The sequence below is a fragment of the Mustela erminea genome, chromosome 5 (genome assembly GCF_009829155.1).
Source record: "Mustela erminea isolate mMusErm1 chromosome 5, mMusErm1.Pri, whole genome shotgun sequence".
Taxonomy (NCBI): domain Eukaryota; kingdom Metazoa; phylum Chordata; class Mammalia; order Carnivora; family Mustelidae; genus Mustela; species Mustela erminea.
The window spans coordinates 116,580,433-116,704,345 of NC_045618.1; the positions used below are offsets into that span (position 1 = coordinate 116,580,433).

General features: G+C 39.0%; 2 protein-coding genes across 2 annotated transcripts; both read right to left on the reverse strand.

Moving 5' to 3' along the window:
- Positions 1–58,805: 58,805 nt before the first annotated feature.
- On the reverse strand, positions 58,806–80,222 carry LOC116591601 (cytochrome c oxidase assembly protein COX16 homolog, mitochondrial). The gene is made up of 4 exons (XM_032344621.1): positions 77,671–80,222; positions 69,849–69,920; positions 62,551–62,613; positions 58,806–58,965 (listed from the first exon to the last, which is right to left on the reverse strand). The coding sequence occupies exons 1-4, from the start codon at positions 77,737–77,739 to the stop codon at positions 58,849–58,851; spliced, it is 321 nt and encodes a 106-aa protein (XP_032200512.1). The 5' UTR covers positions 77,740–80,222; the 3' UTR covers positions 58,806–58,848.
- A 954-nt stretch (positions 80,223–81,176) lies between these two features.
- On the reverse strand, positions 81,177–121,672 carry SYNJ2BP (synaptojanin 2 binding protein). The gene is made up of 4 exons (XM_032344620.1): positions 121,476–121,672; positions 98,325–98,461; positions 88,353–88,448; positions 81,177–85,548 (listed from the first exon to the last, which is right to left on the reverse strand). The coding sequence occupies exons 1-4, from the start codon at positions 121,537–121,539 to the stop codon at positions 85,408–85,410; spliced, it is 438 nt and encodes a 145-aa protein (XP_032200511.1). The 5' UTR covers positions 121,540–121,672; the 3' UTR covers positions 81,177–85,407.
- Positions 121,673–123,913: the final 2,241 nt, after the last annotated feature.

Below are 123,913 nucleotides of genomic sequence, written 5' to 3' on the forward strand. Positions count from 1 at the left end.
TGTCTTAGCGAAAACCAGCAAACAACCCAGATGTCTGAGTATAAGACATGGATTACATTCGTACAGCTGAATATCATAAAACCAATAAAAATAGCATTGTAAAAGTAAATGTATTGACACCAAATGTATTAGCAATATAGTGCTAAGTGGAAGAACATATTGAAAGATATTATGGAGAGCAGAATCTATTTTGTTAAAGTTATATTTATAATCTCAATTTATATCTAGATATTATTTAAAACCAGACCTTTAAGATTCCCTTGGAATCTTTTGTAAAGATTCCCACCTCCCCCCCAAAAATGCCAGCCTTTTTTCAGTCCTCAAAGAGGTAGAAAGTTGATTTCATATCTTTGGGGGGGATCTGGGGGGCTTGACCCTTAACATGACTCAGATGATTAGATGGGAATGGCCAATATCGTTTGGTCATAGGCCATCTGGAGTGTGTTTGCATCAGAGCTGTCTCTGAGACTGTAACTTCTTTGGGGCGTGGGTTCAAGGTGAGGGTGGAAAAGATACTATTGCCTGCCTGTGTGAATTTAGTGAGCACTGCCTTGCCAAGGGTTGCTTGTCCCTTTTCGGTTAATCTCGTGCAGAATATCTAGAGCTGGGAAACTGAAAACTGCAGAAGGACAGGAGGCAGGATCTTCACCTTAGAACAGAGACTGTAAAGAGTAATTGGACTGGCCATGGTTTAGCTCAAAGGGGGCCAGATGATTGATGTCTGTCCATGTGTGGAATTACTTAAAGCAGAATAACCCAGAAAGCACAGCTGCTGGACTATTGTGATCTGTTTTCATTGTCTGGCTGGGGCCACACCTCCGAGGGCGGAGGAAGCTTCCTCTTCAGAGGAGGACCCAAACTAAAGTGGTTACAGGGTGACAGGCAGTAATGACAATGATAGGAAACGCGCATGCCAAAGAGTGTTCTAAATGTTTTACTTGAATTATCGCTTGAAATACTTAAAAACCCTATGGAAAAGATACTATTGTTTGTGTAATCTTATAGATGGAGGAATCCTGTACAGAGAGGTGAAGGAACTTGTCCAAAGTTAAGGAGCTGGTGAGTAGCAAGAGACGGAATTTGAACCCCCGTCTGGCTGCATCAGACTCTTACCTTATGGTCTGCTGCCTCTCTGAAGCGAGGGTAATGTCCTTGAGTAAAGCTGGCTGGACATGAGCAAAAGGGAGAAGGGGAACTGGGCAAACTGGGATGAATGTCCTGCCTGGACAGACAGCTACTGGTCAGCAACTGCTACTGTGGAAGAAGGTGGGCCCGGTGTTTCCAGGTCCTCTGGGTTCTCAAGAGAAAACAGAAACCTGGATTCCTAATTTTAGAGTACACGCCTAGCCAACACACACACATACATGCACGCATGTGTACACACATGCTCATATTATCATGGACCAGTAATTTCTGTACCCTGTATTAAAGAGATCAGACATTTCCATGTTCAATTATTCCCCAAAAAGGAGAGAACTGAGTAGATGAACCTTAGATGGGAGGAAGGAAAAAAAACTCCACCATTTATTATGTTGTTATTTTAGGCAAGTTAATTTATGTCTCTGAGCCTGTTTTCTCTGCCATAAGTTGGAGGGGAAAACAGTATTATCTCATAGGGTTTAGGTGAGGGTTAACTGGGGTGACCAACTTTTTAAAGCGCCAACCTGGGACACAGCCATATCAGACTAAAATATATACAATATATAATATATATTATATTATAAATGCATGTCATAAATTTATTATATACAATGTATAATCATAATTGGCATAATTATGTTTTATTACTTTAACAAAAAATTTGGAAAAGAGGTGTTTATTTGAAATTATACATCATTCTGTATTATTTATTTTTATTTTTTTAAAAAGATTTTATTTATTTATTTGAGAGCTAGCAGAGCTAGCTGCTGAGAGGGGCAGAGGGAGATGGGGAAGCCGACTCCCCGCTGAGCAGGGAGCCGGATTCGGGGCGTGATCCCAGGACCCTGGACTCATGACCTTAACAGACTGAGCCACTCAGGTACCCCTGTATTATTTACTTTTAAATACTTCTAAATAGCATGTTATTGCTATTGTTAACATAATTATGTTAATTAGAACAATAGTAATCTGTCCCAGCACCATTTGTTCAAAATACTGCTCTTCACCCACTGAACAGTGTTGGCACCCTGGTTGAAAATCAGTCGCCCGTAGGTGCGTTGGGTTTATTATGTATTATAAGACATATAAATGTAAGACTTTTTAAAAGAAACACGTAAACCAATAGGACTAATTAGACAAGTATTACTTATATTTAATTAAAATAATAATGACCTTTATCCTTCTGTCCCATATTTTCACTGTTTTCCTTTTCCAATATTACTTACGAACTTTAGAACATCCTTTTTTTTTTTTTTTTTAACATAACGGTAAAACTGAGCAGTAAAACATAAAATTGGACTTTGATTTGCAGTTTTGCTCTTACCAGGCCCACATGACTCTGAGTCTAGGTATTAGTCCGATGTGATGACATCAAACTAAATGTCATCTCTTTTTTTTTAAGATTTTATTTATTTGACAGACAGAGATCACAAGTAGACAGAGAGGCAGGCAGAGAGAGGGGGAAGCAGGCTCCCCACTGAGCAGAGTGTCCGATGCGGGGCTCGATCCCAGGACCCTGAGACCATGACCTGAGCCGAAGGCAGAGGCTTAACCCACTGAGCCACCCAGGCGCCCCACTAAATGTCATCTTAACAAAAGCATGCGAACTCAGAAACTGAGGATCTTACTTCCAACCAGCAGATTTTTTAACTTGTAGAAAGTAGTTTCCAGCTCTCTAAAAAGTCTATCCACATGTTTTCATAGGGTTCTTTGATGGATTAGTTCTTTGTCAACTAATTAGGTCCTTTGCAGCAATGGATTCATCCTATAGGCCATCCAGGTCTTAAATACCCATCTTTTAAAAAACTATTCTGAAACACATGAAATGCCACCATAATTTCAACCTTTCTTTCTCAGAGAAAAGTTTTAAAAAGCACAGAGATAATCTGAACTTGTGAAAATGAAGGTGGAGTGCAATAAGTTACCAGGTAGTAAGGAAATAAAGAAGTCCTATTTAACTTGGTATCTTTTTCTGGTAGTGGGTTTTGTTTTTGTTTTTCCTTTTGTGTTCTGGAACAGTGTTATTTCCAAAAAAGGAGTCATTTTTCACTGTATGAGTTCTTGTCACAACTTACAAACTACATCAAACTCAGGAGCAATCAGTTTATCCTTTTCTAGCCTCTTCAGAGACTATCAATTTTAGAGAAGAAGCATATACATTTCTTTCTCTCTTTCTCTTTTTCTTTCTTTCTCTTTTTAAGATTTTGTTAATTTATTTGACAGAGAGAGACACAGCGAGAGAGGGAACACAAGCAGGGGGAGTGGGAGAGGGAGAGGGAGAGGCAGGCTTCCCACTGAACAGGGAGTCTGATGTGGGGCATGATCCCAAAACCCTGAGAATCACAATCCCGGCCGAAGGCAGATGCCTAACGACTGAGCCATCCAGGCGCCCCTCTATTTTACTGTAATCCCTCTTCTCTTTAATGTATTTCCAAATTAGAGAAGGATATTCTTCTTATCCCACACTTTGAAGATTTGATTTTTATGGGAGGCCAACATTTTAACATCTTTTCTATGGAAGGCAGCAGTGACAGCTGTCTTGTCGGGAAGGTATAATGAGGTTATCTCCTTCCATTCTGTAAAATCAAAGATCTCATTAAATGCTTTTGTACATTTCGAGAACACTGAAAATGACTAAAATTTTTCATTATGAATGTTTCAATTTCACAGGTAAGCAAGTCACCTCTTGTTAGCAGTGTTATCTACAAAATGTGCAGATTCCTTAGAAGCTACGACCTCTTCGTTTTCTTTGGTAAGGTATTTACAGACTGAATGGAACTTGTCAAAACTTAAATCTTCACTGTCTGCTGACTATGTAGCTAGATGAGCAAAGTCTAGTTTGTTTCTGGACAAGATATCAACAACCTGTTGTCTTATATTTTCTCTGCTTCCATTAAAATCTTAGTAGAAATCAAGATGATGAATTGAAACTCCAGTTTTGAAATCAAAGGGCCTTTTAGTTTCAGAGCTTTGAAGCATCATCTGATGTTCCCTAGAAGCAGGATGGTTGATAAGAACTGACAGAATTGGCTCTACACTTTAAGGGGCCAACATGTCTGTTATGAAACTCTGCCCTTTTGTGTGCCCTTAGGACTTTTTGGCTGCAACTTTTGAATCAGGAAATGTAACTTCATTCAATATTGTGGAGCAGTCAAGGTAACTATGATAATGTATTTGTTTCTTCCTGTGTTATATGCAAGGTAATTCAGCAGCCATGCTCTTCAAGTTAGCATTTGTGTCTTTGCGGGGGGAGACAAAACATTTTTTATTGATTTAGAAGTATTTGCCTGTCTCGTTCCAGATTTGTGAAGTTCAGTTTCTATATATGCTGTTACCTCCCCTCTCCACCAGGCCCAACCCCAAATACTGTGCAGTATGGTCTGTTCTGGTCACATAGCTTCCTAACCTAGTTGTATGTCTTTCCATTTATTATTTAAATAACACACTTTGCCCCATTATTTAGTGAAGTTTGGGTGATGTTAGCAATGGCATTGTAATCTTTCTAATTCTCCTTATCTGAACTCTGAGAAAACATGGTGGCATATTCACAATGTGAAAAAATAAACTAGCACTACCTTGATAAAAAGCAAAACAATCCAGGGGCAGTCAAGCACAAACTGTTAACAGTTATGATTACAACGCACTTAAGATGCACACTTCACCTGCATCACTGGGAGGGAGGCGATGATGGGTGACCTGTGACTGCGGAGGGCAAGTCCATTGCTGACATCGGTGGACAAGGGGGAATCAACAGTAGCTACAAAAGATGGATAATCTATGCTGTATCCATTTGACACTAAAAAGCAATGTTGCTTTCTTTCAGCCTCTATTCTTTGGGCCATTCTATGCGGTCTGTACTTTCCCTCCAAACTTCTACACCCATCACTGAAAATCAGGCCATTTTTTTCCTCCAGGAGAGGGGATTTCCTGGGACCAGGGTTTGCAATACTAAAATTGGGATCAGGATGGTTGGTCACTTTAGCCAATTAAATAAGAAAATACACATGAACACTTAGCATGATGCCAAGGACAGAAGTGCTCACTTAGGGCCTCAAGGAAGTTGAGTCTGGACTTAAGGTACAGAGATGCTCACTTTCCCAATAATGGGAATGAATTGGTCCTACCATGTGGAGGCAAGTAAGGAGATTGGAAAAGAGGTGCCCAAAAAGGACTCTGAGATGAGTCTAGGCTTGTAGCTCTATTTTATTTATTGTTTATGATTCTCCAACAGGCTGTATATAAACTTTAGTTAGGCTTTTTTATGAGGACCATCAGGAAGGGAGATAGCAGTGGGGCAGACATCAGAGAAAGGCCACGGAGGAGCTGTTTTTGACAAGGAAACTTAGGAAGAAACTGGGGCACACTTTGTGTGTGTTAAGTCCTTGCACAGTAGAATTGCCAAATAAAATTCAGGATACCCAGTTAAATATGAATTTCAGACAAACAGCAGTTCTTAAATATAAGTACTTCTCAAATATTGCATGGGAAATACTTACATTAAACAATTATTCATTGTTTATGTGCAATTCAAATACAACTGGGGATCTTGTTTTTGTTTTTTAACCAGGGATCTTGTATTTTTATTTGCTAAATCTAACAACTCTATTGATAGGCAAGTGGGAACTTAAGATATGTAACTGATTTTTTTAATCACAATATGGCAAAGCCCAGAGATCATGATCAACTGACAGATAACTGAAAAGATAGAAACCAAATGTTAAAAATGGCTACCATTAAGTAGCAGTATTACAGTGATTTTAATGTAACTTTCCTCTATTTTTTCTAACATTGTTATATTAATATATAATTAAACAGTATAGATTCTGTGATGGAGAAATCTGGAGAACCATCTAAAGGATGCATGACTCAGAACTGGCTAGCTGTTATAATACACAGCCCCCAATTTCAGTAGCTTAACCCCAGGAAAATTTACTCCTTCCTCACATAAAGTCAAAATGGGTATTTTAGATCAGTGGGCAGCTTTCTTCCAAATGGGATTCAGGGACCTAGGTTACTTCCCTATTGTGTTGCCTCCATCTTTAATCCAAAGTTGCCGAGGGGTTGTTTCTACCTCCATTTCAACCAAGTCAAATGGGAAAACAAGCATGAAGGATTCTAAATGAAGGAATATTGAGTGGAACGATTTTTATGATTTTTCCGTCATCAATTTGACCCATGTTCCACCGACCAGAATTCACAGAGCAGTTTATGTCACCAGAGACATGAATGAAAAACCTCAACTGAAGGAATGACATGTTCCTAGAATGTTTTATGACTTTATGGCTAGTTGATAAAACTATTCTGAAAGTTATCTAGAGGGAAAAACAATGGTGAAAACAGTGAGACATTTCTTAAAAGAAAAATGATGGGGTGCCTGGTGGCTTAGTCGGTTAAGCACCTGACTCTTGGTTTCAGCTCAGGTCATGATCTCAGGGTCATGAGATCCAGCCCCACTTCGGCTCTGTGCTTGGTGCAGAGTCTGCTTGAGGTTCTCTCACTTCTCTCCCCCCTCTGCCCCTCCCCTCCTCATTCTTTCTCTCTCTCTTTCTCAAATAAATAAAATCTTGAAAGAAAGAAAGAAAGAAAGAAAGAAAGAAAGAAAGAAAGAAAGAAAGAAAGAAAGAAAAATAGATAGATAGATAGATAGATAGATAGATAGATAGATAGATAGATAGATGGATGGGGCACCTGGGTGGCTCAGTGGGTTAAGCCTCTGCCTTCGGCTCAGGTCATGGCTTCAGTCCTGCACGGGCTCTCTGCTCAGCAGGGAGCTTGCTTCCCTCTCTCTCTCTGCCTGCCTCTCTGCCTACTTGTGATCTCTCTCTCTCTCTCTCTCTCTGTCAAATAAATAAATAAAATTTTAAAAAAAGAAAGAAAAAGAAAAATGATAATGATGGGGTACTTTCAGTATCATATATAAGAGTGTATTAAAATTTTACGATATTGAAATCAGAATGAAATAATTAAAAATAGACACACACACAGAGAATAGAGTTCAGAAAGTGACGTAAGTAGAGAGTTAGAAGTTGCTTTGAGTAGAATAAATGGGCTTTTTTTTCCAAGGCCAGTATGTGACATCCATTCCCTTTATTTTTTTAAAGATCTTATTTATTTGAGAGAGAAAGTGAGAGAGCAAGTGGGGCGAGGAGAATCAGAGGGAGAAGCAGGCTCCCTGCTGAGCAGAGACCCCCCCACCCCGGCTCGGGTCCCAATCCCAACCAAGGACCCCAGGATCACGATGAAAAGGCAGATACTTAACCTTAACTGACTGAGCCACCCAGGCGCCCATTTAAAGGGCCCTACTTGGAGGCTCCACTAATTTCAGCCTCAATGAATTGTTCACAGTTTTCACTATCTGTTAGCCAATACCTCCATCCAGCCCTTATTGCCCATTTATCTAACAAGAGGGAGAAGCCACCTGCTTAAACTTGGGAGAAACATTGTTCCATATCTTGATGTAGGTGGTGGTTACACAATTATTTACCCATGTAAGAATGCATCAGGCTGTACATTTAAGATTTGTTCATTTTATTTTATATAAACTATACCTCAAAGAATGTTTTAAAAAAAAAGAAAAAGTAGAATGACCTTTGAGCATTTATAACCAGGGGATGTGATTAAGTCTGGATAACTAAGGAGGCTTTTTTTTTTTTTTAAAGATTTTATTTATTTATTTGACAGATAGAAATCACAAGTAGGCAGAGAGAGAGGAGGAAGCAGGCTCCCTGCTGAGCAGAGAGCCTGATGTGGGGCTCGATCCCAGGACCCTGAGATCATGACCCGAGCTGAAGGCAGAGGCTTTAACCCACTGAGCCACCCAGGCGTCCCTAAGGAGGCTTTTCTGAGGAAGTAACATATGAGCTAGAATGTGAAGTGTGAGTTGCTGTGAAGCAGGCAGGAGAGGGCAAGACAGACCCGGACAGAAGGGCCAGCGTGTGTAAAGGCCTGTCTTGTTAAGTGTTTTGTAAAGGCACGCATCTTTTACAGAGTTCTAAAATTCTAAAAAAGTTCTAAAAATGTCTTTGACATTTAGCGTGTTAACCCATCTGATGCTAATTTTTGTGTATAATGTGAAGTATGGGCGTAATTTTATTTTTCCTCATATAAATAACCAATTTTCCCAGCCCTGTTTATTAAAAAATTTATCCTTTTCACTGATCCATTATATACCAAGTTTCAATATTTGTCTGAGTCTCTCTGGGCTTTCTTTCTATTCAAGTAAACTCTTTGTCTACATCTCCACCAAAGGTACACTGTCCTTAACTACTGGAGCTGTAAAAAGACTCTTCATATCTTGTAGGTATGTCTCCCCATCTTGAAGTTTTCTACAAAAGTGTCTTGGTTATTTTTGGCTTTTCTATAAACATTTTAGAATTAGCTTTTAAGATTATAAAAGCATTTATGGGGTTTTTTATCAGAATTACATTGAATAAATTTATCTATTTGGGAGAGAACTGATACTGTTACGATACTATCTTCCAATTCATGAACATGATGTATCTGTTCTTTTATTTGGGTAACTTTAATTCATTAAAGGTTTATAATTTTTTTCAGTGAAGGTGTTGTGTGTCCTTTGTTAGCATCATGTCATTTATGAATTATGACAATTTTATTTCTTTCTTTACAATACGTATACATTTATTTATTTCCTTGCCTTACTGTGTTGGCCTGGGAATCCAGAACAATGATTAATAGGAATAGTAATAGATAACCTGTGTCTTGTAATAAATCTTAAGAATGCTTGTTTCAGAGTTAAACATATTTGTTGTAGGTTTTTAATATATTTTAATATGGTATTTGTTGTAGGTTTATTTTTGTTAGATCAGGAAGTTTCCTTCTATTTTTAGTTTTTCTTAATTTTAATTTTTTTTTTTTACAGATTTTTATTTCTTTATTTGAGAGAAAAAGATTGAGCACAAGCAGGGTGAGGGACAGAGAGAGAAGCACACTCCCACTGAGTAGGGAGCCCGATGCGGGCTCAATCCTGGGACGCTGGGATCATGAACTGAGCTGAAGACAGATGCTTAACTAACTAAGACATTCAGGTGCCCCTTTATCTAGTTTGCTAACAAGGTTTTTTAAAAGTTATGAATGAGTGTTGAAATTTAACCAAGTAACCCTATAGCTTGACCTGGTTACATGGTCTTCTTTAATATGTTAATATAGTGAATATCAATTTTTTTTTTTAAGATTTTATTTATTTATCAGAGAGAGAGAGGGGGAGAGAGCGACTACAGGCAGACAGAATGGCAGGCAGAGGCAGAGGGAGAAGCAGGCTCCCTGCTGAGCAAGGAGTCTGATGTGGGACTCGATCCCAGGACGCTGGGATCATGACCTGAGCCGAAGGCAGCTGCTTAACCAACTGAGCCACCCAGGCGTCCCAGTGAATATCAATTTTTTAATGTTGAACAAATGTTGCATTACCAGGATAAATCAAACTCGTCATATTTTATCTTTTTTTATATGTTGCTAAATTCAGTTTGCTGGTATTTTATTTAAAAATTTTAAATCCATATTCATTATTGAACATTACCTATAATTTTCTTTCTTGTATTCTCTTTCTTGGGTTTAATTATCATCATTACACCAGTTTCTAAAAATAAATTGAAGAGTATTCTCTCTTTTGTAAGTTTCTGGAAGAGATGGCTTAAGATGGGATAATCTATTTCTTGATTGCTAGGTAGAATCCAACACAATCATTCAATAGGATCTTGTTGATTTTCTGTCTAGTAGTTCTATCAGTTTCTGAGAGGGGCTGTTTAAGTTCCTTGCTGTAATTTTGGTTTGTCTGTTTCTCCTTTCAGCTAGATCAGTTTTTCCTTCATGCAATTTGAAGCTCTGTTGTTGAGTGCATACACATTTAAGATAATTATATCTTCTATTAAGAGTTGAATTGTGTCCCCCAAAAGGTATGTTGAAGTCATAACCTCTGGTATCTGTGACCTCACTTAGAAATAGATGTAATCAGGTTATAATGAGGTCATACTGGATTAAGGACAGCTTATAAAAGAAAAAACTGGACACGGACACACACAGGGGGAAGACAGCCATGTGATGACAGAGGCAGAAATTGGAGTAATACATCTAAAACCCAAGGAATGCCAAAGATTGCTGGCAAACACTAAAAGCTAGAAGATGAAAAGGAAGATTCTCCCCTACAAGTTTCAGAGGGAGCATAGCCTTGCCAACATCTTAATTTCAGACGTCTACCCTAAAAAACTGTGAATAATAAGTTTATATTGTTTATTTTTAATATTTATTTATTTATTTGATAGAGAGAGAGAGCACAAGCAGGGAGAACAGGAGAGGGAGAAACAGGCTTCCCTCTGAGCAGGGAACCCAACATGGGGTTCCATCCCAGGACCCTGGGATTATGAACTGAGCCAAAGGCAGATGCTTAACTGACTGAGACACCCAGGTGCCCCAAATTTATATTGTTTTAACTCACCCAGTTTGTGGCCCTTTGTTACAGCAGTCTTAGGGAACTAATGTATCTTGCTAGCGGACTGATCCTTTATCATTGTGTAATATTTCTTTGTCTCTAGTAATATTCTTTGCTTTGAAATCTACCTTATCAGATTAATGAAGCTACTCCTGGTTTTAGATCAATGTTCGCAAGATAAATCTTCTTCAATCCTTTTGCTTTCAACCTACCTATTTTATTGAATTTGAAGTGAATTTCTGGTACACAACACATTTTTGAGACATGTTTATTTATCCACCCACTTATCTCTGTCTTTTCATTGGTTATTTAGACCATTTACATTTAAGGTGATTACTGTTAATGCTTAAGTCTGCAATTTTATTATTTGTTTCTGTTTCCTCTAGGTCTCATTCATTTGTTTCCTTTTCTTGCCTTTCTGTGGGTTATTTGAACATTTTTTAGGATCCTGCCTTATTTATAGTGTTTGAGTGTGTCTCTTCGTATATGTTTCATACTGGCTGCTCTAAGTATTATAAATAAGTGACTTATATCCTACTGGTATCAATATTTGAGCACTTCAAGTGAAGTTTGGAAACTTTACTTCCATTTAGGTGTTTTGAGTATCAGATGGTGTTACAATTTTTGTTTCAGTCATCAAATATGATTTCTAAGGATGCCTGGGTGGCTCAGTTGGTTAAGCATCTGCCTTCAGCTCAGGTCATGATCCCAAGGTCCTGGGATCAAGCCCTGCATTGGGCTTCCTGCTCTGCGGGGGCCTGCTTCTTCTCCCTCTCTCTCTGCCTGCTGCTTGCTCCCCCTGCTTGTGCTCTCTTTCTGTCAAATAAATAAAATCTTCAAATATGATTTCTAAAACTCATGAACAGAAGGACAGTCTACTGTGTGTACCCATATTTCTACTCTTTCCATTGTTCTTTCTTCTTTCCTGATGCTCCAAGATTCCTCTTTTATCATATCTTACCTCTTTGAAGAAGTTTCTTTAGCTAATCTTTAAGGTAGGTCTGCTAGAGACAAATTCTTATTTTTCCTTCTTTCGAGGGTGTCCTTATTTCCTCTTCATTTCTGAGGGGTAGTTTCACAGGATATAAAATTGATGGTTGACAGTTCTGTTCTTTCACTACTTGAAAAATTCATCACTTCCTTCTGGGCCTGCATGTTTTTTATGAAACATCTGCTGTCATTGGAATTGGTTTTCTTTATAGGTAACACATCATTTGAAGCCACCTTGGCCCCTCTGGCCAACCTAGTAGTTTCCAGGCTGGTACCATTAGCCCTTGTGATTAACTAAAACTTTCTTTGCATATCTATAGATTATGCATTCTTTCCTAAAACAGAGCTCTTTTGCATATCACCAAATTCTCTTGCATAACGACCCCTACCCAGGCACCAAGGAACCAGACCACCCTTACACAACCTCCAAGCACTGAGATAATGTCTGTAGCTGGCACCATCGAGTCTGCACATAATCAAGAAATGTTATGGTCCTGACTTCCTGTTAATGAATAACTGCCCTAAACTCCTTTAAAAGCCCCTGAGCCAGCCAGAAATCTTTAAGTTGGTCTTTGGACAAGAGTCCCTCTTCTCCCCAGGTGGCAGGCCTCTTGAATAAAGTTCATATGCCTTTCCAATCAAAATTTATCACATGATGGGGCACCTGGGTGGCTCAGTGGGTTAAAGCCTCTGCCTTTGGCTCAGGCCAGGACCCCAGGGTCCTGGGATCAAGCCCCACATCGGGCTCTCTGCTCAGTGGGGAGCCTGCTTCCTCCTCTCTCTCTGCCTGCCTCTCTGCCTACTTGTGATCTCTGTCAAATGAATAAAATTCTTTAAAAAATTTATTACATGAGTGTTAGCTTTTTGAGTGATGGGCAGTTGAACTTGGATTTTGGTAACACTCTCTCTCTGTTTTCAAAACTTTTTTTTTCTTTTTATTCAGTTTCCAGAAGTTTAATTATGCTGTGTGTTGGAGTAGACCTCTTCGGATTTTCTATTTGGGATTCACTCAGCTTCTTGAATATGTAGGTTTTTTTCTTTCACCAAATTTGGGACATTTTTAGTTGTTATTTCTTTGAATACTCTTCCAGTCCCACTTTCTCTCCTATCCTTCTGGGACTCTGATAATTTGAATGTTTGCATTGTTTCAGAGGTCCCTGAGCCCCTAAAGCACTATTGGCCCCCCCCCACTCTATTTTACCTCCTGTCATACTGGGTAAATTCTATTGATTTGTGTTAAAGTTCGCTGCTTCTATCCTCTGTCATCTCCATTCTACTCTTTAATCCAGCAATATAAAAGAATTCCTTTATTGCATTTTTCAGTTCTATAATATTAGTGTTTCTTTTTTTATAACTTCTACTTCTTAGAATTTGTAATGATTGTTAAAGCATTTTATAATGGCCTCTTTAAAAATCCATGTCAAAGAAGTGCCTGGGTGGTTCAGTCAGCTAAGCATCTGCCTTGGGCTCAGGTCATGATCCTAGGGTCCTGAGATCAAGCCCCATATCTTTTTTAAAAAAGATTTTATTTACTGAGAGGGGGAGAGAGAAAAAGAGAGGGAGTTTATCCAGGAGGAGGGGCAGAGGGAGAGTGAGATGAGCAGGAAGCCTGATGTGGGGCTCAATGCCAGGACCCTGGGATCATGACCCGAGCCAAAGGCAGAGGTTTAACCAAGTGAGCCACCCAGGTACCCCAATTTTACCTAAGTTTTCAAATGTGTCAGCAAAAAGTTTTCATTTTGTTGTCTTTTTGATCTCTGTTATAACATTTTTCTTATTTCTTATTTTGTTTCTTTTCTTTTTTCCTGGTAATCTTTGCTAAAGGGTTTTTTTTTTGTTGTTGTTGTTATTGTTTTAATATTTTAAAGTAATCTCCACACCCAACATGGGGCTTGAAATTTACAACCCTGAGATCAGAAGTCACACGCTCTACCAACTGAGCCAGCCAGGTGTTCGAAGAGTTACCTATTTTCTAAGTCTTCTTGAATAACCAGTTTCTACCTTTGATCAATCTTTCAATTTTATATTCATTTTTAAATTTCCTTCTCTCTGCCTTTCTTTGGGTTTGTTCTCAATTCTTCTCCTAACTTCTTAAATTGGATACTTGGCTCGTGAATTTTCAACCTTTATTCTTTCCCAGGATATATATCTTTCAAGACTATAAATATCCCTGTGAGCCCAGCAGTTTACATAGAAAGCTTTGGTATATAACATGTAGTCCCTTACAGAGGAGAGATGCAGACGTCACCCAAAATTTGACTTTGATGTTGAGACTGATACCACACATGTACTAAAGAGAGTATGAAAAAGTTCATTACTCACATAATGAGGTTTTCTGGGGAGTAAGGCAAGCTTCATAGTGGTTCCAAAGACGGCTTGAGAGAGTAGGAAGGAGCAACTGGCTTGGGACTTTATGTGGTTAAGGGGTGGGGTTGAGGTAAGAGCTCCCTCATGTAGACTGGAGCTTATGTGGCTTCAATGTCTTATTAGCACCAGAGGAGGGAGGAAACATCCAAGCTTTCTTATCTGCTTGCCCAGCAGCAGGACAGAAGAGGAAGGAGTGGGGGGGAAGGGCTGAAAATTGTCAGCAAACATTATCAGTGGAGTGAGACTCTTTATTTCACTTAAAATTACCATTATAATTTATTTCTAAATATTTTTATTACTATCAGGACTTCTTGAATTGTTTAGAAGTATGTATGTATATTCTAAAATATCTAAATACATGGTGTTTTTGCTGTATTAAATAATTTCTAACTAAATTGTATTGTGGTTGGAGAATGTGGTAGTATGGTTAATTTTCATATAAGTTTCAAGTGAATTTGAAAGGAATTTTAATTCTCCAGATCTAGAGTGCAAGGTCTGATATATGTCCCTGAGCTCAAATATTTTTAGTTGCTTCTCTCTGCTTGTTTTAAAGATTATCTTTTTCTTCATTGCTACAGTTTCACCACGACTTGTCAAGTATAAATTTTCTTTAATTCATTCTATTTGTGATACACTGGGCTTTGTGTTTCTCATAAAATCTGGAAAACTCTGTGTCATTATCTCTTTGAAAATTGTCTCTTCCTTTTTCTCTGTTATTTCTGTATTTTACTTTGAATAGATGCTTGTTAGAACTTGTAGCTCTAGGCTCCTTGTCTATATTTCTTTCATTCTTCCATTTTCTGGATAATTTGAATTCTGGGTAATTTCTTTGAATGTATTTTTCAGTGCACTAATTTTCTTGAAACTGTTCTAACTCATTTCACTGAGTTTTATCAGTCTAAGTATCATGTTTTCCATTTCTAGAAATTCTGGCTGGTTATTTTCCAAATCTTAGTGGTCTATCTTCAAATCTTTTATTCTTTGAATATATTTTAAGCTTAAAAGCTTTCTTTGAATATATTAAGGATGTTTATTTTATAATCTATATGTGACAACTTGAATATTTTAGGTCTTTGGGGTCCTAATAGTACTGTTGTTTCTTTGGCTGTCACTTATGGGGCCTTATTTCTGTCCTATGATGTTTTTCCTGGAGCTCTTTATTTATTCATTTGTTTGTTCACTCATTCATTTATTCATTTACTTTAGAATCTTTGGGAATGCTTTGGGATTTGGTTGAAGTTGCATTCCAGCAAAGATTGCTTTTCCTTCTACTAGCTGCCTAAGGGCACTATACCAATCTGGACGACCTTAAATTAAATTTTCTACTGGAAGTTTTTAGAGATTTCTAAGGGTCACATAGATTGTATGAATTTGGCTTCAAACCTACTTTGGGTTTGGCTGTTATTTTAACTTTTCATGGGAGATTACCCACTTCTCCTTTGTTACAAGTTTGAGACAAGTAATTACCCTCTTTCTCCTTTTCATAGCAGGTTTGTTTCTGATTTTCCCCTTGGGGTCTAGCTTTATGAAGAGATCTTCTGTTAGACTTCTGAGGTCCAAGACTTTACTTCCTGTTCCCTTGCATAATACAGGCATTCAGGCCCCCAAAGATCAAAATCTCCAGGGATTAGTAGAAACCATTAGGGGGGAAGAGGACTGAGTTCTCTCTTACTTCTTAGGAGTTCCTCCTAGTATTATTTTTGGCCTCTGTCAATCATTTAACTTGTCTCAACTCAGAAAAGCTTTAAACAAAAAATTTTAATAGACTTTTTTTCAGGGTAGTTTTAGGTTCACAGCAAAACTGAGCATCCAGTACAGAAAGTTCCCACATACCTTCTGCTTCCACCCCACACACAACCTCTCACTTCTCTAATGGATCTAAGAAGAGTTGCTAATTTTTCAGTTTGTTCAGCGTTTTTCCTGTTGTTGGGACAAAATGAACTCCAAGCTCCCCACAGGCTGAACCAGAAACCAGAGTTCTTCTTTTATTTTTTATGGTTTCTCAATGGTCTCCCCACACATCTCCTGTTAATTTAAAAATATATATATATTTTATTTATCATTTTAATTATTTCAGTCTAAAAGGGATATTCCAGGTATCTATTTGGCCAAACTGTCCAAAATTGAAATCCTTCTTGTTTTCTTTTGAAGCAGAACTGCTAGCTTTCCAATTTGGAAATTTATACTTCAACTCTCCAATTTATACTGCAACCATTAAACTTTGAGAGTTCTTGTTTTTCCACACACTGACCGAGGCATACCTTCTAAAGTCCTAGTCTGAGCATCTTTTTATGTATTGCATATTTGTATCTCATCTTTATCTAAATGCCTACTTTTACTGGGATGTTAGTCATTTTATTGATTTGTAAGAGCTGTTTGCCGTATCTTGTCACATCTTTTCCCCAGGTATGCAGCTTCTTGTGTCCTTTTTAACTTAAATTTGATGTATTTCATATTCCTAAATTCCAACTCAAGAATTCTAATTCACCAGGTCTGCAGTAAGCTCTAAGAATATGTATTTTATTTTATTTATTTTTTATTTTTTATTTTTTTGACACAGAGAGAGAGAGAGAGCACAAGTAGGCAGAGAGGCAGGCAGAGAGAGAGGGGGCAGTAGACCCCCCACTGAGCAGAGAGCCTGAAGCGGGGGCTCAATCCCAGGACCCTGAGATCATGACCTGAGTTGAAGGCAGAAGCTTAACCCACTGAGCCACCCAGGCGCCCCAAGAATATGTACTTCAAAAATCCTCAACTGTTACTATGAACCACATCCTGCAAAAAATACTAACAGGTACTACTGGTCTCATCTCATTAGGTAAATCAAATAAAGGTACTGTGACTCCAAGTCTGGTATTCTTCACATGAAACCAGTTATATATTTCTGACCCCATTTGGGTTCTTGCTTCCTTCTTTCCCCATCCAGTTGTCACAAGAGACTACTCAGTACTACAGACATGAAAATCCTGCAGCAGACAAGAGAAGTGTAAGTTGCTTTTCTAGCAGACATGTAGTCATTAAGACTCCAGACTTTGGCATCAGACAGATCTGGGTTCCAATCCTGACTGACTGGATTATTTTTCAGCTGCTGTGTAATCTTAGCCATGTTACTTAACCTCTTTATGTCTTAGTTGTCTCACTGGTAAAGTGTATATATTCAAGACACTTAATCTCATAGTTAGAATAGGGATTAATGAAATAGTATTTGGAAAGCAGAGCCTTTGAAGCATAGCAAGTGACCAATCACTAAATAGTAGCACTTCTGTGTTATTTTTTGGTAAGCTTATGAGAATTTGCTCCAATTTTTATACCACGGTCGGGGCTACATGTCTGCCTCAGATGCAGGTAATAAAGGAATATATTATCTGGAGAGAGTTAAAAAACAACTGAGTGAAAAAGTTGGCCTGCTTTTTTTTTTTTTTTTGGCCTGCTTTTTATTATTACTATAAATCTGTAATCCTAAACGAGGTCAGTGATAAGTATTCCTCCTCAAATACTTTTTTGGTTGGACTAGGTTCTAAACAATTGCTGTGGCTAACTGCTAAGTTTTTAATTATATATATAAACCTCATGTTAGCATTTTTGTTGCTTATTCTTTAGTAAACACTGCATTCTAAACATGGAGGTTAATAATGAGAGCGCTGGCCCTAGCTATTCAGATTTAGCTATCTGCAATCATTTTGAAAGTAAGTTTATAAGGTTCATAATCATTCAAACTAAATATGGGTGCAGTTTGTGTCTCCAATTCATATGATGCCATACATTCTAGTGTTTAAACAAAAATTCAAATAAGTAATGACAGCACAGTGATTATAAAGACAGACACATTACTTCCATATTTAGAGATATAATATAGAGCTATCTCAAAGTTGCTAGAATTCATCCTGAAGAAATACACAGACAGTTTTGCAATTTTTGGATTTTGCTACGAAATTGAATTCTTATGAATCTCTGTTTATCCTTTTGTTTAAAACTTCTCTTCGCTAGTTTATCTTGCTTCGTGTCAAAACTTTTGAAGTTAAAATTAACAAAAAGTTAATAACAAGTTAAACTGTCCATTAGACTTGAGTATGTGAAAATGAAATGATAAAGCCACTGACAAATCTGCAGAAGGCTCTAGCGGAAACTGTAATGTTGTTACTCTTTACCATGATTGCCCAATATGTGGGCACAAGTTTTACTATATTTTTTCAAATATATACATATACGTATATATACGTATGCATTTAATAAGTGTTAACCTACTACTCTCTTTTGTACTGCCCTATATATTTTACCTTTTAAAACTTTTTCAATTGTAGGGTTACTTATGAGAAGTTCAATAAAAGAAAATTTCCTCTTTCCCTTTTTGGAAATGGAATTTTTGCTTATTTATTTATTTTTACTGACATGATGTATTATGACGTTCAATAAAAGAGAATGTTCATTATTTACATTTTTTCTGGCGATTATTATTTCATTTCATGATTATTTCTAAAAATAACTTTGTCATAAAGAGGAAGAAATGTTAATAATGATAGTAATAATAATAACCTACTCCAGCTGTCAAATACACTAGATATAACACCGGGTTTGATCCAAAACTAAGTGAGTCTATTTTCAGGGCAGTCCAGTTAGGTTTTTCCCATCAAGCATCAGGATTCCCACCTTACCCTCCTCTCTTTCTGCTCATTCTTCTTTCTCCTCTCTTCCTCCTTGTTGACTCACCCAACTCTGAAGTGCTAGTTTAATATGATGGATGCACTGATAGTGAAAGTGACTCTGTGGTGAATTCATCAGAACAGGTTGCACAGGAAACTGAAGGAAAGCCAGTGTATCACAAACCAGAAGACCAGGTAAGGTCAGAAAAGGACGCTTTATCAGGTAGAGTGCTGGGCTCAATTTCCTGTTCTGAGGACTATGAATGGGGCGGATCTCAGTGTCTCCACAAACTCTTTAAAGGAGCAGCCCCCCATGGGGAAATTGATGGTGGGGTGGAGGGTGGGGGAGGTTAATGATGTGGGAGAGGAAAAGAGAATGGAAACAAAATGCAGCATTAGAAATATAAGTGCTTTTTCAAAAGCATAATGAAACAAATTCCTTTAAAAAAAAAGATTTTATTTATTTGATAGACAGAGATCAGAAGTTGGCAGAGAGGCAGGCAGAGAGAGAGCAGGAAGTAGGCTCCCCACAGAGCAGAGAGCCTGATGTGGGGCTCAATCCCAAAACTCCAGGATCATATCCTGAGCCAAAGGCAGAGGTTTTAACCCACTGAGCCACCCAGGTGCCCCGCTTTTTTTTTTTTTTTTTTTGGCTAATGCTTTCTTGTCCTGGAAATTGACAGGGGTGCCACATAACCAGATCAGACTAAATTAACAGAAAAACTAAGTCTGTGTGGATCAAAGATACTTCTGGAAAATTTAAAAAAAGAAATTAAAATAGCAATATGTAAATAAAATATTATAATGCTAATAACATGAAATATTCACCTCCTTACAACTTAAGAAATATGAATGAACAGAGAATCAACTTGGCAAAGATTTAAAAAGTCACCAAGTATTGGCATGGTAAAGACAGAAAAATAAATAACTAATATGTTATTTGTGAAGTATAGTTTGGTATACACTTCCTGAAGAATTTACAATATTTAGCCTCAAAAACCTATATTCATTTAAAGCCAGCACTTACATCTATATAATTTGTACAGAGGAAATAACTATAATTTTTGATAATGATTCAACCCTATGTAAACTAATTACACCATTATTACTTATAATATAGAAAATGTGAAAATTCCTTAACTATCCAAAAATAGTGGTTTGGTTAGATGTATTATGTCTTTTGACTGGAAATTTATCCAGTGATTAAAAATTATGTGCTATCACACATTTAAGGACATGAAAATTATACTCTTAAGTAAAAAAACAAATCACTAAACAACTATTATCCCCTATGCTTAGAAAAATAACTGGGCAAATGTATACTCAAGTAGAAAAAGAAACTTTATTCCCTTCTTTCACACTCCCTTCTTGCTCTTCCCCAATCCTGAGGAGGAGCTGCTAATATTTTGTCAAATTCTGGGATTCTGTTTGGGCCAGTTACTGATTGGTAGCCCTGGTGTATTAAAAGGTCTTAGGCATAGCTCTTTCTCTCTTGCTTCCTATTGCCCCCAAGTGGTAGGACTGGTAAATTGAGCCAAGCTCGGCTTGGACTAATCAACTGAATAATTCACCTAGTCTCTCTCCTTCTTTTTTAAAATTATTTACACTCAATTTATTTAACATATACTTTATTATTAGTTTCAGAGGTAGAATTCAGTGATTCATCAGTTGCATGTAACACCCAGTGCTCATCACTTCAAGTGCCCTCCTTAAGTCTTTATACTCATCATTGCTCAGGCCTCTTGTACCTGTGGTGATCTAGAGAATGGAAGATCCCAAGAAATGGAACTGGGCTTGGGAAGAAGTGGAAACTCTGCTAGGTTTATAGGGCACAGGTGCCATGGCTACCCTTCAAGGTACCCAAGGTCCAGGCTGCCTGTCTAAACCACAAAGCAAGGGAGAAGATTAAGAGATAGAACCAGTTATTCAAAGGCATATGAAAAGAAAGCTCAAGGAGTGGAAACCTTTTGTAGCCAGACTTTGTCCAACCCACAGTAATAAATGGTAGTAAACATCTTGGGGTTTTTTGTTTTTGCTCTGCATCCATCTTTTCTTAACTCTGATAAAAGCACCATGACTTATTCCCACTGGGGTTTTTAACCTGCATATAGCTGAAGTCTTTCCTGGCTTTGGAATTTTCACATTCGCTGAGACCCATGCATTCTTCTGTCCACAGTACGTTATTTGAGATGAGAATGTGCACACAATGGGAAGATGTTTCCTTGGAACTAGATGCCATGTTTGGAGCACTGAAACGAACTACAACTCTTAAAGCCTGGAAAATCCGTGTGCATAAAATCAATCTATGAACAAGCTATCTAGGAGAAGTAGAAACACTTGTTAAACATCATTACCTGTACATAATAAGATATGCCATCAAATGAATACCAACACAGCCAACAGTAAAACACAGAACCTCAGAGTATTATTTGGCTTAAGCACTAAAGTTTGATCACTGTCAGGAAGAGTGGTCAAAGGTGGAAGTAGGGTGTCTTTCCCTTTCTGTTTCTTTTCTTTCTTGTTTTTTTTTTTTTTTTTTTGGAGTGGGGACACCTTGTCCAGGGCATAAGTCAGATGGCTAGTAACAGAGTAGGATGCTTAGTGTAGGATCTGGTCAAGTGTATTAATTCAGTTATGAGAGTAAAAAAGCAGAAAGGGCAATGATGTGGACAAAAGGCAAATTCTAGGGACTATCAAGATATAAAAACTCAGAAGACTAAACTTATGTTTACGTCTATGAGATCAACTTTAAGTTTAAAATGAGATATAAAGACAAAGGTAAGAACCTGAGTATACTCTGGATTCAAGTAAGAAGTTAAAACAAGGAAATGGACAAAGTAGGAAAGGGCTAAGGTAACTGCCTGGACTGAAAATGCTGAAGATTCTATATATGAGATGGAAGTCAGTGATGAAAGGGTCATAAACAAACACCAGTTCTTTAATGGTCTTTCTAGAGTACCTGCTCAAAAGTAACAGAATTAAAAAAAAAAATGAATGAAAATAAATAAAAGTGAGAGAATAAATAAGAAAGTAAGAAAAAAAAAAAGGAAAATTCAATTCCATACTTGACAGTTTGGTGAACTATCTATCCAGTTCCACGCTCATAGTGCAAACTACTTTAAACACCTGGATTGTTGTTTTTTTAATCCTCCCAACTTTTTATATAATATAGGTGTCCTAACAAGTAATGGAAATTATCCAAGACCAAAGTAGAGTAAAAAACAAAAAGATAAATACTATAAGGTAGGTGAAAAATCCCTAGACATTAGAGTAAGACCTATCCTATACCTAATCAGAGTTTCCAGACAGAATTGGTAAAGGAATACTCCTAGAGACGCAGGCTGCAAGTTTTCCAGACTGATGAAAGATCAGAACATTCAGATTAAGATTTCTAAATCCTACACTGGATAAACTAGACTTCCACACTGAGACACATCGCAGTGCACTTAGAGAAGAGCAAAGAAATGAAGAACGTGAAAGAAATTAGGAAGAAAGGCGAGTAGATACAAAGTAATGGCAGTTTTACAAACAGCTGAATTCTTAACAACAGTGGTACTGGCTGGCCATAAGAAAGGGGAATCTTTTAAGAAACCTTCAAAATCGGAGAAGAAAACCTAGTATTGAGTACCCAAGAGAATTCTCACTTAGAAGAAAAGGGGTGACATAAAACCTTTTCAGACAAAAATAATTTGCTACTAACAGACTCAGTTGAAGGACTCTAAAGGCTTTATGTCACACACACACACACACAAAAAGAAACTGAATTTAATAAGAAAATGTGATACGGGAGAATAAAGTAAACATACAAAAGAATCTAAATAAATACTGACTGGAGAAAACAGCATTAAAATAATATCTAATTTGGGAGAGGATTTAAAAAAATATATCCAGGGAAATATAGAAGTTCAGAAAATTAGGTTTAAAGTTTCCTAATGCCCTTATATTATGTTAGAAGAGGCTAATGTTAACAACTTTGTATTCCGTTGCAGATAGTAATGCTACTCCTCAGTATTTATGATTCTCCTCTCCTTTGGGGAATGTTGGGAGCCTATACCTCCTAGCCTACTGGAAGTTAGCCTTGGCCATGAAACTAGCCTTGAAATATGGAAGATGAACAAAGTGTCACTTCCAAGAAATATTTATGAATTAGAGTATCTATTCTCTCTTCCCTTTTTGCTGTGACCAGTGAATAGCCTATTTCTATGGAACCCCCAACAGCCTGTGACCCAGAATGAGGACAAAATCTTGGTTCTTTCTGAGAATTTTGGGTTGTTCATATAACAATATACCTTGTCCTAAAAGAAACAAGCACTGGTACTGAAAGCAGTGGGGAAATGTGTATTGAAGGTGAGCAACAAGCAATGCCAAAATGTTTGGTAAAAAGTTATCTGCCCTAAATTGGGAGATATATCATGTACCCAATAAATTTGTATGTGGCTCTAAGGGAAGAAGTTGGAAAACAAACTTTACTAGTGAGTGTTGGTAATTAGCTGCATTTGACCATTTTCTGGGTTCAGGAAAGAATTTGTATGTTTACAGACAGGAATAAAAGGGAGTAGAGAGGATATGAAAATTCATGGACTTTCAGAGATGGAAAAGAAAACTTCCTCACTATCACAAAATGTCAAAGCTAAATGTAAGGAAATCTTTGAGCAACAAAGGCTAATTATAACTCAGCTTGAAGCAAAGGTCAAATTAAAGGAGTGTTCATTATAACTTTGTAAAAACCACTGGATGGGTTAAGAACTCAGGGCAAAAAGCAAATTAAGGGTGTGATAGCCAGGAAATTTTTCACTTAGACAAAATCACTCAGAGTAAACAGCTAAAGTATGTGTTCTTCCCAGTGACATCCAGTAAACTCAAGTTATCTATTAGAGGGGGTGGGGACATAGGAATATATGTCAGAGATGACAAACACTACACTCTAAGAAAGCACACTGATAAAGAAATGCAGTTATGGACACTGGCATACACCTGGCTGAAATCAAATAAATTGCAAGTCTGTTAAGTTTGGAGGAGTTTTAGTGCCAAAGGAAATAGGGCAACAAAAGGCTGAGAAAACTGGATGGTCCACAAGGAGATTCTATTGCCCTCTATTTTAGATGGGGCTGAGAAGAATAATACAAAAGGAAATTTTCCAAAGGTAGATTCAGGGCCACAGAGAACAATGGAAAAATAAGTCTCTTCACTTCCTAGAATAGATTTAATCCACCCCAAAGATGGAGGGCCTTAACCATATGTGCCCACCAGAATTTCAAAACTGCTATGGACCAGTGATTTCTCTGTATCATGGAGTCTTTTCCAAATGGGAGCACTTTTCTATTTATGCTGTGCCCATTTCATCACTATCTACTGGGAGCATGTAACAAACCTAATTTTTATTTTTGGCTGAAAGTGCTTGTATCAAAAGTTAGCACATCAAGATCTGTTGTAGAGATTGTTGTGCATCCCTCCCACCCTACAATACAAAGGAAACCTGATCCTGAGCTAAACTTCTTCACTAGATGGGAATGTGGGGTGGCTCTCCTTGGACATAGGAGTAAGCTTCAGCTACATCAGAGAAAGAATGATCCAAACATTTGGTAAGGAGAAGGGCAAACTGTGGTTGACATTTATCTCCTTTCTATTATTTCAAGTTTTCCTTTCCTTCTACTCACATAAGAGGATTGCACTTCCCTGGTCCCGCTAATTTGGGTGTGCCCATGTGACTTTTGTGATATATGGGAAATGATCCAAGGCAGAGGTATTTAAGCACCACTACAAACTGTCCATTCTCTGATTTTGCTACTGTCACTGATATTCTCAAATGGTCAATCTTCCATTAGCCTACAGTGCAGAGGGAGTACAGAAACCTTTATAGTTCTAAGCCACTAAGAATTTGGGATTGTTTATTCCCAGTCCATAATATAGTCTATCCTAATAGACACTGGTGTGTAAGTTAAAATATTATAGGGAAATGAAAGAATACAGAATATAATTTTAAACTCTTAGAGGAGAAAAGGAATGAAGAAAATTAAAAATAAATCAAGAAGTAAGTACGATAGGGGCACCTGGGCGGCTCAGTTGGCTACGCAACTGCCTTCAGCTCAGGTCATGATCCCAGGGTCTTAGGATTGAGTCCCGCATTGGGCTCTCTGTTCAGCAGGGAGTCTGCTTTTCCCTCCACCTGCTCCTTCCCCCCCTCGTGCACATACACTCTCTCAAATAAATAAAATCTTTTTTTAAAAAGTTAAAAAAAAAAAAGTACAATAGAAGACAAAAAGGTACAGAGAGAGAGAGAGAGAGAGAGAGAGCACACACAAGAGCAATAGAGGACAGCAAATAATGGGGTAGAAATAAATTTAAGTGTCCAGTTGACCCTAAAACAACATGGGTCTGAACGGCATGTGTCCACTTATATACAGATTTCTTACAGTACAGTACTGTAAATGTATATTCTTTTCCTTAAGATTTTTTTAATAGTTTTTCTCTAGCTTACTTCATTGTAAGAATACAGTATACAATACATATAACATTAATATATGTGTTAATTACCTATTTGTGTTATTGATAAGGGTTCTGGTCAACAGTAGGCTATTAGTAGTTAAGTTTTGGGGGAGTCAAAGTTATAGCAGATTTTTGACTGTTTGGGGGTCAGTGCCCCCAACCCATTTTGTTCAAGCATCAGATCTTGTAAGGTTATCTTGCATTCATAAGTAATCCCCAAACCTCAGCAACTTACGAAATCTGTTTCTCACATTGCATGCCAGTCCCTGGCCAGCCTTCGTTATTCAGTGTGGAACCCAGACTGAAGGGATGGCTTCAGTCTGAAACCTACCTACAGTCTGAAACCTATGGTGACACAGAAAAACTCAGAATAACATAGTGACTTTACAAGCTTCTACTCAGAAGTAATACATTTATTTCTACTTGCTTTTAATTGGTTAAAAGAAAAATCATCATCATTAAGGCCAAGTCTCTTAATAGACTTAGAGATCAATGGGTTATAATACTTCAACAAGAATAGGCTTAGAAGAGACAGGGCTTGTAAGGAGGGGCTGTGAGGAAGGGTCACTGACTATTTTGAAGATATCTCCTATACCAAATATAAAACTGAAATTAATGGAAACTGTCGAAACTATCCAATTTGAAGTCAATGACTGTCAGACTGGATTAAAAATAATCTAAAACCACAGAGGGAGACAAACCATAAGAGACAATCACAGGAAAAAAGCAGGGTTGCTGGAGGGGAGGCAACTGGGGGAATGAGGTAACTGGGTGATGGACATTAAGGAGGACATGTGATAAAGTGAGTGTTGGGTATTATACAAGACTGATGAATCGCTGATCTCCACCTCTGAAGCTAATAATATATTATATGTTAATTACCTGAATTTAGATAAAAATAAAAAATTAAAATTAAAAGGCAAAAAAAAAATTCAATTCTCTGCTCTTTGTAAGTGACAACATAAGGACAGAAAAAGTATTAAGGTCAAAGTATGGGAAAAATAGACCAGGAAAATATTAAGGAAATCTGGTATAGCAATACTGATACCATACAAAGTAGACTATTTTTTTTTTAAAGATTTTATTTGACAGAGAGAGGCACAGTGAGAGAGAGAACATGAGCAGGGGGAGTGGGGGAGGGAGGAAACAGGCTCCCCGCCAAGCAGGTAGCCCCATGCAGAGTTTGATCCCAGGACCCTGGGATCATGACCTGAGCTAAAGGCAGATACTTAATGACTGAGCCACCCAGGTACCCCCAAAATAGACTTTAAAGCAAAAAGCATCTCTAGAGATAAAGATGATCACTATATAATGATAAAAGTTTTAATTTATCAAGAAAATATAACAATTCTAAATTTTATATACTTAATAGCAGTCTCAAAATATATAGACAATTCTACTATCACAGAGGAAGATTTTAAATTTCTCATTGTAAATTAAATAGATAAAAAAAAATAAGGATATAAAGAATCTGAGCAATACAATTTACAAGTTTAATGAAAAGCACACATATATAGAGAGAATACTGTGCTCAACAGCTGCAAATATACATTCTCTCCAAGCACACAATATTTATGATGGTACAAAAAACTGAAGTTAGTAAATTCTTAAAAATCACATTAAATTAATTCTTAAATTAATTAATTTAATTAAATAAATTATTAAAAGCACATTAAAAATGTGTTCCAATATCATACAGAACACTTACTTGACAACCATAAAATTAAGTTAAAATCTGTAACAAACAGACAAAGAGAAATGATTCCATGTGTTTGAAAATTTTAAAATTTATTTGTGGCTCAAAAAAAGTCATAATGGAAATCAGAAAGTTCTCAAAACTGAATGATAAAGAATGTCTTTTTCAATACTTATGAGATGCTCCTGAAGTCTTACTCTGAAGAAAATGGGTAATTGTATATTCCTAAGTAAACACAAAAAGGTCAAAATTAATGAGCTAGAAGCATTCCAACCTTAGACATTAGGGGAAAAATACAGAACAAACTTTACAAAGGGCAAAAGATAAAACCGGTTTTTATTGAGAGAGAAATTACATAATTATACAAGAAATCTTGGGCCAGACACAATGCCACGCTGCCTGTTTTAGACCAATCCGCATATCAACAGCCTCTTTTAAGGTCCAAACTCAAAACTGTGTAAGAAAAAGGGAGAAAAATCTGCAACAGAATGAGGGGCAACAGAAGAGGCCAATGGAAGGAGCAAAGCAAGACTGTGGTTTCAGTGGTCTAGCCTCAGCCCACATCTCCAGGAGCTCTGATGCACATACTGCACCACAGTTTTTGCCACCCTAGGGCAGGGGAGTAAGATTTCTGCGCCTCCGTATCATGCACTCGGCAGCCACTGTTTACAGGCCATTACAGGGCTAAGTAGTGCATAACTTCCAGCCACCTCCTGGAGATGGCGCTCCAACGTACCAGAGGCAAGGCTCTTGAAAACAGTCCAAGTGCATCAGTGGCATCACATGCAGCATCTGGAGAAGAATGAGTACACCAAGCCAACAAAAGGCAATCTGGACAAAGCACCAACACTGCTGTGCTCTACCCCTTGTACAGCTCAGGTCATTTGCTTTACACATTAGGTTCACCCCATTCTTTTGTAACTTCAGGATTCTGGCTGGTCACAGTTTCTATGAAAACTTAAAGAAGTTCGTGGGATAAACTATAGCCTCCACAGCCGCAGTCCGCTCTGAGGTCAGAACTGATACGGATTATTTCCTCTCTTTACTCCCAGTCCATACTCCTCTCACCTGTGCCAGCATGTCTGCTGGCCTATATGGTTTGCATGGTACTGTCTCCAGAGGGGTCTGAGATTTTGTTCCCATGCTGTTGCCTGGCCACGGTTGAGCTCTACTTGCGAACTGACAGTGAAACCAGAGGTTCCGATTACCAAGAGATGGATACTCCAGTAATTCACATGAGTGCCAAATATATTCCCCCCTGCTACCATTACATAGCCACAACCCCACCGCCTCATGGTTAGCAAACCCAATTACCCCTTCAAGTACGGTAACTCTTTTCTGCTCTTGCTGATCTACTGGCACAACGAGCATAAAATGATGAATGGCAGCCACAGCCTTTAGTGGGACTATTAATGTTTCCCCTAGTGGAGTGTCCCCTTTCTCGAAACCAGGACCTCTGCTTCTTCAACAGAAGAGCCTGAAGTTTCAGAAACCGGAAGCAAGTCTCCCAAGTGGGTTGCTGGAACAGAGCCCTCCTTCCCACTCCTTGGCTCTCAGCAGTAATACAGAACCATATAATCCTCTGTGGTTTAAGGAAAAAAGTGGCAAACTTTTTCTCTGTGAAGTGCCAGACAGTAACTATTTTAGACTTTGGGGACCAGAGTCTCTGACACGACTACTTAGTTCTGCTGATATGGCATAACAGAAGCCACAGACAATATGCAGATGATGCATGTGGTTGCGTTCCAATAATACCATGTTTGTAAAAGAGCAGCAAGCCTGATCTGGCCTTGGAACCAGCTTGCCAACCTCTGCTTTAATCTACATGCTGCCTCCCGACCGCATACCTTTGTAGGGTATCACGTCCATCCAAAGTGTTGCTTCAGCTATGTTTCTCGGAGGCCATTTCATTGCTCCAGCAGGCTGGCAGCTTATGGAGGCTGTGGGAGTAGCAGGACCAATGAATCTCACAGGAATCAACCCACTGCAGAACCTCTTTTTTCATAAATCAGGTCCTTGATCTGAAGTGACAGTAGGTGACAGATCCCATGTCGGTCAATCAGATACTCTGTGAGTCTTAGCACAGAGGTGCTGACCCAGGCGACAGCGGCAGGAAAACCCTTCAAAATGAACTGCTGCCCCCTCACGGTGGAAGGGTTCTGATGTGATAAGTGCCACTAAGTGACTGGTTGGTCTCCTCGAATATTCACAAGCTAAAAGGGCTTGGCAGCAGTGTCTGTGGTTGACAGGTAGGGTGGAAGCTGGGGCAAGGTCAGCTTCAATGCCGGATGCCATGCTTCTGTGCCACCACGGCTACTCCACTCGAGTCCATGACCTCAGTACCGTGGTGGCCAATGACTGTGGCACTGTGGTCTGGGTAGATGGCGGTCATTCAACGATTTGTTTGCAATGGTCCCCTGCCCCTTTACTATCCTACCTACCAGGCAAGCGTCAGAGGAGCCTCATATGCGGGGACTAATTAGCCAGGATCTGGACACCAAGTGGTCTAGGTTCAGATGCCGGTCAGTCAGATTACTGTCATGGAACATCAGCTGCTTTTACTGTTGTTTTGGTTTTTTTAACCAGCCTCACTGAGATATAATTTATACACCACAGAAGTCACCCATTTTAAGTGTATAATTAAATTAATTTTATTATATTTATAGTTGTACAATCATCATCACAACCTGATTTTAGAACATTTCCATTACCCTAAAAAGCCCTCACATCCATTTATAGCCATTCTCCATTCTCACCCACAGCAGTAGGCAGCCACTAATTTACTTCTATCTCTTTCGATTTGCCTTTTCTGGATATTTAACGTAAATGGATTCAGATGTGTTCTTCCGTGACTGGCTTTTTTCACTGAGTGTAATGATTCTGTAGCTCATCCAGGCTGGAGCATGTGTCAACACTTCATCCCTTTTTCTTGCCAAATAATATTCCATCATATGACTATTCCATATTTTATTCATCCATTTACCAGCGGATGGACATTCAGTTTTTTCCCAGTTTTTTAGCTATTGTGAAAAACACTGTCATGAATATTCGTGTTCAAGTCTTTGTATGGTCATATGTTTTCATTCTTACTGATGAGCTTAAGGAAACCAGACTCAGGTACCTCAAGGATGGGAAGGCTCTAGTCCTTGTGAAGTTGGGCTTAGGCTGACCCCCTAACACTGAGCGGAAGGAGGAGCATCCCCAGCCCCAGTTACTTCATTGTTGGGCAACCAAGGAGCACTCCCAGGATCACCAACAGTCTGTGTAGGACAGCTCCAAACAGTCTACATACCTACTTAATGCTGAACCCTTTTACAACAAGGGACAGGACATTTCTACACAACACTATATGGGAGATTCTAGCCAGTGAAAGGCAAGAGAAAGAGTTAAAAGTTATAAGGACTGGAAAGGAAGCGTCAGAGCTGTTATTATTCAGAGATGCAGAGAAAAAACCAAAATGATTTATAGATACATTACTGGAATGACAATGCTGTATGTCTAATGTATGTAGAATCAAAATCAAGACATATAAGTCAAATTCTTTTATATGTACCACCAAAACACAGCTTTCCAAATATAAAACCTAACTTAGAAAAAAGATTTACTTGAACAATAGTATATAAAAATGAGGTAGCTGGACTAAATCTAACCAAAAATGTGTGAGACCCTCCTGAGGAGAACTGTAATACTTTCTTGAAGGATACTGAAGAAGAATTCTATAAATGGGTAGTTATGTAATGTTTATATATACATAGACCCAACACTGAAAAGGTATCACTTCTCCTCAAATTTATTTATAGATTCAATTCGATCCCAGTTAAAAGCCTAAGATTAGTTTTGGGTGTTTATTTTGTTTTCTTGGCTGGTGACTCACTAAGCTGTTTCCGAAACTTTTTTTTTTTAAGATTTTATTTATTTACTTGACAGACAGAGACCACAAGTAGGCAGAGAGGCAGGCAGAGAGAAAGGGGGAAGCAGGCTCCCTGCTGAGCAGAAGGCCCGATGTGGGGCTCGATCCCAGGACCCTGAGATCACTACCTGAGCCAAAGGCAGAGGCTTTAACCCATTGAGCCACCCAGGTGCCCCTCCAAAACTTCTACGAAAAAACAAAGGTCCACAAATAGTTGGGATACTCCTGAAAAAAAAAAAAAAGAATAAAGTAGGAATCTTGTTCTATTAGATATCAAGGCTTATAACTAAACTATTTTCATAAGGCCAAACTGTACCTGTATGGATACAGATAAAAACAGATCGGTGTATCAGAACAGAGAACTCAGACCACATATATATGCAAACTTGATGTATGACAGAAGTGATAACGTGGATCAGTGGGTTAAGAGCCTTTTGATAAATGGTGCTGGAAAAATTGTTTATCCAAATAGTAAGATATGAAACTGGAAATCAATTTGTCATCATCAAATAGAGTTAAAACTGTGGATGTTGTATGATGCAGAAGTTCCACTCCTAGGCATACATGCTGTAGAAACTCTTGCACAGTTTCACCAGAGCTTATGTACAAGAATGTTTAATATGCAATATTATACGTAAGATCAAAGGATAAGGGGAGAATCCATAAATTATTTGTAATTTGTTCACACTATGGACATAAAATACAGTAGAGAAAAATGAATGCATGAAGCTGAATGAACCCAAACTTCCAAACATAGTATCAACAAGAAAACTACCCAAATAGTTTATAGAGTATGACTTCAACTATACTGAGTAAATAAACATATAACACAAGACAATATATAACTTAGGAATACATACATCTGCAGTTAAAATGCAAAAAGAAAATAGAGGGAATGACAAACAATCAAATATCCAAAATGCCTTGATGAGTTGTGATAGGGAACTGGTTTATGCAGGGTGAGGCATGAAATCAGGGAAAGGCACTTCAAGTACAGTAATAATGTTCTAATTCTTAGGTTGGGTGATAGGTCTAGAACTTCTTAAAATTGCTCCTTTTATATTTTAAACATACCAACTTTTTTTGTGTGTATTAAAAATTTAATAAAATTGACCCTACACTGTAGGGTCCAGATGGATCCCTGATACTCAAATCTGACTTAAATGTGCACACAGACACCAGGAAGGTATGAAACAATTGATCATTTAATAAGACCTGGGGAGAACAGGGTAGCTCCCAGGCAGGCCCCAAAATGGCTTGAGAGAGCAGGAAAAGATTGGTTTCAGGTTTTTATGGTGACTAGCGAGGATGATTAGAGCAAGTGTTCCTAGGCATGGTTTTAAGTTCCATAGGCACAAAGGAAAGGTCACTCAATCAGCTTGCCCATATGTGAGACAGATGGCCAAAAGGGAGAGACGAGGCTTAAAAGATGTCAGTTAAACATCAAAAAATAGAGTCGCACTCTTTATTACAAAAATATTTTAAACAAAACTGTATAAGGAAACAAAAGGGGTACCTGCCATGTTGGAAGTACTATGTCTGCAGAGAAAAGAATGTTATTTTCCTTTTAGATACCACTTCACCAGTTCTTCTTCCAGGAATACACCACTAGAGGAATAACTACAATCAAACTGTTAAATTGGTAGAAAAAATTTAAATTCTTTCCTATTCCACAGAAGAACTCAGTATCAAGAGTAATTATTGCAGTAACATAAAGCTAGATATCAAGTCCTGTGGAGTGAAAAGAATGAGAACTGCTCATGATGTTTAAGAGTTCCTGGCATTGGGGCACCTGGGTGGCTTAGTGGATTAAGCCACTGCCTTCGGCTTGGGTCATGATCTCAGTGTCCTGGGATCGAGCCCCGCATCGGGCTCTCTGCTCAGCGGGGAGCCTGCTTCCCCCTCTGTCTCTGCCTGCCTCTCTGCCTACTTGTGATCTCTCTCTGTCAAATAAAATAAATAAATAAAATCTTTAAAAAAAAAAAAAAAAGAGTTCCTGGCATTATGTCAGAGTATAAATATCAGCTGGGTCTCTCTGGCACCTGAGCTGAACCCAAAAGGAATCATTTGCTTTACCATCATGGTAGTGAAGAAATTTTGCAACGTTATATCGACTCACTGCAAATGAGTACCAAGCTTGAAGACTTCTCCCCAAAGAAAGTATTTCTTTTCTACTGAAAAGATACAATGAATTAAGTGTACATCAGTTTTTGAGACACCTACTGGGTACTGCTGCAGACACAGAGATGAAAAAGATTTAATCTATGCTCTTTAAGGGCTTACAGTTTGTTTTTTAAAAGATTTTTATTTATTTATTTATTTGACAGACAGAGATCACAAGTAGGCAGAGAGGCAGGCAGAGAGAGAGGAAGGGAAGCAGGCTCCCCACTGAGCAAAGAGCCCGATGCAGGGCTTGATCCCAAGACCCTGGGATCATGACCTGAGCCGAAGGCAGAGGCTCCAACCCACTGAGCCACCCAGGCACCCCAAGGGCTTACAGTTTCTTGTATTACTTTTGCACTCTTAAGGTGTGAAAATTTGGATTTACAGAAAACCTACATCCAGCCTGATGGCTCAAATGATAAGATAATTTATTGGACTGCTTTCAACATACTTCAATATTAAAGAATACATGAGAACTATTAGAAACTGTATCTATAGTTTCACAGAAGAAGGAAATACCCATGCTTAAGATAATTCTTTTTTTTTTTTTAAAGATTTTATTTATTTATTTGACAGACAAAGATCACAAGTAGGCAGAGAGGTAGGCAGAGACAGAGAGAGGGGGAATGCAGGCTCCCCACTGAGCAGAGAGCCCGACACGGGGCTCAATCCCAGGACCCTGAGATCATGACCTGAGCTGAAGGCAGAGGCTTAACCCACTGAGCCATCCAGGCGCCCCAAGATAATTCTTAATAAACAAGTTGAATGAATGATAAGACTCTGTGATCACAAGTCAGCAGAACTAATGGTGAAGACACAGCTCAATTTCTCTGCATTCATAAAGATGAAAAATGTGGGATGAGCAGAGAATGAGAGGAGAGTAAATTTAAAGTGGCTTGAGAAGCTTTTAGGAACAGAAATGTATACCCTGAAATTTTAAGTTCGTGACACAAATGAAATGCAAATTCCTCCATTCCCCCAATCTTTAGTAAAGCATTCTACACACACACACACACACACACACACACACACACCCTTTTAAGTAGGGCTCTTTTGGGCAGGAAGAAGAGAGCCCAAGTGCAACATTTAGTTTGATCCACAGTATCCGGTGAATATAATAGTAATGCCTTAAAAATCCTTCTTACGTACCAAGTAGTGTTCTAAGCTCTCTAAATGCTAATGTATTTAAGTGTTTTACCTGTAAGGTAAGCAGTAATATTTTTACCATTTTCCAAGTGGGTAGAAAAAGCACAGAGAAGTTAAGTAATTTGTTCAAGGTCTTAGCAGCAGCTAAGAGCCAACCTGGCTCCGGTGGCAGCAATATGGACAGCAGGTGCCCAAATCGTAACCAGAGTTGGAGGACAACAAGCCAGCTCCACCACAACAGGAATGTTGGGAGAGTTGGCTGACTGTGGGCCACAGATGTGCAGAGGAGAGGGTGAGTGGTGACAGACTCAAGATCACCACAGAACAGAAATGCAGAGTAAAGTTCCCATGAGCCCAGTATAAACTGATGTCCTCCGGAACTGTTAATGTGTACCATAGCCCCGCCCTTTAGGAACACCTAAGAGACATGAATGAGGAAAGCCTAAGGTCCTACCATTTGCCGGATGGGGCTGAAGACCACGGAGCAAACTGCTCAGAGGACCTTAGCCAGGACTCTTGGCCGGGGTGCCTTCAAGTACATTTTATATTCTCAATGCATAAATATATAAATATATGTGGGTACATTTAATTTCTTTCCAAGTAAGATATATGTTTTAACTCCTTTCTTGGGTGTTAGTTTCCTTTTCTATAACATTAGATTCCTTTCAGCTCCATGCTTTTGTCTCTAAGTAAGTGATTTGGGCATTTTGTTGAAAATCTTTCAGCAAAGATCACTAAAATGATCTTTTTAAAGATCTAAAATGATCCCCACTTACAGGGCGCCTAGGTGACTCAGCTGGTTAAGAGTATGACTCTTGGTTTTGGCTTAGGGCATGATCTCAGGGTCATGAGATGGAACCCCGCATCAAGCCCTATGCTGGGCTCCACACTCAGCACAGAGTCGGCTTGTCCCGCTCCCTCCGTTCCTCCCCCAGCTCAAGCACATGCACTCTCTCTCTCAAATAAAAATCATAAAATAAAATAAAAATAAAAATAAAATAGGGGCACCTGGGTGGCTCAGTCATTAAGTGTCTGCCTTCAGCTCAGGTCATGATCCCATGGTCCTGGGTCCTGGGATCAAGCTTCCCATCAGGCTCCCTACTTCGCAGGGAGCCCACTTCTCCTCTCCCACTCCCCCTGCTTCTGTTCCCTCTGTTGCTGTGTCTCTCTCTGCCAAATACATACATAAAATCTTAAAAAATAAAAAATAAGAAAATAGAATAAAATAAAATAATTATCTCATTCTGTTTGTTAATTTCCATCCCGGTGGCCACCACCCAGGTTCATATCCCTGTGCCATTATTCCTGGACTATCTGCTCACTGGTCTATCAACTTCACCCTTTCCAAGAAATCATGCCAATTCCACCCTCCACATTCAGTAAATTGTAGGATTCTGAAATCTTCAAGGGTTTTCACTGCCAATGTAAGAAACATTCTCCATAATATGACCTTAACCAGTTTAGTCTTCTCTCTAGTTACCACTCCATTCTCTACCTTCCTTAACTGCAAAAAGACTTTTTGGAAGTTTTCCACATGACCTGTTCTCACTTCCTTACCTCCCATTCTCTCTTCAATACATTCCAATATAGCTTTATCCCCACTCCTCCTCTGAAATGACTTTCATGTGGCTAAACTCAATAACCAGTCCTCTAGTCTCTTCTTATATAAAGTCTCAAGCATCTGATGCAGGAGAACACTCTCTCTTGAAAAACATTTTCCCCTTGATTTCCATGTACAACGCCATTCAGGATAAAACCTGTATGGGTTGTTTTTACTATGTCGAATGTAAATGACGGTCTAGATTCAAAAGGCTATTGTAAAGTTCAAATGAAGACTCAGCAGACTGCACTCTTTTTTTTTTTTTTTTAAAGATTTTATTTATTTATTTGACAGAGAGAGATCACAAGTAGGCAGAGAGGCAGGCAGAGAGAGAGAGAGAGGAGGAAGCAGGCTCCCTGCTGAGCAGAGAGCCCGACGCGGGACTCGATCCCAGGACCCTGAGATCATGACCCGAGCCGAAGGCAGCGGCTTAACCCACTCAGCCACCCAGGTGCCCAGCAGACTGCACTCTTAACCCATATTAGTATTTCGAGATTCTAGAGAAGTGCTTAGGATATAAAAGGTGCCCAGTAATGTTTAATGAGCAAAAGGAGATCAATCCGTTCTGTCTTCTACTTCACCCCTACTGGCAAGCAGCACAACTCAAGAGATCATGGGACCTGGGACACCTGGGTGGCTCAGTGGGTTAAGCCTCTGCCTTCAGCTCAGGTCATGATCTCAGGGTCCTGGGATCAGGCCCCGCATCGGGCTCTCTGCTCAGCGGGGAGTCTGCTTCCTCCCTCTCTCTCTCTGCCTGCCTCTCTGCCTACTTGTGATCTCTGTCAAATAGATAAATAAAATCTTTACCAAAAAAAAAAAAAAAAAAAAGAGAGAGAGAGAGATCATGGGACCTCACTCACTGAGGTTTCTCCCTCTGCCTCACGACTCCTTCTAATCTGTTGTCCTGTCTGGTTAGTCTCCTTTTCAAATCTTGCTTCTCTCTCTCTTCCTCCCTCTTTCTGCTCTGCTCTGTCTCTACCCTCCCTCAATCAGCATCCTCACCATTTCTCATGTGTTTTTCCTTCTACTGATAATGGACTTTTTGGTTGATTTTAGGTTTTTTACTGCTATGAAATGTGCTATTATGTGGCTATGAACAATCTTATGCATGTATCTTGACGCACAGACATACATTCCTATTTCCAAATTAATTGTGCCAATTTATACCCTCCCAGCAACATGTGAGATTTCTAGTTATTCCACGTTCTTGCCGATTCTTAACTATTTTCTTTTTAAAAATATTTTAGCCATTCTGCTAGACATGCACTGTTATCTCACTGTGGTTTTAGTTTGCATTTTTTTCCCTGATTAATGAGGCTGGGCCCTTTTCACACCTGTATTGGCAATGTGGATATATCTCCTTTGTGAAGCCTTTGTTGTTTTACTTTTGATTCATAAGAAGTTCACTTTATATTATGGACACAAGCCCTTCATTGACTTTACGTGTGGCAATAAAATCCTCCAGTTTAAAGCTTGTCTTTTCTTTTTTTTAATGTTATCTTTTCTCTTTCTCTTTCTTAATGTTATCTTTTGATGGACCTAAGTTCTTCATTTTAACATTGTCCAACTTCTCAGTATTTTCCCTTAGGTGCGTAGGGGTGGCACAGTCGCCTAAGCGTCCAACTCTTGGTTTCAGCTCAGGTCGTGATCTCAGGGTTGTGAGTTTGAGGCCTGTGTCAGGCTGAGCTGCTTAAGACTCTCTCAGCCCCACCACCTCCTTCTCAAATAAATTCATCTTTAGAAACTTTTCCTTTATTTTATATCCCATTTAATATTTATTTTTCTGCTCTGAATAAGTTATCTAATATTATGTAAAATTTTAAAAAATCTCTTATATGAAGACTAATGTCTTATATGAAGACTAGAATGTCTTATATAAAGACATATAAGACTAATCTCTTATATGAAGACAAGCACAGCTAATGGAATACTGATTTTATGTTATATGGGATAAGAATCAAGATTCTATTTTGGGGGGCACTATATATCTAAATATTCCTTTATCTTGTGCTCTATGTTTTGAGGTATTGAGATGTATGGGTCTTTTTTCCTATAATCTTTATTTTTTACATTCTCTATTGTCTATTCATCTGTCCTTACACATATACCTTAACCTGTCTTGGGCAAATCTTGGCCCTTTGAATTTCCAACATAAACTTTAGAATCATCTCAAATTTCACCAAACAGTTGTTGGAATTGTGACTGGAGTGTACTAATTTTATAGATCATGCTCTATAGAGATGACATCTGTATGATTTTTAATCTCATAATCCATGAAATGGTATGTATCATTACCTTTACTTTAGGTCACTTTTAACCTCAATAATATTTTCTTTTTTTAATTTTCTAATTTTCTGTGATGAATGCTTGAACACCTTTTATTTGATGCAAAATACTGGGATGCAATATGCAAAATATTATACGTGGTACTGTTTCTAAAATTAACTTTCATTTTTTTACCTTGCTTTATAGAAATACAATTGATTCTTATCTATGGATCTTAAATTGCAAATTTGTTAAACTCTTTAAAAACTCATCTGTAGGGCGCCTGGGTGGCTCAGTGGGTTAAGCCACTGCCTTCGGCTCGGGTCGTGATCTCAGGGTCCTGGGATCGAGGCCCGCATCGGGCTCTCTGCTTAGCGGGGAGCCTGCTTCCTCCTCTCTCTCTGCCTGCCTCTCCGTCTACTTGTGATTTCTGCCTGTCAAATAAATAAATAAAATCTTTAAAAAAAAAAAAAAAAACTCATCTGTAGAGCTTTTGGGATTTTTCACACAGTCACATTCAAATAATGACATTTAAAATTTTCTTTCCAATCTGTCACCAATTGTTTTCATTTTCTTGCCTTACTAGATTGGCTAAGACTTTCAGTACATTTTTGAATATAAGTGGTAACTGTGGGGATAGTGTGGGAATCCTTCCTTGATCTAACCTCAAAGGGAATGACTTCAACATTTCACCATATTTTGTAGGCTTTTTATAGATAACCTTGCATCAGAGTAAGAAATTTCCCCTCCATTTTTAGTACTATTAGTATGCTCCATAATAAAGAAACTTCCCTTTGCTGTTCTTAATTTTTTTAAAGATTTTATTTATTTGAGAGAGGGAGAGAACACGAGTTGGGGGGGGCAGAGAGGGAGAGAGAAGCAGACTCCCTGCTGAGTGGGAGTCCTATGGGTAGCTCCATCCCAGGACCATGAGATCATGACCTAAGCAGATGCTTAACCACCTGAGCCACCCAAGCACTCTCCACTGCTGTTTTTATAGTTACTTTCCTTTCCTTGGTTTTCAGCAAATTTTTTATAAAGTGTGTTTATTACTATCATTGTTATTATTATTTTACATGTAGTTTGTAACAATTCTCGAATTTACAGCTTGATATCTTTCATGAGATTTGGCAAATTCTCACTGATTAGTTTGTTCACACGTTGCTTCTGCCCCATTCATCTCATACCTGCTTCCTAGGACTTCAATTATATATAGGTTAGACCTTCTCATGGTATCTTCTTTGTATTTTACCTTCTCATCACTACTTTTCATCACTTCATTTCTCCATGTTTTATTCTGGGTATTTTCTTCCAGAACTTTCTTTCAGTTTGGTAATTTTCTGTTCAGTTGTGCTTTGTTTCTTATTATTTTACCTATTGAGTTTTAAATATTTGTTATACTTCTCATTTTAGAGTATCTTTTGGTTCTTTTTCAAATTTACATCCTTCATAGTTTCCAGGTCTTTGCCAAAATTAAAAAATCTTGTGTTTTACCATTTTAAACCTATTAAGCACAGTTTTCTAAGTCTCTAGCTAGTAACTTCAACAGCTAGAGTTCCCATGAACTTATTATTATTATTATTTTTTGACCTTATTTTTTGTTTCTGCTGGTTCTTGTTTATGTTATTTTGTCTCTTTATGTACTTGGTCCTTTTAAAATTCTGTTTAACATTACATTTGCAAGATTAATTAATTTGTGGGCTAAAACAGTGTTTTCATTCTCCAGAGAGAATTTCACTCTTTTTTTCTGCCAGCACCTAAAGGCAACAGCAATCCAAAACACCGTGATCCAAATTCAGAGACTAAGATAATGCCTTTTTTTTTTAAATAGTGTTTCTGAGACATAATTCACATACCATAAAATTCACCATAGTGTAAAATTCAAGAGTTTTTAGAATATTCATGGAGTTCTGTAACCTTTACCACTCTCTAAATTTAGAACATCTTCATCACTCCAGGAAGAAACTTCATACCAATTAGTACTCACTCTCCATTCTCTGCCCAACTCTAGGTAACCATTCATCTACTTTTGGCCTCCATAATTTTGCATCTTCTAGACATTCCATACAAAACGAATCATACAATACATGGCATTTTGTGAATGAATTTTTTTCATTTAGCATAATGTTTTCAAGGTTCACCCATGTTGTAGCATGCATCAGTACTACATTTTTTACTGCTGAATAACATTCCATTGTATGGATATACCACTTGTTTATCCATTCATCAGCTTATGTACTTTGGATTATTTCCACTTTTAATTATTATAAATACTACTACTATGAATCTGTGTTGAAGTTTCTATGTGAATATATGTTTTAATCTCTCTTGGGTATATGAATTATTAGGTCATATGGCAACTCTATGCTTAACATTTTAAGGAACTGCCAACCTATTTTCAAAGTGAATGGATTCTGGGCTGTTTCTCTAAGTATCAGTCAGTGAAGCTCTCTAACTGTCCAATCCAAAGCCATGATAGTTTACTAGGTACCCTTTTTGCTGGGCCCTGGATCCCAACTTTTTTATTATTATACCTCCAACAATGTCATAAGTACTGCATAATCTCTTAGCATCTCAGCTACCACTTCTAAAATTAGAAACTGACTTAGTCCATTCAGGCTGCTATAACAGAGTATCATACTCTGGGTGACTTACATGCCAGTTTTAAAAGCTGAAGTCTGAGATCAAGGTGGGAAGAAATTCAGTGTTAAGAGCCTTCCTTGTTTAGTCTTCTGGCTGTAACTTCACATGTCAGGAAGGGTCACAGAGCTCTGTGGGGCCTCTTTTATAAGGGCACTGATCCCATTCATGAAGGTTCCATTATCATGATGTAATCCTCTCTGGAAGGCCCCACCTCCAAATAGTATCACGAGGATTAGGTTTCAACATGAATCTGCGGGGAGATGCAAACATTCAGCCTATGGCAGAAATATTCCCAGGAGAAAACCACTACCAATTCCACGCTCAGCTCTCTAGATTCCTTTCTCCTCTCCATTCTCAGCCTGATAATTATTCTCTATCTTGTTAGATCTTTTATGCCTTCAAGTAGATTTTTTTATTGTAAATTTTACTTAGACTTTCTGGTTTTCTCAGAGTTTGATCTGAATCACCTGGTCTATTACTATTGATACTAGAGGTCCTGTAGTTATTTCTTTAGTTGTCAGTTTGCCCCAACTCCACTGCAAATTCCTTGAGGGAAAGGACGGTGTCTTGGTCATCAGATCTGGTCAGCAAGCAGATGCTTTATAAATGTTTGTTATCAATCTAGGCTATCGCTTTTAAGTATGAAACAGATTCTAAGTGATCTAAGCTGCTCCATCTGGAAAAGCCAGAGAGCCAAGCATAATGACCACAAAGCCAGAGCACACCTAGCTCCACAGATGGTCCAGGGTAGACATGGCCACCGCTGCTGACAGGCCCAGATATAGCAGCTTGTATGATGGACACCACCAACACTGGATCCTGGGCACAGACACCTCCGCTTCTCAATAAGGCAGTGGTATTGTTGCTCCTGAACAGGAAGACCCACAGGAAAAGGGATGGAAATAAAGAGTGGGGAAAGCCGAGGAGGGGGAGGTACAAGGGCATCATGTTTTAGAGAAAACTGGTTTTGTAAATGAATTGATAAGAAAATTCAATCTATTTTCAGTATTTCAAAAATCGAAGTAAAAATCCTGTAGAACCAGAGAATAGGTTTCTTAGTTCCCAGGATCATTCCAAAGTGAATTTTTACATTTCCAAGACTAAGTAGATGACACAAATGAATAAAATCATCCAGAAAGATAAATTCCACTGTCACCACCCTACCTCTCCTCTTCTTTGCCCTGGCATGCCCTGCTCAAGAAGATTATGATCCATTTCACAAACTCCTCTTTTCCAGAATCCCCAAATTCCTTCCCTGTAATCATGTTCTGAGCAATTTAAAATTTCACTGCTTTTCAAAAGGATTTCCTCAGAAGCTGCTATGTGAGCCAAGGGTCTCAACAACTTCTAGGTCAATGCCTTTCAAGGAGAACTAGAGATTTGTTAATAAAACCATTATATTTCTCACCTCCTTGTATATACAGCATTTACAAGAGTGTTTCTTCAGAAGCATAGGATTCCTGAGGGATTGTCATCTGGCTTTCAGCTATCCTGCCCACAGTGTGCCAATTCCAAAAGTAAGGAGTAACTCTGCCTCTGTAGAGGCAGGCCTAGGAAGGTCTGAATTTGCCACAAATGACTGTTTTTTTAAAAATACATTTTGCTATTCAACAGAAGGTCCGTATGCAATACCCCAAAGGCAGGTGACTACTTCATCTCATTTCTTAACTGCATTTTATGAGATTCCTAGACAGTTTGTCATCTCTTTCCCCCTCTTTAGCGTCTTCCTATATTTGTTTATTGTATTACATTCAGAGATTTCAGTTGTTAAGAGGGAGTACTAAGGGATACTTATATTCCATCTTGGCCAGAACTACAAGTCCTCTACTCATACGTTTTTAAAGTGATGGGTATCATTCTAACATGTAGATATACACACATAAATGTAAAAGTTTTATTTTAGACATATAAGCTACCTCATTTTTTCTTTCCTTCAAAATTACAAATAACATTATAAAGAACATCTGAATATTTACTTCAGAGGTGGAAATGTTAAGTCAAAGGAATACCCATTTTAAATTTTGACAAATTTATCAAATTCACATCAAACTTGTTAATAGCAACAATGAATGAGTGTGCATATTTGTGCACATTTTCACTAATCATTTCACTAACTGTACATTAGCAAGTGTTTTAATCTTTGACAATCAAACAGGTAGAAAATACTATTTAAATTTTCACTGACTTGTATTTCTTTGGATATTATTAAATTTGAAAAGAATTTAAGGGTAAAGTGGTAACTTGTGGATGGTTTTAGATCATTATTTAATGATTTTAGTGAGTTGATATATATGCATAAGCTTGTCATTGGCTTTTCAAACAGATTTAACATGTCTTAGTTTTTTAATGGAAGATTGTAACGATGATGATGTTATTTGTGAGATAGTTCTACATTTTTCCTATCATACTCAAATAGGACTCCTCCAAAATAATAAAACTCTCCTTGTGCTAAGCAGGATAGCTCCCATCACTTCCAAAGACATCCACATTCTAATTACTGGAAACTGTGACTAATTATCATACAGAGCAAAAAGGAATTAAGGTTGCAGATAGAATTAAGGTAGCTAACAGTTAGATGATCCAGACAATTACAATGGAGTCACCAAGGTCCTTAAAAGTAGGAAAGGGAGGCAAAAGGTCAGAGTGATGTGATGAGAAGTGAGAAGGACGCAACCCTCCACTGCCAGCTCTGCAGATGGAGGAAGGCGCCACAAGAAAAGAAATGCAGACAGCCTCCAGAAGCAGGAAAAGGCAAGAAAACAGATGTTCTCCAAAGACTCCAGAAAGGAGTCCTGCCCTGACAACAAACACCCTGATGTTAGCCCAGTGACACACCCATCAGACTTCAGACCTTCAGAACTGTAAAGTAATAAATCTGTATTGTTTTAAGTCACTAAGTTTATAGTAATTTGTTACACAACAGTAGAAAACTAATGCAGATAGTAAAATGACACACAAATAGTTTCAAAAAATGTGGACGTGGGACAGAGTCTGGGAAGCACTGTGTCCTAAGAGGATACTGAGGGACACACAAACATCTAGAGTTGTAACTGCTACTGACAAGCAGGGTTACCTAGGAGTTAGACAAAATCAGAAATGTCATTCATTGCTGAAACCTTCTTTTAACCTAACCACGTTACAGCAAACTGAGGTTAATCAGACTGAGGCACCTTTCCCTATCTGGCCCTAGGGCCCACCTTAGGAGACCACCAGAGCAATTCCAAAGACCTTGTGTTAAACTCAAAATTGCACCTGATTACCTATCAATATAATTTTAAATACGTGACAGGAATGTTCTCCCAATGGCAAAAAGTATATGGGAGTGGTTATTCGTTGAATTTCTGGAAATAAAGCACTATAAAAAAGGATTGGTAATCTGCTAATGCGCTCTAGAGAAACTCCAGTAAATTGCAATTACATGTATCACATCTAAATTACAGGGAGAAAGAAGGCACCCTGTTCTCTATTTTGTGATTAGTTTTGAGGACTGAGAAGCCACACCCCCTTCCTCTAAATGAAGGCTGACTTACTAAAGGTAAGGAGCTGGGTAGACCCACCATTCCGGGTATTTAAAGTGGCAACTGTCATTTTTCCTGCATGGTGGTTACCTGGTCTTAAGATTCATTTTTGTGTACAGCAGCCATGAACACTACTACAAAACAGGGAGGAAAGAAGGAAGTGACACTCATATCACTGATCACTACAAAATAACAGAAAAAAAGTTCAGACTAGTTTATGAATATTGTTGTTCTTTGGGGGAAAAAACTAGCACTATGTATATATATAGTATACACATGTATTACATGTATCTGACAGATGATATTTTCTGAAGATATCATCCATCCCACATTCTCTTATGCCAGGTGACCTTGCCATTCCGCCATCAAGAGATGGAGTCTAATTCTTTTCCCTTGAATCTGGGCTCAACTGGCCTTAGTGGTTGGCCTGTAACTAACAGAATGCAACAATAATGAACCTGGGTTACTTCCAAGTCTAGAGAGATATACAAGAAGAAAAAAGAAATAGTAGTGGTAGAAGTAGTTTCTACCTGGCTCGCCTGGAACTCAGTCTCCAGATATTCGTTTTCTGAACACTCCCTTAGGAGAGTGTTCTATGCTATGAGAAGCGTGGAGGGGCCACACAGAGGGACCATGAGTAGATATCATGACAGCCACTCCAGGGTAGAAGCGAAATATGTGCATGAAGAAGCCTCAGGATAATCCTAGACCCTGGGCATTAAAAGTTCCTTCCCAATGAGTAGGAAATATCAGAGTATGAGCAGGAATAGAAGACATAACTGAGGACTAAAGCAAAGTAGTAGGAATAGAATAGAAATATTTAAGAGACAAACTAAAGATCCTGGTGAATTCTGGTAGTGGGGGCTGAGGAAGGTGAAAATACATGTATACAGGTTAATATTATGTATTATATCGTAGAGTGATGAACAAAGTTTGAAGAAGTCGTCAAGTGTGGTTTTGGACATTTAGAATTAGAAGTATGTAGGAGGGAGTGCTGAAAAATACAGATTAATGGATAGACCCAAAAAAATCACGAAGGAAAATGAGGACTGCAACCTAACAAGAAAAGGAGGGGGAGGGCGCAGGGGTGGAGAAGCAAGCAAGCACAGTGAGTTTATGAATGAGAGCATGGTTTTCAAAAAGCAGGAAGTCAGCATTGGTAGCATATACTACAGAACAGTCAGGGTGGATAAAGATGAAAAAATATTAGATTTAGAAAGTAGTGGGTCACTGATGCTATCAGCAAGGGCAATTGAGGGAACAGATAGAGAAGCCGAAGCATCAAATTCATCATTCTTTCAAAGGCATTATCTGAGAATATTACTTAGTGTACCCCTGTTACTTTAAAACCCTCTTCTAAATGTTTTTTCCATAAAGATTAGTACTATTTAGGGGCTCCTGGGTGGCGTGGTTATAAGCGTATGCCTTCACTCCGATCATGATCTCAGGGTCCTGGGATCAGAGCCTCACACTGGGATTTCTGCTCAGCGGAGAGCCTGCTTCCCTCTCTCTCTGCCTGCCTCTCTGCCTACTTGTGCTCTCTGTCAAATAATAAATAAAATCTAAACAAAAAAGATTTTAACAAAAAAAGATTAGTAATATTTATCAGAAGATATAATCCACCTTGAAGACGTCATAGTAATTATAGGATATATATAACAATATGCTGTTTTCACATAACACCGCTACAAGGAAAGACGGTGCATTATTTATTCATTCCAGTAATTTTGCTGGGTTTAAGAGCGCTGAATCCAGTACTTTCTGTCTGCCTCACAGGCCACCAGAAATAAATTTTACAGTCCCTCAAAAACACAGACCGTTTTGTGTTTACGATTAAGTGGCCTTTGTCCATGGCCTCATTAGTGTAACTGGAGTTAAGTCAGACTGGAAGGAGAGCCCAAAGCTTTATCCCAATTATTGTGTTTATGAACCAGACCGAGGTCTGCAAAAGCAAACAACATGCCCAGGGTCACTAAGCAACTCAAAGGAGTTGCATGGATTCCAACTAAGATCTAAAGGGTTCCAGGACCTAATCCTCCCGCCGCTGACACCAAAGTCAACCTGCACTCCCTTGGGCAATGGAGCAGGGTCCTCATTCTAAGGGCACTCCGTGTAGAAGGGAGCGCACGTAGAGAACACAAGAGTATCACGCGAGTGAGGCAGGGGAACGAGCTGTGAGAACACAGAGTTACCCAGCGGTCAACCACTCTGGGAGTCCCAACCATTTGGAAGACGCTGAGCTGAACTCTTTATACATCCTTCGATCAGCTATGTGAAGTACGAATTAAGTCCATTTTACAAACTGGGAAGCTGACGCACGGACACGCGGAAAACCGCACAGTGAAGGAACTACGCTTCGTCCCGGCGGCCGCGGCCCGCAGGCTCTGTAACTACCCACGCCTGGGTCAGAATCTGGCTCCGACGTCTGGTCACTCTGTTACCTCCTGCAGGGGTCACCCTCGACGAAGACTGCCTGAAGACCCCCAACCCACCGGCCACCCCCTGAGCGCCCGGGTCCCCGCCTTCCGCCCCGCGAATCGCAGATTCCCCGCATCACGACCCGCCCCTTCCAGAATCCCGCCCTCACACTTCTGCCTCGGGTCTCTCTGCTCTCACCTCTCCATGGCCAACAACGGGACTCGACCAGCGCGTGTGCAAACACGACTGAACTCTCCGACCTGCTTGGTCGTGCCAACAGGGCCAGCGTGGCCTCCCGAAACCCAGCAGCTCAAGCTCTCGGGCGACGAGGACATCACACGCCGCCCGCCTTTCCGCCGTCCTGGCGGCCGCGGTCCTCTCCTGATAGACTTCCGCCAGGCCAAAGCAATCGACCCATTGCGACATACTGCGCCTCCGCCCGGAAATTCAAGCGCTAACGCTTTGGTTCCGACGCGTTGGCCAGCAATTGGGGTTTAGAAACTGGGATTGGGTTTGCGGTCGCTGACATGGAAACCGATACCCCCATTTTCTGGACTGACATCTTCTTAGAACATAGATACTTGCACATAGATACTTGTTAAAATCAGCTAAGAAAAAAAATTATTTTGAAGCCGGTACTCTACGCTCTGTGCCTACTTGTGGGAAGGAGAGGGAGCTTTACAGCGTAATAATTTTTTTTTTTTTTTGTAAAGCTGCTATGAATGCTTAGGTCGAATGGTAATCAGTTATCATTGGACCTTTAATAGTAGTGCTTTTGCCGCCAGATGACCTGTAATCCAGTCACTTATGAATCTATTTTCTACTCATTCAGTAACCCCAGCACCTTTCTGTGGTGTGCTAAAGGAATAAGGCTAAAGGAATACAGAGATGGAAAGATATTAAAGTTGGCAGCTAGATGGACTCACAAATGAACGTGTGCATTTGGTAGTTTAGGGGACAGCTGCCACACGTACCATTTGCCAGGGTGAGTCAGAGAAAGCCTCACTTATCAAGTACTATCTGAGATGAGGTAATAGTACAGAGTGAAGGTAACATGGAGTAACATTTCCCATGCTATCCCTGAAACCTCCCCACCTGTATTTGCCTCTCTTGTCACTGAGAAGTCCCTGGTTTAATCTTACTATTTTCCCACCTATTAAAGTGTTCCTTAAGCCAGTCTCCAATGGTTTTAGGCTGCTCCACTAACAGTTACGTCTGTTAGAGTGGGCTAGAGGGTCAAATATGGGTTGGAGGAGAGGAAAGAAACTTGATTGTGATTCCCAAGTCCGTCTTTGACATTACTGGAAGTTACCAAAAGATATAAATGAGGGTGGGGATTCTCCTGCCCTTGCCTATAGTCTTCATCCTGATTTTCTTAGCGTGCAATTTCAAGCCTCGTGTACTATAACTTTGAAGTCCAAGGCTGCCTTCCAGCCTCTATACCCTAGTGTTCACTCCATTCTCCACCTAGAGGGAGACACCATTCCCTGAGTATTCTGTGAACTTTCATAAATACAAAATGCACCTCCAGGGAAGCCAGGTTTATGAAGCCTCCAGACTGTGCAGGCAGTGTTAAGTTCATCCCTCTTCAGAACTTCAGAAACTATGATTCATACATATTGCAAAGCACTTATCACAATATATTAATTAATGTATAAAGTCAGTGCCTTCACTATACAGTTGACCTTTGAACAACACAGGGTCTGGGGGTGCTGACCCAATGTTGTAAAAAATCTGCATGTATTTTTGACCCCCCCAAAAAACCCTTAATAGCCTGCTGTTAACTGGAAGCCTTACCAATGACATAGTCAATTAACACATATTTTGTATATGTATTATATACTGTATTCTTACAGTAAAATATTAAGAAAATATTTACAGTACTGTATATAAAAAGTCAGCATATAAGTGGGCCCATACAGTGCAAACCCATGTTGTTCAAGGGTCAACATATATAAGGATATAGCAACATGAAGAGGATAGTCTTATTGTTTGAATCTCCAACATCTATACAAGACCCTAGTGTATGGCAAGTGCTTAATAAATGTTCATTGAGGGGCACCTGGGTGGCTCAGCGGGTTAAAGCCTCTGCCTTTGGTTCAGGTCATGAGCCCAGGGTTCCTGCATCCTGCTCAGTGGGGAGCCTGCTTCCTTCTCTCTCTGCCTGCCTCTCTGCCTACTTGTGATTTCTGTCAAATAAATAAATAAAATCTTTTAAATAAAATAAAATAAATGTACATTGAATTAATGATGATGTAGATTATTTTAATAAAAGCCTTCTATGTTGGTGTCTTGATTAAGTTGATGTTGTTAAGGATTTTTGTGGCCTACTTTGTCTGCTCAAAGGCAGTTTCTTCCCTGGTTTGGAAAAAAAAACAAAAACAAAAAGCAGCCAGAGTGGGCCAAAGCTGAGCTAAAGTTTTAGAGCTCTGTACTTCCCACTAGAGGAGCCTGAAATATACCAAGTGGAGCCTGTTTAACATTTTTCATTCAATTAACATTTTTTTTTAGCATGTATTCACCTACCATTGTTATAAATGTCAAAAACATTGTACCTGCTTTCAGGAGCTCGTATCCTCACCCACATTCACAAATGGAGACATGCAGGCTTTATCGCCTTTGGAAAAAAATAGCAATTTCTACCCAACCCTTTAAACTGACAGTGACCAGGAGGATTTCTTCTACTGGTAGTCAGGATAACTAAATTTCAGCCCAGAATCGTCTACTAATCAGCTGTGTGACCTTGGGCAAGTCATCTTTTTTCTCTGGACTCATCTTCCACTTCTGTAAAATAAGGGTCTTACTCAATTTCACATTCTCTAACTCTGCCACTTTAATAAATGTAGAACCAGTAGCAGTTGTAGGAAAGCTGAGGTTACTGAGATTATAGCTGGGGTAAACTGATGATGAGCCTAGATTTTTTTCTCGTGAAGAGTAAGAGATACTATTTTCTGGGACCACATCAGAAACTGTGGCCTAAGCACATGGAATGGATTGAGACTTGGCTATCTATAGGTCTCTCCTCTTTATATACAGAGACAGATATCTACATATAGATATCTATAAGGTCTCTCCTCTTTATATTCAGATACAGCTCATGGTAAAAGTGATTACCAGAGCAAACCGAAGGGAAAGGGGCAAATGGATGATAACTGTGGTGCTTCCTGCCTTCCTTGATGAGAAAGGGAGGAAGGGTAGGGGACAGAATGCTGCTCTTGGGGTCTTCACAATATTGTAAAGTCCAAGGAACTGCTTAGTAGACCCCTTTACAAGGGGCTTTTCAAGATGTTTTTCCTGTGTGCTTAAAAAGGGCCATACTCCAATGTACTTAGTTTGCTTATCCAGGCCCCCTCCCACAAAAATCACCACACAGGCCCTGAAGAATCTTCCTGCTGAGCCTTTGTGTAGAGCTGGATTTTCTGGGAGTTGGATGTTTTCTCACATAGTATCCAGTGTAGAATTTGGAGTTCTTTTCTTGTTCTCCCAATGCCTGAGGAAAACTTTGATTCACCCCAAAGAGATTTTCCAGGTCAAGAAAAATGTGATTTGCAAGGACAACATGCCTTCACAGCATAGGAGGAAACGTTGATATGGTGATATGATACAACCCGGCAACTTATGCTGAAGGCAGGCCTCAGAGACACCTTCCAGGGCCACTGTCCCAGTCGGTGCCTTCCCAGTCAGACTCCCACCATGTGCAGATCACAGGTGCACCTGGGTGTGTGCACATGTGTGTCAGTATGTTTGTGGAATGGCAGGTTCAGTGGACTGGCGGGAAGTGCTGGTTATTACTGCCTAGAGGCAGCTGATGCTCAGGAGCCCTGGTTTCTTGTGGTTAATCCACGATGGCAAGGAAAAAGGAGGTGAGAACAAATAGGAGAAAGCTAAGCACAAAGCATGAAGGCAAGGAAATAGCTGAAGAGTATAGAGCCCAGCTGGGTGGCAGCCCCTTAGAGCACCAGATGTGGAAGATTTTCTCATCTGTGGTTTGTTATGTGTCCTTGCTGTGGAGTACAGGGCTTATGCGGTTCTGCTGGGCTAAAGGCATCAGTCAGACCTGGGGAGGCAGCTCTGCACAAAGGGGATGCAGTAGCTGAGGTAGCTGAGGCGACTTAGGCAGCCTGGAATGTCCTGGCCCCACAGTACCTACTGGGAGAATGCAGAGAGAGAACAAGTCAGGATCCTAAGTATGGGACCTCCCGCAGAGAGTGCAGCCCTATACTAGAGAGGGACTTAGAGAGGTGGAGGGCCCCAAATTCAGTCTTGTGTGGTCTTTGAATGCCCTCTGGTGGTGTTAGGCAGTGACTCTAAGGCTTTCTGTTGGGAGCATCAGACCAGTTATGCCTCTGAGCCCTTTTGTCCTCAAAGTCTAGTCTCCACTCTCACAGACTGAAGGAGATAAAAAAATTCCACTGCATGAATCTCTTTCTATGTTTCCCCAACATTTTTTGAGACATCCAGCAGGTTAATCACTGTTTAAGGGTCCAAAGGCAGAAAACCAGAAAAAAAAATGTTTAGTGAATTATATGATGCAATGACTTTGGATGGAACATCTATCATCTGTAAGCAAATTATTTTTCATCTACTAGTCAATGACAGTAACAGCCACTCTTTTATCACCTATCTTCTTTGCCTATTTCTCTACTGAGTGCCTTGTATACCTAGTCACCGAGATTAACTGACACAGACAACCACACAACTCCCAAGTCACAAATGAGTTAACTGAGACTGAAGTGAGTTATGTAATCTGTGTAGGATTACATGGCTTGTAATCTGACAAACTGACAAGATTCCAATTCAGGTTTATCAGTTTGTGTGTTTTCCCACTGAACTTTGCTGTTTGTAGAAGAGACATATAAGATCATGCAGATAGTTTTCCACACAGGATTAATTTCTATTAATAGATGGCTGGGCAATGTCATTAAAATACTATTTCAGATACGACGTTGTAAAAAATTTATCTATCTTAAAGAGAGAGAGAGAGAGAACAGGAGGGAGAGGGAGGGAGAATTCAAAGCAGACTCCAAGCCAAGCCCAGAGCCAATGGGGCTGGATCCCACAACCATGAGATTACAACTCAAGCCAAACCCAAGAGTCAGATGCTTAACTGACTGAGCTGTCCAGATGCTCATAGACGTGACATTTTGATGAGAATTTTGTTGTCACTAATAATTATTAGCTAAGTAATTATTTAATAATAATAGCTAGCATCTACTGAGTACTTTCTCTATGCCATTGTCCTTAATTATCTCACATCAACTCTATTACATTGCTACTGTTATTCCCATTTTCCACATGAGGAAACTTAGCCACCAAATAGCTAAATAATCTTCCCAAGATAATAAGTGTATGTTTAATTTGTAGAATGTAATGTTCCTCACTATGTTTCTTCATTAGTTCCCTGTGACAGAAAAGAGCTCATTTGCAGAGGACTGGGAGATGGGTGTGCAGGTTTGCAGGAGCTGGGGAAAAGCTAACTGGCTGTGCATATGAAAGTAATGAGTTTGAGGGACAGACAGAAGGAAAGGAACTGGGAAGGTATTGGCTAAGAGCAAGAGAAGATCCAGAAACAGAAAAACAGAATCCATCAAGGCTGGGCCCTACATAAGGAAATGGCCAAGTGACTAAGGATGGGAAGATCATGATGGACTTTGTGTGAAAGAGGAATTTAATAAGGGGATTTCTCTCTTCTCTATGAAATCTTCAGTAAATTTTACATAGATTACTAATACTTTATGTCAGAAAGCTGAGTTTCCCCATGATAGGGAACTCAAGGACAATGACAGAACATAAACATCAACTGAATTCTAAATTGCAATGCTTAAATGGATTCTCAAAGGCATAAGACATCAATGTCTTAAATTGATATATTCATTCCTTACCAGGGACTTGGAATGACCAGGAAAGACATAAGGTCAGTTCACAAAGCACTGTCTTTGCCTTTGTGGAGAGAAGAGAGATCAGGCAAGATACTTAAAAAGAAACATTGCCTGCCTTAAAGGCTTAGTTTTACCAAATCTGAACACCACTCTCCTTTGAGTGCCAAACCCATTTATTATAGTTTTTAGCGGATGCCTTACAATGTACTCTGTACAAGATCATGTCACCTACAAAGATTGATCTTTTCCTTCTTCATTTCCCATTTCGATGCTTATTTCGTTTTGTGCCCTCCTAATTGTCCTGGCTAAAACCTCCAAGTTTAATGTCAAATAACAGTGGTGAGAGCAGATATTCTTCCTTCTTTCTGATCTTAGGAAGAAAGCAGTCATTCTTTGCCTATTAAATTTGATAGCTGTGAGGTGCTTTTTGGTTGTTTTGTAGATGACTTTTGTCAAGCTGAACCATGTTTCTTCCTATACCTAATTTGTTGAGTGTTTTCATCATGAAGAGGTGAATTCTGTCAAGTGTTTTTCTGCATCAATATGATTATGTAGTTTTTGTTAATTTCACTGATGTAGCGTATTACATAACTTTTGAATGATAGATCAATCTTCCATATCTGAGATAAATCTTAATTGATCATGATGTATAACCCTCTCTATATGTTATTGGATTCAGTTTGCTAGTGTTCTGTTGAGGATTCTTGCATCTATATTCATAGAAGGTACTGACCTGTACTTTTGTTATGTTTTTGCCCGTTTTTTTGTATCAGGATAATACTAGCCTCATAGAATGAGTTGATAAGTGTTCCATTCTTTTCTACCTTTTTGGAAATGTGTGTAAAGATTTGGTATTAATTCTTCTTTTGAATATTTGGTAGAAATCACAACAAAGCTGTCTGGGTCTGTGCTGTGTGTGTGTATGTGTGGGTGGGTGGGTATAATTCAATTTCTTCTTATAAGTCTATTCAGATTAATATTTCTTCTTGAATCAGTTTTGGTCGTTTGTCTTTCTAGGTAGTTGTCTTTTAGAATTTATTTAATCTAAATTATGTAATTTATTGGCATAGAATTGTCTATAACATTCCATTATAGTTTAATTGCTCTCAGTTTGCTAGTAAAGTCCCCTCTCTCATTCCTGATTTTAATGATTTCTCTTCTTTTTTTAATTTTAGTCAATCTAGCTATTGACTTGTCAATTTCATTGATCTTTAAAAAAAAAAAAGAGCCTCCGATTTCACTGATTACTCTATTGTGTTTCTATTCTCCTTCATTTGAAACTTCTGTTCTAATCTTTATTTACTTTCTTCTGTCTGCTTTAGGTTTTGTTTGCTTTCTTCTTCAAGTGCATTAAGGTGAAACGTTAAGTCACTAAGGAGATCTTTTTTTTTTTTGAAGACTTTATTTATTTGACAGAGAGAAGGAACACAAGTGGGGTGGGCGGGGGGAAGTAGGAGAAGGAGAGGAAGGCTTCTCGCTGAGCAGGGAGCCCAATGCAGGGCTTGATCCCAGGACCCTGGGATCATGACCAGAGCTGAAGGCAGACGCTTAACGACTGAGCCACCCAGGCACTCCGAGATCTTTTCTTAATATAGGTGTTTATGGCTACACATTTCCAACTAAGTACTGTTTTGTTGCATCCCATAGTTTTGGTATGTTGTATCTTCATTTTGATTCATCTCAAAGTATTTATTATGCTTTTGATTTCTCCTCTGACCAGCTGGACATTCAATTACATTTTGTTTTCATGTACTTATAAGTTTCCAAAATTTCCTCTATAGTTGATTTCTTACAGTCCTAGAACATGTTTGATATCAGTATGATTGAAATCCTTCTAAGTTTTCTTGAGACTTGTTTTATGACTTTACATAAGGTCTACCCTGTAGAATGTTCCATGTACACTTAAGAAGAATGTGTCTTCTGCCTTTGTTGGGTAGAGTGACCCACAGAGGTCAGGTCTAGTTTGTTTACAGTGCTGTTCATGTCTTTCGTTTACCTAAGTAGATGATCTTTCGCCTACTTGTTCTAGTCATTATTAAAAGTTGGGTATTGAAGTCTCCTATGCCTACTTTTTCTATTCATAATTAAAAGTTGGATATTGAGGTCTCCTATTATTGTAAAATTGCCTTTTTCTACGTTTTTGCTTTTTGTGTTATTGGGCTGTGTTGTTGTTGTGTATGTTTTTATAAATTATGTTTTCTTGCCTATTGACCATTTATCATTATAAAATGTTCCTCTTTGTCTCTTAAAATAATTTTTTGCCTCAAAGTATACTCTCTCGGATATGGTTACCATTTGCACGGTGTCAATTTTTCCATCCTTATACTTTGAACTTAGTGCTTTTGAACCTAAAGTGAGCCTCTTATAGAGAGCATATAACTGGATTGTGGTTTTTATCCATTCTGTCAATCTCTGCTTTTTATTTAGTGAATATAATTATTTTATATTTAATGTAAGCTCCTAAGTACGACTGCCATCTGCTATTTTTACTATTTTCTATGTCTTTTGTATTTTTCTCTAGTCCTTAACTGCCTTTTGTATTAAAAGGATATTTTAAAATGTAACATTTAATTCCTTTTATAATTTTTAACTACTTTATTATTATTATTATTATTATTATTATTATTTATTTGGCAAAGAGAGAGAGCACAAGCAGGGGGAGCAGCAGGCAGAGGGAGAAACAGCCTCTCTGTTGAGTAAGGAGCCTGACTCAGGGCTGATCCCAGGACCACAGGACCACGACCCAAACTGAAGGCAGACGCCCAATGACAGAACTACCGAGGCATCCCATGATTTTAACTACATTAAAAAAAATTTTTTTTTAATTTATTTATTTGATAGATAGAGATCACAAGTAGGCAGAGAGGCACGCAGAGAGAGGAAGGGAAGCAGGCTCCCTGCCCAGCAAAGAGCCCGATGTGGGGCTCGATCCGAGGACCCTGGGATCATGACCTGAGTGGAAGGCAGAGGCTTTAACCCACTGAGCCACCCAGGCGCCCCTTAACTACATTTTTTGAGTGATTTTCTTAAAGCTTACTCTAAGGCTTACAATATATATTATTTACCAAAATCTACTTCAGATTTATACTAACTCAGTATCAATAAGATAGACAAGCTTTCTTCCTATTTGGCTTGATCTTTCTTTACTTTTTTTGTGCTATTATTGTTATACATATTACATCTATGCATGTCACAAGCCCAACAAACATTTTATAATTATTGACATGTTTTTCTATGTGTTTCAAAGAAGTGTTTTTTTAAGATTTATTTATTAGAGAGGGAGACTGAGAGAGAGAGAGAACATGTGCATGCACATGTGCATGAGTTGGGCGGGGAATGGCAAAGGGAGAGAGAGAATCTCCAGCAAACTCCTGGCTGAGCACAGAGCCCAAGGCAGGGCTCGATCTCACAGTCGTGAGATCACGACCCAAACCGAAATCAAGAATCGGACCTTAACCAAATGAGCCACCCAAGCACCTCTAAAGAAGTTGTTTAATTATTTATAAGCTTTTAAATATTAACCTTCTCATTTATCAAGTTTGGTTCTCTTCTTTGCTTCCTGTGGATTCAATTATCATCTGGTGTTATTTCCTTGCTCCAATAAAGCTTCATTCCCACCCCCTTTTTTGGTTCTATTATTGTCTAATATATTACATTTCTAGATGTAGACCTTAAAATACATTTTATAGAAAGTGTTTTATTTGTTCTTAAGTGAATTCAGAAAGGAAAGAATGTAATTGTAATTTCAAAAAAATAATTACTTAAATACCTTTATTGGTGCTCCTTGTCTTTAAATTACCATCTGGCAATCATGTCCATTCTACTGATGACCCCATCAAAGGTATTTCTATTACACTGTTTCTGACTTCTAGAATTTCTGACTCTTAAGATTCCCATCTCTCTGTTTATATTACCCATCTGTTCTTTGGTGTTGTGTACTTTTTCCATCAGAGCTCTAAACATATTAATTATAGTTATTTTAATTCTCAGTCTGGTGAGTCCAACTTCTTTGGACTCCCATGTATGAATCTGATTTCGATGCTTGGGCTTTTCAAGCTGTGCTTTTTGTGTTTTAATATGCCTTGTAATTTCTCTTTTCAAAGTTGGACATAATACTCAGCTGGATTGGGTAAAAGAAACTCCACTGAATAGCCTTTCATGAATTGGTAGTAATGTGAAGGGGGAAGGGAACATTCTATGGTTTTATGATTAGGTCTTAGTCTTTTAGTGATCATGGTCCCACATGACTTTCACTACTACCTCTCCAGGTTTCCTCCCACACACCCAATCCATTTAGGTGAAACAGGAGGCTAGAAGGGATTAAAGTTGGGTAGTTCTCTTACCCTAGAGTTGGTTAAGCCCTGGCAAAACCCAGTGTTATTAGTCTCTAGCAGAAGTTTCCTTTGAGGCTAGGCTTTTTGTTAAGAACAAAATTCAGAGAACATATTTCAGAATGGTTCATTTCTCTTCCCCCCTGCTGAAACCACAAGATTTTTCTCTAATATTCAGAGTGAGAATCTAGTGGGGCTCCAGGAACTAAAACTCACAAAAATATGCCCCTGGCCTGGTCTCCGTGAGTTTTTAACTCAAGCTTGTCCATGCTCTGTCTCCAGTAATTAGTCAATTACTCTTCAAGCATTCCTACCTGATCCTGGCTCCAACAGTGGCTTTCAGGTGGGTTCTCCTCCAGGTAACCTGTGATCCTCTCTATTTGTCTGTCTCAAGTTTTCAGGTGGTGGTTTTGTCCTGTGTCCTCAATTCTCTCATGGATCAAAGAACAGCTGTTGATTTTCAGGTTTTCAACTTTTTCTTTGTGTTAGGATAGGAGGTGTGACTTCCAAGGTTCCTAAATGTTTGACCAGAAACTGAAGTCCCCCATGCTGTTTTTAAAGAAAATGTTAAACAATTTCCTAGATGAGCATTTTACATTTACCAGCAATGTGTGAGGGGTCCAGTTTCTCCACATCCTTACCAGCATTTGGAATTGTCACTTTTTTATTTCAGCTATTTTAATAAGTGTGTAGTGATTTCTCAACGTAGTCCAAATGTGTATTTCCCTGATGGCTAGTGATGTCAACCATTCTCTTCATGTGCTTATTTGCCATATTCATATAGTGAATATATTCATTGAAATGCTGCTTTGTGACTTTTGACCATTTTCTTATTGGACTATTTGCTTTTTTATTACTGAGTTTTCAGAATTCTTCATATATTCTAGATATGAGCCTTTTATCATAAATGTGGTTTGCAAGTATTTTCTCTCAGTCTGGATTGTCTTTTCACTTTCAATGGGGTCTTTGGAAAACAAGTTTTTAATTTTGATGAGATTCAATTTACCAAGTTTTTCTTTTATGAATGTTTTTGTTAAGAACTATTTTTCAAGAATTATACACTAAGTCCTGAAGACTTTCTTCATTCTTTTCCCAAAAGTTTCAAGTTTTACATTTAGATCCATTTTGAGTTACTTTTTGTACATGGAACAATGTTAAGTGGAGGTCTATTATTTTTTTGGCCCATGAAATCCAACTGTTCTCTAATATCTCATGATTTATCATCATTAAATAATCAGTTTGATTTTCTTTTTGCTAAAACTAACCCACTGAAAACAGTGATCTTGACTGGGCAAGAGGCAGGTAGATTTATAATTTTTTGTCAACATAAGGGGGAGTATTTCTTTTTTTTCCTTTTTTTTTTTTTTTTTTTTTTTTAGCTAAAGAACATAGACTGAGTTTATTACTTTGCACCTTGTTCTTTTTTTTTTTAATTTTTTATTTTTTATAAACATATATTTTTATCCCCAGGGGTACAGGTCTGTGAATCGCCAGGTTTACACACTTCACAGCAAGGGGGGAGTATTTCAAATGAGACTTTAGGCACCTGGAACTCAGTATGAAAAAAATCAGAGAGTGGGGTAACAGGCTGGCTAAGACACAGGTAAAAAGGAGAAAATAAACTCAAAAAAACCAACTTCTCTCAATTCTATCTTTTTGCCTAGCATTTAGATCATAGCAAACCCCAAGTTAAAAAAAAGAAAAAGAACAGAACTACAGTCAAGTTGCATGCAAATTATGCTAAGGCATAAAGTATCCCTTTAAATCAGTATTTCCAAATTGTAGTCACATAGATAACAAATTTGGAATACTTGAACAAATTTGCTGTATCTGTATGTAATATGTACTACTACATAATCTTTGCCTTAACCAAGAACAGTATTATTTTCTCAACATGTCTTAATGGTATCAACATAATCATCAGTTATATACTTTGGAGACTGATTAGTATATCATGTGAGGTATTATAAGTAAAACCAAAACTCTCATCACCTGTGATTGATATTATTTTCCTACACAGGATTGACACAAAAAAATCACTGCCTGATGTTACTGTGACTTTTTATCAAGATTATCTGTCATCACATTACTCACATCCAAGCTTCTGCAGGTCTGAAATTTTCTTCCCCCTGAGTATGTAGTGGGAATTCCAGTTGATAACATTTTTGTTTAAAAAAAAAAAAACAAAAGAAAAAGAAAAGAAAAGAATCAACTGAGTCAAGTTGTCTTAGTCTTAAGAATTTCTGGATTTCGTCCTTGGAGGAGGTCAGGATCTTCCCAAGGCCTGGGTCCTCGAATATTCTTCCAGTCGTCAAAAGCGGAGTCCTTTATTTTCTACAGAGCCACAAAAATTAAAGTATATATATTAGGGTAAAAGTCCTGTGGCTTCGATTACGACATTACTAAATGAATGACTAAATGAGTGGAAAAAATCCAATAGGCCCTCAATTATAATTTTAACAAATAAATCAACTGCATGTCACACATACTAACTGAAGTAATAACATATCTTCTAGGATTTGCAATTTTTCTTGCTTGCTGTGGAGGTTAATTAGAATATCTTTCTCCCTCCCCCCATCAGAACAAAATTACTGAATTAGAGAAAGAGTTTGCATACTTTATTTTTGAGAGCATAAAGGAAGGCAAGAAGCTGGAAAAACAAAAGTCCAACTCTGAAGGCTGACTCAGCTAATAATGACTAGCATGGGTCAGCATGGTGACAGTAGTAAAGGAGAGGAAAAGAACAAAGGTGGTGACCCTAAAGTCTGCTAGAAGGAAGCAAAGAGACTAACGATTTGTTCTGCACCAGAGAAATGAGCCTGAGCCTGCAAATGAAGACATTCCCCACAGCTGCCAAGAGCAAATCCCTTTTATTCAATAAAACCTAGTTTGAACTACAGTTTGGATCATCATACCTTCACAATTAGTATGAAATGCCTCCCAGCACAGAAATGAAGGTAGAATAAAGGGAAAAATATAAATGGTTCTTCACCCTTCAACACCACTCTGACAGTAACTTTTCTACATCTACTTTTATTGTTCTGGAAGTACTGAGAAAAAAAAGGCTCAGAGAACACAGAATAGCTTATATCCAGAGATAAGAAAAACAATATGAATTTATATTAACACTTGGATAATAAGCCTTTCTCTTTTACTAACAAGCTGTATAGCCTTGGGCAAGTGATTTAATAAGCCATCTGGGCACTAATTCCCTCGTAAGTAATAATAAAAAGGCTAAACCAAATGGTCTAGATGGTTTCTTCAGCTCTCAAATTCTATGGTTTCCAAAATAACTAAAAGAAGATTTACTCCCAGACACACCCTCCAGAGCATCACTACTGACATAGTGCTTACAGACTGAGAAGTAGCAAGTCACTGGTCTTGACAAAATAATGGGGAAGTAATGAACTGAAACCATGCTCTAAATGTCACTTACAGTTTCGCTAGGAGTCTATATTAAATATACATAAATGAACAAAGTTCTACTTATTTAATGTGCAAGGAAATAAGTTATTTTCAAGTACAGTATTGAAATTACCCAAAGTTACAAAAAGCTTTGAAGAAAAGATGGCCTTTACCCAGGTAACATAAGACAAATATGCTTAAGAGAATTTAAGAATTTTCTTAGATGGGATGCAAGGCTGGCAGAACGACTTCACATAAAACTGTTCCAGTCTTCACAGGTCTACAGTAAATGAAAGTGTCTCTGTGGAATTTAGCAAAACATGGACAGTAACTGAAGACCATGCTGTACATGTGCTGGGCAAGACCACCTAAGGCTTACCACTTAACAACCAACTGTTAACAGAATTGAGTATGAAACAGAATCAAGAAGTGCTAACGAAACGCATTGCCAATCAATACTGGATTTTCAGCCCCGCTACAGTGGAGACCTCTCTTTAACACCTAGCTTCTACCTTGACATACGCCTGAGACACCAAAAAGGCTAATCTTTAGGAATAAGGATTATGCCAAGAGTAAGACCTGCTTTGGACTCCTTGCAAGCCAAGCTCTCACAAGATCCTCTGGAGGGACAATTTGGAGAATGAGTCCCATAGAGTTACAGCAGTATAGGAAACACCAAAGCCTTTCCACACAGCTTCCCTTAAAAAGACAAACCAAGCTCAAAATAGTCAGCCAATAATTGAACTGCCTGCTAAAATGAAAATCAACACTTTTCACAAGTCTCTTCAATGTATTATTCACAATGTTCATCTTTCAAGCAAAATAACTAACCATACAAAGAAACAGGGAAGTATGATCCACAGGCAAAAAATCAACAATATACAAGAAATGGAGAACATCTTCCCTAACCACATGCTATAACACCATTTGCTATTAAACATGAATTTTTGCTAATCAGATGGGTGGACGATGACACACTGTTATAATTTTAAGTAACATTCCTATAAGCTTTGTATCTTGTCCTATGTTTAAGAATGATATTTATTCTCCACATCACATTTGTATCAGGGAGATACAAATCAAAACCACAATGAGATACTACCTTATACCAGTTGGAATGACTAAAATTAACAAGACCAGGAACAACAAATGTTGGCAAGGATGTGGAGAAAGGGGAAACCTCTTGCAATTTTGGTGGGAATGCAAGATGGTACAGCCACTCTGGAAAACAGTATGGAGGTTTCTCGAGAAGCTAAAAATAGAGCTACCCTACAACCCAGCAATTGCAGTACTGGGTATTTACCCCAAAGATACAGATGTAGTGAAAAGAAGGGGCACATGTGCCCCAATGTTCACAGAAGCAATGTCCACAATACCCAAACTGTGGAAGGAGCAGAGATGTCCTTCAACAGATGAATGGATAAAGAAGATGTGGTGTATATATACAATGGAGTATTACTCAGCCATTAGAAAGGATAAATACCAACCGGTAACACTGATATGGAAGGAACTGGAGGGTATTATGCTAAGTGAAATAAGTCAATCAGAGAAAGACAATTATCATATGGTTTCACTCATACGTGGAATATAAGAAATAGCACAGAGGATCATAGGGGAAGGAAGGGAAAAACTGAATGGGGAGAAATCAGAGAGAGAGACAAACCATGAGAGATTCTTGACTCTGGGAAACAAACTGAGGGTTGTGGAAAGGGAGGTGGGTAGGGAGATGGTTAACTGGGTGAGAGCATTAAGGAGGGCATGTGATGTGAGGAGCACTGGGTGTTATAGGCAAGTAATGAATCACTAAACACTTCATCAAAAACTAATGATGTACTACTATGTTAGCTAATTGAATTTAAATTTAAAAATATCATAAAAAAAAGACACACACACACAAAAAAGAATGATATTTATTTCCTTTTTGCTCAAGTCTTTACATTCTTTACCTCATGTTCCCACTGACCAACTAAAATGTTAAACTTTTCCATGTTGATCTGTAAATGCTGTTCATATTTAAATAAACTAATTCATCATAACAGTATTTTTACAATTCCTCATTTAACTAGTGACTTTATATACATTATTTTTTTTAGGCTGAATTTCTGAATTCTTATATATAAACTCATCAATCTTTACTTTTAAAGTTTTTGAATTTTGTATCACATTTAAATCAACTTTTCTAACTCAAGACCACAAAAAAGAATCTCCATTTTTTTCTCCTAGTATTTTAGCACTTTATTTTTAAAATTTTGCTCTACCTAGAATTTATTCATTTTAACACATGAAATATAGATCCATCATATTTCCTTATCAAATGACTACATAGTTGTCCTAATACCATATTGTTTGGGGTCATTTTTTTCTGCACTGGTAATAATTTAAGATAGGCAGAATCAGTCACTGGCTAGGAAAACTGCTACAGAAGAGAGATTATATTAACATTATATATTATATTATATTAACTGCTACAAAAGAGAGATTATATTAACATATAACATATATTAACATATGTACCTCATACTCGGATTCCAATGATATTTTATTCATTTTCAGTTTTTTTTCTAATTCAGGATCAATCTGCAGAAAAGAAAGAGGAGCCATAAGTTATTTAAGTCTGTTAGATTCAATTTTGAATTTAAAAAGTTATATAAGGGGGGAAAAAGTTATATATGGAATGGCTGGGATGGTGAGGCTGGCCTAATAATTAATTGACATAAAACACATGAACAGGAGAAAAACAAATTTAATTATGTATGTACAGGAGGCCCACAAAGACATGAGACTCACAGGTAGCCAGGAAATTGAGTCAGGCAATTAAATATCATTCTGAGCTAAGGAAAATGAGGCAGGAAGCTAGCGTTTAAAGGGGGAGGAAGACAATTCACAGGAAGATAAAAAGCAAATGTTTGGGAAACAAATGTCCACTACGCCATGCAGGTAAGTCTTTCTGATATAAAAAGTTATCCCTGCTAATAGGTCTCTTCTTGGTATAGACCCTCCATCTAAGTTGTTTTAGGCAGCTAAAGGAGAGATAAAAATCCTTTCCACAGTCTGCTAGGTCTTCAGCTCAAAATAATCCCCATGTCAAAATGGTTCATTTTGGGACAGCATATCTTGCTCCCCCTCAACACCAAACAGTAGAAGGAAAAAAACAAAAACTAAAATCTGCAATAATCTCTAGAGTACCCTTCAGTGAAAGAGTAAAAATACAGCTTTCTAACCAAAAGAACAATAACAAATTAATAAAACATTGTTAATCCAAAAGAGGACCACAAAAAAGTCAGAAAGAAATAACTGTAACAAACAGCACATAAGAAGTATGTTTAAACCCAAATATATGAAAATTTATATTAAATACAAATGGCTTTAATGATCCAATTAAAAAATAAGACTATTAAAAACATATATTCTGTTTATAAGAGATATATTTAAAACCAAGTATATAGAAAGATTAAGCTTAAAAAGGAAGCTAAAGAAGTCATATTAACATCCAACAAAACAGCCTTTAAGGAAAGAAGCATTATTAGCAAGCAAAGTATTAAGAAAAAGGCAACAGGTCCAAAATGGAGTCACTTCTGCTAAGCATATCACCAAACTGATACTTAATATCTAACCTAAGTTCCACTCTCTCCCAGGAATGTAATCTTAACCAGTCAGTCTGGAACTTCCTGGTCAGAGGAGTGAGGTAAACTGCCTGACTGTCCCCGTCTGTCCCCCAAAGAAAGATGAAATAACATGCTCTTTCCTTGTCCCTGCTCAGTTGGGTCTTTAAAAGTCTCCTATTTTATACAGATAAAGAGCAATATTTATACAGATAAAGAGCTCTTCAGAGCTCTTTCCTTTTGCCAGATGCAGGAATCAATGAATAAAACCAACCTGATCTTTAAATTTACTGATATTTATTTGAATTTTTAAAAGATTTTATTTATTTATTCATGAGAGAGAGAGAGAGGCAGAGGCATAGGGAGAAGCAGGCGCCCCAAGGAGCAGGAAGCCCCATGCAGGACTTGATCCCAGGACCCCAGGATCATGACCTGAGCCGAAGGCAGACGCCTAACCATCTGAGCTACCCAGGCGCCCTGAATTTTTTTTTTTTTAAGGAAAAGTTCATTACACTATTTCACCCATAAAGATGTACTAATTCTGAAATTATGTGTGCCTAATATCATGGTGAAATGGAGTCATAATAAAGATGTCAGCACAATTTTCTCAGTAGCAGATAGAAAAAACAGATTTAAAAAGTCAACACTAAATAAAATTTGAGAAAACCCTACAAACTTGACCAAATGAATGTATAAATGGATGTGTAAATTTTAATATGTGCCCAACACTGCCAGATGTACATTTTTTCAAGTGCACATTATATATAAACTGATCATATGCTGTGTCATAAAGTAAGTCTCAACAAATATCAAAGAATGAGCTCATTGAAAATATTCTTTGATCACAATGCATCTAAGTTAGAAATCAATAAAAAATAATTAGAAAATCCCCTATACTTATAAATTAAGGAAAAACACTTCTAAGTAGCTTCTGAATAACTGAAAACATTTTTAATTAAACAATTGTGAACATATTACATATTAAACTTGCATGACATGCTAGGCCCATGTTTAAAGGGAAATTCGTCAGCTTATAAGCATATATTACAAAAAAAGAGGATGCCTGAGTGGCTCAGTCAATTAAACAGGTGCCTTTGACTCAGGTCATGATCCCAGGGTCCTGGGACCAAGTCCCACATCAGGCTTTCTATTCAGTGGGGAGCCTGCTTCTCCCTCTCCCTCTGCTTATGCTCTCTGACAAATAAATAAATAAAATTCTTTAAAAAATTACAAAAAAAACCAAAAAAAGATGAACAGGCAAAGAGCTAAGAATCTACCTCATAAAGTTAGAAAAAAGAAACTTAAAGGAAAAAGTAAATAGAGAATAGAACTAATTAAAGATCAAACAAATGCATGACAAGAGAATAAACTTAACCAAAAGTTACCAATAAATCTCAAGTAAAATTGACTTAGAAGAAAGAGAAGTCACAAATATGAGTATTCAGAATGAAAAGGATGTCAACAATATAAATTTTATGGGCAACAGATACTCGATAATATGAATACGTTTAGGCCCACAAACTTGAAAAATTAGAAAAAATGGACGAATTCATAGAAAACTACAACTTTCTAACATGTAATAGAAAAAACAAACTATTTGAACAGTGTTATAATGTATAAAGAGATGAATCTGAACTTTAAAATCTTACGTAAAGAAAATCCTAGGTTCAGATGGCTTTACCAGTGGATTCTACTAAAGAAGAAATAATGCCAGTGTAACAAAAAACCTTCTAGTTATGTGGTGAGCACAAGTTTGATGTCAAAATTTGAAAAAGATAGTAAGAAAACAGGCCAACTTCACTAATGCAGAATTCCTGAAGAACATACTACAAAAGACAGCAACATACCAAAAAGACAGTATACCAAGATCAAGGTGAGTTCATTTCTCAGGAATGCACAATTAATTTGAAAACCACAATGTAATTTGTAAATAAATTAATGCAACAGAACAGACAACAAAACAGACGCAGAAGAGCAGGAAGGAAAAATGTTCTGTCAGTAAATGGTGCTTGGACAACTATTATCTATATTAGGGGAAACATTCTATAAGCAGAGTTAGGGATCCCCAGAAAAAGAAAGACCCAGACATTTCAGGCCCCCTGCTATCCCCTGCCACTATTCCCCGACCCCCTGGATGTGTGCCTTACCAACTCTACTTGCCCAAGCACACTTCTTTGCAGAACTGCCTTGGGGGGGTGTTAGAATTACAAAGAAATGAAAAAGAAAAAGAAAAAACAAAAAAACAAAACAGCAGTTAAGAATTTTAAGGGAACAATGGGAATGTAGAAACTAAGTCTCTAATAGGCCAGTAGATAGCCTAACCACATCAGAAACAAACAAAAAATCAATGGTAAAACTCCCAGTGCTATTTCAAAAGTAAAGATTGACCTAGCACATTCTTGAGTTGTCCTTGCAGGATTGAAACTAGCGGAAAATTTAAAGCTTGTTTTTCAGAACTGTTTCTCTGTATCAGCTACTGTTTCTTTTCAGACCCCACTAAGAAATACACTGGCTATGGGTCAACTGATAAGGTTCCAGTCTATGAACAAGCAGGCCCTGTCAGACCTTACCTGAGAAAACCAGCCCAAGATCCCATCCAGCTCAGCACCTGGGTGGCTCAGTCATTTAAGAGTCTGCCTTCCGCTCAGGTCATGATCCCAGCGTCTTGGGATGGAGCCCCATATCCGGCTCCCTGCTCAGGGGAAACCTGTTTCTCCCTGTCTCGCTATCTCTCTGTCATGAATAAATAAAATCCTAAAAAGAAAGAAAGATCCCATCCAGTTTATACTGGCTCGTGGATCATGTCCATAGTCCCTTCCCTTTGTCCAACAATTACTATGCTCCAGTACAGTATTAAAGTCTTTGCCCTGTGAGGAGCACAGGTTTCATAAGACACTATGTCTGCACAACCTTATTCCTGCCTTTACGTGTGATGACCAAGCTCCCCTTTCTGAATATCCATCCTAATCTTAAATAAAAAGAACTCTCTCACCCCTGTTTGGGTAGTCATGGATTTGGAAGTTATTTCCAGGATCTTCTTCTTGTTTTCTGCAAATCAAGTTTCCTTTGTGTAACAACTACGCCTTTGTAATTCCTATAGATTAGCTGTTGTAATCTCTATCTACAACTCACCAAGGAGCAAACAAACTCAGATTAGTTGAGTGACAGCTAGTTCCGTTATAGTTCCTCCAACGTGTGTGGGGTTTTTTCCCAAACCACCAAGCAATTAACTCAATTCTGACACTACCTACCTGGAGATAAGAGTCAGGTCTCACAGGTTAGGGGCTCAGTCATCTAAGATAACCCCCTTCCCCACTTCACACACCAACTGCATATCCAGGATGTCACCTGTACTTGACTGTCTATAGACTGGAGGCTCCAACAACCCCTCCCTGAGCAACTCACAGAACTGAAACATTTTATTTATAAAAGACCAGATGGAAAAGACACACAGGCAAAGTACAAGGGAAAGGTGTGGAGATCGCATGTCTTTTCTTTCTTTCTTTCTTTCTTTCTTTTTTTTTTTTAAGATTTTATTTATTCATTTGACAGAGAGAGATCTCAAGTAGGCAGAGAGGCAGGCAGAGAGAGGAGGAAGCAGGCTCCCCGCTGAGCAGAGAGCCCAATGCGGGACTCATCCCAGGACCTTGAGATCATGACCTGAGCCGAAAGCAGAGGCTTAACCCACTGAGCCACCCCGGGCACCCCTGCACGTCCTTTCTAAGAGGGCTACTCTCCCAGCACTTTTACAAGTTCCCCAGCCAGGAATTTGTCTGAATCTTATCTTTTTTGTTTTATTCGTGCTTCATTACATGGGGATGACTGATTAAGCCCTTGCCATTGGCAACTGATTCAACCTCTAGCCCTACTCCCCTCCCTGGAAGTCAAGAGGTGGGACTGAAAGTTCCAACCCTGTCTCACAAGGCTGGCTCTCCTAGCAACCAGCCCCCATCTTTAGGTTACCCAGGGGCATTCCATAAATCATTCACACAACAAAAGACACCTTGCTTGTTCTCAACACTTAGGAAATTCCAGGGATTTTAGTTCAATGCCAGAAAATAGGGCAAAGACCAAATACCTATCTCTTATAAATCAGAATATCACAATTCCTCACACTGTGTACAAAAAATCAATTCCATTTGGGTTTTATAGTTGCAGATCTGAGTATAAAAGGCCAAACAAAAATTTTAACAATCATATTGAAAAATATTTTTATTTTGGCATTAGAAAAAATTCTTAAAAGGACAAAAAGAAAAAGTAACTCTGAGTAAAAAAGGAATAACAGACAACACTAAACTTGTTCATCAAAAGACACCATTAAGATGACAAAAAGGTTTATAATCTGCCATGTATAAAGAAATCTTACAGAACAATAAGAAGAAGACCAAATATCCACAGAAAAAATGGGCAACCGAGACCTAAAACATCACAATAGAGGACACATGAAAAAGGAAATATAAGTGGCCAACGACATTGGAGCAGTGATCAACTTCAACACTCACTCCTCCAGTGCAGGAAGGGGATTGGCCCCCAGGCTACCCAAGATCCAGTATTCAGTTAAAAAATTACAAGGTCGGGGTGCCTGGGTGGCTCAGTCAGTTAAGCTTCTGCCTTCGGCTCAGGTCATGATCCCGGGGTCCTGGGATCGAGTGCCGCATGGGGCTCCTTGCTCAGCACGGAGTCTGCTTCTGTACTCTCCCTCTGCCCCTCCCACTCATGCTCTCTCTCTCACTTTCTGTCTTTCTCTCTCACTCTCTCTATCAAATAAAGAAATAAAATCTTAAAATAAAAATAACAAAATTAAAATTACAAGGTGTGTTCAAAGACAGAACATTTACCCACAAAACTGACAAGAGAAAAAAACTAGACACCAAAGCAGATCTATAGTTGATGTACATTGGAGATAGGACTTTAAAGTAACATATATATTCAAGATACTAAAGGAGAAAGTAAATAAAAACATGATTTCATGGAACATTATATATATTATACATTCTTTTTAGATTTAATATTTACCCTAATACTTACTGCCTTTAAGACTAGTTGAAGTTGGTGTTTCTCTTAAACTATAAAATTAACTGAGAAAATTGAATGGGTCTTTAATACACTTTACTTTCCTACTAATAATTATTAATTAATATAATTAATATACATTATATAATATATATTTCACTAGCAGATCCCAATAATATTGGTAGAAAATTTGTATATATAAATATTATATATATGTACATAGGAAATTATACATATATATATATGCTTTACATATACAAAACTTGGGAAAAAACTCAAATGTCATATGTGGCCACAAACAAAAACTACATACTTCTTTTTTTTTTTTTTTAAGATTTTATTTATTTATTTGAGAGAGAGAGAACATGAGAGGAGAGAGGTCAGCAGGAGAAGCAGATTCCCTAGTGAGCAGAGAGCCCAATGTGGGATTTGATCCCAGGACTCCAGGATCATGACCTGAGCCAAGGCAGTCGCCCAACGAACTGAGCCACCCAGGTGCCCCCAAAAACTACATACTTCTGAATGAATTAATCAGAGTTACTTAACTAGAGTTCTTATGTAACACCTGGCCTAAATTTGTTCGTGATTGTAAATCAAAGAGGGTGAAAATCCTAGCACTACCTCTGAATAGCCATGTATGTATCCATAGGTAAGTTACTGAAGCTCTCTGAGCCTCAGTTTCCTCACCTGTGAAATAAACTTCACAGATATTTATATGTATAGTTTCATATATAACATATAAATATATACCTAAAGAAGATAAGTATCATTATTTGTAATGAAAAATAATTTTCCTTTCCTTCAGTTTATCAGTATACTTTATATATCAATATAATTTATAAAATTACTGGTATTAATATAAAACAGCTAATTTGTAATTAGAGTAATATAACGGGAGAGAAATTGTCCAACATTCTCCAGCCCCTTTTAAAACCTAAAAATAACCCTACTGAATATATATCATTGGAGAATGCAGTATTGCAAATTTTCTATGAATAAGATAACTAAATTATTTATTTATGATTCATTTCCATATGATCACTCATGTTGTCTCAAAGAGTAAGACAGAGCCCAAAGATCATACGACCCCTTGGAAAATTAGACAAAACTCACACTGCTTAGTACACTAAGTAAACACATCTAAACCTGAACAATCATATACATAGACACATGTTAAACTCCAATTACAGTCCTTACTTTAATTTTCACAGCATCATAGCGGATTTGTGAAAACTCACGAAGACCAAAAGAACCTCCAACAATCAGCAACTGAAACAAAGAAAGGAAACAGTTAAACAAAATAGAAGGGCAGAATTCAGTCTATCTAGAGATTAATGTCAACAGTGGCAGTTTATATGAAACCCAATACATTATTTTCTTGGTGAGCGACCACTCATCCGTTCAGATGCAGTAGGTACTGTCACTAGGAAACATTTTACCCTATCACCAAATACCAAACTCAGTACCCCATTACTCGTTTTTTTTGTTCACTTTTATATATTTTATTTGTTTATTTGAGGTGAGGGAGAGAGACAAACAGACTGTGCTGAGCGCTGAGTGTAGAGCCCAATGTGGGGCTTGATCACATGACCCTGAGATCATGACCCGAGCAGAAGCCAAGAGCTGGACACTTAACCAACTGACCCACCCAGCTGCCCTCTCATACTTGTATTACACCTTATGGTTTAAATAACATCATCACAAGCATTGTATTAGTTGATCTTATAAAAGAACTAAAGCTAAGAAAAAATCCATTTAAAAGATGGGGAAATAAAAAGACAGGCAACTAAATGACTTGCCTATGATCATACTGAGTAGAGCTAGGAATTAAATTCTGGCCTCATTTCTTCAAGACCAGAATTCTTTCAATTTTCTGTGTTTGCAAAATAAGCTAACTAGACAGCATTTTTCTCCATTTTCTTACCAACTAATAAAAGAATCTCATAAAATATACCACACTTCTCAATATAGGGCAAAACTTAAAAGATCCCTCCAACTGTCACTGCTGTTTTATCACCTCTTCCAATAATATAATGGGTTTCACCCCTAATCCTAAAGCTGTAATAGTCTAGCAATTTGGATAAAAATAAAGTTTGATCACTACCTTCGTTTTTATGTCAATAAACTAATATCACCAAATAAGGAAATATAAAGATATAAAACAGTGTAAAATACAATACTTTACAATTTTAAAGTTGAAATACTAACAAAACCTTTAGGTTATAAATTTTAAAACCCAGTAAGTCTGACCGCATAAAAATTTTAAACATCTATCCTGACAAATAAATGAAATAATAACAACACAAAATCTAGAGACAACAAAGCAGGAAAAGTATCTGGCAATGTCAATACGTAAGAATTACCTGTATAAGTAAAATAACACTTGTCTTTGTGTCTCAATGAAGAGACACATCCCTGGCTTTCATAACTCTGTCTCAGTCTCCTTTTTTCCATTCTTCCTCATCTTCCCAACCTCAAAATGTTGGAAGTATTCCCAAAGGCTCCAATTTTCACATTTCTTCCAACTATTCACAATCAAAACTGAGTCCATAGCTGATGTCATCCAATTTCATGGCTTTAAATGGGCTCTATAACCTAACCACCTCCAAATGCACGCTTTCAATGGCAAACATCCCATTGCCTTCCTATTTGACATTTCCACTTCAAAGTCTAACAGACACATGGGGCACCTGGGTGGCCCAGTTGGTTACGCATCTGACTTCAGCTCAGGTTATGAACTCCAAGCCCTGGAATCTGCCCACATTGGGCCGCCATGGGGGGAGGTCTGCTTCACCCTCTCTCCTCTCTGCCCCTTCCCCACATGCTCTCAGAGAAATAAAATCTTTTAAAAAAACAAACAAACAAAAAAAATCTAGCAGATATAATAAATTAACATTTTAAAAAACTGTCTTGACTCTTACTCCAACACTCTTTCCAGTAAATGTCAACAGCTTTCATCCAACAGCTCAAGCAAACTTCTTTGTAATCATCATAAGCTCCTTTCATTTGTATCTCACATCTAATCCATCCCTGAGTTCTGTCACCTGTACTTTTTTTTTTTAAGATTTTATTTATTCATTTGACAGAGAGAGTGAGAGAGCAAAAACAGGGGGTACAGGGGGAGAGAGGGGAAGAAGCAGACTCCCTGCCAAGCAGGGAGCCCAATGTGGGGCTCAATCCCAGGACCCTGGGATCATGATCCGAGCCGAAGGCAGATGCCTAACCATCTGAGCCACCCAGGCGCCCCATCACCTCTACTTTTAAAATATTTCCTGCAACTGACAATTTCTGACTATACCTTCTTCTAACATTCTAGTCCAGGCATCCATTACATCTTTCTGGAACTTCTACAATCATAGTACCCACATGGTACATAATGAAGAATTTGTCTGATCTTTGTCTTGGGTTCCTGCGCAGAAAGTACTACCTGGAACTTTCCTGAGTGACAGGAGTATCTTTGTTATTGGTGGGGGGCCCTTAGGACCACACCTGAGTTTATGCTAATGAGGTGACTCAGGGCAGGCCCCTAAATAGTTATAGTATACAGTCAGGCCATGCTGGAATGACCAACCGTGTGACTAGAGGGATGCGGCTTTAAGCCCTATGATATCAACCTGATCCCCAAGGAGATGGGGCTGGACACCGAGTTCCCTCACATTGTTAATGATTCAATTAACCATACCTAGATAATAAAACCCCAATTAAAAAAACTCTGGACACTGAAGCTTGGTTGAGCTTCCTGGCTGGTGAACACCTCAATGTGCTAGGAGGGTGACATGCCCTGATTTCACAGGAGGAAAAATGGAAACTCTGCTTTTGGGACCTTCCAGACCTTACCCCTCTTCTTTTGGTCTCTTTGGTTTCTTCTGGTCTCTTCTTTTGGCTAGTCCTAATTTATACCCCTTAAAATAAAACTATAATTTTAAGTATAGTGCTTTCCTGAGCTCTGTGAGTCATTCTAGTGAATTACTGAACTTGAGGGGGTTAACAGGAACCCATGAATTTATAATCAGTTGTATCAGAAGCACAGGTAGTCTAGAAATCCCAGAGCTTTCAGCTGGTGTCTAAAATAAGGGGAGTTTCATGAAGGACTATCCCCCTACTCTGTGAAATCTGTGCTAATTCTGACTAGGGCCAGAACTGTAGCACCTACCACTCCTTACCACAGTATCTACACTCCTAACTAAATACCTTCATTTGTGCAATAGATCCCGTATTATCTGATCTATTGAAGGAACCAGATTCATCGATTCTCTCATTTCCTAGATTATGAAAATCTTGCTCACTACCATAGGAGTCATCATAAAAAAACGCTATTATTTCTCCCACTTATTAATAAACCTCTCTAGACCTCACTTCCTAACATTACTGTCCTCTCTCCTTGTTCCTATATGCAGTAAAATTTCTCGAAGGAGTTGTTGATGCTCACTGTCCCTCCCACTCTCTCTTAGACCCATTCCAACCACAAAAGACATCCACATTTCCAAATCCAGTGGTTAACTCTCTGTTCTCATCTTATTCCTGAGCAACATCTGACACAGTTGATCACTTTCCTCCTTTCCCCCTTACACCTGGTTTTTCTTTTACCTGAGAACACTTCTTAGTGTCTTTATTGGTTCTTCCTGTACACTCAACCCCCTAATGTTGGGAGTACCCCAGGGCACAATGACTGGTCTTCTCTATCTACATTAATTTCTTTTGTGATCTCAATCAATCCTGTAATTTTAAAAATATTCACATGTTGATTACTAACACTCCACCTTTAGAAGGGATCAAGCAGGCACCAGGGGAATAAAGCAGCACCAAGTAAACAAACAAAGCATACCAGAATAGCACTGCAAGGGTTCTGGAACCTAAATTATTATTGGAAAGAAAGCCCGAAATAGTATGCTATTACCTACAAGCTAAGTCTAAGCATGGCAACTACTTGCTAAAGTAGAAGACTTAAATAGGATACAGAGTTTCCTAACGTAATATTCAGAATGTCCACGATACAATAAAAACGCATTTGTCATAGCAAGAATCAGAAAAACAGCAAGTTGAATTAGAAAAGACTATCAAGAGATAGTATCAAGAGATAAACCAGATGTTGGAATGATCTGACAAAGATTTTATTTATCTTTTTTTTTTAAGATTTATTTATTATTTGAGAGAGAGACAGAGACAGAGAGCGCCCACTGCACCTGCACCTGCACCTGTGGGGAAGGGGCAGAGGGAGAGGGAGAAGCAGACTCCCCGCTGAGCAGGGAGCCCCATGCCCATGCCGGCTGGATCTCAGGACCCTGAGATCATGACTTGGGCCCAAACGAAGAGTTGGGACACTTAACTGACTAAGCCACCCAGACACCCCATGACCTAACAAAAATGTTAAAGGAATCATTATAAAAATGCTTCAGAGAGCAGTAACAGATGTTCTTAAAACAAATGAAAAATTAGAAAATCTCACCAAAGACATAGAAAAAAAAAAAAAAAGAACCAAAAGATAACATCAAGTGAAATGGCAGACTAAGAACCTCCAAAAATCTTCTCCATCAAAGCAATGAGAAAACTGGCAAAAGTTGTCAAAGCAACTTTTTCAGAAATTTGAAAATTAAGCAAAGACTTGCAGTAATGTTGGGAACATCTTCTAAAGAAGGAGACTACCTTTCAGCAAGAACAGAAAGCTTGGTGGCATTTTTATTCCCACCTCTCTGCCCCAGCTCCATGGTAGCCATGAGAACAAATAGAACGCATCATGGTACAAAGCAGTAACCTCTAAATGGGCAGCATGGGGTTGGGGCTCCTTAAAATCTTATTCTCTGAGAACTGTCACTGCTTGACCAAATCTGGTGGTTCAGTGGAAATCACAGTCACAAGGCTTACTTCAGTTTTCCTGACATGGAGCTCAACTAGTACTAATAGACTTCTCCCAAGAACTGTTTGTTGAAAAAATTCAGAGGCAATTGTTTAACATCGTGACTGCCTGGGATGGTAGGCAACAGGGCAAATAACAGTCTAAACAAAAAGCTTAAAAGAAAATATGAGAAATAAGGTGTCCACAGAGGACTCTGAAAAGTTCTAATATATTCCTGAGAATCTAGAAGGAAATGCTCATGAACAGAATTGTCCCAAGCCCAGAGTTGTGTAAGCTCAGGAAAGATCTGCGAAGGCCTTAAACACTTGCCTGTGGCTAACCTTGAGTCTCTGAGCAAATGGGAAGTAAAATCTCAAGGCAGAGTTGTAACCTGCCTGGCTGAGTGTTGAAGACACACCAAAACAAGCACACAGAGGCTCTCAAAAAAGACTTACTGGTTCCAGGTGTTTAAGGAAACCTCTACCCAATAAAAAGAAAAATAACCCGATTTAGAGTGGGCAAATGATCTGAATAAACATTTCTTCAAAGAGATACAGATGACCAATAGGCATATGAAAGGATGTTCCATATTCATTAGTCTTGAGGGAAATGCAAACGAATACCACAATAAGATACCTTCCCATACACTGAGAAGAGTGTAACAGAAAAGATGGACATTAGCAAGTGCTGGCAAGGACACGGAGGATTCATTGCTGGTGGGAATGTTACATGATGTAGCCACTCTGGGCAATAGCTTGACAGTTCCTCAAAATGGAGTACCATATAACCCAGCCGTTCTATCACTGGGGAGATACCTAAGAGAAAAGAAAACATACATCCATACAGAAACTTGTACATGAATGTTCGTAGCAGCATGATTCACAATGGCCAAAAACTGGAAACAATCTAAATGTTCACCAATGAATAAATAAAATGATAAATAAATAGGACAGGATTAGGATTAAAAAATTTTCTAGCCAAATGTTAGGACGTTATTTAGCCATAAAAAGGAATGAAGTTTTGATACATGTTATAACGTGAATGAATCTTGAAAACACTATGCTAATTGAAAGAAATCAGTCACAAAAGACCACATGTCATATTACACTATTAAATGTATAAACAGGGGCGCCTGGGTGGCTCAGTGGGTTAAAGCCTCTGCCTTTGGCTCAGGTCATGATCCCAGGGTCCTGAGATCAAGCCCCGAATCAGGCTCTCTGCTCAGCGGGGAGCCTGCTTCCCTTCCTCTCTCTCCGCCTGCCTCTCTGCCTACTTGTGATCTCTCTCTGTCAAATAAATAAATAAAATCTTTAAAAAAAAAAAATCTATAGACAGAAGTAGATTAGTGGTTGCCTATGTTGGGGGGAGAGAGGAGAAAACAGGAAGTGACTACTTATGAGCATGGTGTCCCTGATAAAATTATTCTTAAGTTAGACAGTGGTGGTAGTTGCATAACTCTGTGAATATAGCAGAAACGCTGAACCTGACTGGGCTAATTTTTTGGTGTGTAGGAACCAGTAGGTCACTGGTCAAATTAGAAAGGTAAATCCTGACTAAATGGATAGTGTGGAAGCTGAAACAAGTATATTCTCTTTCTTCAAGTAGTTTGGACACGGAGGGAAGGAGAGTTGTATTTGCATATATACCTGGTGTTCAAAGTCCTCTTCTGTATGTCCTATGAAGCATTAATATTTATCCAAGAGAGGAAATAATTTCAGCTTGAAGATAAATGTAGTATAGTAATTATGGCATATGCAACTGTTACATGATGAAGAGGATGTATCTTTTGAGTTCTTTCCAGTACTGTTTGGTTTCAGAGTACTGAATTCAACAATTTCCTCTTCAATTTATTAATATGTTTAGGACTCATATTTTGAAACATGGTTCTCTAGGTCTGGTATAGATGTAGAGACCAGTAAAGGGTAACACATTTGGGGAAAAGGCTACTGTGGTACTTTCCATTCCCTGAAATAAAATACAAAAGGAAACTCTTAAACTCCTAGAAGGTACTTCAACACTAGTGGTTTTAATATCTTGGCTTGTGATTTTGAAAAATAAGAAACAAAATCAAGTTGGCTCTCCCTGGGACATGCAGGTGACATCAAGTTAGTGACCATGACCACAATGCTTCTGAATGGATCTCCATTTGGGGGCAGAGGAACCTAGAGGGAGGATAGTTTTTACACACGCCCTGTCATTTACACAAATATAATCACTGCATTATCTTTTAAGACTGTTTTCTTTAAAATTTTTAAGGTCACTTCTCTCCTTTAGTTCTGCTTAAATGTGAAAGTTGGTAACCTCATCTTACCAAGATCCATACAAAGGATTCAACTGTTAAGGATTTAAAGGAAAGTGGCTTTTGTCCACACGTTTTATTGAAATTGTCTCATTTACTATCACATCAAGGCTTGCTGAAACAAAATAACTTGCTAAGGTGAAGCAACAACAAAAAAGGGGAGACAGAAAGTTATCTGGCTGGATTCCAGCTCTGGCTGGTGTTAGGTCAACCTCAACCTGTACCTTCGAGACGAATGAGATCCTCGGGGAACTCAGTGTAGGACAGGACGCAAACACATAAACACCAAAAGTACACTCAACGTGCTTCAAAATGATCAAATGCAAGTCAGCGACCTTTTGAAAGGTGCTACAATGTGGCAGGCACCGTGCTATTCACTCAGTTTTCACAAGGTTTTATTGAACTCCTACCAGCAACCCGGGAAGAATTAAACCAGTTCACAAACCAGGAAGCTGAAACGTGGAGATGCCCGAAACTGTACAAGTAAATACACCTGGTTCCAACGAGCCACACCGCCGTCCAGGTGTAGCAGGGGTTAACAATGTCAGTTTAGTAATTACCCAGACCTGGGGCAAAATCCGGTTCTGGCCTCGCTCCCTGAAGCACACCCTGGTGACTACTAGGGAGGGTAAAGGGGCGACTCCAGATGCTGGTACGAGCGAAGGGAGAGGACTAGGACAGCCACCTGCCGCCAGCCCCTTCCCTGTCCCTTCCCCGCCCCTTCCCCGCCCCCTCCCCGCCCCTCCACGCCCCTTCCCCGCCCCTTCCCCGCCCACGCTGCGGCTCCCCGCCCCCTGCCTCCCGGATCAGGACCGCCGGGACCCGCCGAGCGGACGCCCCGCCCCTTCCGGAATCCCGCCCCACGCGTTCTCCCCGCCTGCGCTCACCAGCATGGGGACTCCATAGCGAAGCGTCTTGTTCTTGCGCAGGGTGCGCATCACCGAATGTACAGACATGACTGAACTTTCCCACGCGTGCGGACGCCTAGTCCGACAGCCCTAACGCGGCCTCCCGAATCCAAGCTCCCGCCCCAGGAGGAAGTCCTTGACTCGCCTCCTTTCCTTGGCCTCTCGGTGCTGGTCCTCTCCCGATCGGCGTCCGCCAGGCAAAAGCAATAGATGCGCGTAACACACTCGCGCGTCCGGGGGGAAATTCGTGTGTCGGCCATTTGGTTCCGGGACATTGGTTTGTAGTCGGGACTTCGGGATTGAAGCCGTATTTGTAGTCCTCATCAAATGATGTGGAAACAGATACCTCCCACGTTCTGGGTCTTGGCCACCGTCTTCTGACGTTCCCTAGTACATAGCCGCTCTATAAAATCAGCTAAGAAAAAAAAAAGTTACTTTGGAGCTAGTATTGCAGCTTCTGGTACTCTTGGCTATTTGTGGGATGGGGAGTTCTCCAGCTTAATAATTAAGATTTAGAAATAAGTCACCACGAAAGGGTAGGTCGAATGGCAATCGGTGCAGTCCCTGGATATCACTGAACCTTTAATGCTAGTGCTTTAACTACTAGATAGCCTGTAATGTTCAGCCATTTATGAATGTCTGTTTTCCACTCATTTTGCAACCCTCCAGCACACATTTTTGCAGGTCATTAGAAGGTGTGAGGAAAACAGAGACGAAAAGATATAATCCCTGCCTTAAAGAAGCTGGTAGTTTAGTGGGCAAACAAATGAGCCTGTGCCTTAAGTGCAACAGTTGCTCAGGAACCAGCCCCCACGTGCCATTTGCCAGGGTGAGTGAGAAAGCCTCACCTACCACGTGCTATTTGAGCTGACATAATAGTATAAAATACAGGTGACATGGAGTAACATTTCCCATGTTATCCTTGAGATCTTCTCATCTGTCCCTGCCTCTAGTGCCATGGAAATACTCTGGTTTAATCCCTTGTCATCCTTCCACATATTGAAGTCATTCCACAATAGGAAGTCTCACATTGAGAAACTCCCCCGCTGCCTCTCACCTGACCTTATAACACCCGTATCTATAGGCCCACAGGGTCAGGTATGAAAAAACCCAAAAAACAAACATAACCTTAGTTGTGATTCTCAAGTCTATCTTCCACACTGCTGAAAAGTCATCTAAAAAGCATCTAAATGAGATTCTCCTGGTTGGATTTGTTTGTTTGTTTACCTATACTAATCATTCCAATTTTCTTAGCAAGGAATTTAAGGTCCTTTATAATGGCCTGCCTTTTCTGCTACTCTTCTCCATTCACTCCACACTCAATTTTGGAGGAGACATTATTCCCTGAGGATTGCATGAACTTCCACATATCCAAAATGCAGCTTCAAGGACCCCACGTTCTTGAAGCCTCCCTTATTCCACGGGCAATATAAATTACTCCCTTCTCAGAGCTCCAATAGCCTTTGACTAATATATATCGCAGAACACTATCACACTGTATTTTGTTTTAGTATATAAAGTCACTGTTCCTCCAAATAGCATCTAAGCAAGATGAAAAACAGGAAAGAGGGAAGGATACTTCAGAGTTTGAATTTAAACCTTGGGGTTTAATTTTTGGTTCTGAGACTGAGGAAATGAGTCAAACCTCCCAACTACTCCTTCCCCAAAGAAGCATCACCTGAGCTAAGCCAAGGGTGGTTTTGGACTGATCAGGACAGGCTTTATTAAAGTGAGATTGAAAATTTCTTACCCCTATTTCTCAAATCTTCTGTCGCCCCAATCTCTCCAAGGAAGAGACACCGTGCAAACCTGGGGACTGCAGCAATAAGGTGGGAGCACTTAGCCTGAGAAGTTAAGTCAAGCTGCACAGTGCAAAGTGCTGGGAAAAAATTATGTCGATTATGGGAAAGAGTCTGGAGCAGTTATAGAACTCAAGAGAATTTAGGATTGGAGGGATGGGCATATAAAGTGTTGCTATGGGTCTCCTTTAATGTGATTTTTTGTACTTTATTTTGAATTATTTGACTTTTGCTTTTTGTTGTACGTTTGTTTGTTTAAACAAGCTCTGTGTTAACCTACTTAAAAAGAAGGGGAGAAAGGCACTTGTTACCTGTAACCCCCCTTCCCCGTGCAAAATTTTATTCCTCCTCTATTAAGTTCTTCTTGGGGACTAGAATTAAAGGAATTTGCCATTTCATGAATCCAAGAGCCTCTTCCTTCTGACTGTATGACCACAGGGCTTATATACCAACTTCCTTTGCAAGTTGTTTGAAAGTTTCTGGACGCATTAGAGTTCTTAAAGCCTGCCCTTTATGAGGACAGGGTGCAAAGCTTTTACTCTTTGCATATATTGGTGTCCGTCAAAAGATTATTCATTTTCTGTGTAACCCCAGAATGGGTACCCAGGGAAAAACAGAAGGCCAAGAACGTCTGGAGACTAGAGTACTGATGAGAAAAAGAAGAAAATTTGAAAACAACATGTAAATGCATAAGAAGTTGGTATTAGGATGGTCTGAGGGATGGAGAAGCTGGTTGGGCATCTATTTCATCTGAGAAACTGACTGCTATTTAGATCTAGGTGTGCAATGTGAGTTAGGATCAATGTAGAAAGCAAAATAAGGTCCATAAGGAAAATAATCGTGTAAGAAGTAACATGGCCTGGGGGGTAAAAATGCACATATATCCAGGAATAAGAAACTCCTATTCAAATCAGCGTTGCAGATGCAGAATTCAATTGAGATTCCATTCAGAAATCTGTAAACTAGGAAGAGGGATCATCCTGTTTTCCTGTGACTGGTTAATAAATTTCAGTGAAGTTCTTTTGTCAATGACTCTGTTAATGATTGACTTGTATTTGAAAACATAATTCAGCCCTCTCCCCTACTCTCTTCTCCTTGCAAGAAGAAAAAGAAAATGAAGAGTATGGAAAATGTTTGGAAATGGAACCTAGTATCTGGAGAACTATTTTAGACACAGCGATACTTTCTCATGATATAGGTGGTTACAGTACGAAAGGCATCAGGTAAGCACATCAAGTGCTTTATAGTATGTGCGTGTATAAATATCATCAGGCACAAGAGTCTATGGCAGTCAAGAACCTGATTCCAATCAGAACAGAATTCCTTAAAATACTGTTTTCTTTGTGATCACAACTGCCCTTTTGGATGTGAGTGCTGGTCTCAAAAAGATTGCTTATAGATCAAAGACAAACAGCAAAAGGGACCTATTCTGGGATAGTAACCAACTCTAAACCTATTATAGGTAAGATATTGACAGCTTCATAATTTAATCTTTTACTTCTAGAGGATATTAGCAAACTACTATAAGATCAACAAGACTCCCCCATGTTCAGATAATGCACTGTTTCAGCTTAGAGTGACTAGATCTTTGCATCTCTGTATTGTCAGCATCAAGGATGCAGTAGGCACTCATATGCTAAAAGAAAGAAAGACTCATCTGTCCAAAAATAAAGTCTGACTGAAATGGGCTAGGATAAAATCTTTATTGACTCCACATGAAATTACACGAATGACACTCCCCACCCCTTGCCCATACTTGACAGACTAATGTTTTTTGTTCCATTTTTTAAAATATAGTTTAAATTGCTATTTACACAATAAAAACAATGTCCAACATCAAAAAACCCACACTTCTCTAGTTTAGAACTACTGGAACAAGTCACAGAAGAACTCATGTGATTGAATTTTGTATTAGGGCTTTCGCAGATTCCATGGAATCTACCAGTTCTGCATTACGGCTTACAGTCCCCAGTCTCTATTCAGGCCCAAAGAGAGATGACAGAAGTGGATTGAGATAAAAAGGATAGTTTCATCTATGTTCATGTAGTGCATACATTCCAGACATAAATATGATACAGAAAGGGCACTTCTGCAACAGACTAAGTCTTTGAACTGAGTTAAGTCTGTCTACCTCTTTGAGCTTTGATTTTTCTCATCTCTAAGACAGATTCATCCTAGAATCTTTCTTGCTCCTTTTTAGCTCCAATGTTCTTTGATTGGGTTCTAATTTATTTAGTAGATGCACATACTGAAACACTAACACATTTTGCTGGTCAGTCCTAAACAAATAAGCCCTAGAACGCTCCATTTTTTCTTACACATCTATACTTCGGCAGAAGGGCATGGAGAGCTGGGCTCTAAAAAGACCCAAGTGAAATTCTCATCTTATACTGGAGCAAATGCCTGTGTGTGATCTGATCATTTATGTAAGTTTTTATTTAATAATTTAAATGCCACAGAGCACTGTTTACTGACACTGCACAGTGGAATCCACCTAATGAACTTTATTTTACTGCTGCCTAAGTCCCACTTTCCAGAGATTTTATTTAATTGGTCTAGGTGCAGCTTGAGAACCAGAATTTTATAAGCTCTGTAGATGATTCTAACCTGAGAAAAAGGGGACAACTATTGGCAGAGAGCAGTGATTCTCAAACCTTACTGTGCATCAGTCACCTGGACGGATTGTTACAAGTGCTGTACGCAGTTTGACTGAGTAGGTCTGGGGTGAAGCCCTAGAATTTACTTTTCTAACAAGTTCCCCAATGATGCTGATGCTTTTATTCAGAGACCACACTTTGAGAGCCATGGCCAGTGAGAAATATCATTGACAGTAGCACCTGAAGTCTTAAGTTATATCCTGAGTCTATCATTACCACCTACATAATCTTAGGAAACGTAATTTATTCTCTTTCCCTTAGTGTCTTTTTAACAATACTTAGATCTCAGAGTTGTGAGTCATGAACAAACAGTGTACCCACCCGGATTTAGTACACCACCTGGCACAAAATGCAGTAACAAGTATTAGTTTCCTTTTCCATTACACATGACTAGACAGTGTGAATAAGTGAAATCAATAGCACAGATTAAAACTTGGCAGGAAAAGAGAGACAACTGAAGCAAACGATGTCTTATTAAAATTATGTGTAATATCAGATGATAAATACAGAGAAGTGTTTTAAGTATACGGTCTTAAAATACTTTCATTCAATTATCGAAACTTTAAACACAGTAATTTAGGTAGCAGGAATATTAGATACAATCTATAAAGTGAAAGAAATATTAGATTCGATCTACAAAGATCATGAATTTTTTTTAGTGACTTATAATAGACTCCAATACCTCATCTAGGGCAATTTAGTTTTCTAGAGAATCAGAAATAAAAACTGAATAGTATACTTGCCTGAAATTTTCATCATGGATCTTTAAGTGCTCTTTAATTCCAGAGAAAACCTAAATTATTAAAGTGCGTAAGAATCCCTATTATTAAACAAAGCAAAACTTCTACCAACCTGGGGGTAAGTGTCCTTTTTCACATCTACCACAAAGAAAAAAACAAGACGGATTTCCCTCCTGCTTGCCAACTGCTTCATTCTGAATGTCTCAAGGTCCTCTCAGGAGTTGATGCCCAAACCGTGAGCTGAATCCTGGGAGGGAAGCCAGCCCACTGAGGAAGCTGCTGCACAAGCCTCCAGATGCAGGGAGGGTGGCGGGGCTTGTGCCCGCACAGTGGGGCTGGTTGAGGTGAGAACCGGAATACTGTCAGTGTGTCTGTGCGGACCTACAAGTGCAGCCGTCTAAGTGAGGCTCAAAGGTACTGAACACTCCAGGCCTAAAGACCTAAGTCCTACCAGGATTGTTCAAAGCAAGTTTCACCCTATACCAACAATTGGCCCAAAGTAAGGCCTTAGGTGGTTATTTTTAAAAGCCTTTCCTTCCCACTCTGGCCTGATGCCATTATGTGACAGCTTTCTTTTTTGGAGTCCCTGGGGGAAAAAAAAAAGTGATGGCTGCCTGCACATCTCTGTTGCTACGCTGTGCTCTGAATTTCTTTTCCCATTTCTTATTACTTTCAACTGTCACGTAACCTGATGATGTACTTTTAACTTCTCATTTATTTATGAATTCTCTTAACTAGACTGTGAGCTCCTCAAGAGTCATTTGTCCCCTTCCTCCATGGAACTTTCTCAAGTGTCTTCTCAGTAACTGTTCCCTTTTGCTATCTGCAATATAAATCTGACAATCTTTGTAAAAGCATCTTAACAAAACTGGTGTCCAATCAACACCTGTAAAATGCTTACCGAATTATGCATGCTAAAAACTGGACATGACTGGTTTTCTCAGGGTCAGTCTTCATACTCATGCTCTCAAGATTATATAAGATCTGTAGTCTAGACAATGTATTTGGAGGATGGAAATGATTTTTTTTTAAAAGCCAGAGAATTAGCCTTGGTTCAGCTCTCCTTAGTGTTTCAAAATCAACATTTGATATCACATGAAGAGAATGGTTCCCACCTCATTATTAATGACTTTGGTATTCCTGAGCATGCTTTCACCCATATCCTGCTCTCAGGGTTTCCCCAGGAAACAGCCACCAAAATTCCCTACCCACTAAAACAGAACAAAACTAAACAAAAACAAAACAAAAACCCAAAAACCTTTTCTTCCCCTTCCCTGCAAAATGGTTTATTAGAAGCCACAGCCAGTGTTTAGAGCCTTTCAAAATAACCCACAATCCAAGCCCTCTCAACACAATCAGAAGCAGAGCTCATTTCATGCCTGTCCTGCCAGAGAGCAGTCCCTTCTCTCACAATTTGCCTATCACTAGTAACCAAAGAATATGTTAGATGGCCCGAGAAGGTTCCGGTGCCACCCTGGAGGCATTATCCTTCTGTCTTCTAGAGTTTTTTCACTGGATTGTTCTGGCCCCATCACCAAAGCTCTGACCACAGTCATTCCAGCTGATCCTTTAGCAGGACTGGGAGGTTCCAGAAAAGTCACTGGGGCAGCCCAGAGAACAAGTAAGGTTTATCTTTACATCTCAAAGTGTGGGGAACAAACTGACTTGCACAAAGCTGGATTATGGCACTTTACCTCCACTTCAGCACAGCTATTATGAGAAGAAATATTGCTCTAAGATTTTTAATTAGTTGCTTCGGTTTTCCTTTTATTCTTTTTTTTTTAAATGACCCAGATTGGGCATCCTCTTTCAAGGCTCACTCTCTCACTCCTGCTATAAATCAAATTCTCTCATTAAGAACCTCCCTTATATCAGAAGCCTGAAACCAAATAGCAGCTTTCCACTTCTTTAATTCTCCATAAGGCATCGCTATTATACTATCATGCATGGACGTGTGTGCGTGCATGTGTGTGTGTGCGTGCGTGTGTGTGCATGCGCATGCAAGCGCACACATGCACGTGTTTTACAAAAGTAAAAATGCTCTCATTATCCTGTGTTTGATATAGGCACCCAAGTATGTAGATAGAAATTAAATAAAGGCCACAAAAACTTCCCAAGGAAGATCATTAAGAAAAATCCTCTCTTCTCCTGCGTCGCACAGCTGGCCTTTGAGGCACGCCAGTTAAGATAAAGGTATTACCCGTGCTGATGTGAAGACTGGACCTTTCCCTCTTTGGGTTGTAGCTGAACTTCTATTGGTGATCCTAGCAAAATACGTAATTTCCCATCTGTTCTAAGCAGGTCTTTTCTTCGGCCTTCTTTCAAACAATACCTTCACTCTCCCATTAGATATGAGGATGTGGAGATCTGGACAGTGAGGTCCTGCTTGGGTAGCAGTCTCTTTCAATGACATGTTGACTACGCAGAGAGAGGGAAGGATATGGGAGAATGGCAGGGGTTGAGGGTGAGAGGGAAAGAAAACGGGTCTTCTAACGGGAGCACTGGAAGAGAGCAAACTTTTCATAGTTGCTTCCGGTATCTCATGAAGGCCCAGACTGCTACCATGGTGAGGGCAAACACTGGCACCAGCACCAGAGCTATAGGGATCCCACTCGGCTCCCCTTCACTTCGATGTCCTACAGGCCCATTCTGCACCTGTAACTGGAAGGGAGAGAAGAATGTTAACACCAGTGAGCAGTGTGTGCACCCCAACTCCCGTGTCCGTGCTGACACGTGACCCGGGCCTAGACCACCCGAAGCTGTGACCTCCGAGCACTATCTGGCAGAAGGAGTCCTCTTTGTTTATTCTAAATTGATGCATCAGAGCCATCAACTCTGTGGAGAGAAGTCTGATGGGGAGGCATTTAAGCTGGCTGTGCTACTGACCTAAAGGGGCCTGGGGGTGAGTGGATAACCATTCTGTTTCTCTGCTGCCTCCACCAAGCTCTACATGTATCATACTAGGAAACCGAAGATAGGAGATGAAACCTACTGATCCTGTAGGGAACCTCAAAATTACTGGGCAGGAGCAGAGGGTGCCCACCTTCCTAGAAATGTTTACTCAGAAAGACTGCCAGTTGTCAGAAAGCAGTAAGGGCCGGGTACAGTGCCATTTTTGGAACCACTTTCCAGTTTCCAAAAGGCACCAATTCCCTCCTGATACAGTGTCATGGCCTTCATCTCTATTTTGTAACACTAGACACAGATAAAGAGGAAACACTTATATGGAACAGAGATAAAATACTCAGAGGTAAACAAGTAAAAAAAAAAATCCTATCCTAGTGGTGATAATTTTCCACTGTCTAATAAGCATTCCCATTTGAGGCTGGGTGGCACTTCTTCATATTAACTGTTTTTTTTAAGCAAGCAAGTGAACGGGGGCTGGGGGACGAAAGGAGTGTGGGATGGGGGTGGGGGAAGGGGCAGAGGGAGACAATCCTAAGCAGGGTCCATGCCCAGCATGGGGCTCAATCCAACGACCCTGAGATCGTGACCTGAGCCAAAACCAAGAGTCGGATGCTTAACTGACTGAGCCACCCAGGTGCCCCTCTTCATACTAACTTTTAATAGCTAACTTGCAACAGTTATGATGCCATTTTGTCTCAGTTCGATTTAACCTCCTCATTACAACCCGTGAAAAGTCTGACCCTTCCATCTGAAAGGCAGCACTGCATGAACTACCTTTTCTACCCTCTAGCCCACCTCTACATCTTTCACTCATTTCCTGTTCAGATGTCCTGAGAGGGCCTGCCCAATAATAAGATAATGGTTTTTAGGGCTAGGCCAATTCTCTGACCAGTGTTTTATTAGGGGTTACTGTTTTACTAGGAGTTATTTATAGATGTTTCCCAAAACATGAACTTTGGAAATCGTTTCCCACATGCCTTTAAAAGAACTCTAACCATACCTGAAGTGTATACCTACATTCATTATTTGCCTTTACAATTGCATGAAGTCTTCCATACTTCAGAAACATAAAGAGCCAAGGCAGAAGCAGCCAATTACCAATATTCTCACCTACTGACCTGTTTTCTAATCCATCACACAGATTCTGCTTGCAACTCTGCTATCTTTCATGCTGTGCTCCTTCTGCTTTGTACCACCTCCTGTCAAGCTCTTCCTTCAGCCTCTGAAGCCTCACTCAAGAGCTGAGTGAGACAATGACAGCACCATTTAAGAGGGCACACTGGAGGAATCTGGTGGCTCATTTGTTAAGTGTCTGCCTTTGGCTTGGGTCATGATCCCAGGGTCCTAGGATCAAGCCCCGCATTGGGCTCTCTGCTCGGCAGGAAGCCTGCTTCTCTCTTTCCCACTCCCCCTCTTTGTGTTCTCTCTCTCACTGTGTCTCTGTCAAATGAATAAATAAAAAATATTTATTAAAAAAAAAAAAAAAAAAAAGGGCACATAAACCTGTGTTGTAAATGCACCTCAAAGTCCTTGGGGTAGAATTCCTCCAAAGGGAGGAATTAGGTTTACCAGGCTTCTCAACCCATCATCCAAATTATAAAACACTAGAAACTAAGAAGTGAATGCAGGGAGAGGTGCTGCTTTGATTAAATTCTTTTCTTTAAAAATTTATTTATTTGTGAGAGACAGAGAGAGAGAGAGCGAGCGCATGTGTGGGTGGGAGAGGCAGAGGGAAAAGCAGACTCCCTGCTGACCAGCGAGGCCAATAGTGGGCTCAATCCTAAGACCCCACGATCATGACCTGAGCTGAAGGCAGACGCTTAACCCACAAGCCACCCAGACGTCCTATGACTAAATTCTGAAATCCATTTCCTTTCCTGGAGATCCCCTTTGAGGATTACAGCTTTGGTCAAGAGGGTCAATAAGTTGATAAGAAAAGGGTTGTGTCGTGATTGGGAAAAGCGCACAGTGGGTATCAGGAAGGCCACCCCCTCTACACTTCAAGTTTCATTAATAAGTATGTTTAAGGGCAGACACAGGTTTCCTTCCCTACTAAAAAATAAAATTGATTCTTGCTAATTTTTTTCCCCATTGATTTGAATTTGGTTGTCAAGCTTTACAGTTAAGATACATCTCCTGGAAGCTAGGACCTAGGCTGCAAGCAGAATGAATTTCCTTTTGTGATAAGAAGTCCCTGAAGACCCCTGCCTGTGCTAGACAAGCTCTTCCAAAGAGTGAGAAAGAAAAAATAAAAGCCAAATGCACTACTAAAGATTGTGCAATATGGGATGCCTGGGTGGCTCAGTTGGTTAAGCAGCTGCCTTCGGCTCAGGTCATGATCCCAGCGTCCTGGGATTGAGTCCCACATCGGGCTCCTTGCTCGGCAGGGAGCCTGCTTCTTCCTCTGCCTCTGCCTGCCATTCTGTCTGCCTGTGCTCTCTCTCTCTCTCTCTCTAATAAATAAATAAAATCTTTTAAAAAAAGATTGTGCAATATGTCGTATTCCCAAGAACGAGACAAAAGCTTGGTGCCAGCTTCTGGCTGCAGGTAATACCTACCCTGTGTTGTACTCGTAGGGACACGGCATAACCTGCATTACGAAAAAGGTCTACAGCATCCTGGTGCAGCAAGTTCCTTAGGTCTTGGCCATTTACCTGTCAAAAACAGCAAGAGAAATAGTAAAAGAGGTAGAATGACAAGTCAAAGATTGATATTCATGTGATTAAACATTTAAAAACTACACAGCAAATTTCAAGGACTAGGAGAATGGGTCAAGTAAAGTAGAACTAAGTCACTTTTTCACGTTCAAAGCTACATTTTCCTAGAACTGAGGTTCCATGGGCCATATGAAGAGCACCAAGGTTTTTTATTTAAAAAAAAAAAAAAGTCCCTCCTTCACCTTGGCTCCTGTTGCCTGTCTCACTTTGACAGTTGGGTTTCTGCTATGTACCTGTGTGTCTTCCCTAAGCACCAGCCTGCTTCCCTACAGCTAACATGATCTTCTGGGTTACCATCCTATGCTTCACATTGCTAATCCCTGGTACCATAGCTTCAACTCTAGAAAAACTCTACGAAACAATTTATTTTGATGTGGTGCAAACCTACCAGCCCATTCTATTGGTCTTGTTCAATTGTGAACAATTTCCCTTGGTTCCATGGATCCTCCCATCCTCCATCAATTTACTAATTTTACAGTATTTCTTTGATGATACAAACTTCCAAAAAATGCTTCAGTGTAGCACCTAGAGGTGAGAGATGACCAGTGGGATTAATACTTCTTAGTGTTAGGAGTGACACTGTCTGCAAGTGTCATCTACCCTATGGTATACTCAGTGCCACAGCCTAGCCCACTTTATGCAAGATCTACACATCTTTTGTACACATCAATGTCATTAACAGCAACAGCAGCAGGAACACCTCATGTATTTATTTGGTAAGTTCTGTGCTGTATGCTTTACATGTGTTGTCTAATGTTGTTCTCACGATAATCCTATGAGGTAGACACCATTTTTATCTTGTTTTCACAGATGAAGAAACTGGGGCTTAGCAAGGTAGAGAATTCACCCAAAGTCATAGTAAGTGTAGGAGCCAGGGCTAGTATTTTTAACTATCTGAAGTGGAGTTACAGTGCCCTTGCAATTTACTCTTCCTTCTGCACTATTATTCTTCCACTTGGACTCACGAACTATTTTTAGCTGAAGCTCAAGCCACTGATTTATTCAAGCCTCTCATCTACCTTGTTCCTGTCTTCCTTCTCCAAGAGGTTCACATCACTCCTCCATACAATCTCCTGCTAGGTGAATTAATCTAATAGCACTTTGGTGTTATAAACTGTCTACCTTACTCTTAGAAAACGGACCACAATTTCTACTCCCTTCACACTTCCTATTCCTCTACTGAATCTGCTCATTATCCTCACCAAGACCTTTAATGACCTTTTTTAGATTTTACTTGCATCCTAACCCATCTAGGAGTTCTTGCTGTTATTTCAACAAAGCACTTCGTAAACTATTAGAATCCCTTGTCCCCATGATCTTCTGCCATCTTTCCAGTCCCGCGAAACACAAGGCATTTAGTTTCCTCGTCATCACTGAGTTTAATGTTCCTGGGGAAAATACACCCTCCTACTTCCCAGCACAGATCCATGCTGGCTGACACCTGCTGTATCCTTATGACCACTCTACTCACCTGGCGAACTCCCCAGTGAATGCCCAAAAGCAGCTGTTCCAGACCTTTCCTATCATCAAACTCCAACGCTGATCCTATCTCCTCTCTCCAGATTCCTTTGCCTTATCTTCTTCGAGAATACGGGTAACTTCCCACACACTCTCCTGTGTTCTTTCCTGCTGTTTCAAAGTTTCCCGATAGCCTCTCACCACTTCTTTGCCCTGGTTTCTGATTTAGATCCATTTCCCTCTACCAAGGCTAAACCACCCACGGGTGCTATTGGTCATATTTCTTCCAGCCTTTTTAGAGAACTTAAGTGATGACTTGCTCCTCTTGATTCCCCCTCTGCTCCTTCTCAACTAAAATTATCCTCATCTGTAAAGAACACAATATAAATATTTCTTGGAACCCACTATCACCCTCTTCCCATCTTCTGTCCTCCACCTTTCACTGCAAAACTTGTTTAAAGAGCTGTTGGAAAGCACTGCCTCCACTTCCTCCGCAGCCATGCACTCTAATCCCTGGTACAGGCATAGTGTATGAGGAGGCAGGAAAGAATATTCTGTCCTGCAGGTCAGGAGGGACTTCTAATCCTCAAATCCTATAGCCCTTTCCCAGTCGTCAGACTTCCTCCCTTTTGTAGTTCTCTCTGGTCTCAGCTTCTAAAGCTCCCTTAGTTCTTGAAGGATTCCCTTCCCAATTCCTCCTCTTCTCCTTCCTTCTTAAGGGAAGTAAGCATTCCTCAATGTCTGTAGTCCTCTGTCCCCTCATCTTCTCTCCCATGGTGATCTTTCACAATTTCAACTGTACTCTGCAAGACAACTCCCAAATCCGTATCCTTATTTCTACTTCTAGACTTGCCAGTTTCCTGCTGGATGCCTGGACAGGAATATTTTGCTACACCCCAATTCAACAAATCCAAAGCCTCCTTTCCACTTCCCACAAAACCAGACTATCCCACCTTCCCTCTTGTTGCCACTACCATTCCTTCAGACTAGAATTCTGGTATTTTTAAGCTCCACTCCCTGTCGATCTTCACATACAATACCTTGCCAAATCCTATAAGCTAACATAATACTATTCCTCACACCCTATTTTCCTTCAAGTGCTTATTTAGGTGGTGGACACTTCCAGGTGAACTATTGTGATCACCCTCTCACTGACTCACTTCCCTCTAGCACGGCCCCCCATTCTATCCTATTCAAACACTGTCTCCAGATCAAGCCTCCTAAAGGACCATTCTGTTTCTACAAAACTGGGAGCAGGAGAGAAGAGACCGCATGCCTGATTTCTCATTCTGGTGTACAAAGTCCTCCAGGAAGTGGGTCCAACCCACTCTCTCAATTTAATTTCACATTATTTCCTTTCATAAATCCTGTGCTCTAAATCACAAAATTCACTGTCCCTAGGATGTAAAACATATATCCTGACTTTCATGCCTGAGCTCCAGCTATTTCGACCATCTGAATACACTTCCTTTTTAAAAAATTCCACGTATCTTCCGAGATTAATCTTAAATAGGATCAGTCCTGCTACCTACAGTGTAGAAGCGAATATAGTTTTCTAGCTCATAGACTTTGATTTCATGCCACCAAGCCACCTTCTGATTATGCCTTTTGTTTGTTCTGGTGAACATGCCACAGGAAAAGAACTTCAGGAGTCCTAGAACCACCACAGTGAATTCTCAACATCTCAACTTTCTAGTTAATTCCTGAGGTAGAGAATCAGTGTGAGATTGCAGACTGTAGTGGGAAGGCTCATGTAACTAATCTAGCCCATGTGATAACTGTACTTCTCAATGTAAGGAAATGGCTATTTTCTCTTAGAGACAGACAAATTAGGTTAATGATGCAGTTATGTCAACATATGCCAAAGATTTCAGAGTTCAGCATCACAGCCAAGTTTCATAGTGATAAGAATGTAAGTGGGAGAACTCAAGTCACTAAATGACATTCAATGGCAGGAGTACCAAGTTCAAGATCATCTTTGCAGTCACAGCCCAAAATAACTGCCAGGAAACACTGAATATTTATTATCATGCCTGGAGCTGTCTCTTCATTTTACTAAGTACTAACTTATTTAGTCCTTGCAATAAATCCTATGACTTATGGACTCCCATTTAATAGATGATAAAACTTGGAAGGCTATGCAACTTGTCCATGGGCATATAGAATGGAAGTAGCAAAGCCAGAATTCAAATGGCCTGGCTGTAAAAGCTTCACTTTAAAACACTAACCCAAAGAAATTCACATTGTAAGCAAGGATTTTATTTCAGCAACTTACTACTATCCATCTCATTAATACTGTAAATTAAATTTTTACTGGTTTTGTAGTTTCATTTTTTCTAAAAAGTTATACACTTCCAAATTTTAGAGTTTTGTAGAATATAAGGTGTTTCTACATTAATATTTTTATTCATGTGCATATATTGAAGCAGCATTAAAATCTGGGAAGATAAAATTTAGTTAAGGGCAAAGTCGATGACCTTTCTAGAAAACTCTGCTAGATGTGACTGATTTATTTCTTTGAATCTCTGTATTATGTAATGATCTTAAAGCTCAAAGTGAACTCTACCCTATTTTTATATCACTTAACATTCTACTGTAAATAACTTCGAAAGGCTGTATCACAAAACTCATTATTATAACACCTGTATTATCTGAAGAGTACTTTTAAGAACACGAATATAATAAATGTCACATGATTTCCTGAAGTTTGCTTGCCGACTGCAGCCTGAAAAAGCCTGACGACATATTGTCAATATTATACAAAGCTGAAAGGCCTGGACTCTGACAGCAGCTTTGCCTGCCAGTGACTCAGTGTGTAACCTTGGTCCTCACCTGAGCCTCCTTCCGCTCACGGGGAAGGACATTAGTGGTATCAGGCCAAAAAAGGTACCACACAGGGCATAAGCCAATTATAGCAATCATGTCTTTCAACCCTCTTGTTAGGCCTAAAGATATTCTAATATAAAAGGACTATTTATTACTCTAGTTACTTAAAAAAAAAAAAAAAAAAAAAAAAAAAGACTCCAGACAAGAGGCCTTTGAGACATTCAAGGGCAATTTCTTTTTTAAAGAACCATTTCTTATCCTTTGCCCAAGTTTAAAAACAGCCCCATAAAACAAATTATGATTCAGTCTCTTGTCCAGGTTATCTCTAATTCAAAGCCAGATTGGCTTTCCAATATTTGCCTCCTCTATGCATTTTCAGATTCTACCTCATACTGACTATACACCAAGGTCCATAAATTTTATTCCTAAATATATGTGGAATTTGCTCTGTCACCTTCCATACTAATACAGTGTGACCCCAGAACCAGCCACATTAGCATTCACCAGGGAACTTAAAAGTTAAAAGCAATCCGTGCTTTCACATGCCCTCCAAGTGATTCCAAACGAGTTAATTCTCACCTAACCTGCCTGAATCAATCTTTAACTGGTCTCTACACCCAGCCTGCTTACCCTATTTAATACAAATTCTGTGCATACACAGACTTCATCAGTGATTTTGTTTACCAAAGTAGTGATTTTACAAATATGAGTCTCTGGACCCACCACAGAACACAGTGAAGTTAAATCCAGTGGGTCAAGATAAGTATTTAATTTTAAAACAGTGAAAGCAGAAGAAATCACAACACACAGTGTATCATATATAGAAGTGATAAATACTATTTTCTTAACCTTTGCTTCAGTTACATGTGTGTTTGCATGTATGTGTATTACCTGTTATAGGTCATAATTTAAAACATGTGAATAACACTTGTCTAGAGCAGTGCCTCTCACAATTTATTCACACCCAGGGACTTTATTCACACCCAGGGATCTTACTATAATGCAGGTTTTGATTCCAGTAGGTCTGAGAGGGCTCCTGAGATTCTGCATTTCTAATAAGCTCCCAAGTAATGGCCAGATGGTCCCTGGACCTCACTTTTAGTCCCAAGAGCTACTCAACGGAGAAATCTTAGAACGCTACTAACTTGCTACTTCAGTTTCCTTAACTCATAAACAGTTTCACTGAACCTGAGATATGGCAGATGTTGCAGCATGCTAGAAAATTCTACTGACTGAATGTTCAGAGAATTGAAATGCTGGTGTTCTGCTTAACAGATGGGGAAACATAGAATTTTTTTTGCTTTAACTATGGTTGTGAGCAATCTTGAAAAATAAGTCTCCTATTTTCTGCCTTAGGAAATGAGTAAACAGAGTTAAAATCCGTTCCCTCCATCTTTTTTTTTTAAAGTTTAACTTTTCACCTGTGTGACTTTTATGTATTCCTTTATTTATTTACTTTAGAGAGGCAGAGAGAGACAGAAATAGGTAGAGGGCAAGGGGGAACCCTCAAGCAGGCTACATGGCCAATGCAGAGCCCGACACAGGGCTCGATCTCACAATTCTGAGACCATGACCTGAGCCGAAATCAAGTGTCGGATGCTTAACTGAGAGGGCCACCCAAATTAATTACCTTTGACGATTAATAATTTTGAATTGCCTCAAGAGCTCTACCTAAAGAATAGCATTAATATAAATGTAGATGATGTATGGAAGGAATGGACTCAATTTAATAAGCACTGACCCAGATTATACTCTGGATATTTTAACTTTTTTACCAAGATCCTGAAATGAATCACAGTGGCGGAGGCGGGGGGGGGGGGGGGGGGGGGCTTTGTCAGAATTGAGGAAGGAAGAAAAAAACGATTATCTAGTTCTAATTAATCAGACCAAACCAAAAAAGTCCATTATGCTATGATGCATTCACAGAGCAGCTACCTTACTGCATGCCTACTCTGTGCCAGCTACAAGCCTACAAGCGGGGTGGGGGTGGGGGGGGTGCCTAGAGGCATCCTTTGTCTAAAGGATTTTGCATATCTCAATGTCTTGGCTGCTGCCTGAGATGAAGGTTTTCTGGTGGATCTTTCCCACTAATTTCTAAGCGTACGGGCGGAAGACAAGTCTTTCATTTTCAAATCATTCCATAGCACCTGGCATGGTGGTCTGTCTGCAGGCTGTCAAGCTGTGAATGTTGAGGACTACTCAGCACTTTCATTCACCAAGTTAAGAATTCAATTTGACAAGAACATGAAATGAAGCTGACTAGTGGCCTGATGGTGCCATTTTGTTATATAAGGGGTTTGGTCAAAGGGAATAGTCACCTATTCAGTGTAGGGGTCAGTTTACATCACCCTGAGCATCATAAAAATGTACATTTCACTGAGGATGGACTGTTCCTGACTATCCACCTGCCTTCATTTAGGCAGACACACAAGGGAAATGACAAACCTAGATAGTTTACATTTTTATCCCACAAAAATAAAATTTCTCCAGGTTCCCTGGTAACCTATACAAATATTAAATTGGCCTCACCAACACACACACAAAATAAACTTCGGGTGAGGAATCTCCATCTCCAGCCCTCATCTCAACTTCAGGTTCATTCTATTCGTAATATCTGTTTTTGTTTCATGGTTGTCAGATGGAATAGGGCCTTAAAAATTTTGCATTAGTTAAAAAACTTTTTCTTCTCCCCCCTTTTTTTTAAGTTTAAACATTCCACAGAGATCACAGAAAATTTAACTTCGGATAAGAGGAAACTGCATAAGTCATGCTACTATTTAATTTTACCTGAAATTAAGACAAAATTATGGGCATCATTTCAAGAGAAATGGAAAGATTAAATTGTCAATAATAACTCAGGAAAGCTAGATCACTTAATGAAACTTTTATTAATTATCCAAAATGGATGTGCTAAGGAAGTGACAGTCTTAGTCTGATTATCTAACAAAAGTTAAAAGAAAAAGAGTTGGGGCACATTTTGCAACATGGAAAAATAACCTATGTGAAGAGAGTAGAAAAACCCATCAAGAATCAATGAGAATATAGACTAATAAAAAGTTCAGCATCGTCATTTTACAGAGACTCCAAAGCCAGTAACAGAGCGCTTAAGAACATCAGAGGGAGAGACTGAGCTACAAAGGAGACATAAACATTTAACGGTTAATGCCCAGCAAATTTGCTTAAGGAAGAGAAAGCGGAGAAGACGGTGAGAGAGGCAACAGAGGCAGTATTTCTTAGGAACGGGGTCGAGAAAGAAGAATTTTGGAGCAAACTCTTGGAAAGGAAACTGGAATGAAATAAGATAGCCCTAGAAAGAATGAAGAGCATATGTTGGCCTCTTCCTCTTGTATATGCTCCATCTTCTCTTTCTCAGTCTTATTCCTCTCCCTATCTGTCTTATACTTTTGCCTTTTCTTCACCAGGCATTTCTTCCCTCTTCTTTCCCATGTCTTAACTGGCCAAAACATAAGCTTGAAACATAAAGTAAAATCCTCCCTGCTACAAATTTTAAAGTGAAGGGAGCTGAGCTTTTTCTTTTGTTTTGTTTGTTGACATTTACTTTTCTCTGCATGGACATCTATCTCCTACCATACCCTTAAAAAAAAAAAAAATTGAGCGGCCTTCCAGTAATTTCTTTTCTCTATGAGGCAACGGTCCACATAAGAAAGGCTGCTGATCTTCATTTATGTCTAATAAATTCTCTCACACTGAGCTCTATGAACCTTTTTTCCTAATTCTATCCCTTACAGAAAGACTGCTGTCAGTTTTTATATAAAACCACACAGAAAAGCTATGCATTCACCATGAAACTTTCTGTTTAGGATACCTAGTCCTAGCTCCTCATTTACCTCTTAGGAGGCAGTACCTCATACTGATTAAGAGTAGAGGCTCCAAATTCAGGCAGCCCAGTTTTAGTCCTCTGCCACCTACTAGTTGTGTGACCTTGGGCAAGATGCTTGACCTCACCAAGACTCAACTTCCTCAGCTGCAAAACAGATAATAAATGTACTCACCTCATAGGGTTATTGCAATTTTTAAATAAATGTAAGGTTCTCAGCATACGGCTAGTATACAGTGTTCGAAAACTTCTAACCAGTCTCATTTTTCAACAATCCACATTTTACCAAACCTTTTTGAAAAATATGGGTGTCCTCTTAACCCCTACACTTTTCAAATGTAACCCAGGCCCCAGTGTTTTGGACAGAATGTGGTATGTCACTTTAAACTGCATAGTTTCAGGCAACCCCTTCGGGTCCCCTCTCTCCTTGGGAGCTTTGTACTATCCTTTGTTATCACTCAATAAACATTACTTTGCTGCCCCCCCAAATAAGTAAATAAATGAATAAATAAACTTGCGGTTTCTACATACATGCTATACCTTCAACAACCTACTCTAAATTTTCCGTAATGTACCACTCAAGCTGATTTCATGTTTTTTGGATGTCTTTCTCCAGGGGTCTATAGGAAATAATCTACTTGTCAACTTCTCAGTATTGTTTTGAGATAAAAGGTATTTATTACTCTCTGTATCTCTCAAATTAAAAAACTGGATCTAGGAGAAGCTTAACGGCCTGAAAAGAGGCAAAATAGTCGGTGAGAAGGACAGAAGTAGGATATTACCATCCATGACATTGTATTTATATTCTGAATCAGCGAACCTTTCTAGGCTTGCCTGAAATTTCTCAACCTGTTCATCTGTTAAATACATAATGAACCTTGTGCAAGGATACAAAAGGTTTAAAAAGATCTAGTCCCTTTCCTTGAAGAACTTCTAGAAAAGAATCAAATTAAAGTTCACCATATAGTGTCTTATTACAAACAGCAAAGTGAAATGGGACCTCACTAGACAAAAACCCAAAATGAGAATACATTCCAATTTTTCATCTTCATAACAGCTGAGAAGGTCTCTGAGTCTAAAAAGGACACTCGGGGCACCTGGCTGGCTCATGGGGTTAAAACCTCTGCCTTTGGATCAGGTCATGATCTCAGGGTCCTGGGATCAAGCCCTGCATTAGAGAGCCTGCTTCCCTTCCTCTCTCTCTGCCTGCCTCTCTGCCTACTTGTGATCTGTCAAATAAATAAATAAAATCTTTTTAAAAAAGAAAAAAAAAGACACTCAATTCCTACCTTCCTTTTGTGTCTCTTTGTAGTAAAGGAAGACACACATTAGTCTTTCAATTAACAAAAGGGAGGTAATAAAGTATAACTGAAGGACAATTGTGGGTTTTAAGTCCTTTTTCCCCACATTAGTCCCTCATCCCTACCTGTTTCCTGTCTTTTGAACTTGGCTAAGTAGCTTCATTCTGGACTGAATATGCCTTGTCTATCAAATGAGGAATTCTATCCTCTTTGCTCTCTGTTCATGTTGGAAAAGGCGATTGATCAAGGTCCCTCCTCCCACCACATTCTATAATCAGGTATTTCCAGATCCAAAGAGGCAGGCAGAAATCTTCCCAAGGAAGGGGCCAAGGGTAAGAACTGGGGTCTAGGGAGCAAGGAACAGTGAAGGAGGCCGAAGCCAGTTCTCACCGAGAGGATCTTATCACCCTCCTGGAGCCGCCCATCCAGGGCCGCAGCCCCATTCTCTTTGATGCGGCTGACGTAGATGCCACTGTCGTTGGAGACATACTGCTGATCTGTGCCACCGACGATGTTGAAGCCCAGCCCTGAGAAAATCATGGAGGAGTTGTAAAGGAGATAGTGATGAAGAAGAAAGGGAATAAAGGAGAAGAGAGGAAGAGGAAAGTTCTAGTTGGGAGGGGAGACTGATGAGTCAACTGTGATATAATGGGTCAACTGACACGGGCAAGGTCAGTGAAGAGTATCATCAACAGAGGTCAAGAGTACCCAGAGTTGCCCACTTAAACCAGGCAAGACTAAAAATATAAATGTAGTTATTTTGTTTATACTAGTCAAACTAGTTTGCTGAGTATAAAAAGATCTATACTAAACTCAGTGAAATAATGGTGATTCTTATGCACTTCTGTTGACATTTGATTTTGCTTCTGCTGGCAACATTTAGAGGACCCAGTTTTTTACTTTCCTGCTATTAATGTAACAATGTGAGCTGTGTTCATGAGAAGTCATGCTTTTAACTATTTAGCAAATGAACTAACCTTAATTCAGTGGAGGAGAGATTCTTAACCAAAGCTTCCCCTTCATACTTCCCTTCTCCCAGTGTTCAGGACAGTTTGTGTATGGAGGTATTTTGGAAGAAATGGTCCTAGGAGTTTCATTTATTTTTCTATTTTAGTGTAGGTGTTGGCAGGAATCCTGGGAACCAAAAAGATAACTGAAGCTTCTCAATAGGACTAAATCACCAAATTCACTGTCTCCTTTTCTACCTCCAGTGCAAACGATCATGAATTTGGGTAGTTTGCCAAGTTTTATTCACTGTAGGAAACGGACTATCCACTGATTAACAACTGTCCATTCTCCCCCTTGCCCTAACCCCTGGCAAACACCCTTCTATTCTTTGCTTTCCTAAATGACTAATTTAAAATGGGTATAAAAATTTCAGTTATGCAAGATGCAAGATAAGTTCTTGAGAGATGATGTACAACTTGGTGCTTATAGATAACAAGTGTTACTGTACACTTAAAAATCTATTAAGAGAGTAGGTCTCATTTAAGTGTTCTTACCATAATAAAATAAAATAAAATTTTAAAAAGAAAGAAGACTAGTAAAGTGTCATTTCCATGGATAAACCACTAAGTTGTGGAAAGAATTTCACTATACAAAAAAAATTGTTATAAAGAGTTTTTATCTATGCATTAAAAAGGGGGGGAACTCCCTGGGGTTTTCTTTCTGTCAGATACTGTAGAATTCATAGTCATAGTGCCAAGAGAAAGGAAATAGTACGAAAGCAATTAAAAAACAAAAATGTGGTGGCACAATTAGAAGGACTAGCCATGATCACAAGCTTACTATTGGTTTCAGTAGAAAACAAATAAAAGAGACATATGTGGGCTTTCTAAAAAAATTCTCCCCATTGGTGTGAAGCTCACAGTATAAACTTAAGTACTAGCAAATCAATCTGTGATTTAAGAAAACACATGGCCAAAGGGAGAGAAGCAGCAGGAAACATCTCATCTAGACAGCATACCTTATGGACCAACTATCTCAGCTAGAGAATGAAAAGGGTTCAAGATACAGGATAGCAAGAGCTCCTTCTAAAGATGCCTATTTCAACTTCCTTGAAAAGTAGGCTACGAAAATTTAAGTTACTAAATGGTTTCTCTTAGAACACTTTATTTGTATCATAGTGGGTAGGAGGTACTGGAAGGGGATGGTGGGTAGTGATAAGAAAGAAAGGTAGGTGAAGCCTGATTAATGAAGGCTTTGAAATTATTTCCAAACTGACAGCTTTGAGCAACGTGGCTGAGAACAACCAGCCTTTCACAATACTAGCACAAACAACTGAGAGAAAATCTTTCCAATCTAACATCTTCACCAAACGCTACAAATGACTCTGGGGACTTGGGGTACAGGGAGGATGTGTTAAGTAGCTAAACACAATCCATTAGTTAAAAAGAGTGGGGACTTTGCTACTGGTTACTGAAAGCTACAGAACAGTGCCTAAAGAAGGAGAGTGGAAGAAATCTTACTGAAATTTTCTATAAACATGCAAGTGCTTACTCTCACCCAAAAATCACGTTATATAAGCATGTTAATAAGGAACTGCTCCATTAGTTGTAAATGAACCACACCACTTCACAGGAAAACTCTGAGACCCACATGAAGTCTCTCTGTTCCGCAGGAACATTTCTAAAACGGAACTTACCTATAATATGAAGCATTGATGAAATAAACAGGAGTCACCAAAGTGCTGAGCAGCAGTACTACCAACTCAAACCTGATCATTTACTATGTGTCAGGTACTATGTTATGTTCTGAGGAAGACATAAAGCTAAATGGGACAGTCGCTGCTTTAACCAGAAACAGAAATTTATTCTTTTCCCTGTCCCTTTTAGATTTTGCAGAAACAAAGTCAGAAGACCTGGTCACAAATTCAACTCCATAATTTACGAGATGTGGACTAAAATAAGTCAGTGTACCTCTCTGATACTCTGTTTTCCTTTCTGTAACACAAGGATTACAAATCCTGCCCTCCCTACTTCAAAAGCTAATTGGTAGGGTCTAATAACATAAAATCTGAAAAAAAGTCCTTTATGATCTACAAAGTAGTTACCACAAGAGTAGCTGTCAACAAACGGGTACCTGCTACTGCCCCAAATTGGGTAGTCTGACGGAGAAAAGATTAACAAATACACAGTACCAATGTGGAAAGCCCGAAATATAAGGCAGATAAAAAGTCCATTAATAGGACAAGATTGGTTTGGAACCCAAACCTAACTGAAATTAAGTATGTCTGTAACTCATGACCCAGAGAGCCCCATCATGAAGTTTCTAGCAAGGGTGGTATTTAAAATATGCAACAATCAGTCCAGCACACGCACCACCCAACTGCAACAGATGTCAGCTGGAAATAAGCAGAAGGAGAAGGGCTATCCCAGTATATATATGCTGATTTTCAACTGTGTCCTAGGGAAATCTTCCATAGAGTAGATCATATATTCTGGTTTGTCTGGGAGTCTTGATATGCACCTGTTATCCCAGTATTATTAAAATAGTTCCCTTCAATTTAAAAAGCATCTCATTGTGGACCAATATGACGATCCTAACTATAAAGGGTAAAGTAAGAAAAAAAAGGTGATGTGAGAATGTGAATTGCAGCATGCTTTGTGGTAGGATGGAACTGATGGTAATTCAGCTTATCTATCCTTTGGGGAACAGATAACTAGAATTTGGTTAAGAGTCAGAAGATTTGGGGCACCTGGGTGGCTCAGTCACTGGGTGTCTGTCTTCAGCTCAGGTCATGATCCCAGAGTCCTGGAATTGAGCCCCACCATCAGGCTCCCTGCTCAGTGGGAAGCCTGCTTCTCCCTCTCATACTCCCTCTGCTTGTGTTCCCTCTCTCACTGTGTTTCTGTCAAGTAAATAAATAAAATCTTTAAAAAAGAGAGAAGTTCTGAATAATCATATATAAGGCAAGAGTTTTAAAATGTAATGTTGACACTAATAGCACAATACCTTCTTATAAATTAGAAACCCAGCACACAAAACAGTATTACCTACTTACAAAAGTACATGTATACTGAAAGACATGTAGAAACACATTAGAATGAGTGCCTCTGGGGGAAAGATACAGGATGAAGTTTAGGGATGAAGGGCAAAAATCAAAAAGCAAAAACAAACAAAATACAGAGAGGGACCTTGCATGTACTGATGATGACAATGTGTGACAGAACTACAGGATATAATTAATTCAGCTCTCAGCATCTACAACCCAGAAGGGGTTGAGCGCAGAGGGAAAAATAAATAGACTGGCACTCAAAAGACTTTTCAAAAAGTGAGGGAATAAAGAAGTATTGCATAGTGAACTCTGGTTATAATGTGCCAATAAATTTTTTAAATGTGGTAAGATTAAAATGGGTGCTTGGTCTGCAATTTGGAAGAGAAGTCTAAATGCAAAAAAGTAAAAAGACAGCTGAAGAATGATGCCACCATAGGCGTGGGAGAGAAAGGAAGTATGTTTTTGTATAAGAGTTTTGTACAGTTAAACAAGAAATGCCTTCTTGTGGACAGCCCCTTCCCATCTCCAGGTCTGGACCCTGAGCTTGTTTATGCGTAAGAGCAGTAATAGCAGAAGCAATGGTTAATGTTTATTGAGCATTTAATACATACCAGGTACTATGCTACCCACTTTACATACATCATCTCATTTAATCTCAACAGAGAGTGATTATTACTTACATTTTACAGATGAATTTCAAGAAGATGCACTTAAAGATTAAGTAATTTTACAAAAGGTCACACAGCTCTTCACAAAGCAAAGACAGTGATTACACAGTGTGAGTTTTAAACCATTTTGCCATACCATATCTTTGTAATAAACAGAAAAAACCACTTTAGGAAAAAAAGTCTGCTAATAAGTAAGGCTGCCAAAAAGTTAAAAATTAAAAAAAGTAAGGCTGCCTATCTTGGGAGTCAACCTGCCAGTGTTGGAATAATGTTTGTAGAACAGTTAACGAAAGTAATATATTACAGAGGAGGAACTGGTCCTTCTGGGGTTCTGTCATCACCTTAGTCAGGGTCCCTATTGTTTACTTTCTGCAAGAGAAGGAAAAACCCTTCGTTTATTTTAGATTCTTATCTATAGAATCTAGAAGTTATAAAGTAAAAGTAAAAAACAATATTTAAACATATTACATATTATTCTAGAACTAATAATTCTGGACATAATTAAAATGAAACAGTCCATTAACACCAACAATGGTAGCCACTTGCTGAATTATGAAAACCAGACTGACAAACACCCTATTTGCCCCCATCAACCTGCAGGTTTTTTCCAGCCCAAGATAATCTCACAAATTTTCCCTAGATGTCAATCAAACTCACTGTTTGTTTGTTTAGCGGTAAAATATATGTAACATAAAATTTATCTTTTTATCCATTTTTTTAAAGATTTTATTTATTGGGATGCCTGGGTGGCTCAGTTGGTTAAGCTGCTGCCTTCGGCTCAGGTCATGATCCCAGGGTCCTGGGATCGAGTCTCACATCCGGCTCCTTGCTCAGGAGGGAGCCTGCTTCTCTCTCTGCTTCGTTTTTAAAATTTTATTTATTTATTTATTTATTTGACAGACAGAGATCACAAGTAGGCAGAGAGGCAGGCAGAGAGAGAGGAGGAAGCAGGCTCCCTGCTGAGCAGAGAGTCCGATGCGGGGCTCGATCCCAGGACCCTGCGACCGTGACCTGAGCCAAAGGCAGAGGCTTTAACCCACTGAGCCACCCAGGTGCCCCTATCTTTTTAGCCATTTTTAAATGTATAATTCAGTGACATTAAGCACACGCACCATGTTGTACAACCATCACCACTATCCACATCTTCACCTTTCTCATAATCCCAAACATATCTGTACCCATTAAACAGTAACTCCTCCCTCTACTTCACCCCAGTAACCTCTATCATACTTTATATCTCTAGGAGTCTGCCTATTCTATACACCTTATCTAAGTGGAATCATACAATATTCATTCTTTTGTGACGCGCTTTTTTTCACGTAGCACAGTATCTTCCAGGTTCACCCATGTTGTAACATGTATCAGAATTTCACTCCTTTTACAAGCTGAAAAATATTCCATCGTTTGTCTACACCACATACTGTGTATCCAGTCACCTGTCAGTGGACATTTGGTTGTTTCCACATTTTGGCTATTGTGAATAGTGCTAAGAACACTGGTATACAAGTGCCTGTCCCTGCTTTCCATTCTTTTGGGCAATTATCTGGGAACTGAACTGCTGGATCACATGGCAATTTTTCTGACAACTTGAGGAACTTCTCAACTGTTTCCCACAATAGCTGCATCATTTTACATTCCAACAAGCAATGCCCAAGGTTCCAATTTCTCCTTATCCTTGCCAATACTACTTATTTTCACTTGTTTTTTGGAGAATAGTCATTCTAGTGGATATGAAGTGGAAGGGGATGTGATATGTGACTGTGGTTTTCATTTGTACTTTCCTAAGACTGGAGATACTGAGTATCTTTTCTTGAGTTCATAGGCCATTTGCATATCTTCTCTGGAGAAATGTCCCTCAAGTCCTTTGCATATTCTGAAATGGTTTTTGTTGTTGTTTTTGTTGCTGAGTTGTAAGGATTCTTCATATATTCTGGATATTAATCCATTATCAGATACATGACTTGTGAATATCTTCTCTTATTCTGTGTGTTATCTTTAATTCTCTTTAGTGTCTTTTGATGCACAAAATTTTTGATTTTTAATTAAAAATTAATTAAAAATTAATTTTTAATTTAAATTTGGTAAAACCCTATTTTTTTTAAAGATTTTATTTATTTATTTGATAGAGAGAGATCACAAGTAGGCATAGAGGCAGGCAGAGAGAGAGAGAGGAGGAAGCAGGCTCCCTGCTGAGCAGAGAGCCCGATGCGGGACTCGATCCCAGGACCCTGAGATCATGACCTGAGCCGAAGGCAGCGGCTTAACCCACTGAGCCACCCAGGCGCCCAATAAAACCCTATTTATTTGTTTCTTTTGTTGCCTGTGCATTTGATGTCATATCCAAAAAATCATCAAGCCCCAAAATGTAAATATTTCCCCTATCTTTTCTTCTAAGAGTTTTATAGTGTTAGATCTTTGGGGGGGCAGATATGTTGTTTATTAATTTTAAGTTTTTAATTAAATTACAGTTAGTTAACATACAGTGTAATATTAGTTTCAGGAGTGGAACTTAATTATTCAACACTTCTATACAACACCCAATGCTCATAACAAGTGCACTTCTTAATCCCCACCAATTTAATCCATCCCCTTACCCCCTCCGCTCTGGTAACTATCAGTTTGTCTCTGAGGTTAAGAGCCTGTTTCTTGGTTTGGGCCTCACTCTTTTTTTTTTCCCCTTAGTTCATTTGTTTATTTCTTAAATTCCACATACGAGTGAAATCATAATGTGCCATTCTTATTTCACTTAGCATAATACTCTCTAGCTCCATTCATGTCATTGCAAATGGCAAGATTTCATTCTTTTTTACAGCTGAATAATATTCCATTGCATATACTTATACTGTATTTTCTTTATCCATTCATCAATCAATGGACATATAGTGTTAGCTCTTACATTAAGGTGTTTGATGCATTTTTAGTTAACTTTTACATGTGATATATAGGGCAAGAATCCAACTTCTGTGTTTTGCATTTGGAGATTCAGTTTTCCCAACATCATTTGTTGAAAACTGTTCTTCCATGAAACAAATGGTCTTGGCACCCTTTCAAAAATCACTTGACCATAAAGGAGAGGCCTTATTTTGGGGCCCCTTTTTCTATTCCATTGCTTCATACATCTGTCCTTATACTTCTGTCCTCTATACATCTATCCTACCACACTATTTGGAACACTGTAGCTTTGTAGCAAGCTTTGAAATCAGGAAGCTGTGAGTCCCCCAACTTTGTTCTTTCTTTTCAAGATTGCACTGGCTATTACGGAGGTCCACTGAGATTTCATATGAATTGCAGAATGTGGTTTTCTTTCTGCAAAAAGGCCAATTAGATTTTGACAAATATTGCACTGAGTCTGCAGAATGCTCTGGACAGTACTGTCTGTCATCTTAACAATACTAAATCTTTCAATCCATGAATGTGGAATATATTTCCACTTACTCATGTATTTAATTTCTGTCAAATTTTGTAGTTTTCAATGTACAAGTTATTGCCTCCTTAAACATATTTACAAGTATTTTATTGCTTTTGATGCTACCATAAATGGAATTAATTATTTACTTTCCTTTTCAGATTGTTCATTGTTAACGGGGAGAAACTAAACTCATCTTGTGTGTTGAGTTTGTATCCTGTAACTTCACTGAATTTGTTATAAATTCTAACAGGTTTTGTTGTTTTTTTTTGTAGAACCTTTAGAGTTTACTACAAGTAAATTCATGCATCTGTGAATAGAGACAATTTTACTTCTTCCTCTTCAATTTGTACACCTTTTCTTTCTATTCCTTGCCTAATCAGTCTTTCTGGCTAGAACTTTATTTTATTTATTTTTTTAAAGATTTTATTTGAGAGAGAGGGAGAGACAGCACATGGGGGGAGGGGCAGGGGCAAAGGGAGAAGGAGACTCCCCACAGAGCAGGGAGCCCAATGGGGGACTCATTCCCAGGACCCTGGGATCATGACCTGAACTGAGATCAGATGTTTAACCAACTGAGCCACCCAGGTGCCCTGTTTAGAACTTTTATTTTATTTATCTATTTATTTATTTTAAAGATTTTATTTATTTACTTGAGAGAGAGACAGTGAGAGAGAGCATGAACAAGAAGAAGGTCAGAGAGAGAAGCAGACTCCCCATGGAGCTGGGAGTCCGATGCGGGACTCGATCCCGGGACTCCAGGATCATGACCTGAGCCGAAGGCAGTTGTCCAACCAACTGAGCCACCCAGGCGTCCCTGTTTAGAACTTTTAATACCATGTTGAATACAAGTGTGAAAGCAGCATCCTTGTCTTATTCCTGGTCTTAGCTTTCATGCTTACATAAGTGAGGATGATGTTAGCTGTGGATTCTTTGTATATGGCCTTTATCATGTTGAAGAAATTTCCTCTTATTCCTTTGTTTTTAACTTGGAAAGGTTTTGAATATTCCTAAATGCTTTTTCTGTATCTGCTGAGAAGATCACATTGTTGTTGTTTTTTTTAAAGATTTTATTTATTTATTTGACAGAGAGAGATCACATGTAGGCAGAGAGGCAGGCAGAGAGAAAGGAAGGGAAGCAGGCCCCCCGCTGAGCAGAGAGCCCCATGTGGGACTCGATCCCAGGACCCTGAGATCATGACCTGAGCCGAAGGCAGAGGCTTAACCCACTGAGCCACCCAGGTGCCCCTCACATTGGTTTTTTCCTTCATTCTATTATCAAGTCGTATTACTTTGAACAATTTTCTTTCACTGAATCTTCTTTGCATTCATAGAACATACCTCATTTTGTCGTGGCATATATTCCTCTTAATATATGTTATACTGAATTAAAACAGTGTAGCTCAATGATCACCCTAATATTCCATCTGGAGGCAATTTCTGATCAAAACCACATGGAGCTGGACCCAAGCAGAAACTACCAGCTTGATGAAATGGGGATTAGAGTTTGGAGAGGGTGAGGTTGCTGGAAGTTGCAGGGCAACGTTCTAGAAAGGAGGAACTCAGGCAGGAAATAAAGAGAGAGAGAGAGAGATTGATTCAGGCATCTGCATGAGTCTTTACCAAGTACTGGCCCATGCATATGTTGAGTCAAATTCCACAAAGCTGGAAAAACAAACACTAGGAAGTTGTATGCTGAACTGTTAACAGAGTTCACAAAATGCAAGAAGACTTTCAAGTTCTGACCAGCCAGAATGGAAATCCTCAGTGATTCATTTGAAAATTCTGTGGACACTCACTTAGAGCATCCCTCATTTGTAGAGCTGAACTATATGTGAAGTAAATGCTACTTCAGAACCTAGAAAAGGTTACAAACAGGCCTTCCAGAGGTCAAACCCATTTATAAGTTATTTAGTTACTTAACTGCCTGCTAAAACAAAGGTAAACATTGTAATATTAACAATGTCAATGTAATAAAACAAAATGCAGACATGCAACAATGTAATATTTGCAACATCCAGAATCTAATTAAAAATTAACATGCTATAAAACACAAGAAAAATGAACAATAATCAAGAGAAAAATCAGTCATTAGAAACAGCCAGAAATAATAAATGATGAAATGGGCAGACAAGATGTTTAAAAGGCTATTATAACTATGTGGACATAAAGTCAAATCTAATGACAAAACAGAACATTTTTTTTTCAAGCGTTTAATCCATTTTGAGTTGATTTTTGTATATGGTGTAAGATAGTGGTTCAGTTTCATTCTTCTTCGCGTTTGCCTGTCTTTTGCATTCTGTCCAGTTCTCCTAATACCATTTTTAAAGAGACTAACCTCTCCCTGTTGTATATTCTTAGCCCCCTCATCATTAATTAATTGACTATACATGCATGGGTTTATTTCTGGACTCTCTATTTTGTTCCACTGATGTACATATGAATATGGAAGATTTTTTTTAAAAAAATGAGACTTACAGGTTTGAAAATTACAACGTCTGAAAGTAAAAATATACCAGATGTGATTAACAGCAGATCTGATACCACAGGAGAAAAGATAAATGAACATGAAGACTTAGAAGAGAAACCACAATAACATGGAGGATAACAGCAATATGTAACTGGAGTTCCAGAAGAAGAGGAAAAAGGGAAACAAAAAATATTCAAAGAAACAACTGGCTTGGGGTGCTTAGGTGCCTCAGTTGGTTAAGTGTCTGCCTTCAGCTCAGGTTATGATCCTAGGTCCTGGGATTGAGCCCTACATCATGCACCCTGCTCAGTGGGGAGCCTGCTTCTCCCTCTCCCTCTGCCGCTCCCACAACTTGTGTTCTCATCTTGCTAGCTCTACTCTGCTCTAATAAATTTTTAAAAATTAAAAAAGAAAAAGAAACAATTGGCTCAAATTTGTGAAAAATCTACATAAACAGATCTAAGCTCAACAAACTCCAATCAGAATAAACACAAAAGAAAAAAAAAACAGCAAAGTACATCATACCACATTCCTCAAAGACAGATAAAAAGAAAATCTCATAAGTAGTCACAGGAAAAAGGACACTTAAGTACTAAGATGCAAAGATGAGAATGACAATAGTCTTTTCCTCAGAAACCATACATGCCTTAAGTCAATGAAACATCATCTTTAACATACTAAAAGAAAAATAAAAGTCAACTTAGAATTTTATGTACAGTGAATATAGCATTCAAAAAGAATGGGAAAATAACTATCTTTTCAGAAAAACAAAAGTTGTGAGAAGTTGTCACATGCAGATCTAAACTATGATCAATGTTAAAGGGAATCCTTCAGGCAAAAGAGAAATAACATTGAACAGAAACTGGATCTATATAAAAAAATAAAAGCACCAAATATCATAAATACATGGGAAAACACAAGTTAAAATGAAAAAGATGGACAAAGATACACTGAACAACTGGACTGGCCCTTTTAATATCATAAAAAAGTAGACTTCAGAACAAGGAATATTACAGAGGATAAAAAAGCACACTTCCTAATGAAAAAGGGGTCAATTCACCAAGATGACATTAAAATACCAAACAAATATGAACATACCCAAGAGTAGAACTTAAATATATATGCAGCAAAAACTGAAATGAAAAAAAGGCAAATAAAATATGACAGTTGTAGATTTTAACACTTTCCTGGCAGTATCTGATAGAACAAGTAAACAGAAAAATCAGTAAAAATACAGAATACTTGAGCAACGCTAAGAACCAACTTGACCTAATTTATCTTTACAGAACAACACACTCAACAACTATGGAATAACATTCCTTTCTAATGCACAGGTAATGTTCACAAAGATTGAGCACGGGCTACTCCATAAGTCTGTGTTGCTAAATTTCAAAGGACATTAAAATTAGAAATCAGCAAAAATAACTGTTTTAGTTTTCTTGGGCTGCCATAACAAAATACCACAGACTACAAAGTTAAAATTTCTGTTTTGGAGGCCTGGGAAGTCCAAAATAAAAGTACCAGCAAGGAAAATTTCATACTGAGGCCTCCTCTTGACTTATAGGTAGCTACCATCTCACTATGTGCTGCTGCTGCTGCTACTGCTGCAGCTGCTTCTTCTTCTTCTTTTAAAAGATTTTATTTATATATTTAACAGAGAGAGGGATCACAAGTAGGCAGGTGGGGGGGGGAAGCAGGCTCCCCTCTAAGCAGAGCCCAATGTGGGGCTCGATCCCAGCACCCCATGACCTAAGCCAAAAGCAGAGGCCCAACCCACCGAGCTGTTCAGGTACCCTTAACTGTGTGCTTCTTTGTGCCTGTGCAGAGAGAGAGAGAGAGAAAGAGAGACAGAGAGAGAGACAAAGAGTTCTCTGGGTCTTGACAAGGACACTAATTCTATAGGATCAGAGCCCCACCCTTAAGTTCATTTAACTTTAATTACTTCTATAAAGATCTTATCTCCAAATCTCCAAATACTGTTCACACTGAGGGTTAAGGCTTCAACATATTGGGGGGGGGGGGTACCACAAACATTCAGCTCCAGTCTGTAAAAAAAGATACTGAAAAAAATTTCCTCAATGTTTGGAAAACAAATAACCAATGAGTAAGAGATGAAACTGTAAAGGAAACCAGAAAACACTATAGTTGAATGATAATGAAATCACAATATATTAAAAATTGTGGGATGCAGCCAAAGCAACATTTAGAGGGAAATTTATAGTTTTACATGTTCACAGAATAAATAGGTATAAAATCAATGATTTCAATTTCTATTCTAAAAAACTAGAAAAAGAAGACTAAATTAAACCTAAAGGAAGTAAAAGAAGAAAAGTGAAAAAAATTTAACAAAGCCAAAAAGATGGCTCTTTGAAAGAATTAGTAAGGTTGATGAACTGCTAACAAGGCTAATCCAGAAAATGTACTTTATAGATTATCAATTTCAGGGATACAAATGGATTATCACTATATATCCTAAAGATATTAAAAGGATAAGGGAATATTATGAATAATTATGGTGACTGTCAGTAAAACAGGAAATTTCTTTAAAAAAAAAAAAAACCCCACAACTTATCAAAACTGACTCAAGAAGAAACAGAATGTCTGAATACCCCATATCTATTCAAAATATTTCCAAGTGTAGGGGTGCCTGGGTGGCTTAGTGGGTTAAGCCTCTCACTTGGCTCAGGTCATGGTCTCAGGGTTCTGGGATCAAGCCCTGCATCCCACTCTTGGCTCAGCGGGGAGCCTGCTTCTCCCTCTCCCTCTGCCTGCCTCTCTGCCTACTTGTGATCTCTCTCTCTCTTTCAAATAAATAAAATCTTTAAAAAGAAATCTCCAAGTGTATTAAAGATACTGAATTCATAATAAAAAAAAATTTTCCCACAACTTCAGGCCTAGACTATTACCCTGATGTACTGTAGCAAACATTTAAGGAAGAAATAATTTCCGTATGCAAAAAGAAATCCACAGTATGTTCATAATTTCACAAAATGTTTCTTAACCCATTTATTATGAAAAAGATCATCTTGGTACCAAAACATGAAATATACATTGGAACAAAACTACAGAAAAACATTCCTCCTGTACATAGACTCAAAAATCCCCAAGAAGATATTAAACAACTGAACCCAGCAATATATAAAAAGGATGAATGTGGGGTTTACCTAAGGAATGTAAGGTGGTTTTAACGCTGGTCAATCAAATGAACAAATTCAGCAGTTAGTAAAGGAAAAATCATATGATTATCTCAGTAAATGCAGAAACAGCAGGTGGCAAAAGTCAACACTTTTTCATGATAAGTATTCTCAGCAAACTAAAAATATAAGGAAATGTTAAATCTGATTAAAAGCAGCTACAAACTAACATCCCTAAAACTCGGTGCAAGGAAAGGATGTTCACTCTTTCCACTAGTATTTTACTATTGTACTGGAGGTCCTAGTCAGTATGGTAAGAAATAAAAGACAAAGATTAGGAAGAAATAAACTGTCACTATTGATGGATATGTATATGTGGGAATGGGGGCATAGAGGTAATCTCTATACCTTCCTCAATTTTGCTGTGAAACCAAGTGCTCTAAAGAAATAAAGTCTTAATTTTATTTTATTTATTTTTTTTAAGATTTTATTTATTTATCGGGGGGGGGGGGGGAGAGAGCGAGCACAGGCAGACAGAATGGCAGGCAGAGGCAGAGGGAGAAGCAGGCTCCCTGCCGAGCAAGGAGCCCGATGTGGGACTCGATCCCAGGACGCTGGGATCATGACCTGAGCCGAAGGCAGCTGCTTAACCAACTGAGCCACCCAGGCATCCCTAAAGTCTTAATTTTAAAAATTAATATTTGCCTGTTGGTGGGAATACAAAGTGGTGCAGCCACTGTGGAAAACAGTACGTAGTTTCCTCAAAAAGTTAAAAATAGGGGCGCCTGAGTGGCTCAGTTAGTTGAACATCTGACTCTATCTCAGTTCGGCTCAGGTCTTTATCTCAGGGTCATGAGTTGAAGCCCTGAGATGGGTATCACACTAGGTGTGGAGACTACTTTAAAAAAAAAAAAAAAGAAAGAAAGTTAAAAATAGAACTACCCTATAATTCAGTAAGCACACTACTGGATATTTACCCCAAAACACAAAAACACTAATTTGAAGAGATATCTGCTTCCCTAGTTTAGAGCAGCATTATTTACAATAGCCAAACTAAGGAAACAGCCTAAGTATCTACAGGCTGATGAATGGATAAAGAAGTGGCATATACATACAATGGAATACTACTCAGCCACAAGAAAAGGTAACATCTTGACCTCTGCAACAACATGGATATAGCTAGAGTATCATATGATGTGAAATAAGTCAAAGGCAAATACCAAATGATTTCACTCAGATGCGCAATTTAAGAAGCAAAACAAATAACCAATGGGGAAAAAAAGAGAGAGGCAAACCAAGAAACATACTCTTTAGAGAACAAACTGATGGTTACCAGAGGGGAGGTAGGGAGGTGTGAAATATGTGATGGGGATTAAGGAGTACATTCGCCCTGATGAGCACTGGGTGCTGTATGGAATTGCTGAATCGCTATACTGTACACCTGAAACTAGTATTACACTGTATTTTAACTGTACTAGAATTAAATTTTTAAAAAAATTTTAATAACTACTACTACTCTGTTTATCAGCCTTCTACACACAACATCTGTTCCTTATCTCCATGACTTTGTCCTCTTCCCTTTGCCTAGAAACATACTTTACAGTAATTACTTGTTTAATTATCTCTTTACCCTATTGCAGAAATTAGTTTCAATTATGAGTAAGCTGCTATAAACACCCATGCACAGGTAACCAGCTTTTGTGCATTTTTCTATCTCCTGTGCCCACACAGTACCTTGTCAATATACAGACCTCAGTTGGTGTGAAGTGACCGTTAATGCTGTTGGAAAGAACACTCAGGTCAGAAACAACTAACATTTCCGGCTCTAAGGAAATCTAGCAAGGTTTAAAAAATTCTCTGTGAGACTCTAGCAAGCTTTTTCATAATCCAAAAAAAGGCAGCACAAAAGAAAAAGAAAAATATTGAAGGGAAAGGCCAATGACCTTAAAATTCCTATGACACAGGGGACCCTGCCTTTCCGGGATGACTACCTCTTCTCCCGCTGGAGTCTATACGCCACACAGCAGCGGTAATGGCAGGCACCACTTTAGTACTTGGGAGTGAATGGAATTATCTTTTGGTAAAATGCTTAGAACAGTGCCTGGCACAGAGTCTACAATATAAAAATATTTGTAAAACAAACAAATTCATTTAAGTCTCACAAGTCTATGAGTAAGTTTGATTAATACTCTAAGGAATCATCTAAGGAAGATGAGGCATTTAGAAGTGTGGGAACTCGCCCAAAGTCTCACAGCTAGGAACTTAGCATTTTGGCTCTTCTTCACCACTATGCTCTGCTGCTCACTGCAATCATGTTAAAATTCAATTCTCTTCTGTAGCCATAGTATCTAGCAAAAAAATAAATATATGTGAATCGAAAGGATGAATGAATGATTCAAACGAGTGACTAAAGAGATGAAATGACTAGGCATCTTGTCATTCAAAACCAGCCTGGTGGTGAGTACTAAGAAAAAATGTATTGCATGGAGCACTGGGTACTGTAAACAATGAATCTTGGAACACTGGCATCAAAATCTAATGATGTATTTTATGGTGACTAATGTAACACAATTAAAAAAAAAAAAAACTGTGCTCTGCAGAAATCCTCTGGTGCAAAGATAAAATACATCACTTGTTTTTTGCTACGTCTTCGAAAAGACATTAACAAGTACATATGCATTGACAAACAGAGAAAGAGGGAAAATCTTTAACACTGCAGGAACACAAAGATGGTGCCACAATCCAAAAACGTGTTAGCCCCATGGCCAGTCCCTTCCTATCACAGTGCTCCATCAACAGGGGCAACAAAGAATATGGCCTCCCAAAGATGGTTCAGGCAGTACTGAGGAGGTATACCTGGGCCTCTATTTAGTGCTCTGTAAAAGAAGTTTCAAAATGAAGGAAGGATTGCTAACTAAGAGTCACTCAAAATAGAGTGCAAAGGACTTTGAGGAAGTAGGCCTTATGTACCTCTCCTATTTCAATTTTCAGAACATCATTACTTTTTTTGACTTTTGCCAACTGGGCACATCCTTCTACTTTGGACAGAAGAGAGCAAATGTAACACCTGTTAATTAAATAGCCAATCCTGCATCAGATAATCAGCTTAAACTCTGCCAGCACCATTATAATTCTTTCAAAACAAGTTATGTGACCTTGTGGCACTTACCTTTATAAGCTGTTCTCCCGGCTCACAATTCACGGCACACTTTCAATTTCAGTTAACCCTATCTCCCAGAGAAACCCTGAAAACATTCTGACTGCTTTACAGCCTCCTCTTCTTGACTGACAGCTCCTCAACTTCTTCTGAAATATCTATGTAGGTATCTTTAATCTCTCATTTCAGGATAAGTCTTTGTTCAAACACTGAACATACATGCCAGGTCTCTACTGGATCATGTCTCCATTTGTTGCCTTTCTTTCAAAAGTTTCGATCTCTTCATTTTCACCTCATATTATAATCTGAACCCTCCCCCACAGCCATCTTTTCAACTTTCTCTTACTCTACTGCTTCTTACCCAAAATATGGTAATCTGCACATTGTAGTAGGCATGGATACACCATAGTTTTATACAAGGGGAGGATATTATCTATAATATCCTAAACATATCCTAAACATCTATAATATCCTAAACATTTCCTAAAGACATTTAATATGGTCTTGAGTCTCTTGTCTGACCTACAAGGAACCAAACCTACTTTACAAAGGTCCATAGTTATTATGGTTATTCTACCTCTTGAGATACCTGCCATATGCCTATCATAATTAATAATTATTCTCCTACTGAACTCCAAAATTCTTAAAAATAAGGATCTTTTATTCTTTATTCTAGTATCTATGATTCCTAATCATAGTGTAGGCACATAGTAAACATCAAATGAATGTTTTTAAGAACAGCTTCCCTTTATTTCTGACTCTCCTGAAACCAACAGTTTGTTCCTAATTAAGAAAAGATCATCTTAGATCTTTTTCCTCAATAACTTTGTACTTATTCAAATAGTCATTGATGATTTTTCTGCCTAGTCATATGGCTTTAAAAAATGTTGCTATCGGGATGCCTGGGTGGCTCAGTTGGTTGAGCAGCTGCCTTCGGCTCGGGTCATGATCCCAGCGTCCTGGGATCGAGTCCCGCATCGGGCTCCTTGCTCGGCAGGGAGCCTGCTTCTCCCTCTGTCTGTGCCTGCCGTTCTGTCTGCCTGTGCTCGCTCTCTCTCTCTCTCTCTCTCTGACAAATAAAAATAAAATCTTTAAAAAAAAATAAAAAATAAAAAAAATAAAAAAAAAATAAAAAATGTTGCTATAGCTCAGCATCTATCAGCTTGCCTTTCTATTTCTTCAGAGTAATTCCTAGATGTTTTACTTCACAGTTATTTTTGATTGTCTTGAAAAAATATTAACAAAAATGATCCTTGAAACAATCTTAAAGACTTGTATAATACACTCTCTTTACTCTATGGGATTTTCTAGCTACTGTAGCTCCTTGTTTCTTGAATCTTAGTTTTTTATGCATTATAACACATTATGTTCAAATTCATTCTTTCTTATGCATAACACATTATGTTTAAATTCATTCTTTAAGTTAGTTGAGAACCCTGTTCGACTTTCTGAAAGTTAAATTAGACCACGTTACTGATTCTTTTATCAATATTTCTATTCTATTTTTCCCAACATCTATGTCTTCCTAATCATTTCATGAACACTTACCCACCACTTTGTGTCATACCCAGCAAGACATTAGGAAAACAAAAGACGAAGGATATAAATCTTTTGAATCAGAAGAGCTCATAGAGGGAGGAGACACAAGTAAGGAAGCAAATACAGAAATAAACATAAGACAGAGATATGTACAGGGTCCAGTTGGAGCCTAAAGAGAACAAAAACTTTCTATGATGGTTCACAGCCTGGGTTTTTAAGTCACACGGACTTGAATCTGATTCTTAACACTACCTCTTAAAAAAATGTGTGACATAAGAGTCAAGGTTTTCTCACTTGTACAATGGTCTAATAACCATTTCAACTGTTCCTTATCGGGAGTACAAGAGACAAAGTGCTTAGTTTAGCAATACATGACAGGCATTCAATAAATGGTGTATGGTATTCATAACAAGGAGGCAGCTAGCCTACATAAGGCTTCCTGGAGAAGGTTTTTGAATTCAGTCTTAATCAATGAACAGAAAGGGAAAGGAATCAAAATGGAACCTTAGAGAAAGGTTAAGTTTCCACACTAGCATTAAGTACTTGTCTAACAACCTCAGCAACCTCATCTCCCTTAACTCTCCTAAATGAACCCTCCCTTCTACCCAGGCTGGTGTACTCACTGACCTCAGAATACGCTTTACTAATTTTCTCTTTTCTATTACTACACAGGCCATACCCTTCCCTGTGCCTGGCACTCACCTATAGACTGTCTGTAAGTCCAACATAAATTCTACCTTCTTGAAATTGATGGGTTTGGCCCTTATCAATGGCTCTATTCTTTGAACTTGTCCTGTACAAGGTGAAATTAACACACTCCCCACCACATTTCCCTTGCCCTATGACAACATACAGGCTCATCATAGTCCTTAATCCTTTGCACTGAGATTTCACTTTTGAGGTGTAAATGTAATGTCTCCATTGGAATGTAAATTCCTAAGGGTAAGACTTCATGCAAGAGAAAATAGGGCAAAGACATAGCACCTTAGTCCCAGATCTATTTGGTACATGAATGAACAGTTCAGAAAACTTAACAGTCTCAAGGTCAAATGCAAAGTGCATGACCAATCTGTAGAGACTTAAATACTTGGACTTAATGAGATTTCCTGTTTTTAGGTTCTCCCTTGAAATGCCCTCAGCTCTACCAACAGCAAACTATAAAAACTTTCCACTGTGGACTGTGCAAGTTGTCTAAGATGCCTCAAATCCTTAAGGCATGATATAATCAAATAAAGGCTAGGAGAAAGGCTGGGAATCAACTCCTTAGACATGGCTACTATATTGGAAGGCAACATATGGAATAGTAGAATCAAGAGATCTAGGTTGAACTCACTGGCTTAGAACTTGGACAAATCCCTAACCTCTCTGAGAGATATTTCCTCAAATAATAAAATGGATGAATCAGTTAGCACTCATGGTTGCTGTGAAGATTACATGAGTTAAATAAAATAACTAGCATAGTATCAGAAATATAATACCCCACTAATTATTCATTATTAAAACACCATACCAAAGCAGTATCCTCTGCAAAAAAAAGTAAAAATAGAGATTCTCTTCCTTCTTTAAAGATAATATATCAGGAGAAACCTGCTGAAACCCACTGAGGCCTCAGCCCTGAACAAGGAATCCTAATGTTAACACCCAGTGGGTCACAAGGCTGTCTTTATGGCCAATCTCTATCTGTTACAGTGGGGCTGGGGGTAGGGGGTAGAGGGGGTGAGCTAGATTAGATTCTTGTGATACTTCTTAGAGTAACTGGGTCTTTTCAAAATTAAGAACTCTTAATTTAATAAAGGACAATGTGGGAGGCTTAGAGACTATAAGCAAGCTGAGCTCCCACAGGAAAAAAAAAATCAACAGTATTCCATAAAGAATAAAAGGTGAACTCCTCAAGTGTTTGAAGCCATTTAAAATTCTGACCACTGCCTCTGACAACCCTTCAGATCACCCACTGTCAGTCCAAAATGGCAGGAATCGTAAGGTAACATATGGAATGTCCCCCCTCCCGCAAAATCATCAACTCTTGGAAGTAAGTGGAAGACACCGCCAAAGTCATCCAGCCTAAGTGTCTCCTTAATACAGGTGAAGAAGAAGGAACAGGTGAGGGGCGCCTGGGTGGCTCAGTGGGTTAAGCCTCTGCCTTCGGCTCAGTTCATGATCTCAGAGTCCTGGGATCCAGCCCCGCATTGGGCTCTCTGCACAGCGGGAAGCCTGCTTGCTCCTCTCTCTCTGTCTGCCTCTCTGCCTGCTTGTGATCTCTCTCTCTCTCTCTGTCGAATGAATAAATAAAATCTTAAAAAAAAAAAAAAAATCCCTGAAAAAAGAAGGAACAGGTGAGATGCCAAGCTACATGCCAAGCTTCTTTCTGCCTCCTCAGATACTCACTTCTTCATTATAACTTCCTCAAGATTTCATTTGTTCCCTTGCAGTAAGCATGATCAGACAGAGTAAGTTCATTTACCTTGCAAAATGGGCCCAAACACTGAAAATATCCCAACACTCTTGCCCTTGACAGAACACTGGCACAAAAGTGCAAGAGAATATACAATTTTTGCTGTTACCTGATTAAACTTTCAGGTCTCTGCACAAGAAGTTGTACAAAAAGAGCGACAATGTTGGCTACAAACAGAAATGCATATTTAGAACTAGAGGCTTTTCATATTTCTTCTGCAGAGCAAAAAATCTCTATGAGCCTATCAAAGTTACTGGGATAAATGACTTCTTCCCTGTGTGTCTTCATGATGACATAGCGAAGAAAAGCTGAATCAGAATGTGAGACTTCTTAGATGTACAACATACCAGGTAACTAGTTCTGAGAGGCGAAAAACAGAAACTTGAAACATTCTCTTGTTAACTAAAACAACCAAACGTCAAATGAGTGTTTTTATCCCAGTTCAATCCTAAATTTGGGGCTCTACTTTCCTAAACTCTTAAGTTTATCAATTTACATGCGTAAGACATGAACATACTTCGGAAAATTAATGGAGTCACCTGATGAATAAATATTCATTGTGAATAAATGCATATATACTATAGAAACTAAAGTACTTTTGGGGGAAATATATTAGCTAGATATAATTGTTCTTCTTTATTAGTACCTTGAAGTTTGTCCTAACTCCAATGATTCAGAAAAATGTCAACACCAGGAACTTTCAGTCTGCAAGATCAACAGGATCAGAAAATTTTAGCAAATGGTGAGCTGAACATTTGTCAACCCTGCTATGCAAACACCAAAAAATGTGATATTACATTGTTAACTTTAAAAAAAATATTCAGTGACTTAAACACACAAAATAGTATCAGAGTTCTCCTCTGCTATAGCCAGGAGATCCTGGAAATACTGCGGATGCCACAGTGAAAGAACCACGTCAAACTATGTTAAATTCTTAATGGGCAAGAATCAAAATTCCAAATCACATCAAGGCAGCTAATATAATAATGAGGGATGCCTATGCTATAGACGAAAGAGACAAAATGGGAGCAGGACAACTTTAAATACTTGCAGGACAATCAGAAAAGGAGCTAGCATTGTTTTAACTGACCCTAGGAACAAGTACCAATGGATGAGAAGTACAGAAAAGCAGATTTTTGGGTTAACAATACTTTTTCATACTGGCCTCAAAAGTCAATAAATGCTAAGAGTGAGAGAAGGAGAGATTTACATAAAGTAGGAAAAATGAATCTAAAAGAACTGGGCATACTGAATGAGCATTCAAAAAACGTTTAGGAGCTCCTATGAAGTATGACACTAAATCATGCAGGTTAGAATGAGTTACTTTTCTATACGTAAAACTGACTTCCAGTCTGATATAACTAGAAAAAAAAAACACAAAGTACAGATGACTCTGAAAGCTATATTTTATGAAGAATAGTCTGTAAGTGGTGGTCAAGATATTGCAAAATTCCACATGAGAAAAGATGATGGGCTGTCTTAGGTAGTGGAGATCCCAGTGGGGTCGAGGAAAGGAGCGGGAGATTTACAGAAACATTTCAGAACTAGAGCTCTGAGTACTTGATGACTTACTGAAGAGTCTTGGAAAAACAGTTATTTAGTAGGATTTACTGTGCTCATCAATCTATTCCTCTACCAAGAATAACACCAATAGTAGCAAACACACAGTGCTTTCCAGGTGTCAGGCAATGTTCTGAACGTTTTGAAGTACAGTCTATCATGCACAGTTTACAGATGAGAAACTAAGGCTTAGTTTCTATCAATAAAGTAGTCAGACAATCAGTGTCAAAGTTCTAGTAAGAGGTTAGATACCAGATGGATCTACGTAATCCCAACGCTAAAGCTCTTAATCCATACACCAGACAGCTGTAAAGGGGAAGCAACAAAAACCAAGGCAGGCTGACCTTGAACAGCGTTAAGAGCCCACTCGAGAGAAAGCGCTGGCGGAAACCGGGCGGGGGGGGGGGGGGGGGGCCAGAGGGGTTCTAGGGGAAAGATGACTGAAGGCTAAGTGAGGATTTAGCGGTGTCGGAATCACAGGATGTGCTTGTTTAAAAACAAACAAAAACAAAAACAAAAATCTGCACTGAATCCAAATTCCTAGAGATGGGACCTAGGAATGATCTTAAAAAGAAAAAAAAAAAAAAAAGATTTTATTTGGAATTAACATTTTTTTAAGAGAAACCCTGGGTCATTTTGAGGCACAACCAGGTCTGAAAAGTGCTGTAGCCAATCTCTAAGGTTTCTTTCCGTTTTAGCATTCCAGGTGACATTCTAAATGAATTTCCCCAAAACGGAAAGAAGGCGGGAGGGATGATTCCAGCACCAAGAAAACGGCTATGCATTTACAGTCAACACCGTTTACGGAACTGTCTCACAGGAACAGGGATTAGGCAGGCAACGGGAAAGAGGGCTGTGGTGTTTAAAAAGCAGGCTCTGGGGCAGAACTTTCTAGCACTATCAGCACGCGAAAGAAAACCTTCCTGACTAGAAGACAGGTGATAAGCTGACGGACAAATGAGGTGGGCTCCTCAGACCCGGGTCGGGCTAACGATGGATGCCCGCATAGTCTTCTACATGCTCCGAGCGTTGTGGGGGAACCTCTAGGCTGGGGCCCGCCGGCTCCAAGGCCGAAGGAATCGGGTTCAGCAGGAGAGTTTTCTGCTCTGCCATCACCTCGAGCACCCTGCGCCCGGAGACGACCTGTGCCACACGTACCCGAGGGTCCTCTGGTAAGACTGATTTCCTCCTCAGTGACCGAATAATCCACTCTCCCGTTCATGTCTCACCGCTCTTCTGGCTTCCCACCTGGGTCGGCCCGGGCTCGCGCAGGTGAAGGTGAACCAATCTCCGCGCGGCGCCCAAAGCCCAGCACTTTCGGTTTCAGGAGCCCGGCGACCGGAAGAGGAAATCGGGAGCGCCGGGAGCGCAAGGCATACTGGGAGTCGTGGTTCTCCCGGCTTCCCTTGCCCCGCCCGCGCCACGAACTACCGGCTGAGACGAGTCGGTTACCATCCTCCTACTTTACGGTTGAGAGTGGAGGTTGTCAAGGTCAGAGACACAAATAAATTGATATTGGCGAGGAGAAATTCAACAAAAGCTCCTGACATCTCGTGGGGGAGGGGGGAATAAATTCTGTTATTCGGATTAGAAGGGGCGTCAGAGGCAATCCGCTAATGCGACTGCAGAGAAGGAAATCTCACCCTTTTACAGAGCCGGGCAGATCCAATCCATCCCATGCATGTTCTCATGGGAGAGAACTTAACACCGTTTGCTGTGTACATTCTTCGGTATCTCACCTCTGTAATGGCCAACCGTGTTAGGTAATTGCCACGATCCGAAGGAAAAATAAAACTGTGACAAGCAGGACACTTAAAGCTTGGAGCAAGGAGCCTAGGCTAACTCCTACAGTGAGGGGAAATGGGACCACTATTCTCTTTCAAATCGAGTTGTACCTGACAAAAAGCTTTTTGGCTTTTGAAAAAAATTTATGTACAAATAAAAGATACAGAGGAGGGGTGCCTGGATGGCTCAGTGGGTTAAGCCTCTGACCTGATGTCGGGGCAGGTCGTGATATTAGGGTCCTGGGATGAACCCTGCCTCACGGAGGGCGGGGAGGTGGGGGTTGGGGGAATGGGGGGGGGCTGCTTGTTTCTCTCACCATGCACCACGCGCCCCACCCGACCCCCGCCTGTGCTTTTGCTCCCTCGCTCTCTCAAATAAGTAAATACATTTTTTAAAAAAAGATTGTATTTATTTGACAAGGAGAGACACAGCTAGAGAGCGAACACAAGTAGGGCCAGTGGGAGAAGGAGAAGCAGGCAGGGAGCCCGATGTGGGGCTCCATCCCCTGACCTGAGCGGAAGGCAGAGGCTTAAGGACTGAGCCCGCACCCCATCCCCCCACCCCCACACCACAGTAAATACATTTTTTTTTTTATTTAAAAAACAGGCAAAGGAAGGATTTATAATTACAAATTTGCTCAAGAAAATTCGCTAAGAAAAACTAGAGGGGTAAAGTTTTCTTCCTTTGGAAAATCCAAGGTTTTTATTTATTTATTTCTTACAGTAAGACTAGTGGATGCACTAGCTGTGACTTCATCAGCCTTCCTGACTTTTGAAGTAGAATTCCAAAAACAGAGCTCTAAGGAATGATTTCGGATCAAAACCTCAAAGCCTTAAAGTGCAGGAAGAGGACTTAAATGTGGGAAACAACCTGGAATTACACCAGAGGGATTGGTGGGGCACCTTGGAGGGTTGAAAAGTGCAGTTCTGATTAAAGCATTCAAATTCAGATTAAAAGCAGGAAAAAATATACAGTGGAAAAAAGTCTCTTTAATAAATGGTGCTGGGAAAATTGGACAGCTATGTGTAGAAGAATGAAACTCGACCATTCTCTTACACCATACACAAAGATAAACTTGAAATGGATAAAAGATCTCAATGTGAGGCAAGAATCCATCAGAATCCTGGAGCATGACGTAGGCAGTAACCTCTTTGACATCAGCCACAGCAACTTCTTTCGAAATATGTCTCCAAAGGCAAAGGAAACAAAAGCGAAAATGAACTTTTGGGACTTCATCAAGATCCAAAGCTTCTCCACAGTCAAGGAAACAGTCAAAAGAAAGAGGCAACCCACGGAATGGAAGAAGATACTTGCAAATGACAGTACAGATGAAGGGCTGATATCCAAGATCTGTAAAGAAACCCTCAAACTCAACACACACAAAACAGATAATCATGTCAAAAAATGGGCAGAAGACATGAACAGACACTTCTCCAAAGAAGACATACAAATGGCTAACAGACACATGAAAAAATGTTCATCATCTTTAGCCATCATGGAGATTCAAATCAAAGCCATACTGAGATACCACCTTACACCAGTTAGAATGGCCAAAGTTAACAAGACAGTAAACAACATGTGTTGGAGAGGATATGGAGAAAGGGGAACCTTCTTACACTGTTGGTGGGAATACAAGTTGGTGCAGCCACTTTGGAAAACAGTGTGTAGATGTAATGAAAAGAAGGGCCATCTGTACCCCCAATGTTCATAGCAGCAATGGCCACAGTCACCAAACTGTGGAAAGAACCAAGATGTGTTTCAATGGACAAATGGATAAAGAAGATATGGTCCATATATACAATGGAGTATTA

Bases quoted from the DNA above. Each gene is read 5' to 3' on its own strand.
- LOC116591601 (XM_032344621.1), bottom strand. From the start codon at position 77,739: ATGTCTGTACATTCGGTGATGCGCACCCTGCGCAAGAACAAGACGCTT. The intron at 69,921-77,670 runs GTGAGCGCAGGC...TCTTTGTTTCAG, and splicing joins GCTATGGAGTCCCCATGCTG to TTGCTGATTGTTGGAGGTTC. The intron at 58,966-62,550 runs GTACATATGTTA...GTGGCTCTGTAG, and splicing joins CATTGGAATCCGAGTATGAG to AAAATAAAGGACTCCGCTTT.
- SYNJ2BP (XM_032344620.1), bottom strand. From the start codon at position 121,539: ATGAACGGGAGAGTGGATTATTCGGTCACTGAGGAGGAAATCAGTCTT. The intron at 88,449-98,324 runs GTGAGAACTGGC...TGTTTTTGACAG, and splicing joins AGGGTGATAAGATCCTCTCG to GTAAATGGCCAAGACCTAAG. The intron at 85,549-88,352 runs GTAGGTATTACC...TCTCCCTTCCAG, and splicing joins CCCTACGAGTACAACACAGG to TTACAGGTGCAGAATGGGCC.